Source organism: Thermobia domestica, chromosome 1 (assembly GCF_964235325.1).
Source record: "Thermobia domestica chromosome 1, izTheDome1.hap1.1, whole genome shotgun sequence".
NCBI lineage: Eukaryota > Metazoa > Arthropoda > Insecta > Zygentoma > Lepismatidae > Thermobia > Thermobia domestica.
Genome location: NC_137454.1, coordinates 117,384,664 through 117,489,988, shown reverse-complemented (window position 1 = coordinate 117,489,988; position 105,325 = coordinate 117,384,664). Strand labels below are relative to the sequence as shown.

The following is a 105,325-nucleotide window of genomic DNA, read 5'->3' as shown; positions in this document are numbered from 1 at the left end:
CAAAATGCGCACGCGCGCTCTCTCAACATGCATTTGGCCATGAGGTGACACCAGTTGCAGTCGTAGTGTTAGTGTGTATGGTTCAGTATGGGCAGTTGAAATGATTCGTCAAATTGAGCACCCCAACAAACGTGAAATAAAGTCTGTCATTCGATTTTTGACAGCAAGGAACATGTCAGCAGTGGAAATTGATTGCCAGATATGTGAGGAGTACGGCTCGAATGCAATGAGTGACAGAAAGTTGTATAAATTGATGTGATCGTTCAAGGACGGACGGGACAATGTTCATCATTAACCGCGATCGGCCGACTTTCTGTAATCACAGACGAGTTGATGCGTGCACTTGACGCAAAAATCCATGAAAACCGGCGTTTCACGATTTCCATGTTGTCACTGGAGTTTCCACACGTTTCACGGCCGGTGCAGTACGCATTTTTGCCGATCCCAAACGTTTCAGCATTCTTGCCAATTTGATGTCGAGGACAGAACTCAAACAACCCCTGCGGGGCTTCTAACCCGTTCCTACTACTACTACATTAGCTGTGGATCTATATAGTACAAGGGCAACGTACTACTACATCATTTGCTGTGGATCTATATAGTACAAGGGCAAACTTATTTTAATGAAAGAAGTTTAATGAAAATTTTAAAAACATGATCGTTAAATCACTTTTTGAATATTATTTTTAATCTTATTTTAACGAAAGAACTGTTATGAAAATTTTTAAAAGTAGTAAAAAAAACTCCGTAGGCAGGATTTGAACCCACGTCAAAAACATTTTCTTTACTAGCATGTCGCGCTAGCCCACTCGGCTCCCAGAGCGGACACAATTTGCCGTTTACTTTGTGCTATATGTAGATCATGTCTTGTGATATCGTATCTGTATCGACCAATCAGATCAGAGGATATCTGAAACGTTTGGGATCCGCAAATATGCGTGCAGTACACAATCATTTCTGAAACATTGAAGTCCCGAAAACTACGCGCGATTGGTTCCCGACTGCTTACCTAGGAACACGCAAAGACGAGACTGGCTTGTGCTTTAACCTTTTTGACCCGATACAATGAAGAAGGAGATTAAACTGTTGGACACATTGTCACGGTGGACGAAACATGGGTTTCCCACAGCGAAGCGGCAATCCGTGGAATGACGACACACGATATCTCCGTCAAAGTAAAATCCAAACAGACAATGTCTGCATGCAAGATTATGGCTACCGTATTCTATGATTGCCATGGTGTTCTGTTAGTCAAGTTTATACCGCAAGGAATAACCATCAACTCAACTGCGTACTGAGTGACCTTGAGAAAGCTTCGATATACCATACAGAATAAGCGCCGTAGCCCACTGTCATCTGGTCTTTTTTTTTTTTTTTTTTTTTGCGTGACAATGCACGTCCTCATTCTGCTGCTCAAACTCAAGAGTTAATCAGATCTTTTGGATGGGAGCTACTAGGCCACTTACCATACAGCCTAGACCTTGCGCCGAGTGATTGTCATGTGTTCCTGTACCTGAAGCAGTTTCCCGCTGGTCAGCGTTTGACACCATGAAAAACTTAAAATAACGGTTGAAGATTTGCTTCAGTCACAGGTGGGTGATTTCTACGACGTAAGAATACAAAAACTTGTCGAACACTATGAAAAATGCTTTAACAAACATTGTAATTATGTAGAAAAATAGCTTGATACGCACAAAGGAAATAACCAAAAATGTATGACACTATCTTTACTAGTTTTGTTTCTATTGACAATTGAACCTTACTTAGAAAATAGCCCTCGTATATTAGCAACCAAAAAACAAATAAATAAACCTATGAAAATAGTTAGTCAAAGAAGCAAATTAATTTCTATTCTGTTTATTTTGTAATATGCTAATCATACAAAATAAAATAAACACAACCATCTTTGCTGCTGATTTGCTGATTTTTATACATAATCCGGACACATAATTAGGAAAAACAGAATCTCGATGAAGCTTTTTAACTATTTGCATGGGAAACGAGATAAACATATGTATTTCAAATTATGTTATCGAATATGTGTGTGCAAAATAAATTTTAAATACAAATATAATTAAATACTTAAATAAGTTGCAAAATTAAACTAGAAAATCAACTTCAAATAATGTGCTAATATGTTCAGAAATTGTAACAATGCTTTCATTGACTTCAAATTCGGATTCCTGAAAATTCCTTACACTTAACAAGCTTTCGGTTTTTCCCTGAATCCTTGTTCGGTTCCGTTCTGTATAACCTTAGTCAGGTATTAAGCATTAGTGTCGCAGCTACAAAGCCATGTTGACTTCATCACTAGAATTGTTTCGATATTGAAATTGAAAAGTTACAGTATGAGCTGTAACCAAAATGGCTCGACCATAAGGCCGAATAGCCGATTGTAAGAAAATTGCTAACACTAAACAATGTAATAAATAACGAGGGGTAGTGACGCCAGACATGTATCAATTGTTCTAAGATTGTATCAAACTAAAAGATGGCTAGAAGTAAAATAGTTTTAAAAGTTTTTAAAAAATGAAAAAAAAAAGAGAGTTTTAAACTCATATATTTATCTGTCCGGCCGGCATCATGATTCCCACGGAAGATAAAAATTATAACATTTCGGCTCTTCCCTGGATTCTTGTTCACGGAAGATAAAAAGTAGGGGTAAGCGAAAAATATGAGAGAAATATAAAGAAATGGACTCACGGAGAAAAAAGTGAAGATACACCTTGTCCTATCAATTTCTGCTCTTATTTGTTAAGTCACGGTGTGGCTTTTTTAAAGAGAAGGTGACCAATTCATGGTGTTTTTATTGTTATTGTGCCAGTACTGAATGTATTTTTAATCGCTTGTCTTTCATTCGCTATTTAATCATTATTATCTTTGTTAAGTTTGGGATGTTTTAAAAAAATAAACACATTATCGAAACCAGTCTTTCTGTTTTATTATTGGCTCCAATATCTACAATATAATTAGAATTAACGGGAAGGAAAATGTCTAAAGCCGAGACATATACCAATCATTACACTTTATACAGCTGAATCATTACATTTATATCAGTGAATGCAAAACCACATGTGTAATATTTGAGATTTGTTTTTAAAGAAAACTTAAAAGTTGATTATATACGATAGTCATACCTATTAACGTGGAATTAATATTGAAGTATGGCTGCATCAAGCTTTCATTATGATATCCGACTCAGGAGTAGGTCAGAAGGCGGGTGGAATTTCAATCAGTAAAACGCGCTCTCATTTCTTGCTGGAATCTATTAGACATTCTTCAACAGTCGATCATAGTGTACTAAGTTCAAACGTTGTGATTATTTTAACTTGTTCCTGCAACTAGACGTTGAATATTAAGATTCTTTTCATTAAAAATAGAATGTGGTAGTAGTAAGCTCCAAGTGCTACACAGACAAACTAGCAAGATTGTCTTCAGAGTGTGTAATTACTTTCAAATCGAAGCCGAGCAGAAAACTGTTTTCTGCAGTACGGTGATTGCTGCGTTGCCACACCGCAAGAGAGTACCGTAGTTGATTGTGGAATGAGTTTAGGAACGGTACAGAAAATTGTGAGCGAGAGTATAATTTGGTGCCGGGTTCACGTCAACCCCTCTGGTTCTAGTTCTGCTCACGCGTATCTTTTAAAAGTACGGTAAGAATATGAACACACACGATTACAGGAGAAATCTTCATTATTTTTTTTTATTTAATTTTCAAACTATTACCATAATTAAAAATTGCATTAAACCTATACCATTTTTTTCTTTACCTGACTTTAACCCTCTTAGCCTCCATGAATGTTCACTATGACATTTCAAAGCATGCATGTAATTAAGTAACAATCATTTATGTTTATACATTTAAAAAAAAAAAAATATGATGTGCAAATGCGTATAATAAAGAAGCCGACATGCAACAACGCGCTTCGACTATTCATTACAGACAACATTCTTGTTTTTTTTTGATTGAACTGAACAGTGAAACCTAATAAATAATAATGACGTAACTTGGTGTAATTTTGATGTAGACATGATGCAACTTCTGTAAATACTCAGTAAGAACTTGAATAAAACACAAAATGAAATTATTCTTTGTTCTTTTGGTATTTCTATTCATAAATCCATGAGCTTCAACTTCCACATTCCGCAGCAACACTGACGTAGAAACATTGGATCAAGTTGTTTTTCTCATTTTGCGCTGTGCTAGCAGACCACCCGCCATGAGAAGTGCTCCGAACTCGAACAAGACGATAGTGCATAATATGCTTAATGTGATATAGCTCAAATTTATCTTTAACTCTGAAACTTTGATTTTTATGTAGTTATAATATTATAGTGAAAAACGACTGGAAGCCTTCGAAATGTGGGTGTGGTGAAGAATGGAACGAATTAGTTGAGTCGAGCGGAAAACGAATGAGTGGGTGTTAGAAATGGTGGGGGAGAAAAGAACACTTTTAGATATTGTTAAGAAGAGGAAGAGAAACTGGTTGGGACATTGCCTAAGAATAAATTGTATCATGAGGGACGTCCTAGAGGGTATGGTGGCGGGAAATAGAGGGAGGGGCCGAAGACTACAATTAATGAATGATATAAAAACAAAGATCATACGTGAAGATGAAGAGGTTAGCGGAGGACCGTGGGGCATGGAAGCTTCTCAGCTGCTGCAAGTGACCTGCCAGTGAGAGCAGAATACCTATGATGATGATGATGATACTGTGCAAAGACGGAACACACATTAATTAATATACGACAGCAAGCTGAAGAAAATTACGTATTTGAGGTAAAATTCTCATGCGTAGTTTTCGAAAGAATCAAGAAAAACAAATTTTTATGACGCCAGAAAGATGTCATTTGTTACCAATAATACTAATAGATTTTGTTCTGCTGGAACAATTATTTACTTATTTGTGTACTCCATACATAAAAAATTATAAGTAGCACTTCTACCTATTGTTGCATGGTTCTTCTGACGGTGATACACATATACCGATAAAACATATAGTCTTAACAGTGGCAGATACTCCTAACTGTGTCACGCACACTACTTGTAAAGTTCTGTGTTAGGCTTTTGAGTCTACAATATTGTGCTGTTTGCTTTGAAAGGCATGAAACCAGGTGTTCTAACATCTCTTACGCGTTCTTTGACATACACTTTTTAATTTTCCATTCCTCTTTGCTATTTATTACTTTACAAACCGCTGCATTTTATCTCGTACACTGGGATCCGTGTAATAGCCCTTAAACTGGGTGATGTATTAGTCCAAAGTTTTGGAGAATCTTAATGTTGCGCATAAACCGTACTGTGAAATATTCAATGCAGTTATTACTCTGGAGAAATTAGGTAGTACAATCTATTTGTTATCAGTCTCGGTTTCAGGTCTGTCGAAACTTGGTTTCCTTTTAATCTGATAATATAAATTTAATAAAAGTGGATATAGCAGGATATCCATTCAGACTACCAATCTTAAGTAAGTAAGTACTCGATCTCTTTCTTTAAATCTGACTCTAACAAAGAAAGCTTTACAAATGTTGTTTTTCTATATTAACTTTGGCAACTGATTTAAGTAGTGTTTATATTTTGCACCTTCAGTGGGCTTATAGGTAAGTAGGTTGGGAGTTTTGACGTCCTAATTCAGCATTGAGGTTGTGTGAGACATGGACCTACAGTTTAATGTAGAACCATTGTTATGCGTTCAATTTCAAGGATTTCGCACCGGGAATCGAGCCTGTGACACTGTGCACAAAGGCATCTGCCTTACTTGTGGGGGTTTGTGATGGACAGCAGTGAAGTTGTAAAGTGTCATCAATGTTGGACGGCGAATTAAATCTTTAATTTGATTGATTTGATTTGATTTTTTGAGTTTAGCGCCCTAATTATTCATTTTATTATAGTAATAGCTACCATGTGGTAAATTTTGGAAGCATCATAGAGGAACAAAGATTCCGTATGTATAAATGCTGAAAGGGGAGATAAACTTCTATCTCAATATAATTTCTATATCGTGGCAAGTTGGATGCGTGGTGAAATAATCAAAGTTAAGGCAGGTGGTGCGTATGCATATTATACAAAAGCCATACACTTATGCAAGAATAGATTAACAACATTTAAGACAAAAGATTCATAAATATTTCATTTGGCGAAAATAACGTCGTATGCCGCTGTTCCGATCGTAAAGCCTGCCATACTTGGGTTATGCATTTTCTAATAAGTGTTTTGCAGAATCTTTGAGAAGACTTGCTTTTGGCCTAGTTCTTCAATTGAGCTGGAGCTGAAATGGAAAATATCGAAATTAACTTTATTCGAAACTATTTGTATTTATTGATTTTACGAAAGCAGCATTTTGGTTCACGCCAAAGCATTTCCATTGAGTGCAGCCAGGATCTTCGTTTTGCCCAAGCAGTATCAACACTGGACCTCCTACCAGGGAATTGACTGCCGATAGAGATAAATAGACGTTGCATAGAAGCCAGGAAACCTCCAAAATCATTTTAACAGTCAGAGCAGGTTTTTTTATTTTATTTTATTTTATTTATTTATTTATTTATTTTTTAATTTTGTGTGTAGCCCATTTTGTGCAGAACTGAAGTGCGTGTTAAAATCATACTTTCATCGTCAGAGAAGGTAAGGTATAGTTATTTGGAGTTGGTTGACAGTAGAATTATTTTGTTCAACGATTAAATTTTTTGACGTACATAATATTAAGAGTAAGTGTTAGTTACCCTCTGACTGGTTAGATGTTTATCAAAAGTTATGATTTAATTCTTATTAACCTACTCTAACTTCTGTTGGTATTAAGCCGCGGATATAAATATCCGATCTCACACTTATGCGTCATATTTTGCTTATTCTATTCCAGAGTAACTATTATTATCAATTGTATATTTACTTACTTTATTTTCATGCCGTTATAAGAAATTATAATGAGAGTTCAGTTTATTTTCAGTAGTTTGGACTTATTTTCCAGCATTTATGTTCATTCTCTAAGTATATGAATACTGGAATCTAAATTACAGTAAACACTAGTAGTGCCGAATCGGTTCTGAGCACCATTTCTTTTGTATTTTATACTTTTGTGTAATATGAATGTTTTATTTGTATTGTGTATAAAGACTTCAAAAGGCATTTATTCCGAAGTTGGTCATTCGCCTGGTTTGCGGCAAAAAGCACAATAATAAGTACAAAGATTTAAAAATCATCAATTTTAGGACCGCTTTAAAAGGGTATAATAGAGTAGGGTAGGGGACTAGAGTAAGGTAAGGATAAGTAGGATAGGGTAGGGTCGGGTTAGCTTAGGGTTAGGTAAGTTTGGACCCATTCTGTTAAAATTAATGGAGTGTAAATTCTCATCTCTGCGTGAGGATACCAACTGAAGCGTCTCTGTACACCTGCAGCCATGCTCAAAATACAAATGCCATTTACTTTTCCACAATTCAACTATGCAGTAACCTTGCGCGAAGTAGTTCCCTCTGCTTGCCAAATAGGTCCATGTTTAAACCGCTTAAAAAGAAAAATAAACACAACTTCCGCTTTCCTTACATATTATTAAGCACACAAACGAGCAAATTATCCATTTTTTCCCGGTAAATTTTCATTTTTTTTTTCTAGAAACGGACAACCAACCTTCGAACTTAACCCCTTCAAAAAATAATATTTCTATATGCCAATGATTTGGTGATCGGATTGAGTATAGCCCGCTCCCCCCAGTGATTTTTAACGAATCATAGTGATTCTAACGGTTCATATTAGTTCATAATGAATCTGAACCACATGTTATAAATATTTAAGATGTAAAAATTGTGGTAAGGAGGCTTAAGTATAAGTAGTAGTAGTAGTAGTAGTAATAATAGTAGTAGTAGTAGTAGTGGTGGTGGTAGTTAGTAGCAATACTAGTAGTAGTAGTAGTAGTAGTAGGAACGGGTTAGAAGCCCCGCAGGGGTTGGTTGGGTTCTGTTCTCGATATAAGTAGTAGTAGTAGTCGTAGCAGTAGTGATAGTAGTAGTAGTAGTAGTAGTAGTAGTAATAGTAGTAGTAGTAGTAATAGCAGTAGTAGTAGTAGTAGTGACTCTTCCAGTTCCGGTGACAAAGAACTGGGGGAGCGGGCTATACACAAGCCTGGTGATCTATTGCACAACAAAATTTAATAAATTGAACGAAACAGCTAGAGAATGCGTGAGTAATAATTGATATGCTGTCTTCAACAAGAACTAATAATAAACTGGAACAAAACCAGCTATGTTGTCTTTCTTTCTAGAAATTAAGGGATAAAAACTAAGTAGGGTCACTGCCATTCAGCTTTATAGACCGTGTCACTAGAACTGTTTTATGCAAAAATTATTTAAAATATATTAAATTGTTTACACAATTTGCAGTTTATACTGCAAAACAAAATGGCGCGATCAAAGTCGAAATCGCCTATGTCCAAACTGTTTTCCATCAGTAGATAATTATTAAAACAAAACACTAATATTCTGCCACTGGATGCGACGATATAAAACCACATACAAAATAAAGCCACTTCAAAAACAAATTTATCAAAAAATATAATGTTTCCAGGTATAAGATGATTTTAAAAATGAAGATGTTTCTGAGTTGGTTATCACATTGCTACCTTCATCACGGTATCTCGCGAAATTTCTCAATTATATTGATTTTTACAAAAAGAAGAACTCGCAACTATCCATTAACCCTTTTAGGATTTCCACCATTTTGAGGTAAATTCTAGACTTTCACTTAAACAGCTACTGCTTCCTTACTATTGATCGTAGAATCATGGTCCATACCTTTTTTAAAAAAAAAAGGATAGAGCATACTTTCCAACGGTACCACTCGCTTGTCCGTGTTATGCATCAGAAACGGGAAAACCGGGAAATTTTTCGAAATTTCGCGCCCCTCTGTCCCGGACCTGGATTCACGTAGGTATCTGATTTTAAAAAAAAAAAAAAAAAATAGGATGTTATGTACATAATACTTGTGTGAACTTTCAATCTTGTATCTTGAAAACTAATGTCGGGAGAAATTTTTGAAAGTCTGAAGGTGACCCATGTTTTTCATATATATATATATATATATATATATATATATACTTCAAAAATGTACTGCGTTATTACTATTTGACCTAGAGTCATGGTTCAAACACCATTTTCTTCAGTGTAACGAGCCCTTTCTAACGGTACCATTCACATGTCCGTATCATACATTTGAACCGGAAAAATTGTGAAAAACCGGAAAATTTTCTGAAGAAACCACCCCTCGGAACACTTGCGCCCCTCGGGCCCGGCCTTTTTTTTTTTTTTTTTTTTTTTTGTTGTTGTTGTTGTTCCAAAGGTACACACAATTCGTATGCAAAGTTTCAATCTGATACGTTGAAAACTGAAGGCGTGAAACAGTTTTGAAATTTGCCTTAAGAAAGAAAAAAAGTCACGGCCCTCCGTCCCCACTTGGCGCCGCCAAGTCGACCATCCGGTTCCAAAACACATCTGGGGTGTCCTTTTGTCCATCCTTGACTTGACAAATAAAAAACAACTGGCTTAAATGCCTGTTACAGAACCTAAATAAGCGGTTAAAGACGATACTATGTCATGGTATAAATGATACCATAAATCCTAAAAGGGTTAATCAAGTAAAAAGAATACCGTCTACACAACTGCAACGTAATTAGATACTATAAGCTCTATCTGGATTCTATACTAAGTTGCAATAAGCATCTAGATCAGCTTAAAATAGAAACTAACAAATTTCATTTGGAGACGATGCGATTCTTCTTCTATATAATGTCTTCAACAAACTATTGAGGCTGATTTAGTACAGTGGCATTTTTTATGCTTGCAATATAGCATATATATGCGAAATATTATGCAAGAGTCAATACGATGCACTTAAAATAATATTCTCATAGCTTAACATTTGTCCAAAAAGTGCCTTAGTGGAATTAACACTAACGAAGTCGTTGTATATTTAAATATTTGTATTGGCGTGCCATTTCATCAATTCAAGACTTGCAACATCATCGTCACTAATACATCAATTAACATTAGTAAATCAAAATAAACATCTAATCTACGTCAATCATTTCCCGCGCACATACTAACTTTTGTACTCCTCAGCAATATTCAAAAAAATCTCGAAAGTTACTATATTCCAAATTAAGCAAGTAAAAGTATTCAATGAATTTTTGCACATTTTTTCGCATGTAAATATAAAATTTGATTAACTATGTGCTAAATATTCAAGAACTGTGAGTGTTAAAGGAGTATAAGTCTTAATAAATTGCCACCTTCTAATTTCTTTACTCTTTAAAACCAATATAATAATCACTTGCTTTATATTTGGGCAAGATATACGAAAAGACCTGGGAAAATACTAGACTTTAATGGAATTACAAAACACTACTTGGTTTAAAGAACTTAATAACTGGACATGATCACAAATTGTTATATCACTCAGATTATAACTTAATATAGTTTTTACTCTGACAATGTTATTTAAAACAAAACGATATGAGAATGACCTGTGCTGGTGCAATGAAGCAATTGTAACTCTAAATCATATTACTTGTCAAAGCCAACTCTTTCAACAAAAAGATTCAGAATTATTACAATCATTATCGTTATACTTGGATTTTTGACCATTGTGTATAAACCAAATATAGGTATCAAATGGAAAATTATGAAACAAGTAATTGATCACATACACAAAGATGGTGTTCGACTTTAAAAAAAAAAAAATAATAATAATAATAATAATAATAATAATAATAATAATAATAATAATAATTTTACATCAATATGCTTTTAAAAAAATTCCAACATAACTTATTACTTCAAAAATATGAATATTTATAACATTTAACTTTATTGTCATTTAGATAACATTTACCCGATAACCATATTTAAGAGACATTTACTATTGCCTAGATTAGTTGTTAATGGAAAACAATACTAAGGATTTAGGCGATAATTCAGTTAATTCTGCGTCTTATTTAATAAATATTTTACATCTTTTCGGAGGTAATAGAAGAATATCCTGGTGAGAACAATACTTTAAAAATATGACTAAGAAAATTTATACATGAGGTTCACCTTACAACTCAAAAAAAAAAAAAAAAAAAAGATTCAAACATATTATATTGTGATAACAATTACTACATAGTCATCCCAATGGAACAACTGCACATTGTACACGATAAGACCATAATGAAATCTTCCCAAATGCATCTACTCTACTGATTTCAAATAATACCTGTACCTGCGTCTTGCGTGCTGCAACTCCCTGTATTACTCTTATAGTAACGGTACCATTTCCCTCAAGAGGAGAAACATTTCCTCCTGTGCTTGAAAACAAAGAGCAAATTCTAAAAAGATCTCTCTGAAAGAAAAGTGTCGTTAGAAGTTGAACTACTCTCGTGTATAACAGGATATTCTTAAGAAAAATTATCAGCCATAAAGATTCTCAATCTCCACGAAATTATCCCTTCTATTATGTTACTTACATATTTATATAATGTTACTTATATAATGTTTTACAATCATTAGTAATGATCAGTGTACTGCTAGTGTTACACTAATTATTGCAATTATCTTTTCTACGTCACCACTCTAATATTGACTATTACTTATATTGATAATAATGGCTAGAATTGCTTGTACTTGTACTATTAAAGGAAAGAAGAAACAAAAGAGACACAATTATCTATATTTTGTGTCAAATTATAAAAAGGTTTTATTTGGAAAAACATTATCTACATATTTTACATATTTTTATTTACTTAGTTAATCCAATTCTCTGCTTTGAAACAAATAATTTCCCAAAACAACATGATGCACAAAATAATTGGGAATTTCATGGTTTTATTCATGTTAGTAGAATGTTTTGTACCCTGTAAAATGCTGAAGAATGAAGAGCTGTTCGCTGTAACGTTCTTAAACACACAAAGCTGTAAATGTAACAAGTCTGTTATTAAGAACATAAATATACAAGTAATCGGTAAGTGATTGACAAAGCTGTAAAGTCGAAATCCTTATTAATCATGAGTGTGTAGCAAGTGAAAATTGTATGGTTAGTGATAAAGTCAATTTATATTGCCTGAAACAGTTATAATTTATGGCACACACGTTTCACTGCTCGGAGTACAAGTGATTTGAGTATGTTAAGAATCACGTAAATAACTCATAGTAATCGAAACAGTGGATGGGGGTAATGCAATAAACAATAAATTACTAACCGATAAACTTGCAAAATATACGATTTTTCATTTCATTTTAGAACAGTTTGTGTGGAAAACAAAATTAAACCAGCTCAGACCTAACCATGATGTTAATATTGAAAATTAATTTTTTAAAAAAGATCATTTTAATGGTCATTCGATAAAGGAACTTGATAACTAGAATCGGAACAGTTTGGTCCGAAACAGGACTATGAAAGAACTGTAAACGGATTGAGTATAGTCCGCTCCCCCCAGTGATTTTTAACGAATCATAGTGATTCTAACGATTCATACTAGTTCATAATGAATCGGAATCGCATGTTATAAAGATTTAAGATGTAAATCTTGCGGTAAGGAAGCTTTAGTATAAGTAGTAGTAGTAGCAGTAGTAGTAGTAGTTAGTAACCGTAGTAGTAGTAGTAGTAGTAGTAGTTAGTAGCAATAGTAGTAGTAGTAGTAGAAAGGGGTTAGAAGCCCCGCAGGGGTTGGTTGGGTTCTGTTCTTGATATAACTACTACTACTACTAGTAGTAGTAGTAGCAGTAGTAGTAGTAGTAGTAGCAGTAGTAGTAGCAGTAGTAGTAGCAGTAGTAGTAGTAGTGACTCTTCCAGTTCTGGTGACAAAGAACTGGGGGAGCGGGCTATACTCAAGCCCTGTAAACTGAGCGCATAGAACGTTGTGTACCATAAATTATAATAAAACCTAAGAGTGCTAGAAATAAATTATATAATTATATATCGTTACTTAATAATGCATAATAGAACTGAGTGAATCGAAGGTCTTATTGGCTTGCGCGTTTTCTTTGTATTTTGTTCACTGCTTTTAACTCGAGACCCGAACAAAATAAATTTCATTTCACAATGTGAAATTATGATGGAGTTTCAAATTGTGGGGATCCAATAGTAATACTGGAAGTGATATTGGTAGATGTGCCCGCCTGGTTCAATAAAAATCCCAAATTATTTAACATTTTTGAATTAACTCTTTCCACTTTTTGGATCTACTGAAGATAATAGCACAATTTTACTTTTTCGTCATAAAGCTTATTTCAAAAGAGTTTTTCTACGGATAAGTGTCCAGTGGACTGAGAAGATAGATTGTTTGCCACCCATTAGAGCCATATTCAGTACATAAGCTATGTAAAATGCTCTGAATTTTACGAAGTCATATTTAACAACAAGTGTTCAAAGTATTTTCTCCAAGTGCAGGTTTTAATATTAATATTTCTTAAGTCCAAAGTATTTAATATTTTTAAGTCCACTTTTTGGGATAATAATAAAGTGTCCAGTAGGGAAGTGTTTAATTTAATTAGTCTGAATTGAATCCGACGCTTCTACCATGTAAAATTACCTTAATGAGGTAGTAGATTGAGCAATTGAGCACACAGGATTTGGTTTCTCGACAACTTTTTATTATAAAACTCTCTTTATATAGAAATCTAAGATTATACTAATTGTGTTCCAAAGACCAATGCAATGATTTTATATATTTTGTTTAGGTAAATAAGTGTCTCAAGGCCCAGGTAGCCAAGGGAAGGATACCACAAAGTTCTAGACAAGCTAAGTGACAGTGCCTTAAGAATTTTTAGTGCTCTATGCAAGCAAAGATGGGTTGAGGTCCCGCAGAGCTCCAAGCAAGCTAAGTGTGCAGGGAAACCACAAAGCTCTAGATACGTTAGTTGGTTTCAGTTAGGATCTTCCAGTGCTTCAGGCAAACAAAGAAAGTGATTTAGTTTTCACAGAGCTGTAGGCTAGCTAAATGGACAGAAGACCTTAGAACCTTAGGCGAGCTAAGAGACTTGGGTTAAGTTAAATCTCTCAGAGCTCCAGACAAGTTAAGAGAGGGGTCGAAACTGATGCTAATTAGGTCTTACATAGCGTTTTATACCTTCTTCTGAACAGTGGTGGCGCTAGCGTTCCTCTTTTGCCACATGACTTAATGATCTTAACGGTGCCTGTTGTCTGCTTGCTCGTAGTAATTGTAGTAAGAGAGCATGTGGTTTTGTGTACAAATAAGAAGCACGTGTTGTGTTTACAAATATAGACCACGTGTAAGATATTACACCTCCAGACCAGTTTTAAAATAAGCCAGAGCTTTTGTTTTTTCTGGTAGAATAGCACTGGTGATGAGCAGTTACAGACGTGTTCAAATTATTAGACTCAACATTCAGTTTATGAATATTTTACTGTTCTGACAATATTACATTAGAAAGCGCGTTTGAACTTGGTCCAAATTACTGTTTTGTAACTGTTCTAATTTTTTGTGGTTATGGCACATGCTTTTTCAATATCAATAAAACAATCGCGTACGTGATTTTCAAACATAAATGCTATACAGTGTGTATATCTAAATTGGAAACAGAAAATGAAATGGAATACTTACAAGAAAATGATCTCTCACACAAAGATTAATATTTCGTATGAAATCCGTTATTCTTTATTAATTCTTTTATCCTTTGTGGCATGCTATATACACATTTTGACTTCAATTCACCATTGTGATACCACAAATTGTTGATGTCCTCGATCAATTGATGTTTGGTTGTAATATGCTTCTTCTTTAGTTTTTCCTTCATGAAGCTCTAAGGGTTTTCAATCGGGTTCATATCAGGACTATTGCTCGGCCACGGAAGAACACTAATTTCGTTGTTCTCGAAGAATTTTGTCACAGTTTTGCCCCGGTGGCATAGGGCTCAATCATGCATAAAGATGAAGTGTGCGTCATTAAACCAGACTCCAGTCTGGGGAAGCAGTTCTTCTTGAACAACTTGTAGGTATCGGTCATGCTTCATTGTTCCCTCTTTTATATACAATTTCTCAGACCCGAAGACAGACATCACATGCCAGACCATGACTGAAGTAGGATGCTTCACAGTTTATTGGAGGCATTCCAACTTGAATTCCTCCCCAAATCGACATCGCACATATTGTGAACATTCATCAGACACGAAGACACATGATTCATCACTGAAACACCTATTCCCCAATCATCAGCTGTTCAATGTTCTAGGCCTCGTGCCCATTCGAGGCGCTTCTTTGCCATGATTAGAGTAATTTTTGCTTTCTTTCTTCGCTTGAGTGCTTTTATTCCTTCAGCACAAAGAATCCTTCGAACATTTTCAGGCGAAATGTCTACACCATACTCAGCTATTTTTATGCTTGTCTCTAGAAATTATAGACATCAAACTCCAAGTTATTTGAAATAACTGTACAAAATCACTCTCACTTTCAAATATGGATTGTTTATTTGCAAATTTTATACCGCACAATCCTCGATATGTCGTATACTTAAGGAGGCTAAACGTTATATTGATAAACAATTATTCAACGTATAAGCATTCGGACATGAAATCAATCTTGTGGTCACATGCACTAAGTTTGTTCAATGTCATGAAAATGTTATTTCGATATTAATTTTATGAGCACACATTAAACATTTCCAATGGATTCTTGAGCCTTGGAGCCAAGGTCATGCCCATGTAGTCGGCACCTATGGTGTACGGAATTACCAATGTTCAATACTTCATTTTTCTTTAGTTTTGGAAGAAGAACACCATTATTAAGTTTTGAAATTAAGTTAAATATCTTGTTTAACGTCCTACGATTATGCACCGAGGTTGAGGGAGACAGTGATGATGACAAATTAATGAAATGGTTAAATGAAGAAAGTAGGAGTAAACGGGAAATTCCCAAGAAAACCCACTCACATGGTGTTTGTCCACCAGAAACTCACATAGAGCAAGATGACATCTGTATGGCTTGAAAACGAGTATTAAGTGCAGAAAACTACAGCGAACCAATTCAGAAAACGACATACTGTAGCTATATGCTACAGGGGCAGATCGACTCACACGGATTGCATAAACTACTGGGAACACATTCACTCCAGCGGCATTTTTTACTGAAGCCAAGAAATTCAGGTGAAAGACGTAATGACATTTTCCCCTTCCTTTTTACATTCTATAAAAAAATAAAGCAGTACCAGTACTTGTGCAAGACTTTTGCGCAAGGGTCTTGGTCTTGGTCTTGGTCTTGCATGCAAGTGTCTTGCACTCATCACTAGTTTTGAGGAACATATGGCTGAATTTCAACATCTCTTCTGGCCCACTCACTTCCCTGACTTGAACAATCATGGCCAGTTTTAGAAGAGAGAATCCAATGCAGATGTCCTCCTCCATCATCACAAACACAAGTTTGTGATGCACTGGGTAAAGAATGGTATATTATCCTCCTGGAAACGATTCACGAATTATAAGCCTAAATTGCACAAGAAACACAAGCTAAAGATGGTCCAACTCAGCATTGATCAGATAAATAGATAATTAATCATTTGCAGTGTAAAATTTTATTGATAAATTGATAGTTATACGAAAATAATTAAGAAAGTTTAGTTTCAAATGATTATTTGGCAGGTGGTTTCAGGTTCTCTTGATAATAACTCCGCAAATGTAGAAAATATTTAAATAAGATTGCAAATAGGTCTAGCATTTGTAAATATGTGTACTTCCTCCCGAAATCATCTTTAGCGCCCCTATGAGTTAAGAAAATCGAAGGTCCATCGCCTCAGAAACAAAATTCGACATTAAATCCAGTCCATGCCAAATATAGCTAGTCAGGACTGTTGTCGAACTCCTTAAGACCAATATTTATATTATATTGTCATCTTTTCTTACGAGCTTTGAATTAGAACACTGTAAAGCTCACTCGCACTGCTCATGCGAGCGACGTGTTCCATCTACCTTTAAACATTTCGATCTTATTATCTGTACCTAGGAATAATATTCGTTGTCTTATAATTATCTGTTGGTGGTAAAATACAGTAGTAATCATGTTGCAAGTAATAAAGAGTTGCTGAAGTTTAGCAACAGGCTGTAAACTTCTGCATTGTGTTACTTTCTTCATGAATTTGTTTGTTTGTCTCTTTGGTACCAATTTTTTTTCCATCAAGCTAAAATAAAATAATATACATAATAAATCAATGTAAAATATATCACGAAAAATTAATATCTCTAGCCAAAGGAATGCTTAACAATAAATCCACAATAAATATTAAATATAAGACCCGTGTGTACATTCAAAACAAGACGTGATGAAAATCTTTACTGGATTACTTATAATCACAGGTGAAAAGAACAATTCTATTTTGAGTATGCGCTGACGTGAATACATATATATATAGTTGTATATTTTTAAATCTTTTTTCCTTCTTCGATTTCACATGACTTCCAAGCGTTACGCGTTATACAAATGAAAATGACATTATACGTGCTCAAACACATTTATCTCGCTTCTGAAGAAATTTTTCGCTGAAAGAAATACTATAATATAATCTTACCTCATAATTTACTACATTTTCTATATTTAGAATTTACTATGAATAAATTCGAATATTTTAATGCTGGAATATTTAGTTTACTTTCGAAACGAGATACTGTATTATCTTAACATGCCAGTCAGTGGCGGTGATTGGACGTTAAAAGTGGGGGGCAAGATATGATCTGAATATTTGAATATCAATGTTAGCTTCCTTGGTTGTTTCTAACACTTTGTTTGACGAAAGGGTGTATAATTAATAGGATACTATCTTTTTCAGTTAAAATAGCGTACATCGTATTTCATATTTTATTAAGTAAATTGACAAGAGCAACGCAAGTAGGTACTAGCCCTACGAAAGTGTAAGAAGAGGTTTGATTCCTTGCTCAAGAACATCTTAAAATTCTGCTTGGAAAATTGTATGATCAAATTATTTAATAACAAATTTGTAAAACAGATAAATAGAAAGGATAATATTAACCATAGTAATGCATAATGAGAGTTGTTTTGCAAAAGTTATATTGAAACTGGAGATTAATGATCAACTTACATTTTTAATTCCACACATGCCATTAAATGTACGTTATTACTCTTAGAAGGACAGTAAATACTACAAGCATATGCTACAACATTTAAAGAAATATTTACTTTTGCAGCTTCCCGAAACATGTTCGTTGCCATTAGGTACAGTCACTTTCTTGGTACACATCAAAACACAACAATACTTAGAATCAGTCTACACTCCAGTTATACAAAATAATCCTAAAACCTAGAATTATGTTGAATTCACTAAATTTAATTGTATATACACTCGCACACCCATAAATACACCACTTACTCGTATATTACACTGGAAAACAATGGAAAAGGTAGAAGTTGTCTCTTATTACTCTCTTTTTAATCAATATTCCTTATTATTAGAAAAAAGAAAAGACGTTTTAGCAACTGTCGACTTCTGTGCAATTAAAGAATAACTTGTGAAAGCTTTTTTTTTTCTTCGAAATGTTCTCTCAATTAGTTTCAAAGCAGTTGACTAATATATCGAGCTGTCCTTGTAACAAGAAATGAAAGTACGCTGGAATTGTTGCACTCCAATCGTTTAATTTTTTGGCAATTTTGCGTGGCATTTAAAATCCAATTCTTGCAGCTTTCTTAACTTCACAAGAAGACAACCAATAGGTGCTCACGCAAGGCAAATATTATATAGCACCATTTTTTCTATAAACCAGTTATAAGATACAAAAACTTTACGTTTCCAAATGAAACTATATACATTAATTGGTCACTTCGAAAAAGCGAGGGGCAACTGTCCCCCGAATCGCCGCCCATGATGCCAGTTTTTGGTTTTCATGCAGGATATGTTTTAATTCGTGAAATTTAAAACCTAATATTCAATATTTTATTCTAATTTAATTTATTTACTAATGACAGAATAACATGTAAATAATAATAATTATATTTAATTGGAATATAATATTCAGGTTGTGAAACGATTTTAACAGAGTTCTTGACATACCTCAGGGAGCCTGTGAAGGTAAGCAGAAAGGTAACAAATAGAATCGAAAATAATAAAAAAATTTAGATTAGGTAGTACTATTTAAATCACTTTCTTTGGTGTTCTTCAAAAATTTTACATGCCAGAGACGCTAGTGTTTACAATAGCATTATATAACGTTAACTTTGAATACTAATTATTCGAATTAACGTTAAAATAAGTTGCAATTGACATTATTATGTATTGGTACATTAAATTTATAATCTCACGGCGATTATCCTACAGCAGCGTTTCTCAAACTCTGGTCGGCGGACTACAATCGTTGTAGTCCTCTTAGATTGAACATTAGTCCAAAAAAGGCAGAAAATAAAATTCAAGTGAATTGCACACTATAGTGCATCACACACTATATAATTTTAGAATACTGCAGATACAAAATCTAATAACTTCTATTGGTGTTACAAAGTATTCTTGATAGCTGTCGATTAGAAGTACATAAAAGACTAATATGAATTTTGTTATGTTAATACCAATACAAAATTAAGAATATTTTAATGAATAGTACACTTTCCAATGTGAATTAACAATTTTACATTAAATACATCAATCAATGTTTGCAACTGTATAAACAATATGGTTTATGTGTATTAGATAATAGTGTGTGTTAGCTCAACTAATTTTGAGATCAAAATAATATTTCTGAGTAATTTTTATTTTCAGATATTTCACATTTTCAATCTAAGAATTGCATGTGTAATTTTACAGCGAAGATTGGTGGAGAGAATATTTCCTTTGCGGAACTTCCGAAAGGAAATCGGTATAAGTTAGATGTTGAGACTCCTGTATGGTCATCAATCTTTGACGTAGTGGGTCAGCATGCAGAATCCCACACAAACACAATCGCTTCGAAATCTCAAGGTAACTTTCTGTGAAAATTGTCTTATATTGTCCATATAGTAACAGCTTTGAATGTAAAGGTATGCACTACCATTTAAATATTGATAAAGCATTCAGTTAAATAAAATCCTAAAGGGCGTGAAAAAATTGTAATTAAATCATTTTTTCATTCTGAAATTTTATATATATATATATATATATATATATATATATATATATATATATATATATATATATATATATATATATATATATATATATATATATATATATGGTAGTATATACGTAATTTAGAACAATCATATTGACCAACACTCACGAAAATGAAGAGAAGGAAAGCAAATACTTTTGATACCGGTACTTATTAGAAACTTTATGTGCTTCATATTTTTATTTTTAACTCATAAAAAGTAGTCAATATTAGATAGGATTATTAAGGAATGTTAAATCATGATTTCAATATATATGAATTTCCTTCCTTTTATCAGTAATCGTATTTATAATATTTTAAAGGGGAATTTTCTTAAGGAACAGGCATGTTCGAAAAATTAAAATTTCTCGGATAATCAAGAATTGTTGTACTTTGGAAGTAGGAACCTATAAAGTTAATCTCTGCTTCCATTAAATGGGTTTTTACTGTGCTTCATACAATTTGCATTATACCAAATGGAAGGAAACGACAACTGTAAAAACTATTTTTTACTTTTTTCTCTGAAATATCTGAAGAAATTTGTGACAGCTGTGTTTGTTTAGAACACTATTGTCTTTCTTTAGAACTAAACTAATGCAAATGATTTGCTATGTATTTAGAAAAAAGGTTGTGAAGTTTATATTCAACTAAAAACGTACGTATCGTCATAAGTTAAATATTCAATGAACAGAACGATTCTAGTTCAGAAATATTATCTTTAGTAATTAATATTACTGGAGCAAATACCAGAACGATACTTCTCTCATAGTTCCTGAGAAAAAGATGCACATAGAAATGAATAAAAAATGTACTTTTGAGAACAAACGTATGTAAAAATTAGAAGACTATCCACGGAATCCTCCGGATTCGAAGCATCTAGAATTCACTATATCCACATCTTTTGTTGTCCTAGTATTTCTTCTCTGCTCTTTTCAGTTTTATTTGCTCCTTTGTCAGTACTTGGACAAATATAGCTGCTTTCTTGGCACGTTTTCTATCATTGTTCTTGTAAATCACTGTTGTGCAAGAACCTTGTAAAACCTTCAACTCCTTCAACACTTTACATCTTATGAAGAAATCACTATTAAAACACAAAAATGTGTTATCGGCAAAATTTGTACTACTTTTGCACTAAGAAACAACGTTTTGGTACAGCGTTGACAAATCATATATTGTTACTTTCATTTGAGTTCTGAGACTTGCTGTGATGACATTTCTTGAGAATCTACGGATCACCAATGGCTCCAAAAATGAGCTTGGTTTCATTCATTACAACCTCTAGCAGAAGATGTATATGTTCGTAATGTTCCTCACCATTTGTTTATTCTGCACCATGCGTTCTTAAACATAATATATGTGATCATTTGCCATCGGTTGATAAGTTAAGAAAATGATTGTCCACACTATCTTAAGCATTCCTTGAAGATTCTTAAAGTTTACCCTTATGGCTTTTCATAATACACTTGCAATGCATTGTTTTCCTTCTCTCCATTCTCTAGTTTGTGTCTTATCTTATTTTATGACGAGATACCTTAGTCTGCCACCAATTATCTACTGTATATGACCAGCACATAATAATTTTTTCTATCTCACACTTATCTCCATATAGTTTGCTATCATCGATCTAAAAGCAATAAATTCATCATCGCCATCAACGAAGAATCAAAAACTGGACTGAAGTAAACGAAAATTGTATTTTTTAAAAAAACTAGCACCTTAGAAGATACATTGTGAGGATTTTCTACCTTGGACGCATCATTGAGTCATAAAATTCACAGTTTGTAAAGACGAATATATACTTCAAGAAAATGCTTACTGAGGAGAAACGAAGATTTTGACACCAAACGGGTGCATTCTCCTTAATATAATGCATAATGCATAATTTGGACAACGATTTTTTCAACCTTTTTGACAGAGAAAAGATTAAGTCATTAATTAGATTAGATTAGATTTGAGTTTAGTGTCCCGTTCAACAGCGAGACGTGAAACTACAGCTTTTCGTGGAATCCGAACCTCATGAGCTCCTGGCGGGAATCGAACTCAGGTCTCCCACGCCAAAATCGTGTACGCTATCCACATAGCCACGTGAAGTAATTGTGCGACGTATTTAGTAACTGAAATGTTTGTGGGATCTAAAATTTGAGTTGTTTTTAATTTGGTTTTCATGAGTTAGTCTTTTATTTAATATAAAACCATCCTTCTGCCTCTTCCAGATTTTTTTCTCAAGAAACTTCGACGTCATGAAGACTTATTTACTACTAGATCCATACGTCTGGCGATAGGCTCTGTTGCTAAACATCTTATATTAGGTTATGTTTTCATTATCATTGGAATAGTTGCTTTGCTTGGTAAGAACAACTCTAGTTTATTTTGTATCATATATCCAATAAGTATCTACAAACTCTTTTAGGTACGAGGGATTGACACGTTTGTAGTATTACAAGACAAACATTAAGGTAAATGTAACGGCTTGACTATCACCAAGTGCCCCCTATCTTCTCAGCGTATTTTGTAGGGAGCAACTATGTTCGAAATAATTCAATCAAATTCAAGAGGTGAATATTCAGACTTAGTCTGAAGATAAGTTGAATCAATACGTGCACTTCTTTCATAGTTTTTTCTTTTATTATTGGAAATGTTTCATTATTGGGAACTTGTTTCGGAAGAGTAAAATTAAATGCTGTCAGCAGTGAAATAAAAAAAAATATATTTAAAAAAAAACCCTCACGGATTATCCTTTGATTATTGATTCAACTTACTTTTGAACAAAGCTTGAAATTCATCTCTTCAATTCGACTCAATTATTTTGAATATAGTTGATCCCTACAAAACACATTAAAAAGATAGGGGTAACGTGCTCCTATCTGTTGAGTATTAACGCTTCTTAAAAGTCACTTTAAATACATTCAATCTCAACAAGTTTTAGAAACTGCTACGATTGAAATTCAGAAAATGAGGAAGATCCTAATAGATGTTCACTAATATAAAGACGATAAGTTGTTGAAATGTAACATGAGTTGTGGTATAGTCCACGTAGTTTGACTTGTGAGCACCAAGCTCGAGACTTAAAATGGAAGATTAGTCTGGAAACGGATTAAATAATGTAGTAGTTAGCTCTTCTGTATGGTAAGATGGGGACTTTGATTTTCGACCCAATCGCACGTTTTCATTCTTTGAACTTCATTAGATTCACACCATCATCTATAAAAAGAGTTCGTAGTTTCCACTATTTTATAGTATATCGATCCATTACATATCTCTTACTTTTGTGTATCGGCTGTAGAATTTCTCCATTTGAGGCGCCTCAAAAGCCGCCAAATCCATTTTTTTCATCGAAATTGAGTTATATATCGCATGTTATATGTTTAATCTAAAAGAATTCCATGGAAACAGAATTTTGTTTAGAAGTTTAATATTTCATTCTAAAAAAACTAGTTCAAATATGGGACTTTGTTTGCGTGTATATGAAGCTTCACTGCACTTTTTGCAAGATTACTCGAAACTAAGCGAAATGCATGTGGTGGCAGATTTTGATACTAGGTGCCTCACTTCTTGTTTTAGACAGGTAGTAGTGATATATAAAGGAAAGATTTATAAGAGGAGAGGGTACAAATACATTTAAATGCGCTTGAAGAAACATAAATTGAATTGAATAATTTTCAGTAACAAAATTTATATGAATAGGAAGATCAATTTCGATTTCTATATATTATTGTTAGTATGTCAATATTATTATTATTATTATTATTATTAATAATAATAATAATAATAATATTAATATTATTATTATTATTAAGCCCTCAGGATAGCTTATATACTTTACTAATCGTCACCAGCTTGATTTTCTCTATTTAATTATTTTCAACAGAGTTGTCTCCTAAAATTTCTTTAACACTAACATATTGCTTTTCTCCTCTTCCAACCTTCGTAGATCATAGACGATTTCATGACAGGTATTGGTTTTAAACATTGTTAGTATTGGTCTCGTCCTTTGTCCCGTAACTGTTGAACCACAAAACAGTTTGATTACTATTTATGGCAACCATATATTCATTTCGAATATTACCCAAAATAAATAAAATAATCTTAACTATAAATGTGTTTTGTTCCTTAAAGTATACGACCTTCTATAAAATATGTCTATATGATCAATGTCAGGAATAGATATAGATACAAGGATAGAAATACAATGTTATGATTTTATCTTCGATCTTAGTGAAACATATTCTAATTGCCTGTGATGTTGAGGAAAGAAAGCTAAAAGAAGAAAGGTTAAAGATATCAAAATTAGAAAGAAAGTTTTGTAGATAAGTGTTCTGATCAGAAAAGGTTATTTCTTTTCATGTTCTGGGCTATAGTTTACGTCAGAGAACTGGATATTCTGAGTAATCACAATTTACCTGGCATGCTGTAGATAATTCTAGCTTTGGCAGGGACTAAAGACTGAAATTCAGGCCTATGAGGCATTAAGATTATTTTCTTTTTATTTATTTATTTATTTATTTATTTATTTTACCCGGCGGAACATCAAGGTACGCAATATTAAATTTTCTTCTTTTAGAATGTCTCCTAATTTCTGTTAGGAGGAAATATCAGTCTTAGCAGAGAAAACTAATCTTGGCACTCAAGCACTTACAATCATTTGTCAGGCGGAAAATTGAAACCTAAAATACGAAGTTTTCACAATAATGAAAGGTATTGAGCATTTTCATGTTCATATTCGTCAATAGTAGAGAAAATTGACTTGCTTCCGCCTGTTTTCAACCATGTGGCAAAAACTTTGTTAACTAGTGTTATTATTATTATTTCATTTTTTTAAAAACTAAATTTTACTTTTCATAAGTTGTTCTCAAAATCTTTATGATGTCTATTTCTAAACAGTAAAATATTCTTTAGAAATTAATTTTCCACATGTTTATTTTCATGACCTAATATTGATATAAATTACAGCTGCACCTGTTGTATGTATTACAAGAGCTTGCTCGAGAAATATCATCAGTTATAGCAGGTTCCAATGTTGTTATTTTGTGGAATTAACAGTTATCTTAATCATATGCATAATCTTTGGGTGAGTACTAGTGTTCTTGTACAATAGAAAGCTTAATATTGTTATTTATAATCTATCTGTGTACTTCGTTACGAATTATTCTTTAGGTTTTCAGTATTGGTTGGTTAACTGAAATTTATGTCTTTTCGAGACTATATTGTAAAATTCTCTTAGTTCATGTAAGGTAGAGCAATTATCGTACTCGGAAGATTGGACTTTCCCATCACCTTTTATTATAAAAGATCCTCTTGAATACAGAAATTTATTACAATAAGTAGTTTCCTCTAATATATTAGGTAAGAAAGTGGAAGAAATCCAATGACCAAGCGTCGTAGGACTTTGTAGGTGAGGTTATTCTCTTTGACCAAGCGTCGTGAGAGGGGATGAGTTTGTGTGATTAGGTGTCTCTCGGTGACCAGGCATCATGAGAAAGAAAGGGAACCCAATGACCAAGCATCGTAGGGTTTTTAGGAAGGAAATCTCTCAATTGACCAAACGTCGTGAGAGGGTAAGGTGTTCCCAATGGCCAGGCGCCTTAGGGCTTTTGGTCGTTTGATCAACCTATGGGGATTGATGCTTCTTGAGGCGTGCTGGTGACTTTTATCCTAAAATGTTGGCTACCTTTGGTGATCTCCGTCTTGCCGACTGCTGGCGATTGTGGGCGACTCCTCTTCGGTACTGTCGTCTGCGTTGTATTTGTTTACTGCCAACACGTGTAGTACACACATGGTTACAGCATGATGTGAAGACATGCGGAACCTTACAATATAGAACGATATTTACAGTGTAAAGTGGGATCTGAACTTCTGTAGTGCGTTCGATGTCTTCCCATCTGGATTTGAACCTGGAACCTCGCTAACACACCCAATAAATCATAATCAATTGAACCCTGAGCAGTTGTTGGGTGCAAGACCATCGTGCAAGATCAACCCTTACAGTATACCGCTCCCCACCACATTATCTTGCCACAATGAGAGGTGAGTTACAGAACCACTACACGGGTCCCGGCTGTTTTCAGCCAGTTTAAATATTTATTTAAATATATAATTTAAATACAAAGTATAATTTAGACGCAGTAAGTAATACACGTGTACTTTTATCAAATTACACAAATAGACATAAAATTGAATCTTAAATAAATACCTTTTAGTAAGATGTTATTGACCGACTTTTACGATGGTGAAATCGTTTGTGGCTAACTATATAAATGTCTCCCTGAGCATTTTCTACCACATACCTATCTATTAGAGTATACGCAATACTTATTGAATGTCTTTAATAAACTTAGTATATTTAGAGTAGAAGATAATTCCTACATTTTTCTTGCAAACTTTGATATTATTGTAGTATAAAAGTACATCATTACTACAAACAATAATAATATCTACATTCATAAAAGTGAATGAAATTTTGTTTGTGATCGGATCATGGCCGAATGGCTGAACCGTAAGACATGAATGTTTGAACGTAGCTTGAAATAATGTTTTATCATACCACTTGCACTAAAATGCTTATAGTAAGGGATGCGGTGGAAGTTCAAAATTTCACGAAGCATCAAAGGTTTCCTTAATTATTACACTTGAATATTATACGCTTTTTACTGTTTACATGTAAAATATTTTCTAACTTAGATTTTCAACATAAAACATACAACGCTAGTGAGGTAACGAACAAATTGAGGAAGGGAGTGTAGGCATGTCCAACGACAGACTTAGAATAACAGAAAAAAAGGAAATCGCATGGAAGCGGTTAGAGCTACACTTGGGTCGAGCTGGGTTCTCATTATTCCATTTCGATTGAAAACGCATTCTAAGATGTCAAGAAGCTTAATACACATCCTCTAAATATTTTTCATAAACTTATTTTCTTTGTGTAAAGAGCTGGTGCTCAGCTAGTCTAAAAATAAAAATAAATAAATTATGAAAATATATTACAAGTAATTAATAAATTTACACTAAAATAAAAAAGTCAACCCATAAATAATTCGTAGTACCTTTCGCATTCATTTTTACTTATCACTAGCTGAAATGTCCGTCCTTCGCACGGGGGAAATATGTTTATAGGAGATAGGTGACTGGCTATAAATTGATTTGTGACTATTTAATAAGTTTCGTACTTGTATGTATGAAGTGCACGGTTATGCAAGAATGGAAAATTTGGTGAACGGAAATTCATTTAAAAAGAAAAGCAACTATAATGCTATTAAATTCAAATCAAGAAAATGGTAGTGAAAGGAAATTCTGGTTTGCATTTAATGTTATTTTCATTTTATTTCATACTTAACTAAGTTGTTTTATTACAATGCTGCTTATAAACTACATTTGTTATCTTATTGTTTGGTGAGTAGATATATAAATTCTTTGGGTTCCCCACTCTAAAGCAAGCTACATGTAACTGACCGTGAGAAAAGCATGAATCTTCTGCAAATCTTCAATTATTTCCCGTCTCAATCCACTTATATTTGCGCAACGTTGATCGACTTCTGTTTTTTTCGTCCACAATGAAATACACCTGCAAAAATTTATGAGAGTCGTTTAGCAGTGGTAACAATGATCCCACTTTATGATAGACTTGTCCTTTGATCGAGAACATACAGACTTGATCCATTTCACCAATGACAACGTGTTTGTGTTTGTTATACTCTTTAGTAGGATTATAACGGAATGCCTCACCTGACAAACTATATTCTCTACTTCTGCTTCGCACGTCTCGTACACTAATGTTTTGTTCTACGTCTGCGATCGTTGTCTTTCACGAACTCCACTCATTGTAATTCTACTTAATTCGTTTTGTAATCTTGTTTCTTCAGCAGTTTCCCTGTGTCTGCTTGCTGCGTGTCTCACTCGATCCTCTTCTTTAATTTCTTCTCGCTGTGCGTATGTTAAGCTTTTTCTTAATGTATTCATTCTCTTCTGTTGTGATGCTAAACGTGCTTCGTGCTCCTCATCTGTTTCACTTTTTCGCTGTTCTTTCTGCGTCCTTCTTTTAGAGTCACCACCTCTTGTACGTTTCGGCATTCTGTTTAACGTTATTATTACTTAACACTCTTAAATTCCATTTAATACACTGTTAACTAAGTTTTACTTTTAACAATTTACTTTCACTTGTTACGTTTTAAACATATCACTGGAATACAATTAACTATCTGGCAATTTCACTTTTCATTTATCCGATCTTAAATTTTATGTTTCCCTGGCATATATTTAATTTCCAATTTATAGAGAGTTTCCTTGTGCAAAGAACGGGGATTTTAGATACTTTGTGATAATTCTGAAACTATCATTGTATTTTGAACGATGTCTGTAGACATTATATCTTCTTCTTTTAAACAAACGTGCAAATAAATGTAATGGCTTAGACTCCGATCCATCGTTGCTTGTTAACTTTCTTTGGTGCTATTTGAGCACACTGGTGCCAAAGAGCATTAAGTAATTTGAAGATGAAACTGACATGTATTTAACTTTCTGTCAATGTATTTCCCAGAAAAGTTGCTTCTCAGTAATTTCTATAATTTTAGTTAATTATGCTTCTGAATAAGTAATTCTTACCATAACTTTGAAAAACGTTTCTTTGTGGAAATAGTGTCGCTACTCTATATACACTCTTCTTGTGTTGGAGCATGGGGATACTCAACCTGGAACAGATAACTTCAGGGGTGCCATAGAGATAATTGTGTTAGATGTGGGAGGCAGCCTTTAGTAGAAATAGTAATAGTAGTAGTTGGTAGTAATAGTGGTAGCAGTAGTAATAGTAGAATAAATAGTAGTAGTAGTAGTAGTAGTAGTACAAACAGTAGTAGTTGTAGTTGGTAGTAAGTAGTGCTAGTAGTAGTGCAAATAGTAGTAGTAGCTCGAATTCGGTTAGGTTAGGTTAAGGTAGGTTCTGTTGTCTGGCTCTCATCATCTAGACATAACCCCACCATTTTCCTTTCAAAACATTAAATAGGTTGAGAAGAACCTGAGCGTAATGATAATGATACCTGTAAACTTTGATAAAAAATGACCCCGTATTCTTAATGTGTACCTTCCTAGTGGTGCACATTCTAGAACATTTTTGAACCTATAGGAAAATAATATAACATGCTGGCACATTCTACAACAATTTCGAACATTCTGAAACATTCTAGAACATTCTGAATCATTCTAGGTTCTAGAGCATCCTGAAAATTCTAGAAAATTCTCGAACCTTTGGGAAACTACTATAAGACTACTTATATAACAGTCTGCAACATTTTCCAAGATTGTTGATAATTCTAGAACATTCCGGAATATTCGATTAATAATGATTTGTGTAGAAATAAAAGCAACATTGAAATTGAAAATAAAGAAATGCACGCATTGTCGTTAATATTTAACCCATTTTTTAGCACAGAAACACCGTTGCTAGGGCGGTTTCTTCTTCTAGGATCCATGCTGGTCCAAACCGAAACCTTCTTCATGGATGGGAGATACTCCTATGGGGCTCGGGTCTTGGTTTTGGAGCCTTTGTGGCACGCACGGACAAACCACACTTACTTTTATTATATATACGTATATTGATTTTATGGGTAGGCCCCTAATCATAAGCTTCACTATATAACTTTGTCTTGGCAATATTTTTTCACTACTTAAAAATTAGTATTAATATTACCTCATTTAGACCAGCTATGCATTTGGATTTAATCATAGAATTTTATTGAAGATCTGTCAGTGCAACTCTTTACTAACTACGTTTGAACTACATTAATGGAGCACTTTTCCAAAGGAAGATGTTCTTTTTTATTGCGATTAGAAAAATAAAAAAGAAAGAAAGAAAAAAAGAACTAAATTTTTATCATTCTGAAAATTTTAAGTAATAATTGTTATTCTTGATACACATGATCTGAATGAGCAACTACTCCTGACAGGCATGAATGTATGTATGAGAGTTGTTGCAAAAGTTGTAAATAGAACTACGAATTATTAATACTTGGCATGCACTTTTAGGACATATTTATTAAACCTTCGTAGTGTGTCATACCAGATCTCGAGTTACTACTTATTTTTTCTGATTTTTGCATGAAAAGAAAGACAGCAGAGTAAGCGACTCTTGTCCAAATGAAGAAACTGAATGTAAGAACTATTATTGAATATCTCTATAAAAAAATTTAACGTTGCAGAATATCCACGTCGATGTGGTTACTACATTAGGCGACAGATCTCCTACTTATTACACAGTGAAGTAATAGGCAGCTGAATTTAGGAGAGGAAAAATTGTTTCTTTCATAAGTAGACTTTTATATCGGCTCTCGTAGATTCGGTTTTATTTAGCTGAAAAAATTACTGGACAGGTTCTAACAAAACATTCATCGATGTCTTTAGTGGAAACTTTTCATGGCTACAGAATACTTGTCACTTAGATTTCAGTGAGCTGACTAGAAAGTGAAGAAAAATGTGAAAAATTCAATACCTGTTTATTTATTTACACAACAAGCATTATTGCCTAATTACAGTGTCCGCACATGATACTTGAATACACAATATTAAATTATAATGATACTGATACTTGAATGTAGAATATTAAATTAAAATAATACATTTTCCTTGAAAACTTTCTTTTTTTACAAAATACTCAAATACGGAGTATTTTGAACGACTTTTCAGAATAATTAAATATGTTTACATTTTCATAATCCTTACTGATGTTATTGTATATACCTACAAATTCTCCATGTAGGTGACATATACAGTGCATTTGTACGTGTCTTTTTTGCAGTAGAACAGGTTATTATTTTCCCTTGCGTGTTTTGAGGGTTGGAATCTGAATCATCGTCTTTGCAATTATGTCTGTACAGTCTATTTTGTTGTGCAAAAGTCTGTGTAAGAAAAGGAGGTCGTTCAATGTTCTCATTGTTCAAGTGTCTGAAGTGTAAAGTTACCAGGTAATTATCATAAGGTTCATATTTTGGGTCAAAACCTGTCCTCTTATATGTGAGAAAACGTAAAAATTTGCTTTGTATTTGCTTGACTTTATGATTACTTGTTTTCACAGAAGTGTTCCAAATAAGTGAGGAATATTCAAGTTCGGATATCATGTAAGAGAAGTAAAGCGTTTTCAAAGAGTTATCATTCTCAAATATATACATACCGGTATATATATATATATATCACTGAATCCGTATAAATGTGTTCTTTAATATAGACACTGTTTTGTAAAGCACAACATTAAGTCTAAATGACTAAGCACCGACTTCAAGATTGAAAGTGTGTGGCTGTTTGGGAGACAGATTGGGCAGCGCATAGTTAATTATTAGCAGATATCTAGTTCGCAGAAGAGGATAGAACTCCAATAAGTTGCATCAAGTTTCTCAAACCAGAAGATTGTATTCGCCTTATGCAGAGTTGTTTTGATGTATGATTAGCGTCATACTAAAGGCCTGACTACTGCAGGAAACATATGTTAGTCGAACTCTTTAGTGTGGTACTAATCACGCGTCAGAATGACTCTGCATAAGGCCCTATATGTTTAATTCATTAATCTCTAGTATCAGGTGAAGAAAGATCACTTTAACTAATATTACAACTTACACAATCTATCTATCTATATAAATAGATAGATTAGATGCTTATATACTTACTTACACTCACTTACTTATGTACACAGTGGACTTTCTTTAATTCGAACTTGGATAATTCGAACAAAAATTTATTCCCCATAAATACTGCATTGAAAGGAAAATACTAAAAATGGTGAGTAAATTGAGCTTTTCAATCTCCTTTTTGGGTAATTCGAAATAATTACAGTATAAAAATGTTTAGTGCTGGATAGATTAAAGCAGAAAACTGATTTTCAGTTATTCAGAAGCAGCCGTAGGGAAGAATGACATAAAATCACAATCCAACTGATGATGATAAAGAAAATCAAGGTAGGCTATGAAATAAAGAAAGAGTATGTGCCACCTTATCTAAAGTTTCTGAATTGGCTTTTTTTCAACCAAATAGTCTAATGACATATTTCTCGGAAAAATAAAATTGAAGATTTTGTTGAAATGTAAAAACAAACGAAGATCACGAAATTCTTTATCTGAAGTCAGATAAATAAGGTTGTTACTCGTGTATATGGTTTTGTGTGTTAATTCAGTGTATGCAGTACTGTCCTTAATTGTGTTTTCCATGATAGTGTGACTTAATTTATAAGCGATAAAATGTAGTTTCTTGTGCTTTTGAGGTATTAGATCGCACAAATATTAAGTTACCTTAAAGATAAAGTCTACTGCATATTAGGTTTTTTTTTTTTTTTTTTTTTTTTTTTTTTTTTTTTTTTTTTTTTTTGTGTGTGTGTGTACAGTAATTTTCTTTGTTTGATTTTAGATTTAAAAGTACATGTTTTTGGATATTTTTGGATTTTGGATAATGCTAATTTTCTTCCTGTCCTCTTTAACTTAAAATTTAGAAAAGTTCGTTGTGTATAATTATAAGATGATACAGAATGAACTTATTACCTTAGCACGAACCAAGAGAATATTTGCTGAATTGCGTTCATTTGATTCTTTCTAGAAAGAAGTTTAGTTAAACTAAACTTAACAATTAAATATTTGGTAAGTTTCTTAATCAAAGATTCAAAGTTGCACTTTACAATTAAGTACTTCGTTATTTTTTAGATACGGAACAACAGGATTACTTCACAACTCGATGCGCTTAGACACAGCGTGGAGTACATATCCTCAAATGGTTAGTGATGGAGTAGCGGATTTTAAATCATCCATTGAACTCTTTCATGATCAAATAACAGCCGTACACCACGAGATGAAATGTATATTTCAATATGTTGTACAGACATACTCTTGTAAGTTTGTGCTTTGTTAATTATATGTAAATAAATTTTATAACTTTATCCATTACTACTCTGGAACTTATTACATAAATAACACTTTCTGACCAGAGCTTAATACATTTATTTATTAAAAGTAAGGCTGTAGAAGCCTCAAGGGCCGAGTGAATGGTAGACTTCTCACTTTCGAAACTTCGGCACATACATTAGGTGATGTAGTTAGCACTACGTTCTGCCCGCGTTTACTCCCCAGGTACCCATTTTACAGAAGCTAGAGGAACCATGAGCTGTATTGGAATGAGGATCCAATATAGGGCAACCAGTTGGTAAGTAGACAGCTTAACGACTATGCCACCACGGCTTTCTTTGTCTGTATTATCTTGCATTATGTTTTGTTTGCAGTGGTTTTGAATTTTATATAACATAAGAATGCCTGTACATGCACATGATATTCTTCTTTTCGTTATTTAATTTTATATTGTTTGTTGGCACCTATGTGTTTATTATTGTTAGATTTCGGATTTTTAAAAGACCTATCTATTAATATTCTCTCCAATATAGCTTCCCACTTTAACAATGCCTTTTCTATAATCTTATTTAAGTAAATGTTATGTTACAACATATTTATGTCCCTTTTTCCTCGTATATATATATATATATATATATATATATATATATATATATATATATATATATATATATATATTATTCTTCCATTTCCATTCCATCTTATTTCAATTATCAATAACATTTCTATTTCTATTTTATATCTCTTCATTCCTATTTCCACTTATTTTACTCTATCATCTTTGTACAATATTCTGACATTCTAATATCCTATATGTATTGTCTCTCTCATGATCATTGATTTCGCCTGTTTTATTTCCTCTAAATTCGTGCTTATTCTGAGATATGAATCTTCCTTTTTCTTAGCTGCTTATTATTATTATTTAATTATTTACTTCTACGAAGCAGAATTTTGGGCACACAACCTTCTTTTTTTTTTTTTTTTTTTTTTAATCCGGACATGGGATCTGCAATCACAGAGTTGGACGAGAAATACAAGCTCTAAATTCTACGATAAATTTATTTTATAATTAATTATTCTCTTTGCTCTTCTGGATTTTTTCTTTCCTCATTGTTCATGAAATAAAGAAAATGTACCGTTGTCATGTTTTTATAGTTTTCAGTATTTAAAAAAATCACTAACTGAACGACTAGGTGTGGTAAACTTTCTTCTTATGATAACTTTTAACAACAGTAATAAACGATTATTAGCAAATTTATGTCATCTATGTCCTGTTAAAGTTTTCTTAATGTGTTTTAATGAAATGAGCTGGCGCATACCCTTATTAGAATAAACTTACAGAAAATACAACGCATTTGCAGGTGTGTTTGTTCAAAATATCTGTATCTGTGCTCAAGGAGGACTATTTTGTATAGATACAGTGTGATTCGTAAGTATGCTTTTCAAATTGATTGGATTTGCACAAAACCTTATACAGATTTTTTCTAAACGTCCGGATACACTGATATTGTTAGTTTTATGAATGTTGGTTATTGCCAATTGGTTTCCATTAAGCTTTGGTCATGAATTTATAATTTTTCCTCTAAATAGTAGTATTAAAGTAATTTAAACAGATCTTATTTTTTTGTACATCTTATTTTTTACCTATACTACTTAGTTTTTCACATATGTACTATAACTGTTTTTTTCTTTTAATTGTGAGTGTTGTGGCGTCAACAAATCTGTAATGTTTTGTATATTTTAACTGACCATTTTAGTTTTAAAATGACTTATTATAATATTTTGTAGTATTGAAACTAGAAAATTACCCAAAATCTTTTTGTAAACAAACCTGGTACGTGGTACTTATTCGGTTGTTTCATGTATTCTAAACCAGATATTTTATTCTATCTAAGCCATCCATGTACGTATGAAATAATTAATTATGGGTATCGAATTGTACATGCAAACTATACCTATAGATGCTAGTTTGACGTTGTATGTATTCACCAAGAAGATAATTTCAGTTTGAACTCACAAGAATCTTCTATTTTCATCATATACTTGAATTTGAAGGTATTAAGATATTGGAGAAGGTGCTTAGTTAACCATTTGTTAATCCATATAATAGGGGGTTTCTACCTCATCTGATTAATTATCCAGATATTTAAAGGAAAACAAAAGCATTCATGACCAAAGTAAATTCAGAGGCAATTGCACCTAATTAACATACATAAATGTTTAGCTTACTCTAATACAACAATAAAAAACAAATAATGTGGATTAGATTTTTATTTTGTCTTATAAATAATACAATATTAGAAGGAAATGATCTCAAAACAAAATTCCAGCATGTATACGTGACAGGAAAATTAAAGATTGAATATAGGAAACCCGTAAAACACATATAAGATGTATAACTTTCACGCTCTTGGTAAAGTGTTTAGGCAACCGAAACGACACCTGTGGTATGTTGAGTTGCATAACTTAGAATCGCCAATGTAGCGTCAGTTTGAAAACCAATCAAGATAGCCAGCTCCGAGCTGAACATAGGATACACTAGTGCTGAATGTTCTAGAGTTCTTTTTAAAATTGTAGAATCCATTACAAGAAATAGTTCATACTTGAATAAGAAAATCACAGAAAAAAACACTTTCGTTTTTTCCCCAAAAGTAGTCTTTTAATGGGAAAAATCTCCATCCCAAAAAAGTCCTTTTTTTAACCAATTGAAAACTAAAGATCTGGTAATAGTACATTTATGTTTCGTGGACGAAGAGAAAAAAAGAAAACAACTGAAATGTAAAGTGGATTATTAACTTAAAGTTTGTTTTATATATATATATATATCGTAGATCTTTGCATTCGTTATTTAGTTATAACTTCCAAACCCTTAATCTACTTCTAGTTAAGAGATTCAGAAGAAGATGACAGCTCGATTACCGAAAATTCGGTAGCAATTGGATGATGAAAAAAGTAGAATATTGGTTAAAAAAAAAAAACTACTAATTCTGTAAGAATGTATCTTTTACTCAATATTACAAGAGTTAACGTGATTGCTGACGATCAGGAAAATCAAGAAATTTGGTTATAAAATATTCAGTAGAAGTTTACAAAATAAATTAAAAAAAGTTCTTAAAATCGATAATGAGTCAGGACGATTTTAATCGATAATGTCCAATATATAATCTTTTGTATATATTGGACAAGGAGGCTATAAGGAAAATATTTATGAAAATTTCTAAACAGTTTCTTCCAATACGCTAATGGAAATAAATAATAATTAAATGCTTGGTACAAAACTTGGAGGAAAATTTTGTAGATTAGATTTTCGACAAAAGAATATTAACTATGTTTCTTCCAAATTAGAATAATACAAATCCTTAATCAGTGATAGGTTTTTGGAAGACTCAAAAAAATGAGGAAATGGTATCAATTTCTTCTTTTTTCTTCTTCTATATTATTACTATATATTTTAATATTATTATTATTATTATTATTATTATTATCTCAACCATAGGTTGATGGGCAATATTAATAATATTTAATACTTTTTCCGCCTTTCACAGAGCAGTTTGACAGATTGATACGTCTTCTTCTTTCATCGCATCAAAGTGTTCCTTTCTTGGTCTTCCTTTTCCCGGTCTTCCTTCAGTTTTTCCCTCCAACAATATGTTCATCTATTCTGAGTGTCAAATAAGGAGACCAATTATGTTGTTTCTTTTTTTCTTTATTCTTGCATGATTTCTCGTTCTTCGTTAGCTTTCTTTGCCACATCTTCATTTTCCCCCCTCTGCCATCCACGAAATGACCAGCAATCTTCGCCAGCACCTCATTTCGAACGCTTCAATTTCCGTCTTTTTATATTCATTTTGCATTTTTATTTCAGAAGTTCATTCAGATTACGGAGTTCTTCATGCAGATTCTCTTCGTTTTCCGCTACTAGTGTTATGTCTCTCGCAAACCTAAAAATCTGGTCGTTAATTTGTATGGCTTTTTCGTTGATACTCAAGAATTCTTTCACAGCTTCTTTTGTACAGAGTGTTTCAAAATAATACAGAGAACATGTGAGAGGTGATTCCTGACACCAAGATAAGATTTAAAAAATGTAGACCAACCTGGGTGCACAAATGTCTCCTCTCGGAGTTATAGGATGCTGAAAACATGAAAAAATGAAGTTTAAAGATCTATGCTCCAAAACTATGATACGTACCGTAGTCGAGTCAAGACTAAACTTAGGAACTATTATGTGCGGTATCCAAAAATACATGTTTCAGAATCCTAAGGTACTCATGCAACAATTTTTATAGACGCAGCTTGGCACGGGCGTATAATATGAAGCACTCACCAACTATCTCTATAAAAATTGTTGCGGAAGTGCCGCAGGATTATGAAACATGGGTGTTTGGATAGTGCACATACTAGTTCCTAAATAAAGTATTGACCCAACTAGGGTAGATCCCATAGTATTTAAATTATGAAGCTATGGATGTTTAAACTTCATTTTTTCATGTTTTCGGCAGAATGTAACTCCGAAAAGAATCATTTGTGCACCCAAGTTGTTCTATACTTTTCGCCTTATCTTGGTGTCAGGAATTACCTCCCAAACGTTGTCGGTGTTGTTTTGAAACACCCTCTATAGATATTGAATAGTAGTGGAGACAGTCCATATCTTTGCCGTACTCCTTTGCTTATCCTCGTTTTTTTCTGTTCTCCTCTTATGAGAGCTCTTTGGTCCTTGTACAGTTGATATATTATTCCTCTGTCCTTATAGTCCACCTTCAAATTCTTCAGTATCTTCAACCTGTTAACCAATCCTCATTATCAAATGCTTTCTCAATATCTATGGTTCTTGTACAGTTGATATATTATTCCTCTGTCCTTATAGTACACCTTCAAATTCTTCAGTGCCCTAAACCTGTTAACCAATCCTCATTATCAAATGCTTTCTCAATATCTATGGAAACAATAATCACCTACTTATTTATCCAGAAGAGTTGCTCGATAATCAGACGTATGTTCAGTATTGCTTCTCTTGTTTCTCTTTTCCTTCAAAACTTAAACTGATCCTCCGATAGTCTTTCTTCTGTTTTTTCTCCAATCTTTGTGCGACAATTCTACGCAATATCTTTGACACGTGTGGCAGCAAGTGTTCGATGTTCTTCACATTTTTTTTTTTTTTTTTTTGCCCAATTCTTCTTTGATATAGAGATCATGACACTTTTCTCGAAGTCTCTTCCACTTTTTCAGGCCAATACATTCCGTTAATAAAATGAAATAACCTTTTCTTTCTCTTCCAATAACCTTTTTGAGTACTTCCGACAGCATTTCGTCCACTACTGGAGCTTACTCATTTTTCATTTTTTGCAGTGCGTTGTCGACTTCACATTTTAAAATTAATGGGCCTAATTCATCATCGTCTAGTTTCTCATTTCTCTCCGTCGCTATTTCGTTCAGTCTGTTCTCTCTATATAACTCTTCCATATATCCCTTCCATCTTCGTGTTATCTGGTCTTCTTCTATTAATGTTCTCTCGTCTTTTCCAATATAGTGTCTGATCGTTTGTTCTTCTCGTTGAATTGTTTCCTTGCCTCTCTGTACGCCATTTCAGTATTACCCTTTACCATGCTTTTCTCAACATCTTTACCCAGTTTGTTTATCCAGCTTTCACTTGCTTTCTTTACTTCCCTGTTAATACTATTTCTCCACTTCTTATATTCCTTTCCGTTCCTTATGATTTTGTACTATCTTCTCTTCACCATCAGTTTCTAGTATTTCGTCGGTTGTTCAAGGTTTATACTATACTTTAGGTTCTTTTCCTATATTTTCGTCAACTGCTTTTTTGATTCCTTTCCTCATTTCTTCCCATTTTGATTCGGTGTCATGTCTAAAATGTTTGTTGCATTTTTGTTCGTTGCTTCTTGAAATTCTTCTTTGTCCGTTGCTTCTTGCTAATGTTTCTTCTTAATTTGTTTACGTTCCATCTTCTACGTGACCTTGATATTCATTTCTTCTTTAAACCCAGGCCACTCTCCATTAACACTAAATTATGGTACGAATCTACTTCTGCTCCAGGGAAGCTCTTGCTGTACTTCACGTGATTTATGAATGCTTGTCAGATCAATATGTAGTCTATTTGGTATATCCTGGTTTGAACCATGCATATTTTCTTCTATATTGTTGCTTGAAGAGTGTGTTTGTTACGGTAAGGTTATGGCTTTTGCAGGATTCTATTAACTGTGTGCTTCTAGCACTTTTTTTCCTAATCCAAATTTTCCTACAATGTGTTCTTTCCCTTTTACCGACTACCGCATTCCAGTTTTCCATGATGATCAGGTTGTCCTTGTCTCGGAACTTCAGTATTACTTCTTTTAGTTGCTTGTATGTTTCTTCTACTTTATTGTCTGCGTAGGTTATTGAGGGCATTTATAGTTGTATTATGGTCATGTTTCTTGGTTCTGTTCTTATCTTTACCAGTCATTGTTTAGTTAAATTTCCAACTTCGTATTACTTCGTGTCCCATTTGCTTGTTCATGAGAAAGCCAACTCCTGCCGTTCCGCTTATAGCTTCTGAATAGATCAATTTGAAGTCTCCAATCTACAGATCCCACCATCAGGCCACCAAACTTCGCTTATGCCTAGTATATGTATCTTCATTCCTTGCATTTATTTCTTCAGGTTCTCTAGTTTTCCGCATTGCAGCATCGATCGCTCATTTTAAGTTCCTATCCCACAGAGGTTTCCTTTGATGACGACCGAGGAGGCCCTTCTTGCTATTCATCCCCTGCTGGGGACGACCCTCTGTGTAACAGTAGTATCGCATTCCCTAGACAAATATCCCTTAATATTCATTTACATATTTTTTCTTTGGAATTGTGAAGGTGTTGGGTTCCAGTTTCCTTACACCTCGCAGTGCAGTAGCCATAGATTAGGGTCGGGTAATATCGGACACTTAAGAGTGTTTCACAATATATTTCATAGGCTTTGGAGTAGAAACTGAAAACAAGTAGTTGAATATCAAGTGCAAACTTTATTCTAGCAACACATGCAATTTCCATATGGAAAACGTTCATTTGTACAGCCAAGTAAGGAAAACGAAAATAGGCAAAATTGAAGTATTTCTAAACTTTTGTCGTGCAGTATCGGGCAGTATACTTACTACGGTTAAGATCGTAAAACATAGAGCTATGCGTTTCTGAGTCATTGATTCACAGTTGTCGCATACGTAAAACTCTGGACAACGCTCTAGATTTGTACAGTTTTCAAGAGCACATCCACTGCAACGATAACATTGTATCCATTCTTCTTGAAATGACTCCCCACAAATTATACAACGCGTATCTTCGTCGTCTTGAACTAGTCCCTGTGGTTCTTCCTGGGATCCGTTTCGGTTAGTTCGTTGCTTATTTACATTGACTTGTTTATCTAAAATAGACTTGGATCTGCCGTTTTCCATGTTTCGAGTCTTTGTAGTTGCAAGACGGACGTTGACGTTTATAATGTCTAGATGTCAATATCTTACTCTGCACAACACATCTCTTTCATCGCTTCATCGAGTTCTTGGATGGTGTTGGAAAGGAAAATACTTTGGTTATGATGTGTTTGTACAACGCAGGTGACCACAGCGGCTTTCTTATTTGCTTCCTCCCATTTTCCCCTCATACCCCCTTTTTTCACTTTCCTTCTTTTGACATTTCTCGTGCCTGTAAGAGGTACTTCTATTATAACGACAACACAATCTGGGGAATGAAGAACAGCTTATTTTTTATGTATTTAATGACTTTCCTTTTGTCCGATACTACACGCCAATAAAGTGTTCGATACTATCCGTTTTACACGTTTGCAGTTATTCATGAATTGTGTTGAAAATATTAGTTTTGAACAAAAAGTTAATATATGAACTTACTCCCACATAATGTGCGGGGGCCGCGGTGGCTCAGTGGTAGAGCGTTCACCTCTGGTGCTTGGGGTCCCGGGTTCGATCCCAGCCCCCGCCAAGTGAACTTTGTGGTGGACAAACACCGTATGCGTGGGTTTTCTCGGGGTTCTTCCGTTTCCTCCCACTTTCTTCATTCCACCATTTCATTCATTACTCATCATCACCGTCTTCTTTAGCCTAACCGGCATAACCGTGGGACGTAAAACTCAAAGATTTCATTTCATTTTTTCCCACATAATGTGCGTTTTATGTAATGTGTACAATACTCTCTCTGCTCTTACCTGTTTTACACTCATGTTTCCGATAATTTCTTGAATACACACAAAGAGCGTTCAGTAAATGCAGTCACGCTCGCTTCTATTTACTTGCTTTACACGCCTCAAACAAACAACTGCCAGACTTCGACAAACGTAATAGGTGTTCACTTCTTGCCTGCCAGCAGGCTCTAATTATATTAATTTCAGAATAATCTGTTCTGTCCGATACTATCCGACCCTACTCTACAGGACTTTCTGCCCCTGCCTGCCTCTTTCCAGCCATGAACCCTGCCGATGTTAATCATACTTGATCTCAAGGTGGTAATGGTAGACTTGCTGCCCTCTATCATAATATCTCTCTTAATCTTACTCCTACTCTGAAGACTTATCCGACTTGGGAGATCCTTATCCGGAAATAACTCTCAGGATCGTTACAGCACGCAAGCTCCTTTACCGCTGTAACATGGAGATACTACCGGCGAATAATTATTATCCAGCTTAAGAAAATTATGTTCAAATATGAACTTTGAAATTTTAGATGTTGTACCATAAATAAATTATACTTCTTCACGAAAGCAATTTTAGTTAATTCTGTTATTTGCTAACCCAATGGAAAGTAATAACAAACTCGTAAAACAGTGACGTTGTATAGATGCTTTCCTTATGAAATATTTATTATAGAAAATGAATAGATATTTCACTAAAACCCAGAAGGAATATCATTGAAAAATCTTATTATATTATATTATTATGTGTCTTTATTTTATTTCAGTTCTTCCGATTCACAGCATCAATATTATAGCAAATGAAGTGAATGAGTCTTCTAATCAGTTGTGGTCCGAAATACAGCAAGAATCAGATTTAATAAGGAAGACAGTAAAACATTCTGGTACATGTAGTTCTTTTTTCTTTTTCTTTCCTTTCGACTACTGACGATGTCCTTCCTTCAGGTGTGGATCAAACAATCTCAGTCACCCTTATCACTGGCTGATTTAAGCCTTTTTGCATTTATCTTCGATGTCTGTATAATGACCAGTGTATATTTTCCCCTTTTTTTAAAAGTAAAACTATTATGACTTACTTTGTATTAGAATATGAGTATCTGAATATGATTATATTTCATTAGTTTTCACCGGTACAGTTAAAAATACAATATATGTAGTTATGGTATTTATATTTATATGTAGCACTGTTGCAGTTTTATAAAGTTAAATTATTATCTTGCATTTAATATATTAGATGTTTGATGAGTATCCAATTTCGTGTCCAAATATATTTTTGACATTGGTTGAAATAGTATTCATACGTTTATACATATATGTTGTAGGAACGAGTAATCTTTAACCATATACCGCTAAGCAACATTAACATGTATAAGAAAAATAAGAAAGTCTAAGAATATCTACAAACAGAATAAGAAAATGTCGGTGCATTTTTACAGCAAGCTGTTAACTGTTAACGTGGAGAGAGTAGTTGTTGGAGCTTTAAAGATTCATTTTAACGCCAAAATATTCGTTTATTTGAATTTGCTAATTGACTGATTAATATTTAGCATTTCTTCCCAGTACTGAGGCTATATGAAATGATAGCAATTGCTTAAAGTGGGATCGAAATCAGTACTCAGATCTGTATCAGAAGCAAGCACACGAGAAGAAATTGAATCTGAATCCCATGAATTATCTCCTTGGTCACAATAGGGTACATGTTATTTGGAGTTTACATACCGTAAGACGGTGTTACTTTGCACCAGAATTAAGAATTTTAAAGGAAATCGCATGTAACTTACAAATGTAATTATTTAGAACGCTGTATTTTAAACATATAATAGCTAGATATATAAGGAAAACATTTATGCAAATGCATTAGTAAACATTCAGTATGACCATAGTTATTGAAATATAAACTTCGGTGCAAAGTAATCCCATAGGTGGGGATACTTTGCACAACATACAAAAAATGTATGTTAAACATACGAACATAATATTTCTGTGCAATGTTTTCTCTTCAGTATTTATACATTTCACTTCCTACACAAAACTGTATATAGTCGATAAATATTAATATTAGAATGATAGCACTAGTAACAGTACTTAGTATGAATTATCAATATTTGTAAAGAAAATTACGTATTTTCTGGCACCGGCACAGGAACCATATTCTAATAGTTTAGCATATGCCCCACAAAAGTGCCAACTCAGGAATTAAAAAAAAAAAATCCCCTTGAACTGGTTTGTCTTGGTTGCTCTTTATAGCCAAGAATATCATCCCAAACATAATCAGTGTAATAACTACGGGGTTCGGAACTTTCAGGCTGAATCCCATCCAAATTGCATGATTTCTTTTTTTCTTTTTAAATCTAATGTTAGTCATTCCTATGCTTATAAGCTTCAAGTCCTCCAAAAGTCTAGCGTTTTCTTAAAAAAAAAAAAAAAAAAAAAAAAAAAACTAAGCTTTTCCGAATGAAGCCCGTCTTAAACTAATTTTCTGGATCCGCCACTGCTCATAATTTCTTTTCCAACATGAAATCCATTCAGGCATCTACCTAAATAGGAAATTTACCTAAAATTAGAAGGCAGAAGGTACCAGCAGTAAACACTTCCTATCTAATTGATTACTTTGGACCGGTGCAAAGTAACCCCGACTATAGGCCGAAACCGCCTTCTCCCAGTTTTACTTTTTTATGACTTTCACACTTCAATTTCAACTATTGTTTCTAAGTCCCATTATACACAGAAGTATTCTACGAAACTGACTTAACTTTGACGGAAATTCTTGTAGGTGATATCTTTCAAATTTTATCGGCCTTTACACTGACTGCTTTTCACACCTCTACAACAACAAACCCTCCCAGTAATTAGAACTGAAGTTAACCACCAATAATATAGCCAAAATACAGTTAGATGTTCTATCTTACGGTGGCAGTTGAAACTTCCTCTTTACAGTTCATGGTTTTACTGACAGAGGACTGTGTAATTCTTTTCATATTTTGTGCAAAGTAATCCCTGATGTGCAATGTAACCCCGTCTTACGGTACCTTTTTAGTAACGATGTTATACAATAAGTGAACTTGAAATTTAAGGTTGAATGGGAACCACGGGAAATTTTGTGATTGGAATCAAAGGCGAGAACGTAACAATTTAACCATGAGAGAGGTTAAGAGTGAGAAATCAATACACTTCATTTCACGCTCAGATCGATTTTTTAGACCATTATTATCTTCGTCTGTATTTCATCAATAATGGCAAGGCATTTGTTTCTGAATTCGTTCCTTTTTTGCTAAAATATCATTTCGTTCATCAGAATTATGAGATAGTTAATGAAATTATTTAATGAAGATATGGCGAACTTCAATCTAGAAATTCAGAAATAGTGATGACAATCAATCTACTAATCACACATCAATTCAATAACTAGATTACTTACTTAGTGAGAGAAATTGACGCATTTTTAATATTTAAGGGAAAAAAACATAACTCTGAATCCGCTTACTTGGTAATCTCGTACCTTTCCCATCAAAGAGGATAAAAGAATTTGTTGAAACGGTACAGGAATACCAACTGAGACGCATGCAGAGATTTTTCTTCTTTTTCTAAATAAATAACGATACATTTGACTACGTGGAGGCTTTGCATAATATGTAGTCCCCATAGTCATTCTAATCCCCGTAAGACCTTAAGTATTAATGTCCCGTCGGTGGCTATCAAAATTAACATGATAGCTGAAAAATAAAAGAAGACATAGCAAGTTTCTACTGACAAATAAGATTCATGCATACATTGTAAACTTCAATTGAAAACCAAGTGTATAGTAGAAAACTAACTCTATGGTCTATAGAACCCTGGGGTTCGATGCCGCGTTCACAGAAGCAGTCCTTAGCCAACTGGATCCAGTTTCAACTTTTATTAAATTTCTGCGAGATCCATCTTAATATTGTCCTCCCATCTGCGACTGGGTTTTCCTAATGGTCGTTTTTCCGATTGGATTTTCAGTTAAAACTTTGAAAGCGTTCCTATTTTCTTCCATTCTAGCTACATAACCTGCCCACTTAAGCCTCCTAGACTTGATCCTAACAATATTTGGTAAATGCTATAAATTATGCAGTTCTTCATTATGAAATTTCCGCAATTCCCCATTCCCGTTCCTCTTGGGTCCGAATATTAGTCTCAGGATTTTATTCTCAAATACTTTGTCTGCGTACTTCCCTCAGAATAAACGAACATGTTTCGCAACCATATACCACAACGTATATATATTTTATATATATTTTAAGCTTCAAATTCCTCGACCGAATCGCAACCACAAAAGATTTTAAACTGAATAATAACACAAATTCCCTGCTTTCAGTTGACATTTAATTTCTTCGTGAATATAGTTTGGTCTGTTAATATTGATCCTAGATATCTGAAAGTATCCATTTTGTCGAACGTATTATGTAATATTCTGACGCATCCATAATTTGCAGTATTACGATCCCAGCGAATTTCCATGTATTTAGTTTTCTCTGTACTTGCTTCTAAATTCATGGCGCTGCAAGCATTTAATAATGTTCTCATATCCAGTGGCGTATACTGGTTGGCTTGGGCTAACACTAACCTTTATAACATATTATTATTATTATTATTATTATTATTATTATTATTATTATTATTATTATTATTATTATTATTATTATTATTATGAGCTCACCTTCTTTGGAGTAATTAGTAATTGCTAGGGGGCCTAGTTCACCTTTAGTTACACCTATGCTCTTCCTATTGATGTAGTCGCTAGCATACGCGCCTTTGATGGACGTGGTTCAGTGTCCAAATTCCTTTTGGAAGAATATATATATATATATATATATATATATATATATATATATATATATATATATATATGTGTGTGTGTGTGTGTGTGTGTGTGTGTGTGTGTGTGTGTGTTTAACTTTTCTGACCTTTTGGAAGATGCTGTGAGAAAACAGCTAAGCCTGACAGTGTTTCAAAGAAAATGTAACATTATTATTATTATTATTATTATTATTATTATTATTATTATTATTATTATTATTATTATTATTATTATTATTATTATTATTATTATTATTATTATTTTGAGTTCAGTTTCCACGTTATTATACAGTCTTCAAAATAAGAAAAACTTACAACACATTTTCCTTTTATCAAATAAATTATAATTTTCTCTTCACTAGCACGACATATTATCTTATTAGTATTACGGAAAAACGATCGTACATCTCTACCTTCATTTGTTGCATGAAGTATCCCTACATTTTGCATTCGATAGGTAGTAACCCTACTAACCAAAGTAAATGGAACCAATCGGAGTAATAAAGAACGCTGAAATAGGCTATTAGCAACGAAGGAGCCTCAGTCTATAAGAGCCTTCGCAGCGAAACGCAAATAATGAAACAAGTATTTATAACATATATGCCATAACTATCGTAAAATACTGTAATAGCAAAATTTTTGTTGTGTTGACGCAAACTGATATGGAACGAGATTCAAGATGTCGGACACAATTCCCAGAGACCCCCAAAATGTACCGTCATTACTCGTATAAGTCCCCTTTACTGTTCGCTCATGCCCAAGAAACCGATTTCTCTAGAGGAAACTAGTGTTACCTAGCAGTCCATTCGTATGCTGTGAAGGGAGATGGAGCGAAGAGGGATGCGCTGATACGATTCTTGCTGTAGTAGCTAGAGAGTGGTTTCCTCCTGCATTGTCATATCGAAGACCTCTTAAGTAGCGAGACAGACTGCGCATTTCTAAATGCATACAGTTCTTAGAAACTTGTATCATTGAAAGAAGATACTAAAGTATCAAATTATCAATATAATTTAATTTATATTATAATAACTTTATATTCTGTACGCACAAAATACGCCACTGTTCATATCATCCCAATCACTTACATTATTAACTTACGCCAAGCCTGATGAATACCAGATTCAGCCCTGGTTGCTATCTTTGATTTTCCTTATAGCGTATTCCAGAACAAAGTTGAATAATAATGGTGACAACATATCTCCTTCTTTCAGACTACCTAGGTATTCTCGGTGTGATCAATTTTCCTACTCGAACTTTTCTTTGGGATTCATTTAAACATATCTTAATTAATCTACCTTCCAGTAGAAATCTTTCTTTCGGTATACCAAATTCTGTAAGAATGTTGTACAATGTTTACCTCCTAACCGAATCGTAGACCTTTCTAAAATCAATAAAATAATTGATGTGCCGGGGTATTGTATTCCCATTTCTGTTCAAGTATTTGTCGAATGGTAAATATCTGGTCGATAGTTGATCAATTTCGCCTAAATCTGCACCGGTAATCTCCAATAATTTCATCTGCGTATGGGGTCAATCTTGCTAATAGAATGTTTGATAGGATTTTATAGGATGTTGACAGAAGAGAAATGTCTCGCTAATTATTACAATCAGTTTTGTTGTTTTTCTTGTGGATTGAAACAATGATTGATTGTCTCCAATCTTGTGGCAACTCTTGTTTCAGATAAGGGGAATGAGCTTGTGTATCTTGTTCAACAATTTACCCCCATCCAGCTAAAATTAACTCAGCCGGAATTTCATCTACACCCGGAGATTTTTGTTTCTTTAATTTCTTTATAATTATTTCTACTTCTGTTTGGTTAGGCTCCGAAATATATGGTTCTGCTGTGTGTATTTCACCTTTTCGATGAACATTAGTTTTCGGCTGCCCGTTAAGTAAATTGTCAAAGAAATCTTTCTATCTATTCAAAATGCTATTCGTATCAGTAAGAATGGTTTCGTCGGCTTTCTTTAATACATAAACGCGAGGTCGATAGCCTTTCTTAAATTCGTTGATATATTACATATGGGCCTGAATGTTTTGGTTTCTACTATTATCTTCAAGATGAATAATTTTAGCTTTCATAAAATCGCATTTCTTCTAAAAGCTTTAGAAGTTTTCCGCCTGATGTCAGCAAACTTTTACATGGTTATATTGTTCAAATTTTGTAGCCAAAGCAGTTTTGCTTGATTTCTCTTCTCTACTAGTTTGTTTAGTACATTTCTGGTCGAACCATGGTTTGTTACTGTGTATTTCCGTGTGCTCCAATTTTTTCTTTTACTGAAGTTTTAATGAATTCAATCAGAGTATCTTCAACAGTAGTGCGCTCCAAACCTTTTAAAACTGAGAATATATTCGATACTTCAATCTGGTATTACCCTCTCACCTGGCTCTCCTCTAATTTCTTTAAATAAATCTCTCCATTTTTTGATGTTGAATATTTTGTTATTTACCTATAATCTCTCTCTTGTTATCGCTGATACCAGGTAGTGACCAGTGTCACAGTCAGCTCCTCTGAAAGATCGAACATAAATTTTGCTAGACTGCCCTTTTATATCTATTAAAACATGATCAATTTGATCTGAAAAAAATCTTAAATCTGGAAAATAAAACTGTAATTACGTGTTGTGCTTACCTTTCTACATATTTTCTTTATTTTGTGGGACGATTATTTCGACGCCTATTTAACTACTGGAGCCAATGTCACGTCCTTTTCCCCTGTAGTCAAAGAATCAAGTTTTATCTACCTTTTGGATTGTTTTATTTTTATATTTTGAGATTTTTTTCAGTTTTTACTTACACTACTGTATATTCACGCACTAGCTTGTTAGTAAGTTACATACATTACTAAATTCGATCAAAATCTTGAAATAAAATGAAATAGTCTAATTCCGTGAGAAAAACTGTGTATAGTCCAGTTTCTTGCACATTATCGAAATAAAAGGTTAATAAGCAAAAATGATTACTTTAACGTTTATGTTGTGCTTGTTTGCAGGTCTTAATGCAGTGAGTATGGCTCTGAGTAATACTGAATTTGCACTTCGCAGATTGGGCAACAAATTTTCTAATTTGAAGGCAACTATTGAAGCAGACAACAACATATCTAAATCCGAAAACGTAAACATTTTAGAACATCTCAGTAACCTTCAAGTGATGACAAATCTTACAATCTCAAGGATAAATGTTTGTATTTGCTTTTGTTTTCAATTTTTCAGTTAATTTCAATCGTTAGTTATAATTAATGAATTCTTAATATATAAGTATTGTATTTGTTTAGTTTGTTTGTTTGGAATATAACGTCTCTTTTGAGCATCAAGTCTATATGAAATGTGGATTACAATTTAATGCAAAATTTCATGCATCAAAACCAAGAATACTAATTAGTAATTAGATAACTCGTATGTATTGTATTTCAAAGACTAGTTACTTTCATAGTTGCCAGTTTCTTTCTTGAAAACAATAATAATGCCGCATATATAGATGTATGAACTCTAGTTAACGTATCCGTATCAAGATGCATGATTTAGAGATGCAATTAATTATAGTCAAATTATATTATATTACAGTAATCTAGAGTTAGTAAATTATTCTGCTACCTAATCATGTAATAAACGTAATCGAATCAGTTTATATATAATTCCTAAACAACGAATTTTGCCTTTAATGCTTATTCTATTCCCGCCTGTAAATTGTGCGTTTTCGTTTCCAAAATCCCGTTTTGAGAGATTTAAATAACATTTACGATTGTGTTTAAAAATACCTATTTCGATAGTTGGTGCCTATTTTTAAAATACGTGCGCAAGCTCCTCTTTTCCATTTTCTAGAGGAAAATATAAAATCTGCCTATTTCCTGGTAATTTCTTTAATAAGTAGTCATGCAACAGTCAGAAAATATGTAGCCATGATTAAAAAAGTGCATCTTCCGAAGTTTCTGAAACTGATTGAAATTTATCTATGGAGCTCCGGCAAATTGCAAACTATCGGAACTATTTTCTGGGGATTTAAATTGCACAAGCAAGTTTAGAAGGAGGAATTCTAATTCAATTGTCACTGACATTTTTAAAAGTACATTGCGTGAACCCTGCAAGAATTTCATCTGTCCAATAGGAGATCGAATCCTATAGCTGTTGTTGCTGTTTTGTTGTTGTTGTTGTTTTTTTTTTGTTTTTGTTTTTTGTTTTTTGGTTTTTTAGACCAGAGTTCCTTTATTAGCTCCCGCTCTTTCCTAAAGAGCTCCCAATCATAATCCTCATCCTTGATGAATGTGCTGAGCCAATACCATTCGTAATTTCTCTAAACAGCAACCAATTATATTCACTAATTAACGCTTTTGCCACACGATTTCTGTATTCACGGGCAACTCTTCAGCAAGAATTAGTAGCGTAGCATTTAAGTCTTCTGTGATGAATGTCCTCACTTTCTCCACAAATTCCTGAGTTTTCACTGTCTTTGCTGCACCCCGATGTTCGTCGTCTTCAATTGATTCCCAGCCCTCCCTGAAACGCCTATGCCACGCAAATACCGGTTCACGCGCACAAGATAAACAAGTTGTCCCATATAGTTGTTGGAACATTTTGATAAGTTCCTGTAGCAGTCTTACCCAGACGCGCACAAAACTTGATATTCGCTCTTTGTTCCATGTTGAACTCACGACCCAGCTTAGCAACACCTGTCTACACTTACCACGCCAAACATGTAACTCTCAGTCTAGATCAATGCACTTGGTATCAGTTACTCATGAAACATCATTCCTCTTTTGTTTGCACCACACCTCAGTTACACAGCTGCACCATATGTTGAAAAAAATCAGTTTCGATTTCAAATTGCCACACAACCCACAAAGTAACATTTAGTGTATACAAAATGTTTGTTCAGTATAATTATTTTCTTCTATCCTCGTTTTTTTTTATTTTTTTTTTAAGAATGCTTTTCTTCTTTGTTACTTAGAGACATTCCTATTTAATGCTTTTCAACAAAAAATAACTATATAAACTATCAGAAACTATCAAAAGCTGTAAAACTCTAGAAATTTGACAAGTAGACAACAATAAAAATATTTCAAGTATATGTATATAGTTCGTATAATTATTGCTTATTGTGAAATTTGTTATAATGTTATTACATTATACATATGTATATACAGGAACCGAATCGGATGAAAATCTCTCAAATTCTTTGCTCAACGGCAATAAAATTCCTTTTTGATTCAAAGAAGCATATGTCAATTCTTGAACAGTTTTCTAATCATTTATCGGAGGAACTAGAACCAATTGTAAAAAATATGTCTAATACATCAATAAAAATTCAGGTATGGTTCATTGTAATATTAGAAGATAGTTTTAAAAAAGTATTTTTCATAATAAATATATATTAGTCTGATTTCTTATTTTTAATTTCATACAATAATTGTATATTATTGTTGTTATTACATTAACATTGAAATGATATCAAAATTACTTGAGTTCAGTGTAAACAAAATAAAAAATGAACATCTGCATGAACTCTCTGAGCTTAAAAATGAAATTATAAATTTAAAGAAAGAAAACTTTGTTAAGAGATTTGTTAATTGGTGAACAAGTGCATACCCAAATAAACTTTCAACAAACCCAAGACTCGGAACTAAATTTTATACTCATTTCTAATATCAATAACCAAGATCATTTCCCAAATTTAACTGGTAATAGTGAAACTGAAAAAGACGAAACACTGCCCTCTAAATTAACATCTTCATTTTGGTCCCATGCAATATCCAGAAATAACAAGCTATTTCAAGTTCGGAAAATTAATAATTTCCGGAACTCAAGTACTCAAAGAGAACCAAGGAAACTCGATGTTGCCTGTAGCTCAGATAATTCAAATCCGGTGTCTAAATAAAAAAAAGCACTGCTTGTGACGAGATTCAACCCGTTAGTTACTAATTAGTGAAGAAGTTGAAGAAATTGTTAAGGAACTTATTGTAGGTGAAGTGGAGCACCAGGGTAAAGATTAATTCTTATTCTTCATTCCATGTAGGGGTGAACGGATCAGATCTCTCGCGAATTAACGATCGTAAAGTGTGGCCCAGAGGTATTCTTATTGGACCTTTGGTGAATTGCGAAATCATGGTGAAGTTATTAATAATCGTAATTCTTTTATTAGGCATAATGAATCTCAACCTTAAAATTTTGTGTCAATTCGTAGAATAAGAATTAAGAGTAGTTATTTCTATTCAGTTTCTGGCTGCGAACATGATATAATGGCGGCAACAGAAACCTGATTGTCCGACATTCATAAAATCTATGATTATTTTCTAGATACATATATCTGTTTTTGATCCGACAGATTGTATGACGAAGAGTCATATCAAAGAGGTGGTGGAATTCTGATAGCAACAAGAAAAGCCTTTATGCTGATTCGCAGGCCTGATCTTGGACTTACAATGAATGTGTGTGAATTGAATTAAAATGTAATTCAGTGAAGAATTTTTTGGTATTGTCTGTTTATTTTCACCCAATCTTTCCCACTGTGATCTTTGAAAATTACCTGTATCACATTTCCAGCAGGTTGAATCTTCAGGAGAATGATATACTGATATTTAGAGACTTAAATTCTAAAATTGATTGGGTAAATAATGAACAATTTCCAGGAATACATTATACTCAAAACTAAAGTTTCAGTTATAATTTTTTTTTTTTTTTTTTTTGATAACTCTAACTTGTATATTGAACCTTCTGCTCCACTCTTGATCTTGTTATCACCAACGCTACCTCAGTGTCAAGAAAGACTCATCACTATATAGTGCATCCTGATTCTATTCATCACCCGATTGAAACTACTGTGTTTTTACCTAAGGGTTGCAAAGTGAATATGTTTCCCGAACAGTTTCAATTTGCTTAAGGTGATTATTATACATTACATCAACAACTAATTAATACTGACTTGCGTAATAATTTTCTTAAAACACATATGACTGAAGCGGTTTTGCATCTTTAAAATGTAATTGCATCAGTATCTGCTATGGTAAATAGTATTCGGAAATCGATTTAAACAACATCAAAATATCCTTATTGGTATTCAAAAAATCTATTTCCTTATTAAAAGCTAAGAATTTAGTTCATGAAAGGTACAAAATTACATCTAATTATGAAGACCACTCGTTATTTGTCAATTACCGTAAAGCCTGTAAGATTTAACTAAAAGACAACAAATCTATTTATCACAGCAAAATAGAAAATCAGTTAAATAGTAATCCTGAGAAATTTTCGAGATATATATATTGAAGGGTAATAACAACGTTTCACCTGGAATTGTTAAAAATAATTCCTTGATTACTGATTGTAGGTTGTTGGCAAACTTATTTGTTGAGTACTTAACATCAATTTATCAGACATTTCCAACTACTAATAACACGAATAATTATTTGTCATTATCGGAAACCTTCTGTGAGAGGACGTGACCTCTAATTACATTTAAAAATGTAAGGGATGCTATTAAATCTTTGAAGATCAAATCTGCATCTGGTATAAATAGAATACCTGCTTTGGTTATAAAAGGAGTGGCCGAATTAATTTCGCCAGTGTTAGCATCCTTGTTTAGTTGGAGCTTAAATGAAAATATTTGTCCTAAAGCTTGGAATTAAGTAGCCATAACACTCATACCCAAAACTAATGGTGAAAATATCAGTGAAGGGAGGCTTATTTCTACAATGAATGTTATCCCTAAAACTTTTGAAAAAATAATGTACAACTACTTACATAGTACTGTCTGTGATCAGTTGGATGCTAATCAACACGGGTTTATAAAGGGTAAATCAGTTATTACAAACTTGGCAAGTTTTATGCAAAGTCCAGTTTCTGTTGTTCAGTCTGGTGGCCAAATTGATGTTACTCTCTTTGATTTTGATGAAAGCGGTTGATAAACCGCCTCATCACTTATTAATAAGTAAGATGTACATTGCCAATTGAACATTGTAAATTGTCAAATCATACAATAAAATAGCTAGATTCATATTTAAGTAACAGGAAATTTAGAGTTAGGTATAATGGTTACACTTCTCTGTTTCTAACATTATATCCGGAGTACCTTAGGGTTCTAACCTAGATCCCTTGCTGTTTTTACTTTATATAAATGATTTACTTAATAAACTAACCTTAAATATTTGATATATGTTGATGACATTAATGCTTTCATGAAATTTGATCTTTAATAATGAATAACTTGCTTCAACTGTTCAAGATCAAGTTATGTTGCAAGAAAAAACATTGACATATTAGCTAAATAGTCAGAAAATAATTTCCTATCTTTGAATATTGTCAAAACACAAGAAATAACTTTTTCCAGGAAAACTAATCTTTTGTTTTATAAATATATAATAAGTAATCAGGAAATTGAATTTGGAACTTACGTTAAAGTTCTAGGAATAATATTAGATACCAAATTATGCTAAAACATTTACAGGTAATCACATTTAAGAACCAGAAAAAATTTAGCAATGTTAAAATGGCTTTTCCGCAATTTTTCAAATATTAATACTTACAAAATTCTCTACATGTGTAATGTGCATTCTCATTTGGAATATGGTACGGTGATTAGGAACAATGAAACCAAATATTTTGTAAATACCATTCAATCTATTCAGAATAACTTCCTAGCTTGGTTCCGATAGAAGTTTAGAGATTTCAAAGATATAAGTTTGTCTAGTATATCGAAAGAACTACATCTTTTGTCTTTAGTCGATAGGCTACATATTTTTGATCTTGATTTTTTTTTCATAATATTCCTCATGAAGGTTTCTTTATTGGTGGTTTTGTTTCCGTAAGAACTTCTTACCGTAACATTAGATATTTTATTTCTTTTGCCTCTAAAGCTTATCCTCTGAAATCATCTATTTATGAAACCATTGATACTGCAAATAAATTTTATTCTATTCTAGATATTTTCCAAACTAAATTTATTAAAATTCGTTAAAAATTTATTCGGTTATTAAAGAATCTTAAAGTTATCTATTTAGTTTACCGTGGTGCAATTTGAGAGATTTTTTCTTTTCCTTTGTAGGGGTTGTTAATTTTGAATTTTAACCATCTCTCCTCTTTTTTTTCTTCTGTTTTCTTACATGACCTCGGATACTGCATGATCTTATTTTATCTCTATTAATATGAGTTTTTATTTATGATATATCGTATTTTATCACAGAATGTAATCATTTCTTAGTTTCTTTGTATGTTGATTTTTATGATTTTGACTGCATATATAGCTTATGTATTATAAGTATAATTTGCCCGTTGTCAGATATTCTGTCACATTGCTATATGGATTTGCTTGCATATGTCATGTACCTACTGTGCCCGGCTGTGTATGGTGTTTGCTGCATAATAATAATAATAATAATAATAATAATAATAATAATAATAATAATAATAATAATAATAATAATAATACTTAGGAACAATGAAACCATTATTATTATTATTATTATTATTATTATTATTATTATTATTATTATTATTATTATTATTATTATTCAATTATTCAATTATTCATCTTTATATCATTTCCACGCAGAACTGGAGTGATAAAACAGTGTTGAACTTGAGCAATATGTTAGATTACATGTACACAAACCTCTCGTTTGACGAAGTTAACAGAACTAGTCTTACTTTTGACCAATCTTCATCCATATTGGAAATAAGAAGGTGAGTATTCAAATAAATTTTTATTGTCATTGTTATCAGTAAAATGTAATTAAACGTATATTAATTCGTATTTGTCAGTTTTTTTTTTTTTTTTTTTTTTGATAGAACGCGAAAAATAAGAACAATATCAGTTTCGAGTTAATTTAATTTTAATGTACGAGGCGCTCCAGAAAGTAACTTTCCTACGTGTCCTATGCTAGGAAACCGTATGTTGCGCGAAGCGACTGCATGCACTAAGAGGATAAGGTCTTAGCATGGTGCATGCGCTAGCGGAACTTCCCTAGTGCTCTTAGTAGTTTCATGGCAGTGGATAAAGATGGAAGTCCCTATTCCGCTCCCTCCGCGTGTGAAGTGCGAGCAATGATAAAGTTTTAGGAAGCACTGTACATAGCGCCGATTGAAAGCCATCTTCAGCTGTGCCAGGTCTATGGATTTAACGCCATGAGCAAGCAGATGATACGTTGCTGGTGTAGACAATTTGCAGCGGAATGCCAAAATGTGCATAATGAGGAGCGCAGTGGGAGGCCAACAGTCATCACAGATGACCTTGTGGAACTTGTTCGGGAATGCATCATACAGAATCGTCGCTTCACAATAACGGAACTCAGTAGTCAGTTCCCGCAGATTTCTCGCTCCTTATTGCACACCATTGTCACGGAGCGCCTGTTCAAGAATCGCTCCGTACATATCATCCACCGTAAAGCCCGGAACTCGCTCCGAGCGATTACCATCTGTTCTTACACCTCAAAAGATTCCTGTCAAGTCAGCATCAGTATTTTCACAATGACGGAGTGGCGGAGGAGGTTGTCAAGCAGTGGTTCCAACCTCGGGCGGCCTAGTTCTATGACACAGGTATAGACAAATTGGTTCCACGGTATGACAAATGTCTGAAATCGAGTCATGAATATGTTAAACTATAGCTAAATACATCCTGTATCAGGTATAATAAATGTTTTCATTCAATTGTGTTTTGTTTGTGTTCAAGGCCCTTGGGAAAGTTACTTTCTGGATGCAATTATTAATTATTGCAAACTAAGAACATATGTTAGTTTAAATATATATATATATATATATATATATATATATATATATATATATATATAATAAGATAGTTTAGTTTATATATTTAGTGCAGGCTCTATCTCAGCGGGCAAAGTGTTAATTAAGAGAAGCAATTCCTTCTCAAAACCGAACTTCACCAGCGCTACTAAAACACGGTGCAGCAGTATTGCCATCTCCAATGTAATTTAAGCGGACTTAAAAATTCTACGAGAGAGAGGGAAGGATCAGTGGTCAGCTCCAGTATGCGCCCTTTACAGTCAAAGCTGTAATAGTATATGAACCCGTAGGAAGAATGAGAGGGAAAATGATAGAGCGTGTAGTGGTATATAATGCTTTTGGATATTTTTTAGAAGTATGCCATACATCTGGAATAGGTGTGATTATAATTCATTAGAGATAAGCTGATAGCAGATTAAAGCAAGTTTTTTTTTTTTTTTTTTTTTAATCCACCACACTTCGCACGTCGTCTGACCAACCACAATTTTGTTGTTTTTCTTTCCACCATCAACGCCTGAGCAAGGTGGTATAGATTGTATCTAAACCTACATATAATACAAATACATCTCAGTCTTGAATAACGCTAATTCCTAATAAATAATAATGGCTGCTCCGCTAGTTTGCTGCTAGTCTACCCACATGTCTTTATTTGAAAATGGATAGTAATTATGCTGAACTTGAACGTGCTTTGTTATTCATTATTTACTCAAATCTTGCTCTACATGATAGGTTAAAATCGTGCTTAATTAAAATTTTTAATTGTTGACATTTAACCCTTTCTCAGTTTGCTCACCAATTAATTTGCGGTTATACAAATATTAATGCTCAAATCTAAATATGGCTACAGACTTTGTCTTGATAATAAACACCAAAGCATGTTCATGTTCAGTTTCATCACTATCCATTTTAAATTAATTAAATTAAATCAATTCAGTTTAAATTGCAAATAAATCATCACAATATACTACTATAGAAATACATAAATAATATTGAAATCTAAATACGGTTATACATCTTGTCCTATTTTGAAGTACTGGTAATTAAATTGTAACAATACAGTTTTTAAATTGTAGTTAAAATTTAATTAGTTTTTATTTTGAGCTATGAACAAAGTTCTACATGATATATTTGACATTTATAACAAGTAACGAACAATTTGTAATATTTTCTGTAATCATTCAACAAAATAGTTTTGAAAGCGTATGGATTTTCTAACAAAATTTACATAAGCACAAGTGCTGTGATTTGTGATATAAGTTATAAAATATATTATGGATTTTTCTAAATGGAGAAACTATACAACACAACAGCTGAAAACACAAAAGCTAGAAACCTGACAAAGACAATGGCTAATTTTTTCAGGTTACAAATTTTTCAAAACTACGCTGCCCTCTTCGTCTCACTCAGATCTGGCAAACATCTTTGTTTGAATTCCGCTGCTCTCCCTGATGAGAATTGGAAAATTAGGATTGTTGTTCTTCAAGTCAACATAGTGATTCTCAAAGAATTTCCACCTGTGTACATCTTATTTCCCTAGAAGTTATCTAGGAAATCGTGGGCTTCCCTCAGTTTCTGCATGTTCGCGTCCAGATTTTTCTCTTTTCCAAAAAAGTTAAGATTGTTGATGTTCATAAAACTTTGGTAAAGCTTTCCAGTTTTAAAGAACATCCTTTGGGGGACCCTTTCCTTTGTTCTTTGGTTTCTTTTGGTAGAAAGAATCATCAGTCTTTCCCTACTAATTCACGAGGTATTGATATATTGCGTCGACTATAGAAGGGATCAGTGTTTTGTGGGTTTATTTTTAGGGATTCAGGCTTGACGCGTGTTCTCCTTATGCCAGGTTAAAGTGTTAAATTGTCAAAATAGTTTCAAATCTTCAAATTTCATTTCACGCTAGTGACATCTATTGCCGCGAGGCACACAAGGATCGCAACTAGGACAACTACAAGCTTGACTTAAGAATTTGCATTAGTGTTGATATGTTTTGATTTTATAACTAAGATAATTGTAGTTAGGGCCGGCTCTACCATATGTGTAACACGTGCATTTGCACGACACGGCAAGTTTCAAAGGCGGTAAATCTGTCATAACTACAGTGGCGAAGGGTGATATTTTCAAGAGGGTAGGCCCAATGTTCTACTACTACTACTACTACTACTACTACTACTACTAATAATAATAATAATAATAATAATAATAATAATAATAATAATAATAATAATAATAATAATGAGAAACAGATTAGACATAAATATTTTACTACAGAAATACAAGAAGACGAATTCACATAAATTTAATGCAATTGTAGTTCATCGCCAGCACTTATTCGATCCCGAACTCAATTTTCATAATGAAATTGACGTATGTGACTCATAGATGATCTTAATTCGCCATAATTCAATTTAATTGTTTTAATTGGCGTGATCGGGTGGGGAAGATGGACTATCACATTATCTGCACTTCACAAGAAACATACCGTATGTTGTTTAGTCTATATGTACTGAAACAAACTCTGCTTGTAAAATTTTGTCTTTAATTATATTGTTCAAAACACATGACAAGCATTCAATCTAGATATTTTGTGTCACTTAATTCCCCTTTAAAAACAATCAGACTTAAATATTTTTATTTGCTGCTCTTTGTTCCAACAACTACAAATATATATATGTACCAATGCACGCAGAAATCTCTTGCCCTCTGTTTGTTCTATTTTCAACACAGGCTGTAGTCTTCGTTCCTTAATAACACATTAATTTTCAAAAGACCACTGACATAGAAGGTTCTTTAATACGAATTATATTACGTATATTCATATTCTCCACTTACTGACATTTTCTCTCATTCACTTTTGCAAGTGTAAGGAAAAAATCACAATATCTCAAAAACACACACACTTTCTAATGAACTCAACTAGTCTGATTTCGTACAGGTTTGCGCCAACGCAACGGAATAAAGGGGCATAGTTTGCGATAATAGGCGTAGAGCCTTTAGAATTTGTTGTTCCAGTTTTTGCGTTGCGTTAGAGTCCGCAAAATTAAGCAAAGTTGGAACGGAATGGAGCCCACGTTAACTTGCTCTTTATTTGTTTGGTATATCGAATCGAAATCGAAGGTCTCGAGAGAAACTAGTAGGTAGAAACGAAAGTCGATAAGCACTGAGGCCGGTCTCTTTCGCAGGTTATACGCTGGTGAAGAAAACGTCATTTCCAACACGTTCTCTCGCGGGATTTTCTGAGTAGCTGGGCGGTAGTTCTACTGCCGCCTGAGACACTGCTTGGTGAGCCTCCCAGCAGTGGTGCCAACCACGATTTCTTTATCGAACATTTTTTTTTCAAATTAGAAAATATCATGCATTCTGTGCAAGGAAAATGAATTAATTATAAATTATAATCTCTGAAAGCAAATGGGTAGGCCGGGCCTCAGGGCCTCTTACCACCCTTCGCCACTGCATAACTATATTATCTATATATATAAAAGAGAACGCACAAATCCTTTGTGAACTCATCACGCTAATACGGCTGAACCAATTTCTTTCATTTTTGGGGGGTTGTTAGGATTTGGACCCTAGATGGTTTTTATCATATCACTTTAATTTTTAATTACCAGTGTCTTGAGATAATTGACCATTCAAGTGTCCATACGTACAAATCCTTTGTTATTAGTTCATCATAGGTAAAAATAAACGTATTTATATGCAACCCGCATGACCATGTGACTCGGCGGGTTAACATAAATGACAGGCGCTATAATTTTAACATTTACTGCAATTTGAAAGCGAAAAAGTAAAAATTATCTAAGTAACAAAGTTTATTGCGTTCCGGGGTGACCGCAGCGAAGCGGGGCGGGTTAACATAAATGACAGGCGATATAATGTTAACATTTACTGCAATCTTCTATGGTTTTTATCATATCACTTGAAAGCGAAAAAGTAAAAATTATCTAAGTAACAAAGTTTATTGCGTTCCGGGGTGACCGCAGCGAAGCGGGGTGAACGCTGCTAGTCTATATATATAAAAGAGAACGCACAAATCCTTTGTTAGCTCATCACGCTAATACGGCTGAACCAATTTCTTTCATTTTTGGGGGGTTATTAGGATTTGGACCCTAGATGGTTTTTATCATATCACTTTAATTTTCAATTACCAGTGTCTTGAGATAATTGACCATTCAAGGGTCCATAACGTACAAATCCTTTCTTAGCTCATCATAGGTATAAAAATAAACGTATTTATATGCAACCCACATGACCGTGTCACTCGGCGGGTTAACATAAATGACAGGCGCTATAATGTTAACATTTACTGCAATCTTCTATGGTTTTTATCATATCACTTGAAAGCGAAAAAGTAAAAATTATCTAAGTAACAAAGTTTATTGCGTTCCGGGGTGACCCCAGCGAAGCGGGGTGAACGCTGCTAGTTTAACATAAATATTTCTTATTGGAAACAAACTTCATTATGATGGTACTTAAATTTACCAAAGCTGATCTATTTGAATACTACGTTCATAAATCATGTTTAGGTCGCATTAGTTTAAAGTCACATAGATAGTGTTAAAGCAAATGATCAAACGAATTTCAGCATGAATTGGTTGATTGTTGTCAAATACAAGAACTCAAGTAGCAAACACTTGTTCCATTTAGTTAGTTATCACAGTTTTGATGTGAAAACTAGTCTTGTCTTTGTCAAAAACAAGTTCCTTATCATTGAAGGTGGAAACAAGTTTTTCTTTCTTAATTTTTAACAGATGTAGAAGGAAAATCAAAAAATAAAGATAAAAGATCTAGTTGCACTGGAATTGCAAACTGGTATATTGAAAATAAAACTCAATATTGAATTCTATAAGAAAGGATTACTATCTTTCCTCTGCAAGTGTGTTTGCTTTATTTTTCACAAACAAAAAACAGACACAACGAGATATATATTTCTACTACTAGTACGTTGAACGTTGAAGTTACCTTCCAATCTTCTTAATGGCTCGCCATGTAACGAACACTAAAATATACCTTTTCGGTATATATAAGAAACGTTGTATCGGATATAAGTTACATGTAAAAATTACGTTGTAACAATGTAGCAATCTAAGTAGCCTACGTAGAATTAGGATGCGAGAGAACGAGGTGTTATTGCTTCCTAATAACTTGGGTGAGACTTTATCGCTATTCTTTCCAACTTATCTATGGGACAAAAATGTTTATTTAGAATTAATGTCATTTATCTGCCATCCAAATCCAAAGGCTGTATCTGCTTAAAAAAAAAAAAAAAAACTGGTTGTGAGAAAATCAAATTTTTCTCTTTAGCTAAAAGCAACAAACTTATAAGTGAGATATGATATCGTAGAGAATATTATTGATACAGCTTTCTGTATCATGGAAATATGATTTACCTGCTGCTAATAACTGAATTTCGACCAAGCTTGTAGATAAGATCTTTTTCCTTTGAACGGCAGTTATAATACCTATTTATTTCTTCGGTGTACCTAAGATCACATGAACTTCCTCGTGGTTAAGTGGCTACATATGTGGTCATGGGCTCGATTCCAGTTACATTCGAGTACTAATCAATACTATATGAGTAAGTCCCGTCTCATGTTCATTTGCTGCTAAAAAAGAAAAAGACATTGAACTTTTTAAAAAAAATAATCTCAAAAGGGCATACTTTGAGGGTAAATGGATTTGTTATTCGTTTAAAGTTAAACGTCCCTTTCAGCAGCAAGGTTACATGAGAAAACAACCTTCAGCTTAATATGGAATCTGAACCACATGAACCACATGTAGTTGAACTCTAGTGTCCTTTGCCAAAGTTGTGCATGTTAGCCATATAATTATATGGAAAAAAAATCACAACAATAGTAGTCAATATAATATAATGTTATACAAACATCCCGTTCATAGCAAACAAAACTCGAACTCGCGGCTTCATGTTACACTCGCCAGTCATCACCTCAGACAACTCGACTAAACATGTTACAGCTTCTGAGAATGAGAAAGTAGCGGACAATTATTTTACTCATAAACTTACTCTTGGGAAAACATGAAGGCATACAAAATATTTGTTACAATCTTTTTTGACACATCACTTGCTGGTTAGTCAGCAACACTTGCTTTTTTAGATTCTCTTGGCAGCTGGATTCTCTGCCCTTACTTACACGTTTGTTCCGAGCAGCGAGCAAGTGGTGGTAGCAAGAACGAACGCATACTTGATGAACATTGATTTAGTGTTTTTCTCTGTATTTAAAAATTTCATAAACCCTTCTTTAATGTCAGCTAACTTAATCACCATATAACTAGGCAAATCATACTCTTTTGTCAAAAAATAATATTCAAAGCTAAATTTTAAATAAGTAAATATTTCTGTTCTATATAAGAAAATAATCATTCACAACGATACATAACACCAAACTGCCTTCTAGACAGGGGTGCTCACAAGGGGGGACTATGACGCAAACTGCGTCATTGAAATTTTAGGGGGGGGGGTTAAAAATCTATATAAATATGTTTGAGGTGGTATAAAAATTAATCGAAAAGTTTTTTTTCATGGAAGAACACCTATGGATAGACAATTAAGAGGGGGTGCGTCATGGACATAAGGGGGGGTGGGCACCACTGTTCTAGATAAGGTAAACTTTTACTTTCAATTATTAAGAAATATATTTTTGAACTTAGTAACCATCTAATTTCTTAATGTCACGAGACCATCTTAACATCGCCAATCTTAACGTCACGAGTAACTTAAGGTAGGTATACCATAGTATATTTCCAATCTGCAAATAATTTAGGATATATTTTCTCTTGTAAATGTAGTCTGCCATTGTCCACATAATGTTGGAAGGAACTTTCATTTATTATTGTACTTAATTTTGTTCTTTTTCATTCCTTTGATATATGTTACAAGAATTAATTTACTTTTAAACATACATATATTGAGAGAATCTGAACAAGAAAATTTGTGTGTAGATTGAATTTATTTTTAATCTTGTATTTTCAGTGAAATTGATCTTTTGGCGATTTGATAGATGTCACAAGTATAGTGCTACTTTCTGCGTTTTATTGAAGCTGCTACACATCTGGATTACTGTAGTTTCTAAAATTAAGCTGATCACCACAAGCTTGGAGATTTTCTGAATTTTGGTTCAAGTTTACTTTTCTATTAAAAGATCTATAATTTAAAAAATCTAGATATGCTGATTAAATCACGTATTTTACAATAGTCACTTCGTTTGTTACATCAATACATAAAAGTTATCTGGATTTACTTATAAAGAACTGCATACTCTAAATGTACACAAAAATATTTTTCAGCAATGATTCCGTGGTATTTAATGGACGAAGGGTTCTCATTTTGCTTCCTACGTGTCACGCTTTTATAGTGCTTGGAATAATTATAATAGGGATTACTGCTGGGATGCATGAAATCAGACAATTGTACCATGTTGAAGAAACTAAAAGGATTGTATTCAAGAATAGCATAGCTGCTAAAATTCTCCGTGTAAGTATCTCCTTCGAGTCCGATTGTCATATCATGCTTAATTATATTGTAAGAATGTCCATATATAAAATGTAAGCACTACGTTTTAACTATTATATTAGAGAAAATTCGAGAAGATATAATAGTTGATGAAAGTAGATATACCTAGGTAGAGTTGATAGAGTTAATAGAGTAGATATAATAGAGAAGATATAGTACCAGATGTTTTACCAAAACTCACGTGCCCAAACTCCCTCAGCAAAATAGTTTTCTTATCTTCAAATTTATGGATTTTCCAAGGTATAATAAGTTTTTGTTCACAGGTAAAGCATATAGATAACATAATTGTATACTCCCCTGACTCTCTTAGTGAATATTATTATTACTATTTTGCATTAGAGATGTTGAAAACTATCAGTTAAAATGTACGAGATGCTGTAGATACATAGACAGTAGTGTGTTGATATATCAAAATAAACAACAATCACTTTTTCTGCTTTAAAAAATTAAATAATATTAATCAACCAATAAAATTTACTCTTGAAAAAAAATAATAATGGTACATTCCTTTTTTTTCTTCTTTAAATGTAACCATTTTTAGGAAAGGAATTCAGATTTTAGATTTAATATTTTTAGAAAAGATATCTGTAGGCATTTTGTATATAAGCAATATATTACCTAAATTTCTATGGACTAAGATTTGAAAGAAATAAATAAGTCTCATTATAGATTGAGCAAGAAAAATAGATGAATAAACAATTAATCCATATTAAAGAAATGGTTGCTGTTGCTCAAAAACAATTACATATTAATAACAAAGCAAAAAATGATAGACAAATTCATTGATATTCCATAATTTCAACTGTAATCAGAAAATAAGAAAGAAATAAGTTTGCAAGCATTAACTTTGCCCAGTAGAAGTTCTTCCCATTAGTATAGAAAAATTGCGTCTTGCTTTAAAAAATACCTTACTAAAAGGAAGTAGCAGCGGGAATATAAGAGAGTAGTATTGGATGTCGAAATAAACACAGCAAGTCAAAAAGAAATACTAAAATTTACCAAAAAGGGTGTTAGAAGTACTAAAAATCGTGGAAACGCAATATCTAAATTATCAAACCATTTGTTTATAACGGAATTCTATTATCAGTACAGTGAATACTGCGTTAAGCCAAAAACATATTTAGAAAGAAGTAGGTATGAATGTTCTTACATTAAAAAAGTATCTGTCGCTTAATTTAGAGACAAACAACGCCTTGGCATATTATGATCGATTATTTCACGAACAAAGACCATTAATAGCATTTTTCCTGCACTAACCAACATATGAGTTTTCCAATTACACTTGGCAACATCGATGCTCACGAGATTTCGTTTACTGGTGTAGATAATAAGGTGTTTATTAAGATTTTCTTCTTATAAACAAAGAACCTTGATAAATTAGGGTTCCTACTAGTCAGGAAAGTCACGGAAAACTCAGGGAAAATGGTGCAGGTCAGGGAAGCTCAGGGAAAAGACTGGAAATCAGGGAAGATCTGAGAAATTTTATAAAATATATTTTTTCCCACATTAATTGTACACCAATTTCATCTTAATAATCACAGTATGAGACGTTGCTCAGATTTTTATGGAAGGTAAGTGAAATGTAAGTATGAGCAATTGATTACTATTTATCTCTATAGAATTTATGTTCTCATATATAAATATTCACCGTTATTTATTCCTTATTTATATGTCAACGTCACCCGACACCTGTCATGAAAGTCAGAGAATTTCTGCCAAAGGTCAGGGAAAGTCAGGGAGAAGTCAGGGAAATAACTTCTCCAGACCAGTAGGAACCCTGTAAATGCAGTTAACATTTGGAAATTCGGTGACTAACGAGTCCAAAAGGAATTAATAGTAAATTATAAATCATGATGCTTTTTTCCTTGCATTCTTGTACAATTTTTAAACCATATATAAGTTATACAATAGTTTTATATTACGACAACTTATTAAAATTGTTGTCTTAAATCGCTTTTCTAGTTTGGAATGTGGTGTGGTTTAACATTCCTGTGGCTTAGCTTGTTGCTGGCAGGTTTATTCTACATATCTGCCGTAATCCTATCTATGTTAATTGCACCAGTGAAATATGGTACTATACTTACGAAGTATATGGATGACCCTCAGGTAAAAATTAGGAAATTGAGAAAGAGATCACTTGAGCATTATAGTTACCATTTATTTATTAGTATATTTGTATTTCTAGCCCTAATCTTTAGCTAATCTATCTAGTTTTTGAATAAAATGTTTAAGGTTGTTGCTGTATTTTGATATTCAAAATTATTAAATGGTAACATTTAAAATAGCCTACCTTTATTTTATAGTTTAGTTATTCTAATCGCAAGAAAGTTCTGCTTCCGGAAATCGAATACATTTTGCCACCATATTGGTTCTTGGTTTTCTTTCAAGAATGTGTGAATATTGTATTTTGATCAGTAATTCAATACGTATAACAAAAGACCTGTTCTATACAAAACTAGATAACAAAACTTAAATGAACAATAGTGTATTGGCAAACTAATATACTTTTTTATATTTTCAGTAAATATGAAGTCACAAATGTAATCAAATAGCAATTGGATAATCATATTCAATTGAATTATTTAAAAATTTTATCAAAAACTTTTCCGCATCGTTACCACTCTATTGTCTTCGTTTAGTTTGGGAAACTTCGTGTACACAGATGATGGAATAAATAAAATTTAAGAAAGAAAAAAGAAGAATACAAACAATATTTTTTAAAATAAAAATAATTGGAGAATTGCTAAAATATCACATTGGGAGAATATTTTTTAGCTCAATCATTATAGTTAGTTAACTATCTTTGCTCCTTTCTTGTAGTTTTGAAAAGTCTTTGTTGAAACATTAATTAGTGTTATAAGTTAATAATTTGCAGCTTATGTCTGCATAACGTCACAAACAACTGTTAGAATATTTTGTTTATAGCAGCTGAATTATTTAACAATGAAAAGATTAAACTTGATATGCTACCACATGCAAACGAAACACAATCATAAATTATGACAAAGAGCAGTACTACACAGATTACTTCAATAGCAAACTCAATATTTTGTTCTTAAAACAGAAATATCTTAAAGGAGAAAAGCAAAGTAAATATGGAAGAAAAATTTAATAGCCTAGAAGCATCTAATAGCTTCTGAGAAAAGTATCCAAAAAGAAAGAAAAAAAAAAGGATTCACATTTTATCTAGAGGTTACCCGGATATCGGTTTGATCTAGATAATAAATGATAGATCTATTTGCAATACAATAAATAAGTAAATAAATAATGTAAAATAAATAAATAGCAAAAGTTATGATTTCAAAGACTGTGCTCCCGTTCAGCTTCTATAGAGTCATATTTCCCTTCAATTTTTGACCTAGCTTTGAACAGTAATGGCTCTTAAGGGAAGTCACATCGGTAAAAAATAAATAAATAATTTTTTATCGCTACAAGCTAATTTTTATCGCTTACTTCTTAATTCTTGTACACAACAGTTAGATCATTAGGTAAGTTTTCTTCCTTTACCTTATAGCGATAAAAGTTTAATTTTTTACTGATGTGACTTCGCTCAAGAGCCGTCACTGGCTTTGAATATCAATGTAGCACGGAATTCTGTTCACCCGCCCATAATAGAAGTGCCTGTATAAAGATGGTATCTGTAGAAAAGAATCGAGTAATTCACAATTTGCCTAAAAGTTTGGAATCTAAAACAAGAATTTCAAAATTAATATCTATTGTAAATTTTACAGGTCTGGGGAAATAAGACATTCTTGGATCAGTACATTGAGAAGCATATTGAGAACTATGCTGAAGGCTTCAAAAGCGTTAAAATGTCTGATGTATTAAAGGATTGTGCCAATAATAAGACCCTTTATACTGTTTTAAACGTTAGTAATGTAAGTATGAACTACTGCTATTTGAAAATATGTCTTGAAGTCATAATCAGTTATACATTCAATACTTAAATTATTAATAACTGACTAAAAAATAAACTTCGTAATGGTCATTAAACCTTTGTAAGAATTATTCGATTAACTTCATTCAACTATTATTTCTATCAGTGCGCTGCTCATTAAAAAGGAAAAAAAGAAAAAAAGAAAGTTTCATAACAGTAAATTAATATAGTCAAGTTGGAATTTATTTTTAGTTTTTAGCTCTGTTATTTTTATACATTTAGCCTACATTTCTTTTCTTTTTGTATTACTGGCGATGTCTACTGTTCTTGGGAAGATATTGGGTGAAATAGAAACTTGTTCAATTTTCTTTTCTATAACTTTGAAAGAAGAACATTATATAGGTCCATAGTTTCCCAATTTGCCTTTGAATAGTGATTTGATTCTCCTCAGCTATTAACAGACTTTACAAATTGTTTCCAGACATTATTTGATGTTCAAAATTGATAGCATATTGCACCAATTTCCTAAATCATTGTCAGAGAGTATAAGCATATAACTATTCTTAGCTGCTTAAACTGGGAAGTGATCTTGTGAATTGAAAATATACAAAATAATGGAAGAATATTTATTTTGCCCGTAATTTATGAATTATAATTACAATACTATGCATCTTGTTATTCTCTTAATATCTTTGTTTCATATATTATTGGTGCAGTAATATATCCAAGGGAATTACAGAACACCCTGAAACAATTTATATTGCTGGTATTTTCTGAACTAATTGGTCAATTATAATATTGCTTAATCTTACGTAAAGATAAGTACAGCGTAAATTAAAAACTATCTTTACTTACGCACAACACTACATTTTTCTAATGAATATTAACACAAGAAAATAATATACCTTAATGGAAAGGAAACCTTTTCAAGTTTAATTTCGTAGCCATGTGCACTCAATAAAAGGACTTTCTCCTGTCAGTACAATTCCTGACACAATCAACATTCTGACTCAGGGAAGTAATTTAATGCTATATCGTGCGAACATAGTGAATTCAAAGTACGTTTCAACAAAGCTTGAAAGAGAAAGGCTAATGAGGTGCACAAAGTCTAGACAAGGAATCAGAATTGTAGTAGTTTGCATCGGACATATCTAAGAAGCTCGAGCCTAATAGATGAATACCAGATGCTTTATTTCTAGTAATGATGGAAAGTGCACTTATAATTCACAGAAACAGACACTTAGTTCCATATTAAGTTAATATCGGCATCGAGTTGATCTATGCTCGATTATGAAAATATAATTATTATTTGATTCATATAATCAATCTCACTCCTATGCAATGTTCTCACTTGAACAAATATAGTACAAACCTTGTCTTTCCAGTGTTCTCACGTAAAAGTGAAAGCAGAGTTTACTCCACATTAAAATAAATTTCTTTTGATAAAATGGCGGTACTATAGAAGAGTGTGAAGATGAAATCTTCAGGGAAATTTAGGTCTGTGAAATCGCTTATATGTGAAACAGGTGGTTTTTCTTTTCTTTTTCTTCTTTCTCTTTTTCTTTTTATTCCAATTTCAGTTCTTTTTCTCGTTTATCTTTCAAGACGAACTATAAGTAGGTTCGAAATGTTGTTGTTTAAAGAAATATAAGCCTAGTAAGTACAACTATTGAGAGTGCTATATGAACATGAGAATATTTATTATAAATACTTATACTAACATTCACTTAGATTGAATTAAGTACTTATATTACATTGAATTAATTATATTCTATTACTTTACTTATATTCAATTAAACGACTTACATACTTCTTGAATATGTCGTTTTTCATACAGCAATAGATACCTTTACTTAATTTCATCTGTTTCAACGTAAGCTACATGGCTTTTCAAAATCAGTTTTTGTAAAGCACTTGTAACACGAGATTCTCTAAGACTATTTGCCATCACATACGGAGAAAGGCATGATGATCCTCTCACCATAACCTTGCGCAATAGTGATTTCTGATTAATGATGTAAACAAAGAAACTAGAAAATTTATGCAATCATTTCTGAAAGAAAGAATTCCAATTTCAAGTTCTTGTATTCCTTTGCATGTTGCTGTTGCACGAAATCCAATATCTAACATCCAGAAGATTCTCTGTTTGTCACATCCGCAGCCATCAGTTGCTTGGCTCTTTTAACAGAAGATATTAGACTCTTTTTCAAGAAGTGACTACCAACACTGCGGACCACAGAATACAGTTAGTCAAACATGAATGGTAAAAGAGGGTTGTCCGATTGAAAATTTGCCACATAATGTTCTAGTTCTAATGCTACTGATTACAGGAATGAAAGTTTCACTTATGGCAGATCGTCCGCTAAAAGCTTCTGTAGAACGTGGAAATTTTGTGTGTCCAGAGGTTTTGAAGACACTTGATTGACATATTTCTTCAAGAGAGGCAACATCTCGATTACTCTTCCTTACCTTTGAGTTTTCGATCCCTAATAGAACACATTTTCAACGGGAATAGAGAAGAACCTGATTGAATAAACTGGTTAGATGCGTAGATGGCTTTGATGATGTGATACGATTTGCATCGCCACTGCTCAATGATGCTAGCTGGAAGACAATCTCAAGACCGAATTTGGGTGCGAATTAGGCCGACTTTTCATGCATTCGAGAGAAGCGTGCTTTGCATGCAATTTGGTAGTGTCTAAAGTCGATCATAGACATTTTTGGCGGTGAATTTTGATATTTTATAGAACAAAAGTTTCCAGTCTCTACTTATATTTGTACAGATAAAAAAAGTGACCCAAAAGCTAAATTTCGAGACTTTTTTTTATTTTCATGATTGTCTTCTTATTTCGTGACTTTTGTGTCTTTCGTGACCGATAGACACCCTGTTATATGAAATACCTGAAAAGAACATAAAAATTAGAATTGAAGAATATATAAATCCTAGTCATATTCATATCTCAATTTCTAAGTTGTCAGAATCTGCTAATTTCGAATTTTGTGTGAGTCAAAATCCTAAAGTAAAAATAAATATTCATGAATCATCGTTACATAGGTATAAAAACAATCCTTTTCTAAGTAAAATAAGAGCGGAACATTACTTTAATAGAAAAATTACAAATGTTTACTACAACACGTATCATGACCAATTTTAATGAATTTACGTACATACGTACTTAGTAAACACTACAATCTGGCAACAATTCATTATAATAGGTGACAACCATGAAGAACGAGTTATTTTAATTACCTTGAAATGGAGGCAAATGAAAGTTCATCACATGTTTACTGATTTTTTTAGTGATATATTAAATAAAATAATTTTACTTGTGTCCTATATCTTCATGACATAATTTATTCCTAAAGTCGCCATCTTTCTACAGCACAGCTTATAAAACGCAGTAATCACAGTAGATTGGTAATACTTTACTGTTGTGGAGCAAAATTCTTTATAAGAAAGGCACTATAAGAAAGACACTAGAGTTTGAATATGTATTCTTTGCGCTACATTAAAATTAGGCTTGTCTTCATTCTGTTTAGCTGTAATATAATAATGTAGCAAATTTTATCAGAACAACGTAAGGAAATCTTATATATCTCTTTCTCCTGTATTGGTATGGAAAAGAGTTACTCACAATGCGTAGTTCCTGCAACAAAATACGCAATTACACTTTATAAATAGATGTTATACTCCAAATGAATGCTATAGTCTTTAGTCCAGTCATTGTGCCGATATTATATATGACCAATTACGAGATGCTCTATAATGTAGTCACAAAGACACGTGTCTTCCCAATTAATACAGAGAAAAATATTTTTTTTAAATATTATGTACGTTTATTCCTGTATACGAATGAAGAATGACCAAACAAAAATTTTAGTTAGTTTATATGAAGTCTGCAACCTTGATTGTTGTACTACAACATAGACTACTTAAGTAACGAACTCTTTAGTCACGTGTGACGGCTTGACTCTTTCTAGCATTTGTTAGCCTCACAGAAGAGACATTTAGCGCTTAGCTACTTGCGCGAGGGGTTCACAGACCCCAAAACATGTAAATTTTGTGTTGCTAGCCACAAGTTCTGATGAAAAAATATTTTTTAAAAATGTCTCAAAACGAGTATAAAGAAAATTGCTGCAAATACTTTCAAAAACATGTCTAGAGTTATGCTACATTGTCTTAATTATTTAAAAAATATTTTTTATTGTAAAAAGACTAATATCAATTTGGGGGTCTATTGAGCCCCCGCGCGAGTACTGGTGTCACAAAAAAGGGCGTGAGTACTTACAAGTTAAATGCTTGCCTGTACGTACAATGTAACCACAGATTTTGTGTCTAAAAACTTATCTTTCCTACCTCCTTTCAGCAAGCGGGAGAAAAGAACATGGGCCGAAGTCTCAGCTCTGTGCAGATGCGCGATCTACACGACAAAGGTGGGAGAGATTTTCTGTTTCTCGTACAAAAAACTGACACACATTGTGTCGAGAACCAGAGGAGCTCGGCAGCAGATTTGCATGCTTTGCGACGGTCGTATACAAATTGTTATGAAAGAAAAAATTAAATACTTTCTTACTGAACTTGCAATTTTGGAATTTAATTGTTTACGGTTTTTTCAGACATTTAATGTATTCTTGAACTACATTTTAAATTGATTTATTTCTAAAATGTTACTGTGAAAGCGTGCATATGAAGTGACAGAAAAACATGTGAATAATAGTCAATTGTCGAGTCATGTAGGGGAGATTTAAGGTGGAGAAAATTTATGGGGGTTTCAGTAAATTTAGTTCCCACTAGATTTGCGGGACTACACATATTTTAGAGATTCCTCGTTTATATACATGTTAGCAAACGCACCTTCGTCATGAGAGAAGAGGGATAGTTCCTAGTAGGAGTACGTGCGATTCAGATTCTATGGTACTGAAAATGAATGGTCGAATGAGATATTCATTTGCTTTATAAACAATCGAAATCGAATGCATACTTGAATTTAGGTGCACAATGAAACTATTATCATGTTCCTATTTTAGAAGAAAATTGGGAAATGAAGCGAATTAAATTTTCGCCATTACTTAGTTTTTTAATCCTTTCAAATTATATTGTTAATAAGTATGTAGTTAATGAATATATAATAGAATTATTTTTACAGAACTAATTGAGAAATTCATGCGAAAGAAATAGGTTGAGCAACGTTGATAACATGAATAGTTTTATACTTCTTGAATAACTAATTATTTGTGCTTAGTAAAGTATTTAAAGTTAAGTTCAGTAATTCTGAATGTGAGACATACGCTGGATATATGATTATGCAATGGTAATTTCATTGTTATTTTTCTTGTAATGTGCTTCATATCATAATTTAAAAATACCTTCAAAATGAAATATCACTGGACGCCCCAAAGCCTGGAGGAGGAAGTTAGTCAATTTATTCACCACTGCCGATCTGACTTTCTTCTTATAGATATCTGGAGCCACTACTGTATGTGCTGAACGAAATTGAATCAAACTCTTTATTTACTTTGTACCTCTGGTATCCACTGACATCTACTCACCAATTACTAAATAAATCCACCTATAATCACAATTGCCAATGCTTCACATCACTTCCACTCAGGATCTATATTAGGCCTACCATTTTCAATTCAACTTTATGGAGATATTACAGACAATTACCTCACAGAATTATTGAACACCTTGTCTGATTAATTAATAACTACAAATCAACAACAACAAATCTTGTAGTTATGCCAACCTTCTCTCAAGCCGAGCCAACTTATCATCTAATTCACAGAATTCACCAAACAGCCGTTCCAACATCTGGTATCATTCTTTTAATTCCTGCACCACGAACTGAATTGACTCCTGCTGAATCTGATGCAATTTGCTGTCGTAATCCTTACATGAATAATTCCAATGTGATCTCCTCGAGTGACAAAAGCAAAATTCTTTATCATTTTCGCTTAAGCTATCTCTGTCTTGTATGTCCACGAACTTTGTGTCTTCTTTTCTCACACTATGTTTTCATAGTTTCTTAGTAGCCTTGGTAGACTCTAAACTTCTATCTTGCTCTTATTCTTGACCTATCTCTGTGCCATTTAGCAATTCAAATTTGTCCGACCAGTCAACAACCACAAATTAACAAGGATCATTCTTGTAGCTATCCCAACAATAAATAAAATATTATTGTAATCCATTATTAAACTTTGTTAAATATTTTATTTGTATAATTTAGATTTTAAATGTTTTTATTTTTATTTTTAGTTTTTAATTTTGTGTTAATTTCAGTACTGGAAAATAGAGGATTACATTAATAAATATACCATGCACAAGCCATTAAACATGTTTCGAGCATCTGTTGATAAAGCAAAAAGTAAACTACAAGTCGGTGACAATAAATTTATAAGTATATTATCACAAGATCTTTTGTCTGCGTATCGCCAATTAAATAACTCGTATGGGGAAGAGGTAAGTGTAACCCTTTTTATTTAAAGATTATCCACCTCAATATGCTCAATTCATTATTAAAAAAAGAAAAAAAAAACTGCTAAGTAGATCTTAGGATTTTCACAACTAGCATCAAGTAATTTAATACACATTTCTCTTACGTATTGTTGGAAGAGTAAGTTTAGTGAATATGGGTAACATGGCTATTGGTCAGTAAGGATTAAGTTGAAAGATAGCTAGAAAGCGAGATAGCTAGAGCGTGTGATGATTATGAATTGCTATGTCTGTTTATTAGTGACAAGATGGATACTACAGTACTTATTTATTGAGGATAGTTTTGGAACTGGGGGACCAATACAAAGTTAACCTAACCTAATTTAATACAATATAACCTAACCTGAACCAACAAAAACTACAGGAAATATACCAAGAAAGTAAGAAATTTTAACTCAAAAAAATTCGCCCCCCCCCACCCCCAAATATACCATATATATTCATACATATATATATATATATATATATATATATATATATATATATATATTCAGATTTAGTATAAAATAGATATTTAAGTAACCACATAAAAGAACGCCCTTTCATTCGTTCTATTTTATTGAAATAAAGAAAATGGTATCCAAGATAATATTCGAGCACAAGAAAACGAAGCAGCTACTGTACTGCCTGTCAGTACCTCCACAATTGTACGAACTTTTACAAGAAAAGTTTGAATGTTTAGTTTGAGTTTTCGAGAAAACATGGATATAATGTTTTTTTCACAGTAAATGTTTCTAATTGCAGGTTAAAGCTTTCGTTAGTAAAATTGAACAACAGAATATTTTAAATGAAATTATCGCTTTATCCAATACGTTACCACGGAGTCAGAAGTATGATTACATTCAGAACGAATTAAACAAAATATTGGATGATGCTGTAATTTTACACAAGAAGATTTTGAAATGTGTTATGAATAGTGTTGTTAAAATGAATGACTTAGCGGATAAAATATTGACTCATGTGGTAGGTATTGTTGCTATATATATTTTGTTATATATATATGTTGCTATATATATTTTGTTGCTATATATATATACTTCATTCTAATCCATAAAGGGCATCTAATTAAATTTTTCTTCTCTTAGTTCCAAGTGAAAAAACTTTAATTTTTACCAGTGTGATTTCCCTCACAAGCCGCCCCTGAACCGCTATTTCTAACTATTAGCACTATCATTACTACCAACCAAATGTACATTGTTCCAAACTTCATTAGAATATCACAAAACATTAGTACGCCTACCTTATTATTCATTAATTTAGGCCATCATAATTTCTATTTCTGTGATCAGTTTATAAAGCCTTTTTTGAACTAAAAACTCGTTCGACATGTGGATTACTGACTGGTATAGCGAGAATACCTTGCATTATTTTGAAGAAGTTTGATCAGGGCCATACTTGACATTGTTGCTGCTCCAGACCATTAAAATAATGATACCCCCCTCAATACCAATAAATACCGGTGTAGACAATTTGAGACAGAGAAGTGAATAATAGATATTTAAGTGGAACTGAAAGAATAAAATATTACCTGTTCTAAACAAATTATTTTCTATTCCAGATAAATAAGAAAATTCTGCTTGGTGATAATCTTGATATACCTTTCTGATCTTTATTTAGAACAAGTAAATCTATTGTAAGTGCATTTGCATACATTTGAATTTAATGGGGCAAAATATAATGGTGTTTTGCCACCACAGAAAATTTAATGCATTAAACCGACATCATTTCGAAAAATACATCAAAAAATTTAAAGGGTTCAACCGATATTGGTAGAAAAAGTATGTTAAGAACCTTTTGCATTGCACATATTAGAATAAGCCTCTATGTCTCTCGTAAAGGGATACTCTTGTATGTATCCGAAATATTGGACAATCTTCTGCTCTTTCCAGAATTACAATTAAGTGATCTTTTTTCTAATTTTCAAATGTATATTTCATATATTCTATTAGTCAATATAACTCTTTGAAACTAATTTTAAATTTCATTAAATTAACAAAGGAACGCGAGTTCTTTATTGTAGAACGCCGTAACATATCATTCATATACTTTGCTATATACTAAGTAACCGAGAACTGTAATTTCGTAAATAAGAATAAACAAAAATGACCTGAAACATAATCGAATATGAATATGGATGGCTGTTTCTGTTAATATTTCAATAAGATTTATCTCCACTCTTTCTTTCTCTTGGTTAAATATGTGCATGATTATTGCACCTAATTTCTAGATGGGGAACTTTGAGCAAAGAGAATTTATCATCACCATGTAAGAACAAATTAAATTTAAAAGTATTACTTTGCAGTAGAGTGGATTTGAACTGAAGATCTTGGGATCAGCACATCATCGCCTATAACACCTCGACTATTTTCTCGCTTCTGGCAAAGTCTCCTAACTTGGTAGTTGTCTTCATAAAATGAAGGCCGGAGAGAAATAGAACGAAAAAATGTTAGAACGAGAAAAACAAAACAAAAAATAATAAATAAACACAGATACGTTTCACTTTCCGAATGAAAGTTAAAGTATCTAAATCTCGATTAGGACAACCGCTTTGAAACTAATAACCGAGCACTTGGTTAGCAAAGTAACTCTTGCCAATTAGTGTTATGATAAAATTTTCTGCATAGATTAAGTTATATTGAATCAATATAACTATTATTACATTGGCAAAGTATTCGGAATGAGAATTTAGTTAATTATTTCTGTTTCTTTTCAGTTCTGTTTATTTACGATTTCTATTTATTATATTAAGCCGTTTATTTTCCTATTGTTATTGTAATCAATTCTTTAACTTAACCAATAAAGTCATATATATATACCAATAAATTCATATACAGAGAGAGAGAGAGAGAGAGAAAGGAGAGAGCTTATTTTACACAAGATGGCAAGAATACATTTAATATTGAAATCAGCAAATTTATATGAAAAGAACAAAAAGAATAAATAATGAATGTACACATACAATATCTGTGATTTAAAATATACATAACAAATATAATTCAAAATTTTACCAACAAGATTTAAAACTTAAAAAAGTTAGTTTTGTATGTTAATGAAGTAAAAACCGATAAACGACGAAAATAAAATATACAAAAAATATTAGCGTCATCAATGCAAACCTAAGAAGTTTACGGTTCGAACCAGAAGTGGAAGAGTAGAAAACGGTTTGTTGTTTAATTTGAAATCAAGGTAAAATCTGAATTAAGGTTATTGTTAATTATTATAATGATGTCTTGAAGAAAAAAATATGGAACGTTTCTAAATTCAATATCCTTTGGATTCTTATATCAACTCTACACTGATATTGTTGGAGAATATGAAGTAACCTAAAGTTTAACAAAGTCAAAATTTTCAGTAATAGCGTAAGCTGAATTTAGGCCTAAATGGATATTGGTGCCGTGTCTGTCGTAATTATTCAGACTAATTTTATGTAAAGATATAAAAATGCATATGTCACAGATCACAGCAACATGATATGGCACAATAAGAACAAGTTAACTAGAAAACTTCCAATTCCTACATTGCATCTTACTCCCAAATAATATGTTTGAATAGCAGAAATTATATAATGTAATAAGTACGTAATGAAAATAAAATATATAGCAAGAAACAGAAATAAATTCGTAATAAACGAAATAGAAAGAATATAATATGAACATAAAATAAAATACAAATATGAATAATAATTCATGTACAAAACGACGATTGCGAAGCTTTGTGACATATCTTTTGTAATGGAGAAGTTTATGAGAATGGAAGCTACATACATTTACATACAATCATAAGTAGTATAATTAGTAGATACGAATAATATTGGTAATAAAGCAAACATTTATACACCAATGCATAATCTATTCTACAGACCAATCTAAATTACACAACTGCTATTTTACAATTAGACTACGATTACCAGCTATTGTAATACCATTACTACATTATCAACTATCACTAGCTAAGACGAAGGAAGAAATAATCTACAAGGATAGCTACATAAATGTTAAATCTAAACTAAATATTCAAAACTACAACTACATCTAACCTAAGACCACTATATGTGGATACTAGAACGATGAACACAAGAACAACCATCAATTTTCTTCTTCGTCGCAGTATATGCTAAACACGTGGTGAATCAAACTGAAAACAAAATCAACAAATTGCCAAATTTTGGAAATGGTTAAAATGGTAGTACCCATATTAATTTTGTATTTTGATTAGTAACTTCAATAATGGTGATGTTTCTAGGTTGAAACTTGTGTGCCACGATTCATTTCAATAGTATTAAGTGGTTTCATTGTTTTGAGTCAATACGAATAATCATTTGTTATTCCATAGTAGATTTTGATATTTTTGAATGATTATATCGTGTAAACTGGATAGTACTTCAATGTTGACTCTCCGATGATGACATTGGTTGATTGCGAGTCTGAATAGCATTACTCAACAACTGAGTTTATTTCTGGAGGGACTCTCCAGATGGCGACCTTGGGCATAGTGTCGCCGTGCATTGGGAACTTACTTTTGTCTCAGGTGCTATACGCGATACTAAAATCGATAACATAATTATGAGTATTTAGTTTAGTTTGTATTTTGCTATGAAGAGGGGGAAGTACAATTGCACTTGGAATCTCTAGTCCCCACGTTCTATTGGTTGAGATTCGCACGTTTTATTGGTTGACTTTACCTTTAGAGGGAATGTTGCCTCATCGTCGAAAATCAAGTGCTGTAAAAGTTGTCTTCCACTTACGCAGCATCGTTTCAGAAAAATCTATACGTCTTTGTTTGAACAGACAGGAAACAGTGATGCCAATTTAGACTATCTTTTTTTGGCTAAATCTAGCGTATTTGGAAAGGCGTTTAGCCATACAAATTTACAAAATGCTTATGGCCTTAAATATAGCTTATTTTATGAAACTCTTTTGCCATTTTTGGCTTTTTTTAGCCGTTAAATTAATTCTAAATATTTCTTTTCTTTGAAAATAAAATATTATTTTTAAAATTATTCTGTTTGTCATTATATATTATCGTATTAATTAATTTCTTTAAACAAGAGAGTGTTTAATTTCGCAACAAGCACTTGTTTTTCATTCTTCTCTCTCCCCACCCACAGATTTACAACTAAGTTTACTTAGCAATACTTATCGACTCAGAAAGAATTTTAATGTCGCTCCCGTAACGACCCCGTTTGCTACTTTTTAATTATTTTAATTTTCTCATTTCATTGCAAGAATGAAAGTTTTCTAATACAAATTTAGTAAACTGTTCAGTTCTTCAAGCCACAGAGCTTGTTTTTGTTTATTAAAGTCTCGGCTAGCTGTGACGTCATCGATGATGACTTATTTCAATTCAACTGATAATATGGCTGTTGACTTTCACAAATCAGATGAGTTGTTGATGGATTTTATTGTAATTTAAAGTCATGTATGTTGCTTGTTAGTCTTCAGCGAATAAAATTCAGCATTTCAAATTTTACTGTAACACACTTATAATCCTACACAAAAAAAAGGGGTTTAAAATCTACAATGTGGATTATAGGTTAGCAGTTCAAAAATCAAGCCATTTTTGGCGTAAAAAAATGCTTATTTCTGAAGGGCATCTAGCATATTTTCTTCAGAGATTGTTGGCAACATTGACACGAAGAGCATGTAGCAGTTGGATTTGGTTTGGCTTCATCTGGAAACGTCGCCCGAATACACGCCAGACAGTCATGTGAAAGATCTGTAGTTCCCTGCTTGCGTGACGAGCAGACCTGCAAGGGCTACGTGCAAAACTACCTTGATGTATAACTCCATGACTAAATATCGATCAAAGATTAAGAAGTTTATTATTATTATTAATATTAATATTAATATTAATAATAATAATAATAATAATAATAATAATAATAATAATAATAATAATAATAATAATAATAATAATAATAATAATAATAATAATAATAATAATAATAATAATTTCCAATCTTTAAATCTCATTCTCTCGAATGATATGATTTCTCCATTAAATGATTTTTACTTCTTTGCAACAAGCAAGAACTCTTGAAATATTTGCATATCCATGAAACCAGTTACCTTGGTACCAACGTCTCTAAACTAGTAATGGCCAACATCCAATTTTACTGAAATTTATGCAACAATAAATAACAAGAAATGGTTACAGTGTAGATGTAAGTCAAAATTATTATATTATTTATTTGTTTATTTTCAGTTGAAGCTAACAACTATAAGTGGGCATATTGATAATTTCGTCTCTCAACTAAAGGAAATCATAAGACCAATTTCAATGAGAGAAGCTGAGTTGATAATGCACACTTGCAACAATGTAATTGAGAAGTATGTCGAACAGCTAAATGTGACATTAGAACGGGAAATTGGACACTGTCATATTTTTCCTTTGATATATGACAGATTAAACTCAACTATCTGTAGCAATGGGCTTAGCATAGTGGTAAGTCACAAATTACGATTATATCATTTAATACTAATCCTTTCAATATGTTAGTTCACTAAAACAATCCTTATCATGAAACAAAACATCTCCGTCTACATCTAACGCTATATATACGCATAGTTCATAGTCACTCTGATAGGGGTCTGTACCTATCCTGTCTGGCACCAATAGGTGGCGCTAGCGAGCAAGCCGTTTATAGATCAAATTGCGACTTTAAAACTTTATTGCTTCAATTTAACAATTTAAAAATAGGACAAAGCACGACTTTAACCTATAGTGTTCAACAAGTTGAAGATTTGGGAGTAACAACTGGTATGTTAAAGTAATATATATAGAATGCTCTAAAAATGGCGTCCATGGACCACAGAACATTATTATACAGGTCAAAATAAAAAATAAATATTTAATTGTATACCTTTCGAATGCTTGTCTCAAGACATGAATTTCACTATGACGCAACATTGTAGATAAAGAACCATACAGTTGGCCTACCTATTTATTAAATAGTTACATTGATTCTTTCCAGATGACAGTTAAAGTCAATCAACATTAATACTCACATCATCTGCAAATAATAAGCACAATCCACTTGGGCTAACAGGGAAGCAAATACTTACCAGATTAAGTCATACATACCAGATTTCTACGAAAATACATATGTTCTAACTAAATCAGTGTAATTTTATTGTTTTACAATGAATATAAATCTCAAATAAAGAGCTGTTTAGAAGTGGAATGATTCAGATTAAATGACTTCTTAAATTCTAACAATAATAATAAAAATAATACATAAATTCTGCATAGATTTTTTATACTACCTTACCGCTATCTAATATCTCAGGAAAATCTCAAAATCTACACATAAATTTTAATATTCCTTAAAAGAGGCAAAAGAAAGTGATATAGATATTTAAAATGAATACATTGATTATACAAATAGATCGTAGAAGAAAAAAATTAAAATATAGAATACAGTGGGTTTTGAAAAGTAGAATACAATGGAATTTGAAAAGTAGAATACAGTGGGATTTGAACTAGGTAAACCGAACTTTTAAGTATACAAAATAAAGTCATAAATGAACATAATTCACAAAGAGCATCAACTTAATGATGCAAGTCGATTTCGATAAAATTTTGCAGGTAGATACTACACATGAAATAAACGAATATGTGCTAGTTTTATTTTCTGCGATTCTGCAAAATGACACATCTAGTTGTTACATAGCACATAGGGGGTCTATATATTATATTATATTTCTACATAGCACATATATATTATATTTCTGGACCAATGCTATGTAGCAACTAGATGTGTCATTTATGAACTTTTTACGCAGCTACTACGAAGAGATAGAAGTGCAGAAAAGAATGTACTGCTAAAGTGTATTTGCTAGTGATCTTGTTTCCGAAATGTAAGTTGTGGTCTTGCATCTCGCTTATTAAAGCGCTTTATTTCCAGATGCAACAGTTTGTCAAAGTACACAAGATATCTTTGTCCTCAATTGTATGACCCCAGTTTACAATAAAAATATGGTGTGTAGTCCGTAGTGGATTGCTTCGTATTATTGAGAACCTAAAACACACCTAAAGGAAAATGGCTGGATCTGCAAGCAAAGGAATATTTATGACTGAACGTTTGCTACTAGGCTCTATATGTAACATTGAAAGAGAACTGACTTGAAGGAAAGACAATGATATACTTTTTTTGTTGCAAAAGGAGCTCAGTTCGGTAATAAATTATGATCATAAATCAGGGTTTCCACTCGAACTAAATAATTGAATTCACGGCTTTTTTTACAGTCCAAAATTTTTCAGTTTTATGGTCGAAAAGTATATAAAAATAAAAATACTGACTACCAACAATAAAAACCGCCCGATGCGGGACTGAAGAGTGGATGGAACCTTCGGTGCGGCGTGGCGCTCGGTACTTTGCAGTGAAATAATTGGAGTGGAAAAATATAAACTTCTTGAGCTGAGCCATTTTTGTAAGATCTTTTCAATATGGTCCAATATACTCGATGGATTATATACAACTTGTCTGTCTTCGTATGATAATAAAATTATACCCACTGCCAAACATTCAACTTTGTTTATTTTTAGATTGAGTTTTCGCTTATATTGTTTACAGCACTTTTGAAGTTCAGATAGGTCAATTTTTATTGCCAAGTTTACGATGAACTTTAATTTACAAAAACTACATTTACATGTCTTCAAAAGGAAATTATTCTCCCGAGTATTTGTATTTTCTGCTAAATTAGAATACTTTAAATTTGAAATAGTTTCAAAGCACAGTTTTGCGATTGAAACTACTTTTATTTTCTAATAAGTTTTTCTATTAATTTGAAAATATTCTAAATTTTCACGGTTTGATAACAAAATTCACGTCTTATTCAAGATTTCTGCATCGTATACTACGAAATTCACATTTTCACGGATGAGGGGTAACCTGTAAGTGTATCGCATTTCTACGATTTTGTGTAGCAAACTGGGATGCGATACCATTTTTTTTTTATTTTTTTTTTAAAAAAAGCGTGTGATATTATATAGATACATATACTGGGTGCATTAAAAGTACGGGGCCATAGGCCACCACCATTTTAGATTGAAAACGCTTGGTACACCGGTATATTATATATATACTAGCCTTTGACTCACTGGGGACTCGCCCCCAGAGACATGCATTTGTTCGGCCTATGGATTCGCACGTCTTATTCCCTAACGTATCTCTAATTTTAAGGGATTTTATTATATAGCTATCTTACCATAATAATTGGAATTCCAGCCCTTTTCTTCCTATTTCTTTCTTCCCTTCTAAGGGAAACGTAAAAAAAAAAAAATGTTGAGACACGTTTTTATTTAAGAAGTCTCTACTCTTAAGGGAGTTTGAAATATGCCCATGTAATTTTAACAGTTATTGCCTCCATCCTTTTTCTTCCCTTCTAACTGAAACATAAAAAATAACCGCTAAAACATGCCTTGAATTATTTTAAACTAAAAGCCTGCATACCAATTTTCAGGCTTCTAACTTTAAAAGATTTCGAGATATAGCCATCTTATTTTAACAATTGCAACCCATAGTCGCTTTTTTTATCCATCTGTTTTCTTCCCTTCTCGGAAAAATATAAGAAAAATGCTGAAACACATCTTTAATTGTTTTAAATGAAAAATTTAAATATCAAATTTCATGACTAACTAAACGAATTTCGAGATGAGGCTATCAAATTATAACACTTGTAACTATCCTTTTTCATTCCCTTCTATGGCAAATATAAAAAAAAAAAAAAAAAAAAACGGTGAAACATGTGTTTAATTAGTATAAATGAGAAGTCCAAATACCAAATTGCATATCTCTAACCTTAAGAGATTCTGAGACATGGACATCTTATTATAATAATTGTAATCGCATGCCTTTTTCCTTTTCACTCCCTTTTCTTTCTTTCTAGGTAAAATACCAAACACGTTTCTAATTATTTTAAATCAGAAGTCTATGAACTAAATTCCATGTCTGTAATATTCAGAAATTTCACGATATGGATATTTTAATATAATAATTGCCACTCTTCTTCCCCTTTCATCGTCGAATTCCCAAAATCCTTCCTTAGTGGGACCTTACATCTCAAATGCTATACCCTGTCCAAATTTCAATTTTCTAGTTCAAGCGGTTTGGCCTCGGTGTTGATCAATCAATCAGGACTTCTTTGATATTTGTATATGCTGGAAATAAGTCTTTTTCTTGACCAATATTTATACCAATGGTATCTGCAGTTTTTACATATATGACGAAGACTGTCTAAAATAAGAACATTAATCTAATGAGCCTCTGTTAATCTGCTATGTAAGTAGGAATAGCAGAAATTCGTTCTGATAATAACACCGAAAATCATAGGTTGATTGAGAAAATTACAGTATTATTTTATTACCAATCCCGATAAAATATAGTGTATATTTTATAAATCGAGAATTTAAGTTTTATATTGCACGAAAAATGCCTCGTTAGGTTTTATGACTCAAATTATACGAGGAGCGGGCAAAAAGTAAGTTTATAAGGCATATTTCGCAATAATGATATTTTATGTTGCATATAAATCAATACACATTGTGTGCTACAGTTAATACGTTATTTTTCAACATAGTCGCCAAAAGGATTGAGGCATTTTTTAACTGTAAGACTAACTTGTTTCTCGATCGCACATTCGTAAAGTGTAGGGTTCTAATTGTTGAGCCAGAGTTGCACCACTGAGTTTCACATCTTCGCCACTTTGGATTCTCCACCTTTGAAGATGTTTCAATACCGTGAAGAGATTATAACCTACTGAACGCGAGATCAGGGCTGTATGGTGACCGTTTCATACACTTTCACTGTAACTATCGCAACAGCTCTTGAGTGCCAGTGCAGGAATACGATAGAAAGCAATCATACGCATCCTACGCTACATGTGAAGTAAAGCAGATCTCTACTTGAACCAATAGATTATAAATTCAAAACTATCCAGATAATCATGTACGCCTAACATATATGCATTGCAGGTGATCTAAACAATGGATCTTTATACGAGAGCATGCGAAGAAATGAGTGATTTTGGTTTATACAATGTGGGGTTTTACATTGTCTATTACAGGTAAACGAATATTACAGGGATAAAAAAAAGCGAGGCGTCTAAGATGGGCAGAACGTCGGAAACAAGCAAGATACAAGTACATTGCATAAAGTTATAGTCGGAAAGCCCAGAGAAATGATGACATTGAATAAACCAAGAAGTTCGGAGAATAATAATGTTTAAGAAAGATTTTAAATAGAATAATAATCCTAATTAACTTTGTTTGGTGGAAGACAGCATTGAATGTAGTAGTTTTCTCTCTAAATAACTCTCAACGTGCACCACGAACGCCGTTCCTTTTCATGTTCAGTTTCCATTATTTTGGTCATCCCTGTGTCTGTAGTTATGAAGTTGTCCCCATTGCGATGATCCTTTAAACTCCTTACCATAAAACTGTTCTGTTACTTATTAGGAGCAAGCAAACACAACAGTACTCATCACAGAATATATAAATTACGGTATATCCTATATAGTGATACGACTGTTACCCAGAACCATTGGAAAAAACTGCAATCATATTAACATTGATCAAGCAAAAATGAGGCGGATTTTCATACATAATGATTCCCTCTATCCGAAATACTGGAATAGTAGTTTGCAAGATGGACATGTTTCTATTTTACTTTAGAGACAAAAGAAGAATGAATCTAAGTTCTGTTTAGGTAATATAATTATGCTCTAGTGTACTGTATTACGTTTTACAACTTTTCTTGCATTCTTACACTCATGTTCTTTGTCAACAAAACGCAGTTTTATTTATAAAAATCATAGCCAGGACTTGAACCCTTGCTAAAATAAAGATCGTCATATAGATTCGTTACATTCCTACTACGCCACCAAACCACTAACGAAGTTTCTGCGTCTTTCTCTTCAGTTTTTCGTCATTTTGCTTCCTCTAAATGATTGGATCATCTATCAACCAATACGCCAGTTTTTGTGGTTTCTTACAACTTTGGAAACTCATATTGATATATTCATTTATCTTACAGACATGGTTTTGGTGCCATATTGTAGGAATACATCAAGTTTTGACTCACGTAGTACATTAGTTCAGAAACAAGCCGCCGCAAGCGCTAACGGCAGTTGCAGCAAAGATGGCTGCCTTTACTGATCCCGAGCGTGCTAGCTGTGTGTTTTGGTTTGAAGAATTCAACTCTGCGACAACAGTGCAACGTAATTGTCGTACAAAGTATGGTAAAGATCATTCCAGTAGTACTACTATCTATCAGTGTCATAAGTGTTCTATTGAAACTGGATGTTCGGTAAGACACAACAAATCTTCAGATGGTCTCCGTACGTCTAAAGATGTTGTAGAGCAAGTGAGACTTCAGATGGGATGTGTCCCATGACCAATGGAAGCCACATTGAACGTTTTTAGGTATAAGGTAAAAACCTTGATGTATTTTACTACAAAACGACACCAAAACCATGTCTGTAAGCTAAATAAATATATCAATATGAGTTTTCAAAGTTGTAAAATCCTTTTTGATACACCCTGTATTTATCTGGTAGCAATAACCAGATGGTCTACTCCTCTTATATATGAATGCATGTTAGAACAGAATGTAGGGGAAAAGGTATTTTTAGACTTACTCCGTGCTTTTGTGATCAAGAATGAATCATCTTCTGAAGCACCTCCGAAATTTTGAAAGGAGAGTTTGAATAAATAATTTAAACATATAAATTGTATTCACATTTATAGTTTCGGTGCTTGTAAAATTATGATGAAACAGGTTGTGCAGCTTTCCATACAGATTATTTTCTTTTAAATTTTCTCGTTGATGGTATGCTCCATATTTGGGGATACACTGAACTATGCAGTATTACAGAATATGTAACTATATTCATTCAACGAAATATCCGTTTTCGCATTATTTAATCATTTACATATTATTAGTAATTTCTGTGTAGACGAGCCAAAGGACAGCGAAATATAGGCATATAATCGTGTAAGACGTCCTATTTCGTCAAAAAATATTGCGAAAGCAGGGTGTCTACTAAAATTGCAACCAAAAATGAAATTTTGTGACCTTTTCTTTACCAAACCATAAAATTTCTTAACATTCAAAAACTGGTAACAGTACCTATATTCTTCACCACTTACCTTTCTTAATCTTATCTCTACTTTCAAAGGCTGTTCCCTGGAGCGATAAAAACTTGGTGTCTTCTCACAGTTGAATAAATTGGTTAGACGCGTAGGTGGTTTCGGCGATGCGGTGCGATTTGCATCGGCACTGCTCAATGATGTCAGCTGAAGGATAATCTCAAGAGCGAATTTGGATACAAATTGGACCGAATTTTCATGCATTAGATAGAACCGTGCTTTGTTTGCGATTTGGTAGCGTCTAAAGCCTACCATATACATTTTTGGCGGTGAATTTTTTTAGAACAAAATTTTCCAGTCTCTACTTATATTTGTACATATTTTAAAGAAAAAAGTGATCTAACAGGCAAATTTCGGGACTTTTTCTAGACTTTCATGACCGCTTTCTGATTTCGCGACTTTTTCGTGACCGAGACACTCTGGAGAGTGATTTGCTCGACAGGCAAATATTTTGCACTTTTCGCAGCTATATTTCACCAATAAGTTCGTTCTCGAAGCAAATTTGTTTCTTCCAGCCTAAAGGGGTAGTGTGAGACGTTAAACTAAAATTTCATTTTTTGAAGCAGAATTTTCACTGGCACTGTGCGACTAGTCTTTCTATTTTATTAACTCTTTTTGCTCTCTCTATTTCAGAATGGCCTATGGATATCTTGCTGTATGGTCAGTATCTCAATGTTTCTGTTACTACTTTTAAGCTGTACAATGGCTGGATATTACAGAGGAGGAAAACGTAAGCAATTCATTTATCTGACTTATCCTGTAATTAAAGTCTCAAATTTAAACCAACAAGAGATACTGCAATACCGAATATATCATATATAAAATTGGATATAGGCGGAGAAACTAATCAGCAACACCTACCTTGGTGGATTAGTGCTACCAGGTTATACCAGTCCGCGCTTCGTGCGTTTTCACTACCCTTCGTGATGAAGTTTCTGAGCGTATCAAACAGCGCTTGCCTTTCTTCCCCATTGCTTTTTCGTGTTCGCAATAATCGTTGGTTTTGCAATGTAAAGGACTGATTATTTTTCGTAATCTTTATATTCAGTTGAATGATTCCTAAAAGACTGTCTGACATGCATCGAAAATAAATTAGACTTCTAAAATAAACATGAAAGTGTTCAACACATTGCCAACGAATAAGTAAACATACTTTGTGTTTGAGATGACAGATACTGAAGATCTTACAAACTGACATATTAAAACTACGTGAAGACTGAATAATGATTGCATACATTAGAAAATAAACATTGTTTTGGGAGGCTAAAGTATATACACGCAATACATATGCTTAGTAGAATTTTCCAAATTCAATGAAAATTTTGCCCATTGCTTAGTCTTTTTCTATATTCCATATTTAGATATCCAAATTCTTACAAATAGTGTAGTAATGTTAATATTTACATCCATGAACATTCAACTTAGAAACTTTGTAATATTTTGCGTGACACTTTGCTTTTTGTTCCATCTGTTTGAAGGATGATATGAGCAAAATGATGTTTCCGGCTTCCTAAATATTTAATAGAAAATCTCATCAGCTTACATAGCTCTCCATGTTATACTAAATAAATCCAACTCCTGCTACCTTCATTAACGTTCATCAGTTCAACTTCTGTATTTGATCAGTTCGACTTTCTCGAGTTGAATCAATATCACACTTGTAAATAAAATCTTTTTTTAAACAATAGAAGCCTTCACGTGACAATCAATTATTTGTGTCACATATTTAAGTGCTGCCCACGAGACAAGATTTAAGGTTATCTCGTTCCAAAAACTATATCGTGAAACTGATGTCTCGGCTCGAATATTATCTCTGTTTCTATTGGACAATGTGTGTGTCGCATCGTATCTTGTCATTCTGTCTCGTCTCGTAGCAACACTACATAGGTCTGACGTTTTCTAGTCTTGTCTCGTAAAATTTTGTCTAATTTTCATCTCTTCCCGCTTCTCGAAAAATTCTTTCTTGTCTCGTCTGAATTCTCGGACAAGTTTTCTCATCTTTAGAATTTTTCTCAATTTGATCTCGAAGTTATCAGAGCCTTCTGTCACGAAATCCACTACGGTTGTGATATAACATTTATACCATATTTATTATTGAAGTATATTGTGTAATGACTTGTGTATCTTTAAACGTTGAAAATGCTCGTTTTTGTTCATAAAATCACTTTATAGTTTACTACTATGAATCAAGTAACACTAAAACAGTGTTTGAGACCTGATTTGTTAGAACAAGTGTTACCTTTGAGCTTCAAGAAATGTAATATCTCGTCTCGAAAACGAGATGAAAATTGTAATGTTTCACGTCTCGTCTCGAATTTGATAATACTCTTCCAGTCTCGTGGGCAACGTTAGGCGTATGTACAAAGTTTCGGAAACTATTTCGTCTATGTCATGTTCATCTTACTTAGAACCTTGTCTTGCGAAACCAGATTATTGCACTTGTAATAAAGTTACTACCATTCAATAACAGGATTCTCATCTTTCAATCTCTGTACATTGATTGTTCATTGTAGCCTAGATATACTTACCTGGTATTTTCAGAGATACATTATTAACATTTACACCAAGTAACAATAAGTCTACCCTATTTTTTAAACTTTATGGGTAATTGATGGTCATAAAATCTTCCCATTTTAAAAAGCAGGGCAAAGAAATTTTCTACGGTCATAAAATCTTCCCGTTCTACAAAACCGGGGAAAGAAATATTCTACATCATTTTAGTTCGGCTTTGCTGTCATAAGAAATGTACGTACACTTTGCCACTTTCATATAGACCAAGAAGTACATATGATGACTGCATGATACACTGTTGGAACGGTAGTAGGTTTCTGTGGCCAAATACAAAGTGAAAGAGAACTTCTCTGGAATGCGAGATGTCTTGTACTTTTCAATATATCAACGCGATTTTCTGTCACATGTAAGTGCATCACATCGAATTAAGTACCTAGGTATTTGTTAGTTTGAAAAAATCAGCAGCTGCATGGGAAATATTCTACGGCTGCATTTGTTTCTCGAGAAAACAACTGAGCTGCATATAAAACTCGTTGCCTTTTGCTGAATGTAACTTCGCCATTAATTCGCCTCTAATAATATCCTATTCTCAATATCTCCTACAAGAGCTGAAATTGCATTCTATACATTTGAGTATCATTTGGTTATCAAAATCATAATTATATAGAGAGACAAATAGAAAGAAAGAAAGAAAACTCTTTGTTCTGAAGTCAGAAATTTTCGGGAGGGAAGGACTCTGTTTGTATAACCACAGAGAAATAGGTAAAATAATATTTATTAAAAAAAAAAATTATGTATTTTTTCATTAAATGAAAACTGGTTTCTACATATATTTTCGATGTACTCTACACAACACAGAAACACCATGTAAATTTCTCATTACCAAGTACGAAATAATATTCAGAAATTTTCCAATCGTGAAGAATTTTGTTAGAAAATTGTAATTTATTATTTAATATTCCTATATATGCATTCGATCTATTTTATAGCTTTATATGGAGTAATATTTGGTCATGGATATTTGTTTAGAACGAACAAAAAATGTTTCCATCTCACTTCATTATTCATAGTTCAGGCAAGTAGATTCGTATACAATTCTCCTCACTCATAAATATTCATGAGGGGCGATATTTTTGATATTGTAAGAGTTCTTAATGATATGTTGTAGTTACATTCACGGGCGGTCGACAGTTCGAGTAATTGATACACCTTCCTCCGCATATTAATGATCTTGTAAATGACACAGAAGAAATATGATAATATATGCAGCTATGAATTACGAAGCTTACGGACGTTTTAGAGGGAAAAGAGAATATGACGTATAATGAATGATTTCCGCTTTTTGTCTCTTGTGAAATGCTAAGTTGACAAGCAGGCTATAACTTGCCTTTAGAAATGAAATATACAGACCACACACGTATGACAAGTTAATATATTTTTTGTTTCATTTATATTCATGACATTTAACACGTTGGTCGTTGGAATGGGGGAAAAAAAGTTGTGGAAGTTTTGAGATTGCTCTTAAGATTATTAGAGTTGAGTTGAGTTGATTTTGAGTTTAACGTCCCGTTCAGCAGCGAGGCTATATGAGACGTGGACCTACTGATTAACGTGGAATCCGAACCACATGAGCTCCCGCCGGGAACCGAACCCGGGACTCCCATTTTTAGAGTTATATAAATACCGACTCATTTGCATGATCCGTACAACGTATACGAGATAAGAAGCGCAAGTATAGTGTTGGAAGAAATTCGACATCTAGAAGGCACTCGAAGAAAAAAAAAACTATTGGTAGGTACTAACTTTGTAGTATTTCCATTTTTGTTTTATACTTGTTCATTTTTCTTTTTATATGGGAAATGACATTGTAAACGAAATACTTGTAAAACACTCGTAATTTTCGGGAGTATAAGGGAAAGGAAGTGTTTGCTTTACTGGGAATTGATTGCGGATTTTCCGACATTGAAAACCATATTATTCAGTATACTTATATGTAATTATAAATTAACTAAGATATAATGTAATATGGAGGCTACAGGGAATCTAGATTGTTCATTGCATCAGGAAGCGAACCAGGATTCTCCCATGTGGAGAACCGTATGCTAAATCTTTTGCTTGCAGTGCGGAGTTTTCACTTATAAATGTTATAAACTTAACTGTTTATGAACAAACTTATATTGAACAGGAAGTCAGCGGAATCCGCGCCGGGAATCGAACCAAGGCTCTCCCACGTGGAAAACCGTACGATAAACCTTTTGCCTAGCAGGTTTTGTTACTTATATGTAGCTATGAATTGTGTAAGACGTATAACTGGTATTTATAAACTTTATTGTGTAAGAACAAACGTATATATAGGTGCTGAAGCAAATAGAAACTGATATAATTAATAAAAACACGAGAATAAAACCTATTTTCGTGAATTGTTGTTGAAATATAGTGGTGTTTTTAGGGTAAAGAAGTTATAGATTGGTTTTAAAACATGGATTCACTGAAACCTTTGGATCTTAGTACAAGAGGTGAAAGTGATTTTACAGAGTCGTCATCTTTGCAGAGGACAGTTTCCATCCCAACCAATGGTGAGCCTGCAACCTCCGCCATTGGAAACAGAAGTTACTCCGGCCAACTTGTATGTATTGACGTCTTTATCAGGGACATCCCAATCGGTGGTGAGCTCGCAACCTCCACCACTGGAAACAGAAGTTATTCCGTAACTTGATGTTCTGTGCACGGATCATGAAAAAGAATATCGCCCTACACCTTCACCAACAGTGACTAATTCCCCGGTGCAGAATTGGGAGTTGGAAGAATTTTTCAAGTCACTATGTGAGTGTACTGTAGTACGTACATCATTGAATTGTATAAAAGAGTGTATAATATACTGGAAACCAGACGATATATGTATCTGTATTCCCTGCAGTTTTATGGATATATGTATCTGTATTCCCTGCAGTTTTATGGAAGGTGGACAGTTAAAACTTGATTGATGTTGAACACGGAATCGCTTGCACGGAAAGCTATAGATGTTGTAACAAAAGTTGAGGTTCGTAAAGAATTATCAATTTATAGAAGAAAGCATGGACATCTGTTTGTGACTACATGGAACTTTATTGAACGTTTCCGAGATCATGTGTGTGACTTTGAATATAGACCTCTATTAGTTAAAATTTTACTAGAAAGACTTTGGGAAATATATTGATATGGTGTAAAATGTACAAGAAGAATGTACGAAAGTACGTTAAAAGTAATCTTATTGTGAGTAAAATATTTTTATCTTGAATTAGAGTTTGTACAGTCACGAACATTAATAAATGGAGGCTGAAGTCATTATTTCTTAAGGCTCCAACCTCCATTTATTAATGTTCGTGACTGTACATTATGTGTAGAAGATATTGCTAATAACAATAATAAGACAAATATATAATTTTATATTTTACTAATACATTTATGTATTTTATTATAATGGAATATAAGTTCATGGAGTATATTTGGAAAATAATAGAACATACGTGGTGATATATTAACGAATTTTTCTTGGAAAAGATTTATTTTGTATCGCCTTGAAACATATTATTAATCAGGAAATTCGAATAAAATATTTGATTGTAATATAAGACAGAGAATGCATAGAACACTTTATTAAATGTAAGGAAAAAAATGTGCAGAAGCTTCTATTGTAGGTATATAAATAGGTGTATCACACTTGAAAAATTAATGTATTTGATTTGTTTCTGTTGAAGAACAGAAAAATGACTAGCAGGGAGATTGCTTATGTTTCACCTAGAAAAAAAGAAATTCAACGTGAAAACGAAAAACCTACAGTGTTAATTCACCCGTCTGACCCCGATTTGCCAGATGAATTACGCGATAAAGTGAGAATCATATATCCAACACAAGAAATAGAAGTGTATTATTTCAGATGCTATAATAGATATAATGATGAAATACTCCCGGAAAGTGATGATGACAGTGTTTCAAATATTAACTGTTTTGAAGTGGAAGCTAATGAGTACGAGTGTATTAGTGAAAGTACTAGTAATACCTGTATACAATTATTTAAAGAGTGCACACCAAATTCAGTATTATTATGTGAAGCATGTTCTGAACATAATGAAAATGAAAAAGAACACAAGTGTTTGCTGCAGTATGATTACGAATCATTATCAAAGGTGTGGACGATCGTAATTAAACGTGAAATGAGAGAGAAAATCTATAAACTTTATTTAAAGAAGCATCTTAAAGGTTGTAATATTAAGAACACTTATGCTCTGGAGAAAAAAAAATTAATCTGGTATATGAGTACATTACAGAGTGAGTTTGTTATATCAAAGAATTAGTAGAAATGTTTTTGGGAAAAGATAAACAATTATTTAATGTTGTAAATGAACCGTGAGAGACTAGCATATGCATTCGATTGTGTATGAATAGAAGACCATATTTTGTCCTCATATATTACGGCTAAATACTTTGATGTAAGTTGCAAAATTACAAAGGGTTACAGAGAATTGAACCGTCAATTGTGAATATTATTTTATAAATGGATTAATCCGTAGTATTGTAACATTAACCCTTAAGGGATCTGGGGTTTTTGGGCTATTTTTTAGACTTTCAGTCAAACAGCTACTGCATCGTCACTATTTATCCTAGGATCATGGTTCATACCTCATTCTCTTCAGAATGGAGCTGGCTTTCAAATGATAGCCCTTGCATGCTCATACCATATACCAGGAGCGGGCAAAATGATGTCAAAGGGAAATTTCGGAGGCAAATTTTTTCTCGCACTTTGGGCCCCTCTGGAGCGGCCCTGTGTGAACGTAGCCATCTAAAAAAAACTGATAAATAGTACTTCGTATACTGAATGAGTGTGCCAAATATCAAATTTCTATCTTGAATACCAAGGGCGGGAGAAATTTTATCAGGAATTCCCACCATGCCCCAAATTACCGTAAAACACCATGATCTCAGGTAAAAAATTTCCTGAGACATCCCTAATTACCCTAGGGTCATGTTTCGCCCATCATTCTCTTCAGAATAGAACTGCCTTTCAGGCAGTATGATTCAAGTGTCCCCATCATATATCTAAGGCGGGAAAATGAGGAAATACGAGATTTTTTGGGTCTAAATATCCTTTTCTCAAGTTTTAGCACCCCTGTTTTAACGCAGAGATCTGAAAAAAAAAATTTGGTAAATACTACTCGGTGGGCTGAATATTTATGCACAATTCCAATTTTCCAGGTGCAAAAGTAAGCCCGGCAAAAAAAAAAAAAAAAAAAAAAAAAAATACCGACAATGTCCCATATTCCCGTATACAGAGGGAAATTTTTAAACATTCCCTGAGACATCCCTAATTACCCTAGGGTCATGTTTCGCCCATCATTCTCTTTCAATAGAACTGCCTTTCAGGCGGTACCATTCACTTGTCCCCATCATGTATCTAAGGCGGGAAAATCCCGTAAAAGGGATTTTTGGTAAAAATTTCCCTTTTTCAACGTTTAGCCCCTCTGTACCCCTGTTTTAACCCAGAAATCTGAAAAAAAATCTGGTAAATACTACTCGGTGGACTGAATGTTTGTGCGCAATTTTAATCATCTAGGTGCAAAAATAACCCCGCAAAAAATAGTACCGAAAATGTCCAAAATTCTCCTATACAGAAGTATATTTTGATAAAAATTCCCTGACACTTCCCTAATTACCCTAGGGCCATGTGTCGCACATCATTCTCTTCACAATAGAACTGCCTTTCAGGCGGTACCATTCACTTGTCTCCATCATATATCTAAGGCGGGAAAATGAGGAAAAACGGGATTTTTGGGTAAAATATTCCTTTTTCAACTTTTTGACCCGCTGGATCCCCCCCCCTGTTTTAACGCAGAAATCTGAAAAAAAAAATCTGGTAAATACTGCTCGGTGGACTGTATGTTTGTGCAAAATTTCAATCTTCTACGTTCAAAAATAAGCCCGCCAAAAATACTTTACATACCCCCCCCCCAAAAAAAGTATTACACGAAAATATAAATTTTAGACTTATGACGTCATCACCTCCTATGTCTCGACGCAGGAAGGTGTGAAACCATATGTAATGTCTTCTAGAATGTCTCTGGACTGGAAAAAAAAAACGGACGAAAAAGCTCAAATAGGAGAGTTATAACGCAATGTACCATGAAACACCCCGTATGGTACAAATTGTACCATAAGATCCCCAAAGGGTTAAGAATTCAATAGGTTACAAACATTTGAACTAACACATGTAAATAATAGTTTATGGCTAAAATACTGAATTACTGGCAACCGAATTGTCAGTGAGAGTAATGAATTGATCTCTTTTAAAAGAAATAAATTGATATTAGGAAATATAATCTTGGTTGTTTGTATGCTATATGAAGGAACTGGTGTTTAAGAAGCAATGCATTAGAAAACAAAATAATTGTTTTCGGAGAATATGGTAGGAAACTGAAAATATTTAATACTTTATTTTAGATTTTCTACAGACATTACTAACGTAAGTGAATGATGAACTGTTTGTCCATTGAACGGGAGTCACTGAGATTGATACATTGTGTTTAGTTTATGATATTAAGACTTCTTTACTCATTTACTTTAACTGAAAAAAGAACATATAACCTTGTATGCAAAATGCAGATTCAAGGGAACCTTGTATGCAAAATACACTGATTCAAGAGCGCACCCAAGCGAGATATCCATTGGACCCGGACCATATTTAAAACTTTATAATCCAACAAACATTTCAACACTTTCTTAAGAGAATAATGGTTGTTGTAGGAGCGAAATCCGTGATATACAGTAGATAAGTTGATATTACACTACCCTTATACTCTTTCTTTTCTTATAAAAAAAGAAGTTAGTGTACTATTTTGCTGAGAATATAGGTAACATTACTTTAAAATTACGTATCGTTTTATTGAAAGTAGAATAATGCTTAAACGCAGTGACTGTTAGTGCTGGATCCCCCTTCAAAATATTTCAAGGTGTGCAGATCCTTGTTTGGTATACGCTTTAAAAAAAGAAATCTTAGAGAGCTCAATACTTTGAGGTAAAGGATAAAATGTTTATGAAATGCATAGCAGTATACAGGAGAAACATTTCTTCTTATTAAGATAACGTGAAATACTTATTCCATTTTATATAGTAAAAGGACAAGTTTGTACTGTTGTGAATAATTATCTTGGACTTGAAAATCAAACATAACCATTTTGTTAGGAAACCAGTAGAAAACCTACGTATAACAGATTGACAGACAATGCAGACGCTTTACTTTTTTGTTTCTGGCAATAACTATTGTATGGAAATATCTTGAAAACTTGCAGACCCACAATGAGGTATAGTCGGATATGGGGAGAAAAAAAGATTCATGATTCATGCTAGCAGAATGATGTAGTATATGGAAAAGCAGAACACGGTGACTCAGTGGTAGAATGATTATCTTTGATGTTCGTGATTCAAAACCGACCAAGTCGTTTGTGGTGGACAACACCCTTTTTTTCTCTGGGTACTTCCACTTCCTACCACATTCATTCAATGGCTTGATTACCCTCTCCCTTAACCTAAAGGACTTCCTTCAGAGTAAGGAAGCTACCATGTTTCATAATTATACAGTATAACAGGCATGATTATCGTTGTATATATTAAACCTTAACTTCCTCGATAGAATTTACAACTACAAAAGATTTTGAATTGAATAATAACACGATTTCCATGTTTTTAGTTAACATTTAATTTCTTCCTAAATATGGTTTCGGTAGATTTTATCGAAAGTATTATATGATATTTTAAAACATTTTATAATTGTAGCATTATGATTTGACGAACTTTCATGTACTTATTAGTAAACTCATGTCCCTGCAAGCGTTTAATAAGATGTGACTGTCGAAATTATATTCAATCTTTGGAACAGCTCTATTTATTCTTTCAAAATATTATTAGTTTTAGTTATATATAAGATATCTTTAATTTGATCTCTCTCTCTCTCTTGCAATAGAATCATCACGAGGGTATGATCATACCTTATAATTATCATTAAATAATGTACATTGAAGGTTTAGTTTAGTTCACGATTTCTTTGGAAACAATAAAAAAAATAGCACTTGAGGTGGATTGATTTTTCAGGGAGGAAATGTGAGAATCCTGATTAAACTTGCTTACATGCTGTGTGTCAACCATAATAACCGATTGACAGCCTAATATCGAACCATGGACCCATTACGTGTCAGAAGTGAACGATTTTGAAGACAATGAAGAATATTTTATAATACTACAGTAGTATAAACAACTATTTGAGATTCTTAGTATAGTATGTGATACACAGCTCACATGAATTTTATTTTGTTCTTTTCGGACTATTAAGAGGACTAGAAGGATAGATTTCAAGAACTACCTATGGTCCACGGACCACAGTTTTCATATCACAGCATTATACACTTGCATTTAAAATTATAGGGCTATTAGATGGGTGTATAAGACTTGTCGGAATAAGTGTTTTCGCTGTTTTCCACCTTGGAACTTTTTAAAGAATTTAATGTAAAACTTTAAACACAATGAAGAAAATATGAACATGCTGAGGTGAATTAAACTTAGAAACTCCCACCGTGCAAAAGAACTAAGGAAAGCAATCTCTGTTTTCAAGCTGAGACTATCCGTGGTTTGAGATTGACCACCAAATATAACGATTATTTTTCTCAGATAGTGCCTTTGTATGCTTATGCCAGTAGCTAAAACTTGAAAAGTGAACCAGGTAGTGTTTGTAAAATGCTATTACATGGTTCAATCTCAGAACATGTGAATTTGTGATGGACAACAATTCCATGGGGCTGGACACCACCATTTTCACGGAACATAAGATCACATAACTAACTTTGCTGCCTAGAACTATCTGTTGGTATCAAAATTAGCGATACATGAACTTTCAAAAGACGAAATATTTCTTTATCTGGACTGTTAATATGTATTTGAAATTTCATTGGAATAAGCATTCTATTTAAAGTATAATATACGAACGAACTAACTAGTTGCATTATAGGAGGGTAAAACAGGCGTGGATGAAACATCTTTGTATTGATTTTTGAACACGATTTGTGTGCGAGTAATTCAATTTTATTTAACTTTTAATATTACAGATTATCTTATACGACCATTCAATATGCATTATTTTTATACATAATCACTTTCATCATTTGACCATTGTAATGTTTGTAGAAAAAAATGCATTCTCTCGAGGCATTTTACATGTGGGCAATGTTGAAAGGTAAATGATTGTGAAATGTTGAAATGAAGAAAGTGGGAGAACCGCGAGAAAATCCACAGTGTTGTCCATCACAATTGTAATGGTCTGGGATTGAAGCAAGGATCCTCGTGCCAAAGGGTTGTACTCTAGCAATGGACCAAACTGTTGCCGTGCAAAGAACTATTCCGTACAGTGATAATTAAGAATGTTGTCTGACATATTTTTCGTAGGTTTCGTGCTCATAATGTTAAATAAAGCATATATATTAGGGTGGTCCTAGAAATTCAAATTTATCCCACACCCCTGGGCACCATCTTTTTTTTTTTTTTTTTTTTTACTACTACTACTACTACTACTACAGCTGATAGTAGTAAATTGCCAAAATTTCAATATCTTAGATGGAGTAGAAGGCAGTGCTCAACGTCTTACAAATTAGGAAAATAGCGTTTTGTTCATTTTTGAAATATAAATTTCTAATTATATATTTCTTTTCCCAGATACTTTTGTGAAATAAATATCAAGAAAACTGTACAAAGAAGTGAAAAAATGAGAACTGTCAATATTTGGTCGTGAGAACTGTTGTGTTACATGCGATTGTTGTAGAATATAGACTGTGTGTGTGTGAAAATATGGCTTTGCCATCAACTTCAATCCGTCAAGCCGACAGTGTATTTTTGATAGGTATCACAAATGTAGAACCAATATCTAGATTTAAACAGTTACCAACTAAGGAAAGTTCTGAGATTCTACTTTTTTTCACATGAAAAAAATCTATGAGAAATGCAAGTCACAGCACTATAAACCAATTAATTTCAGTGTGACAAAAGGCCGCTATACTTATTAGACTTACAAAACATTGTGTTGATAAACTTGAAAAAGTACACACTGAATGACTGCTGTTGAAAAAATAAAGGAAAAATGTCCGATGCCCGAAAGAAACGTAAAACATCATTTCAAGAGCTGCCTGACAAGATATTCGACATTGCTCACAATGAAGTAGATGAAAACAAAGCTTTTAACTGATCAAAAGACAGAAAGAAATATGGTTATTTTCACCAGAAGACACGAAATAAATAAAAGAAGTAAGGATTCTTAAAAGAAGATTGAAATAACAAAGGAGACTTAAAAAAGACACAGATCCAAGTTTCTCTCCCCTGGCATCCCGATCTGTGACTATTTCATATTCAGAAGACGATTCATCAGAAAATTCTGATCCGGTCAAAGATAAATATTGTACGTATAGGCCGTTATCATTAAAAAACAAAAAGAGAATCATGTACAGTTTTGCAGTCTGAATCAATTGCAAAGATATCTTTATTTTCCACACATGTCACTAGTGCATTAGAATTTAAGATTAATGGCCCCTATTGAAGCAGCACTAGCCCATGCCCCCAGTTCATTGCCATTATCACAAAGGACTATATAACGCAAAAGGAAAGCAGCAAGAAAAACTGTGTTTGAAGGAATAAAAGAATCGGTTTCTTTTGACGAGTCAGTCATCGTTCATGGGATGGGAAGATTTTTCCTGAAATTTTAGGCACTGATAGTGTTTTGACACTACATCTTTTAACACTGGATTGAAAATGGAGCTTGTGTTTTGCTGTTGAAAAATTATGGCTAGCATGCAGACACCACATTTTAGAAATTGTTTTCAGTAAAGTATTTACTTTCTGCTTTGAAGCTTTCAGTTCCCTTGATATACCGTTATTCAAAAGATTCAAGGCAGCATGGCATTATGCACACACAGAAAATTATCAACCTTTGGGAGATATACCTGACAGTGTTGATTTATGGAGGTAATAGAGCTTTATTGCTTTGGGCAATACTCCAGCCAAAGTTCACTAGAGAGCTCCAGGTGCAGTACACCACGCGCGTTGGATGAAGCTGTTATACGCTATCAAAATATACTTCTTTCGTGATAAAGACGGTTTCAAAACCACAAAAAAGGAAAAATCTCAGAATGCTTTGTGAAATTTGGAGCTTTTGTGTACGTCAAATATTGGATTGATGCACCTGTGGTATGCCATCACAAAATACCATGACACTGATCCTGAAATAAGTGAAGTTGTGAAAAATGCCTTCAAACCTCATCTTTGGTACCTTTTGGATGAACTAGTTGGTTTGAGTTTCTTCTCAAATAAAGTATCCAGTGATGACAAGATGACAATTGTTAATAAGATGAAGAGTGAGCCTGCAGACCGGAAGGGAAGATTCAGCTCTTTTAACTAACCAAGCTGTTTTGGCTGATTTTGACTCAAGATCAGTCCAGTTGTTTGATAAGTTGAAAATAAATACAAGTTTTTTGACCACATCCGGATGAATGAAGCAGCAATCAACATTATATTAGAGAGAAAAAAATAATCAAAAACCTCAAAGTTGTAAATGATATAGTTGAGCGTCGAGTCAAACTATTTGAAGAGTTCAATAAGCTTTTGACAATTGATGAAGAAAAGCAGTTGCTCCTGCAAGTGATCAAAGCTAACAGACAGTTGGTTCCGACTAGGCGACAAAAGAATCGACAGTTTGAAGCCGTCATCTTCAAAGGATTAATCCATGTTTACTTCTTCTAATATATTTCCATATAAGATTTTTGTATTATTGCGTTATTTGTTGATATTCTACTAGGAAATACGCGTCATTTACTACTTACTAGCTGGTTATAATTTATTGAAACTAACCTTGAAAAATCTCTATTTTTGGATTTCATTCTAAATATATGTCTTTGAGCACTGTCTTTTAATTGGAATATCATCTTCTAATTTTGTCAGTAAACTTGTTTTATTGCTAGTAAAAAACTAGAGGGTGCCTAGATATGTATATTTATTTTGAAAATTTGGCTATATAATATGCGCACCCTAATATATATAAAGACAATAAGAGTATGAATTCTTACAATGTTAGACGTCTATGTTCTTCTTTCATTGTTGACTGAAGAAGTGCGTAGGAGCAGCCTTTCGCAAACTTTTCAGCTTGTTACGTGTTTTGGCATATCTAGTTGTTTTACGCTTGAGAAAAATGTGTCCCACATATTCTATACATTGTACTACTATCGTTTTATATGTCAATTCTGAAACGGTTTGGCGTGATCCTCGTATAATTGTAATTAAATTCATAAAATAATCTATATATATAAAAGAGAACGCACAAAATCCTTTGTCCGCTCATCACGCTAATACGGCTGAACCGATTTCTTTCATTTTTGGGGGGTTGTTAGGATTTGGACCCTAGATGGTTTTTATCATATCACTTTAATTTTTAATTACCAGTGTCTTGAGATAATTGACCAATCAGGTGTAAATACGTACAAAAAATCCTTTGTCCGCTCATCACGCTAATACGGCTGAACCGATTTCTTTCATTTTTGGGGGGTTGTTAGGATGTGGACCCTAGATGGTTTTTATCATATCACTTTAATTTTCAATTACCAGTGTCTTGAGATAATTGACCATTCAGGTGTCCATACGTAGAAATCCTTTGTTATTAGTTCATCATAGGTATAAAAATAAACGTATTTATATGCAACCCGCATGACCCTGTGACTCGGCGGGTTAACATAACTAACAGGCGCTATAAATCACTTGAAAGCGAAAAAGTAAAAATTATCTAAGTAACAAAGTTTATTGCGTTCCGGGGTGACCGCAGCGAAGCGGGGTGAACGCTGCTAGTAATAAATAATAAAAAAAAAAAAAAAGCGTATAGCTGTTTGCACAATTTCACCTGCATATGTGGTTATAATTTCCAAACAAAGAGTGACCAATTTTTCATCATTATTTATACAATATTTCTCCGGCATTTGTGCTTAAACACACAAAGTACTCACTCATATATATCTTTCAAAACTTCCTTTTCCACACTATACGTACCTTTGTAAAAAATCATTGTTTATCATATATACATAACTTTATAGAGACATTCAATGATTATATCTTTTGATCTCAAAAAAAGGTATTAAAATCTCAAGTGTCATTTCCATACCTAGTACCTAGCGTAGAACTGAAAAGTACACGATGATGTTTAACATGATCTGAAAATTAACAACAAAAGTTCTTTCAAGATTTTAAAGTTATTAAGATCTGAACAGGTAAATTATTTCAGCGTTCACCATTACCTATTTTTATTAAGTATATTCCTCTACAAAAATATTTTGCTTTTTCAAAGTGGCTGCATGAAGCTGAGAAGTCGCAGACTTTATATTTGATTTTAAAAAAATATTTATATTAATGAATGCTTTTTCCCTTTTTCTTTTCCTTTAGAGTTTCGACGTAGACTGCAGAAGATACTAATTGATGACCACTATATACCGTATGAATATTCTCCAAACACCTCTGTTGATGATCATATAGATACTACGTTACAAATAAGTGCTACAACAGACTCTAAATATGTATTGAAATAGAGTTGCACAACAGCAAGCATCCACTAGTCTTTTCATTTTTTATTCCAGTTTTTTCAAAATATTATTTCCATCTTGTGTCTATTTTGATATTCATATTTATTGTATATTTAAACACCATTTATTTTATATATGCATATTACATATTTTTATTTTTAAAAAATTGAAAGAAATATAGAGTAATTTATATACAGTCTTACTTATGTTTGATTGTTTAAACTTGTTTCTACAAACTTCAAATTGTACCTTTCATGTGTGATTATTCATTGTTCTACAACCTTTGTCAGAAAAGTTCAGGACTTTTTTTTCTTCTGAGTTTCCAATTCTAAAAAAGGAACAAACATTAATTTTGTTACCTGGTACGTGTTCTTACTTGACATGACCTTGGCCATGTTTCCGCGCAAACTCACTAGGTGGCAGGGCTATGCTTAGCAACACACTGTTCAGGTTGTTGTCGCATTAATTAAGGTGACCCACTGGATGCTGGTTGGGAGCAAAGAATGAACATTAATTTTTACGTTATGCTCACAAAAACCTTAGTGAAACGTGAGACATGATTAAGCAAGCATATGCAGGCGAGGCACTTTCAAGAGGTGGTGTTTTCGAGTGGCACAAAAGGTTTCGTGAAGGCCGAGATTTAGTGCAAGACTATCCCAGAGCTGGTCGTCCATCTGCAGCACATACCGATGCAAACGTGGAACATGTAAGGCAGTTATTGCAAGACCGTTGTGTAACTGTCCATATAAGAAGAATTGAATTTGAATCGTGATGTGTGTCGTAAGAATTTACGCCAACATTTAGGGAAACGGAAACATAATACAAAAATCGTCCCTTACTCACTAACAAACGGACAAAGAGGAAAGACGAAGAATTTCTGCTGAACTATTGTACGGAGCCAGACGTAATCCCACATTTATGTCAAAGATTATTGCAGAGGATGGAAGTTGGTACTACCAGTATAACCCTCACACGAAGCGTCAAAGTGCTGAATGACAGTCATAGATCGCCAGCTTCGAAAAAGAGTAAAACGACAACTTTCGAGAACAAAGACAATGTTAATCGTATTCTTTGATAGTAAAGGATTGGTTCACCATGCGTATGTTCCTCCAGGTCAAATAGTAAATCAAACTCTTTACATTGAAGTCTTGAGGAGTTTTCTGAAATCAGATCTTAACTGCAACGTCTAATATCGCGAGAGATTCACACCGCTCTGGTAAGGGACTCAATTAAGTTTTTACAAAGTTTTATTTGTTTTTATTAAAGACATATCAAGTTGCCGAATCATTAAACAAACACACTAATAGAAGAATAATATCACAAATAATAGGTGCACTAGATAGTACATTCGTCTCAGAAGATGTACCTCCAATACAACAATTATTTTCTGTATCAATTGAATACTTATATTTAATTGTTGACGGTGTAAACATACCCCTATCACATAGTTTTTGTC

The 105,325-nt window shown here is 33.1% G+C and overlaps 1 protein-coding gene across 3 annotated transcripts; it reads left to right on the top strand.

Annotated features, from left to right (window-relative positions):
- Positions 1-11,631: 11,631 nt before the first annotated feature.
- LOC145688281 (uncharacterized) lies at positions 11,632-104,062 on the top strand. Of its 3 annotated transcripts, none has more exons than XM_081762284.1 (17): positions 11,632-11,983; positions 19,776-19,928; positions 22,311-22,445; positions 25,048-25,165; positions 32,763-32,947; positions 41,905-42,021; positions 48,952-49,139; positions 51,100-51,264; positions 55,497-55,627; positions 63,986-64,172; positions 66,174-66,317; positions 67,943-68,089; positions 74,372-74,551; positions 75,329-75,547; positions 80,789-81,028; positions 88,367-88,463; positions 103,733-104,062. In XM_081762284.1, exons 1-17 carry the CDS (start codon positions 11,815-11,817, stop codon positions 103,873-103,875), a joined length of 2,718 nt encoding a protein of 905 aa, XP_081618410.1. In that variant the 5' UTR covers positions 11,632-11,814; the 3' UTR covers positions 103,876-104,062. The 3 variants fall into 3 exon arrangements, with proteins under 3 accessions (XP_081618410.1, XP_081618419.1, XP_081618405.1); XM_081762279.1 differs by having other exon boundaries at positions 11,635-11,983; positions 19,731-19,928; XM_081762293.1 differs by lacking the exon at positions 22,311-22,445 and having other exon boundaries at positions 11,633-11,983; positions 19,731-19,928.
- The last annotated feature ends 1,263 nt before the right edge of the window (positions 104,063-105,325 follow it).

What these genes read in the sequence shown, in the direction of transcription:
- LOC145688281 (XM_081762279.1), top strand. Translation starts at nt 11,815, where the DNA reads ATGATGCACAAAATAATTGGGAATTTCATGGTTTTATTCATGTTAGTA. An exon ending in TAGCTGCTAAAATTCTCCGT is followed by an intron (nt 64,173 to 66,173) that starts GTAAGTATCTCC and finishes TCGCTTTTCTAG; the next exon opens with TTTGGAATGTGGTGTGGTTT. An exon ending in ATATTACAGAGGAGGAAAAC is followed by an intron (nt 88,464 to 103,732) that starts GTAAGCAATTCA and finishes CTTTTCCTTTAG; the next exon opens with AGTTTCGACGTAGACTGCAG.